At 52.8% G+C, this 140,389-nt stretch overlaps 4 protein-coding genes and 1 long non-coding RNA gene across 11 annotated transcripts; 2 read left to right on the forward strand and 3 right to left on the reverse strand.

The window, feature by feature from the left end:
- The first annotated feature begins 8,952 nt into the window (after nt 1-8,952).
- On the forward strand, nt 8,953-13,354 carry SLC29A4 (solute carrier family 29 member 4). The gene is made up of 10 exons (XM_082292297.1): nt 8,953-9,230; nt 9,880-10,011; nt 10,123-10,236; nt 10,316-10,444; nt 10,879-10,953; nt 11,308-11,573; nt 11,660-11,795; nt 12,348-12,535; nt 12,802-13,042; nt 13,117-13,354. Exons 1-10 carry the CDS (start codon nt 8,987-8,989, stop codon nt 13,257-13,259), a joined length of 1,668 nt encoding a protein of 555 aa, XP_082148423.1. The 5' UTR covers nt 8,953-8,986; the 3' UTR covers nt 13,260-13,354.
- A 217-nt stretch (nt 13,355-13,571) lies between these two features.
- TNRC18 (trinucleotide repeat containing 18) lies at nt 13,572-69,907 on the reverse strand. 7 transcript variants are annotated; one of them, XM_082292296.1, is made up of 28 exons: nt 69,644-69,907; nt 52,953-53,078; nt 50,733-52,541; nt 47,551-47,653; nt 46,958-47,163; nt 46,611-46,757; nt 45,930-46,114; nt 44,741-45,164; nt 43,295-44,242; nt 42,472-42,644; nt 41,629-41,765; nt 41,031-41,159; nt 39,029-39,203; nt 37,627-37,990; nt 34,948-35,232; nt 27,710-27,949; nt 25,361-25,803; nt 24,406-24,567; nt 23,474-23,615; nt 22,919-23,036; nt 22,587-22,662; nt 22,101-22,209; nt 21,060-21,176; nt 20,620-20,784; nt 18,773-20,067; nt 18,235-18,471; nt 17,689-17,763; nt 13,572-17,121 (listed from the first exon to the last, which is right to left on the reverse strand). In XM_082292296.1, the coding sequence occupies exons 1-28, from the start codon at nt 69,843-69,845 to the stop codon at nt 16,915-16,917; spliced, it is 8,799 nt and encodes a 2,932-aa protein (XP_082148422.1). In that variant the 5' UTR covers nt 69,846-69,907; the 3' UTR covers nt 13,572-16,914. The 7 variants fall into 7 exon arrangements, with proteins under 7 accessions (XP_082148422.1, XP_082148420.1, XP_082148421.1 ...); XM_082292294.1 differs by having other exon boundaries at nt 42,472-42,647; XM_082292295.1 differs by having other exon boundaries at nt 24,406-24,570; nt 69,644-69,906.
- Nucleotides 69,908-73,755: 3,848 nt separating this feature from the next.
- On the forward strand, nt 73,756-78,540 carry LOC309579092. Its single transcript, XR_014226861.1, has 3 exons — nt 73,756-74,064; nt 76,229-76,330; nt 76,441-78,540. It is a non-coding gene; the product is annotated as an uncharacterized lncRNA (long non-coding RNA).
- A 23,109-nt stretch (nt 78,541-101,649) lies between these two features.
- On the reverse strand, nt 101,650-125,393 carry FBXL18 (F-box and leucine rich repeat protein 18). The gene is made up of 5 exons (XM_082292145.1): nt 125,276-125,393; nt 124,443-124,643; nt 122,045-123,585; nt 119,186-119,404; nt 101,650-107,345 (listed from the first exon to the last, which is right to left on the reverse strand). The coding sequence occupies exons 1-5, from the start codon at nt 125,291-125,293 to the stop codon at nt 107,189-107,191; spliced, it is 2,136 nt and encodes a 711-aa protein (XP_082148271.1). The 5' UTR covers nt 125,294-125,393; the 3' UTR covers nt 101,650-107,188.
- Nucleotides 125,394-130,769: 5,376 nt separating this feature from the next.
- Nucleotides 130,770-135,611, reverse strand: ACTB (actin beta). Its single transcript, XM_082291937.1, has 6 exons — nt 135,525-135,611; nt 133,900-134,028; nt 133,359-133,598; nt 132,390-132,828; nt 131,877-132,058; nt 130,770-131,519 (listed from the first exon to the last, which is right to left on the reverse strand). Exons 2-6 carry the CDS (start codon nt 134,020-134,022, stop codon nt 131,376-131,378), a joined length of 1,128 nt encoding a protein of 375 aa, XP_082148063.1. The 5' UTR covers nt 134,023-134,028; nt 135,525-135,611; the 3' UTR covers nt 130,770-131,375.
- Nucleotides 135,612-140,389: the final 4,778 nt, after the last annotated feature.

Here is a 140,389-nt window from a genome sequence, read left to right on the forward strand (position 1 = left end):
GGGCCCAAAAATTGAGTTCTGGCAGGGGAGGGCAAAGCTCTGGGCTTCACCTGGCCCCACAGCCTCTGCTGTTGACTGAAGCAGGGCTGGAATACAGACCCCGGGCTGTGTCCCCTCCCTCTGCACCATCAGGGCACAGGGGTCTCTGCTCCAGGTGTCCCCTGAGGACCCCCCTGCTCTCTATGGGCACCAAGCACAGTGAAATCATGCAGAGCATCCCTCCTCACCCAAAAACAATTTTGGAAATGAAAGTGGGGAGACAGAGCCAGGGACATTATCTCAGCCCTTTTTAACTTTTCAGATAGGAAATAGCCTTTCATCTCTCCCAGGGTGAAAAGGCAATTTGCATTTCAAGAGGTCAGGATGAAGCTTTTTCTCTTTACCATCCCAAATTCATTATTGAAAGTCTATTTGGAAACAAAACAACACATCCACGGGAAGATGGCCTCTGCAGGCTCAAATTAACTGCTCCTGTCATCCCTGATTTCCCTGGCTGCTGCTGGAGGATGCAGGATCGAGGAGGAGGTGCGGGCACTGCTGGAGATGTGAGCGGAGCAAACCTGTGAGCTCCTCAGTGTGGCTGGAGCTGCTCTGGGGCTTGGGGGTCTCCCCTGGGAATTGGGGGGGGGCTTTGCTCCCCCCTGCCCTGCACAAGCTTGGCTTAAATTCCATCAGGATAACTCCAGACCCACCTCCCTGCAAACCCTGCTTTCCTCCTGCTCCCACACTCGCCCTGGTCTGGGACCTCAGCCTGGCTCCAGCAACCCAATTCTGCCTAATAAAAAGCCTCTGGCAGCCTGGAGCTTGGCTGGGGCTTGCTGGGCACTGGTGCTTTGTTTTCTCAGCTGCTGCCTCTGCCCTCACCACTGCCACTTATTGGTATCGGAGTTTGCATTAGCAGGTGCAACTCTGGGATATTCAATTACGTATAAAGAGCCGTAGCAAAGCAAGACATTGCAGGACGCATCAAGGCTGTTGGTTTCAGGGGATTTTTTCCTTGGTTTTGGGTGTTTTGTTTTGGTTTTTACCTTGCATTTAAAGGAGATGTGAGGATGGGTAAAGTGGTGTTGACTAAATAGAAAACATAAGTAAAAAGTGGAGTGAAGAGAGGGAGAAATAAATAAATAATCCTGTTTATGAAATGAAACAGCTGGGTAGAAAAAAAGAGAATGATCTCCGGGAAGAAAGCAGCTCCCTGGGCTATTTTTAGCTCTTTTGTTTCTACCCCCCTTTCCATCCCCACCCTCCTTGCACAGTCTGAGGGTTTGGTGCATGTCAGTCCTGCTGTTCTCCCTCACCTCCTGAGTGCCAGGTGATGTGCTCTTTTCTTATTTTCTTTTTTTCTCTCCTCTTTTTGCATCTTATTTATAGCGTGGAGCTGGGGGAAGGGCAGCAGCATCAGGAGAGGCCATGCAGGCATCGCCCTCAGCCCTGGCTGGGGAAAGGAGGGGGCAGCAGGGGCTGAGCCTCTCCTGCAGCATCCAGAGCCCTCCCTCTGCTCCTCAGCAGCTTCAGGAGCTGCTGTAACCCCCTCGGAGTTCCCTTTGCCTGGATCTCGGGCTGCAGTTGCTGTGCTCCCAGCAGCTCCAGGGCAAGGGGCCACATTTGGTGTCTTCTCTCAGTTCTTGCACCAGTGGGGCTGGAGGAGCCCTGGATTTCCATCAACTCTTTCTCCTGCCAGGCACCATCATTCCTACACTCATCCCAGCAAAGCTCTCCACCATCCAAAGTCACCCAGCCCTGCAACTTTCCCCTTCCCCAGCCATCCCTCCCAACTCCCACACCTCCCATCACACCCTTGTGGATGCTGCTGCTGCCCCAAGACCCCTCTCCCCTCATCTCCTCTGCCACCACCTCCCCCCTCACCGAGCATCCTCGTGGTCTCCCATATTTGTGCCATTATGGAAGAAATACATAATTCTTTTGTTATTCAATTAGGAATTTAACACACAATCAGGTGATCGCTTTAAGAGGATTTCCTATAAGGCAGGATTTGAATAACAGGGCTATGAGTAATATATTCCCTTAACTGGTTTATTCCTTTATCAGATTTTTTTCCCCCTAAGCACTTTAATGCATTTACTTTCCCATTGTCGACACTTTTCTCCGCACTCTTCCTCCCTCCCCGAGCTTATGCAAATCCCCCGTAAGGCGTTTAATGCGCCCTGTGTGTCAATAGTGCCCAAATCTTCGCGACAGCATTAGGCTGCATGCATGCCCTGGCTGATTAAGAGGGGTGATGGGGCCAGTCTGGCTGCCCAAACCCCCTTCCAACCCCCACCATGGGGCCAGCAAAGGGGCCCCTGTGCTGGGAGCTGCATTTTTCTAGAGAAAAGGCTGGAGCTGAAAGTAGCTTTTCTTTTGCAGGGCGGGCCGTGAATAGGGAGCGTGAGGCTGACCTGTCCGCCGCTGTTTGCTGCCCTGTCGCTCAGCTTTTGGGGTGCGTGGAGGTGTTCACTGGGGAGGGGGATGGCTGTGGGTGGGAGGCGAGCGGAGAAGGAAGAGGAAGGTGGCAGAATAACCCCTGAGCCAATATCAGCGTTTATTTGTGAGCACACAATCGACGTGCACAATCCTATGTGGTGGTGCATCGGGGTGCATCACCCCTGGGTGCCCGGGTGCCTGCTGGAGCCATGTGGGAATGGCTTGGGCATCTCTGGCAGGAAAAGAAGGGGTTTTCCTACTTTTTATGCCTCCAAGGGCTGAGGTCAGCTCACCCTCACCCCACTGCCCAACCTCCTTCATGCGTTCCCTGGGGCGGCCTCTGGGCCTTGTTTTGGGGGGTTTAACAGCCTTCACAGACATGGGGTGTGATGTACCCGGTGACTGGGGCAGAAGCCTGGAACCTGGCTCAGGGGGATGTATTTGCCTGCTCACCTTGGTGGAATGTTTGCTCTGAAACCTACAGACAGTGCTGGGGAACTGGGGAAAGGAGAGCCTGGGGAGGAGGGCAGCAGCGATGACAGGAATAGCAAAAAAGGTTGGCCTGTAATTCCTGGCTTTCCCACTGCCTGAGGGTTTTGTGGCTGCTGGCGAGGCCCTTTGTGAGCACAGCACGGGGGAAAACACCCCCTCCAAGGGTAACTGTCACCATTTTCTCCTTCCAGAGAAAAATCTCTCTCAACCTGTGTCTGTAAATAGCCCGGTGAGTGGGAGCGAGCTGAACCGGCCCTTCCCGGCGTTGTTTCCTCTACGCCCACCACTGATTGTCTCCTTTTTTTATCCCGTCCTGCCACTCTGCCTGTGTGTGCAGCAATTATGCAAAGTTGCAATCAAGGAGCTGAATTAGGAGCTCATCTTGGATTAATTAGTGATGGATGCAAATCTGTTCCAACAAAGAGGAGCGAGGGGAATGCAAAGGCCATGGGTATCCTCCCAGGGTTTCTCCAGCTCTCCCAGGCCGGTTTGAGGGCAGGGAGGGATGCAGAGTAATGCCTTGCAGGAGAACTGGGGCATCCACGTGAAAGAATTTGATTCTTGGCCTTGGGACAAGGCTTGGGTGCCCCAAAGCTCATGCTCAGCTCAGCCCCTGCATCTCCCTGGAGGTTTTAAACCCAGAGCTTTGGGCTTAGAGCATCTCCTCCCACCCCGGCCTTGCTGCAAAGCTTGGGGAAAAACCAGTTAATCCCTGCAGCCTCCAGTGCTGAGCTCCTGCCAGCACTGGGGATTTCTGTTCGCCTGCAATCGGATTGTGACAAACCCCTCCACTTGCATTGAACAAATTCTCTGGCTACTCCCCGCTCCTTGCAGGCCCCAGTAATCCCCCAAGTGTGACTCTGGCCAACAGGCAACATCCCTGATTAATCCCCGCCGTCTCTGTGCAAAGCCACTGCTGCCAAGGATGCTCCTGGTGCTGGCACGACATGCTGGGCCGGCGTTGGGAGCAGACCCCGGGTAAGGATGCAAAGGATGCAATGCTGTTTAAAGGAGCTTTTCCAAGAGGGGATTGCAGCCTTGAGAAAGGCTTCCTCTTCCGTGAAGCGGAAAAGATGGATGCACAGCGCTCCCGGGAGCACTGAGTGGGGGGGGGGTGGGAAGGGGGGTGCAGATGTCTCATCCCTTTTTCTGCACCCCTCAGTGTCACCCACCCCAGCTGGTGCAGAGGGGACACCCATTGGGCACAGAAGAACCAGGGCAGCCTGGCAGGGTGAACAGGGCTTGGTTAAGGAGCTCCTTAGCCAAGGGATGGCTTGTGGCTGTGTCCACAGGGATGGGGACAGCAGGAACAGCCCCTTCCCATGGTCCCCAAGAGTTTAAAGCCTTGGCTCGAGGTTTTTGGTCTGCAGACAACTGAAAGGTCTCTCCTTCCTCTCCCCTCTGCAACAGCAATGATTAATAAAACCTGACTCGGCTGGAAGGGCAAGGAAAAAACAACCATACAGGACATTTCTGGAGATCGTCCTAATCCAGCATCTCGAAGCCAAATGAATCAGCAGCTTCTTATTCTGCCGGCAGGATTAGTCAATGTTCATCCAGGCTCCTGGGAATTGAGGTGAGGCCCTGCATAGCAAGGAGCTGTGGCAAGGTGGCCACAGGGTGTTGGTTGGTTCATGGAGCCAAGCAAATCCCTCCTTGTAATCCTGCAAACTCTGTTGGGATGCACCCACTCGTGCTGGGAGCCATGGGACAGCAGGGAGAGGCAGGAGAAGGAAAAAATGCCTCTAAAAATCTGCGGTGTGGGTGAGGGATGAGGCTGTTGGATGTGAGGTGCAGGGGCAAGACTCCAGGCTGGGGCTGTGTGTAAGGGATGTCCCTCATGCCACAGGGACCAGGATGCCTGGGACCAGGAGCACCACGCCTGGCTGACTTTCCTGGCTGTTAAAGTGGGTCAAGCAGAAACCCAAGGAGCATCTGAGCTCACCAACCTTGAGCCAACTATGTGGAAGCTGAATTATTCAGGGCCAGCTTAAAAAATTTAAGAGCCCAGCAAAACACCAGGAGAGCCCAGCCCATGGGACCCCCATACCCTTGTCAGGCAGTAGCAGCTCAGCCTGCCCATGCTCAGGGGGCACCTTGGGCAGGGGGGACAGTGTTGTTTGTGTCTAACACTGCCCTTGTGAATCGAGAAAGCAGAGAGAAAGCACCCAGAGAAGTTCACCCTGATGAGTTCATCTCCCTGTGTTTCCTGTAGCTCTCCAAGCTGTAGTAGTTTCCTTGGGTATCCCAGCATGCGTCTGTCACATCCACAGCAGGAGTAGTTGAAAGGGAAACCCCCCTTGTCCCCTGGAATGGGGATCTCTTGATCGTGTGATTTTGGAGAAGATGCTAAAACTCGGGCTTGATCTTTGTCACCAGGTGTTTGCTTGCGGCATCTCCCGCGGCTCAGAGAGCGCCACATCCTTTTGGGAGCTGAGATGCTCCCCTCGGCTTGGTTGTCTTTAAAGGACCACCCCTGGTTCTATTCCTGGGGCTTTGGAATGGGGAGAACCGGCTCCTGGGGGGAATCCCTGTGGTGAGTAATGCTGCCTGGCGAGTGCTGGGAAAAGGCGGGTGCACATATGCTTCAGCTCATCCTGCTCTTTTCATGGAGCACTCTCACTGTCTGGGTGCCAACCAGTGGCAGACACGGCCAAGGAACCCCCACCACACTCACCCCCCCCCCCTTTTTTTTTTACATTTTCAAGGTTCCTGGAAGAGAGAGGTGGGGTCTGGTGTAGAGCAAGGGGTTGTACCCCAAGGGGAGTGAGGTGCTTTGAGATTTTACAAAGACACTATTAAATTAGAGCTGAACAAGCCTGCCAAAGCAAACAGCCCAAAAAAATCCCCCTTTGCACCAGAGGGCCGAGCTGTGCAGGTGCTCAGCCCAGAGGGGAGTAGGGAAGGCTGAGCCCCGGCCCCAGGCCGTGCTTGGCACAGCAGTCGGGTGCGCTTTGAGCCAAACTCCGGCTATTTCAGTCAAGGAGGAAAAGATGGAAATTTCCACCTGGCCTGTTTTCTTCCCTGCGCTGAATTTGCAGGAGCCCCTTTTCTCAGCCCCGCTCCCGGCAGAAGGGCGGCTGAGGCGGCACAGGCGGCTGTGTCTCTAATTTCCTCTGGCAGCGGCAGCAGCAGCAGCAGCGCATCCCCCGGCCCCGCGCGCTGATTTACACAACGCAGCAATTATTGACTGCGAGGAGATTGTAATTCACAGCCCGCCGCGGTGCAGCCACGGCCTGGGAGCAGGGATGGTTCGTCTCCTCCTTCCCGCTGCCTCCATCCTCACACGCTCCGTGGGGGCAGAGCCCAGCAAGGGCTGATCCCTCAGAGCTCTCACCCAGTTTGCTGGGAGGGGGCTGAGTCCCCCCCTCTGCGCCTTGCTGCTCTTGTAGAAAACCCCACAGCAATAGATCCCCATGGTGGAGCTTGCAGCCTGGGCCAGCTCTCTCAGCCCAGGACGGGTGGGGACACCCACGGGGTCCCTGCCTGGATCACCCTCCTTGGGGACACAGGTATCCATGTTGCCCCATGCTGCTGGTTCCCTTACTCCTCTGCTTCCACTCCCTGGTTATGCAGGGGATCAAAGATCTTGGTTGTTTCCTCAAAACGCTGGGGCATTGCTGTGTTCTGACAGCCAGATTTGCAATCCATCTATCCTGATCCCATCAGCTCCTCTTACGACAAAACCCTTCTCAGGGCAGGAACGACCCTGTCCCTGAAAAACTCATGCCCTGAATGAAATTACCGTGTTTTTCCTAATTAATCTCTCTTTGCAATTAGCTCCGGACCTCCGATATCCCTCTAAGGCACCTCTCGCCAGTACCTATAGGCGGTACCTACCGGTGGTGCCTATGGACAGGGGTACGGGCGTGCATCGGGAAAGCCGCTCCCGCGGACCCGGGGCCGCCGGGGGGGCTCGGGGGAGGAGCGGGGGGCGGGCGGGAGGCAGACCCGGGGGGAGGCAGACCCGGGGGGAGGCAGACCCGGGGCCGCCCCCGCTCCGCGCCGCCGCCGCACTCGGTGCCGGCCCCCTCCCGGCGGAGGCTCCGGTATGGCGGGGCCGGGGGCCGGCGGCCGCCGGGGCTGAGCGGGGCGGGCCAGCGCCGGTGCCGCAGAGCCGCCGCGGCGGAGCGAGGTAAGAACCGCCGCGACCTGTTGGGCTCGGCCGGGACCGCCGGGGAGAGGGGGAAAGGAGGGGAAGCCGCCGCGCCGAGCCCCTGCACGCCCTGGCCCCGCTGAGCATCTTCCCGGCCCCCCCCCCGAGCATCCTCCGGGCGCGGCCGGGGCCGCGTTCCCCGCGCTCCCTCCGGCCAGGAGATTCTCCTTCAGACCGGGGACGTGGGTTACTGAATTCCCCTCGTCTGTGGCAACTTCGCCGCTGGTAAGATGTCGGGAGACCCTTCTGCCAGGGCAAAAAACGCTTTTCTGCCCTAACACGGGGCTGCGGTGCCCGGGACTCACGCAGAGCCGGGGGGCAGCGGGGCAAGGGCTCCTCTCGGTTGAGACCTCCCACCCCTGCCCGCGATGGAGAAACGCCCCCGCTCCCACCATGGGGCCACAGGGGTGGCAGGGTGTAAATCCATAGGGGCAGACGGATGTATATCCAGCGGGAGGAGAAAATCCAATTTACGGCGGCGCAGGGATGCTCGGGGGAGCGAGGCGGAGAGTGCCGGAGGCTGGTCCAGCGCCGCGGCTGTGCAGCGCATCCCGCACCCCGCTCTGCTCCTGGCCCCGGGAAGTTTGGGCCACACACAGTGCGTACGAGGCATTTCCAGCTGGGATTTCTGCTATGGAAAAGCCCTGCAACAGGCTTTCCGGCATCCCGGGAGATGCTTCCCGCTGGGTTTTATTGTCTGGGGTGGTAGCAGGCACAGGAGGGTGTGGGTGAAGGGGATTGCAGACAGCTCCTCTGGGAGCAGCAGGATGGAGCGGTGTCCCCAGCATAACGTGCCCTGCTGGGTTGTTCTGCTCGCGGGGCTCCGGGATGGGCAGTCTTGGGGTGAACCCCAGCATGATGCGGGAGGAGGGACCCCATCCCAGCCCCACAGCAGTGCTGTGACCTCAGCACAGCCTCGGGGCCGGGGCAGTGCTGCCCTGTGCACCCGTCCTGTAGCAAGAGAAGCATTTTAGGCTCCAGGAACTCGCTCACAGGATCTGTGGACAACACGTTTGCCACCCACCTCAGGGCCCTCCAGCATCCAGCACATCCTGGCAGCTGGAAAACCTCTCTGCTCCTGCAAACGCCATGTCTGGCAGGGAGACCAAAGAAATCACTGTCATTGATTTTTCCTCTCTTGCCTGACTCAACCTACTGCCTTGGAGGAGATTTTTTTCACCACCACCACCCCTGGATGCCAGGGAAATCTGCAGGAGGTGGGCTGGGGACAGGCTGGCATTGAGCGACTGGCACAAGGAATTCAGAGCAGCCCCCTGGGGTTGAACCGCAGGGAAGAAACATATTTTGGGTGGCTCTGGTGGGGTCACTGGAGGATGTTGGGTATTTGAAGAGCTCATTCTGGGATGCATTCAGTGCAGACCCTCTGAAGCATGATGCTGGGGTCTCTCTGGTGGCTCTCTGAGCCGCTCTGTGCTGGGCTATGATCCCTCAGAGAAGCAGATCTGAAAAAAGCAGGGTCACATCCCATCCTCTCCCTGAAAGGCTGCAGGAGTGTGTCTGCCCAGGCCGGTGGCTCTGCCCCAGCCCCAGGCAGCAGAGATGCTGAAAAGGGGCATAAACCAGAGCAAGTGTGCTGTCTGCAGGGAGCGAGGGCTTCCCGAGGCAGCTGGGATCTTCCCTGTGAGTGGTTTTCATCCATTAATTTCTCTAATTGCTTTTGGAAATCACAGTGGCGTTTTTCTTTGGTAGCATCCCAGTGAGGTGCTGAGCCAGGCTGTTCCTCAGGGGTGGCTCGTGTGGGTCCCCCACAAGCACTGCTCACCACCCCAAAGCCAAACTTCTGCTCAGAAGGTTGGTGGATCCCATTTGCGCCAGAGAAATCATCTTTCCAGGTGGAAAAAACACCAGAACCGCTGTGATACAGCGAGGTGGCGACAGCTCAGGGCTGCGCACATGCCATTGTCCCTTGCAAACCTCTGGCATCACCCGGGGGCGACACAGGAGCCACTGCTCTCTCTCCCTCTCAGGTTGGCCAGGATGGGCTCGGTGGGAGCCGAGCGCTTCAAGGAACTGAGCCCGGCGGCGACGCCGGAGGGGAATGTGGTGATGAGCTTCAGCTTCGACAGCTACCAGCTGGAGGAGGACGAGCTGCAGCGGGGCAGCCAGGCCAAGGGTGTCCTGACCTTCATGGAGCCAGGTGAGGGCAGGCACGGCACGACATGACCCACAGCCAGGAGCCGGGTTCCCTGCTGGTTTCCCACCCACTTAGGAGCTTCCTGGGATGGGTTTAATAGCCACAAATAGTCTGAAATGCCACAAAATTGCCCAATACCTTTTTTCATCCATTTTTGTACCCATGAGAGCCACCAGCACATCCCGTGACAGTGGGCTCTGCAGGCTGGCAAGGAGTTGAGGATTGGTGCCCTGTTTCTCCTGCCAGGCTCATCCCCAGCCTGCAACTTCGTCTTTCTCCATGCAGGACTCAGGGATGCTCCTGGGATTCACCCCAGCCCTGCTCCACCTCCTGAGGCAGCCCTGTCCACCCCCACACCTGCCTCCACCCCTCTGCACCTTGACTTGTGCTATTACCTGCAGTGCCTGGCTCTAAGCTTGTTTAGCTGCAATTAAAATTCATCAGCCCCACAAAGCCCAGGTGTTTTCCTGCCTCCTGGGTGTCCCACTGAAGGGTCTTTATTTAGAGAAGGAGCTTCTTAGAGCTGGGGCTGTGTATTTGTACATCTGCAGGGTGCTGGGCTATTTCATCGCCTCAAGGCTGGGGTCTGACATAGGTCCCAGGGGTGCAGCAGTGTCACTGTTACATCTTTTTCTTTCACCTTTTGGGGCAGTTTCTGAGGACCCTGAGCCCCAGGATCGATACCATGGGATTTATTTTGCCATGCTGCTGGCTGGGGTGGGATTCCTCCTGCCCTACAACAGCTTCATCACCGATGTGGATTACCTGCACCATAAATATCCAGGTAGGTCTGGAGCAGCTCCAGCACTTCCCTGACACCCCAAACCTGGAGAGAGCTCATTCCTGTTTCCAAGGGAGCTGACCTCCTGTTCCCCCATCTTCTGCCTCTCTGCAGGGACCTCCATTGTCTTTGACATGAGCCTCACCTACATCCTGGTGGCCTTGGTGGCCGTCATCCTCAACAACGCGCTGGTGGAGCTGCTGAGCTTGCACACCCGGATCTCTGTGGGTGAGTGGGGTCCCTGCATGCCCAGGCAGTGCTGTCCCTGTGCTGTCCCCCCACCACCACCTCTGTCTCCCCCCCACAGGCTACCTCTTCGCCCTGGGGCCGCTGCTCTTCGTCAGCATCTGCGACGTGTGGCTGGAGCTGTTCAGCCGCAGACAAGCCTACGCCATCAACCTGGTGGCTGTTGGGGTGGTGGCCTTTGGCTGCACAGGTATGTGGGAGAGCAGCTGGGCTGAGACAGGGCAGGTAGGAGTGGGAAACATCCCCATCCCTGAGCTGCTCTGCTCTGATCCCTATAACCCTCACAGCCCTGCTCCATCCCCTCCACATCTGTCCAGGCACTGTGGGACTGGCCAGGGGCACCAGCACCAAACCATGACACCAGTGACCGACACCACTGATCCAGGCCACCATGGTGGCATCCCAAACCCCCACATCTGGTGGCCACTCTTGGTGGGAACAGATACAGTGAAGCATCCGGGGAGGGAAAAAAGACCCTCCTGCTTTTGGGGCAAGGAGGCTGGTGCAAGGAGCAGCTCCCAGTTGGCACAGCACATGGGTTCCCTCTGGGGTTTCTTCCCCCTTCCCGGAGTTTTGGCTGCAGCAATAATTCCCCCTTCTCCCCTCTGTGCATCTCTCCTGAAGTGCAGCAATCCAGCTTCTACGGCTACACGGGGCTGCTGCCCAAGCGCTACACGCAGGGAGTGATGACAGGCGAGAGTAAGTACCCACAGCCACTGACCATGTCCATGTCCCACCACATGGACTTGCACCTTCTCCTGGGGCCCCAGAGAGTCACACCTGGGTCCCCACTGGCTCCAGCACAGCCCAGATGGGTTGCCAGCAGGTCAGGGACACCCCAGGGTGCTCCCAAGTACTTACTGGTTTCTAAGACCCTGCACTGCCATGCCAGACGGGAGGTGGGGATGTCTGCCAGGAGCTTCATCACCCCAAAATCACTGCTGGTGACTCCTCCATACTGGGAAGCATCACATCCATGTAGCAGGGGCTGATGGGGATCCCTGAGCCGGGATTCAGTGGGGCCCAGCAGTGACAGCTCTCCCGCACCACCAGGCACCGCTGGGGTCATCATCTCGCTCAGCCGCATCTTCACCAAGCTGCTGCTGTCAGACGAGAAGGAGAACACCGTCATCTTCTTCTTCATCTCCATCGGCATGGAGCTGACGTGCTTCATCCTCCACCTCCTGGTGAAGCGCACCCGCTTCGTCCGCTACTACACGGACTGTTCCCGCAAGGGCCTCCCCGAGAGCCGCGGGGCTGGCGACCCTGGCACCGGCTACCGCGTCCACCACGATGTCACCTCTGAGGATGTCCGATTTGTAAGCCAAGGGTGGGTTTCCCTGCTGACTCCTGGGGTTCTTCACCACTGCACCTCAGCACTGCTGTCCCCTCTCCCCTCATCCAGGAAAACCAGGAGCAGGGGCAGCCGAGCTCCCCTCGGGGCAGCCCCGGCCCTGAAGCTGAGCTGGCTGGGAGTGGCACCTACATGCGCTTCGACGTCCCTCGGCCCAAGATCAAGAGGAGCTGGCCCAGCTTCCGAGGTGAGTGGTGGGCTCAGGGGCAAGCCATGCCCATGGGGTGGGCTTGCCACATTTTGTAGGGTGGGATAAATGATTGGTAACCCAGAGTTTTGGGGCAGGATCATCCCCAAGGCTGGAGAGGGCCTTTTGAAAAGGGCGTGGAGTAGCAGGACAAAGGGAAATGGCTTCAAACTGACAAGAGGACAGGATTAGATGGGCTATTATCAAGAAACTCTTCCCCGTGAGGGTGCTGAGGCCCTGGCACAGGTTGCCCAGAGAAGCTGTGGTTGCCTCATCTCTAATTGTCCAAGGCCAGGCTGGATGGGGCTTGGAGCAACCTGGGGTAGTGGAAGGTGTCCCTGTCCATGGCAGGGGGTTGGAACTGGATGAGCTTTAAGATTCCCTTCCATCCCAAACCATTCTGTGATTCTGTGATCCCTTTCCTAATGATGTGCCCAAAACTATGAGGGAAACTCATCTCTGGAAGGCACGCCTGGGCGTCAGAAAAGGCTCTCAGGCTCTTCAAGGGGGAGGCTGCAATTTTGGCTGAGCTGTGCTGCCTGTCTCTGCCAGACATGCTGCTCTACCGTTATGTCGTGTCCCGCCTCATCTGGGCCTACATGCTCTCCATCGCCATGACCTACTTCATCACGCTGTGCCTCTTTCCTGGGCTGGAGTCAGAGATCCACAACTGCACGCTGGGGGAATGGCTCCCCATCCTCATCATGGCCATCTTCAACCTCTCTGACTTCGTCGGCAAGGTAGGAGAGAGGCCAGAGGCAGCACAGTGGGGGTCTCTCTTCCTTTGGTGTTCTCTTCCTAAGCCACTTGGCTCCACCAAGGGTCATCTCCACCCATGGGTGTCTAACCAGTGTGAGGCTGCTGCTTACCAGCACAGCCAAGGTTGGGTTCCCACAGCAGTTGGTCTTCTCCACAATCTTGTCTCCTTGTTGCCCCATTTTGGGCACGGTGTGGCCCTCCCCAGCCTCCTCACCCTCCGCAACAGGGTCTCTGCCTCTTGCTGCAGATCCTGGCTGCCCTGCCCTATGACTGGAGAGGGACCCACCTCCTCGTCTACTCCTGCCTCCGTGTGGTCTTCATCCCCCTCTTCATCATGTGTGTCTACCCCAACGGGCAGCCCACCTTCGGCCACCCCGCCTGGCCCTGCATCTTCTCCCTCCTCATGGGCATCACCAATGGCTACTTCGGCAGCGTCCCCATGATCCTGGCCGCAGGCAAAGTGAGCCCAGAGCAGCGGGAGCTGGCAGGTAGGACCAAGCCCTCCTGGGAATCCCACATGGTGTGGCCAGAGCACCCTGACACCCCGTGTCCATTCCCACAGGGAACACCATGACCGTGTCCTACATGACGGGCTTGACACTGGGCTCGGCCGTGGCGTATTTTGCCTACAGCCTCACCAGCACCTCCCACAGCACCTGTTTCTACACCGAAACCTCCAATGGCTCCTTTACCTTCGGGTACTGAGCCCTGGGGTGGGGCTGTGGGGACACAATGGGACCTGCTGCCCACCATGGTCCCCAGCACCCCACATGTCCCTCCTCAGGGAGGGAGCCTGGAGCCAGAAAGCCGCCCCAGGGTGGACAAGGACTGGTATCCTGTCGGCACAGGGCTGTGGCATCCTGAAACGGTCCGTGCTGCCCAGCCTGGCACTGTGCAGGGCCACTGCTTGGGGTGACATTCCTCCCACCCCATGGGACAGTTCTTGTTGCTTTTGGGGATGTCCCCATCAGCAATGTGCAGCTCTCCAGTGAAGGCTGGGGATCTTCTGTTTGCGCCAAGCCATTGACAGGAGGAAGAAAATACTGCCAAATCCCAAAGGGAATAGAACCAGCACTGGGGAGGAGGGTGATGGAGGGCTGGTGAAGAAGAAGAGGAGGAAGAGAGGAAGGAAACGCTCCTTCAGTCCCTGGTGGCTCTGGGAAGGTGGGTCTCAACTTCCATTGATGGTGCTGCAGGTTTTCACCAAGAAAGGCTTGAAGTAACAGTCCCTCCCTAAATATGCCAACCGCTGTGTAAAAGTCCCAATTCACTTCTGATGGTTGGGGAAAAAATGATTTTTTTTTTAACTGTGTCTTGTTTTACCCCTCCCCCCAACTGCAAGAGCAGCAGGTCTTGCCTCCCCCCACCCACACTGTGAATCTACCCCGTTGCAAGGGGTGGAGGGGGGGTCTCAAGGCTACAGCACTGCCAGTGCCATTCACAGGCCACTGCTGAGCTTGAAGATTTATTGCACAGGACAAAAGTGAAGCTGATAAAATAATTAAATGTCTTTGCTGGTTCTTAGCTGTACCACTGGCACTGGTGGCACTTGACTGCTGGTGCTGGGCTGGGCTGGCAAACACACACAGGGTCGTGCCTGCTGCCTGTCCTGTTGGATCTTGGGGTGCCCCTTGTGCTGCTCCCCTTCTTCAGGGCCCTCTTTGTCACCTGGGGTGCCTGAACTTGTCACCGGGTTACACCAAACCCCTACCAGCCTGCAAACTGCTGTGGGCAGCACACGGGAGAGGGCATGGGCCAAGAGGAGCAGAAAGCAGCAGGAGAAGGTGCCAACGGCACGTTTTGGGACTGGCTGCACCTTGCTGTGCCAGTTGGCGGGTGCCACCTCCCAGGAAATCAAGCCCAAGGAGCCAGCGAGTGCCAGGCCTGGCCCCAACCCGGCCCCCGCAGCACCATGCCAAGTTCCTGCCTGTATGAAGTGGAGCTCACACCAAAAAGAGCAAATCCAGCGTTTCATCCTCAACACATGGTGCCCTGAGTGTGGCGGCAGGGGGAGGACTCACACCTCCAGCCTAAAGGCCCTGTCCAGCAGACACCTCTGCTCCTGTGTCCTGTCCTGTCCATCGGTGCCACCACGTCACACAGACGGGTTCTCCCCAAAAAGCCACCAGGCACCTGGGTTCTGTCTTTCTCCAGGGCAGGGGCTGAGCCAAAAAGCCATCGTTGCCACCAAGGGGAGAAAAACCCTGTGGTCAGGACAAGTGAGACAAAGAAAGATGCTTCGTTGGGTTGCTTTTTTTCAATTAATTTTTTTTTTTTTATGAAAAAAGATCACACGGAGTTCTCCAACAAACAGAATGCCAAAAAAATTGTTTTAAACAAAACATAAACAAAACAAAACAAAAAGACAAAAACCTGGCTCTCCTTTCCTCTCGATTGTCTGAAATATCCTTGTGTTCCATAGAAGGCAGTGGGTTTTAAGTGCTTTCTATTTAACATTAGCATAAAATCTCTCTCGCGCGCTCTCTCTCTCGCTCTTTAAAATATGCTCACACAATTTGCTTCTAGAAGTACAGTACACTTTGAGCGTGGGGGGTGTGCCTGTTCCCAGATCATTTACAATCACAATCCAACAGGAAATAAAAAATAATATTCTAAACGTCAGACTGTGTTCATTTCTGCCGTTGTGGGTTTTTTTCTTTTTTTGTTTTTTATAATTTCATAATTTTTTTCACAGTTTTAAAAAGTTTATATTTATATATATATATTTATATTTATATTTATAATTAAAAAGTTGAATCCATTTAAAGACTTATAATACAGGAGGGCTAAAGAGTCTTTTGGTACATTAAAACTGTACAGGCTAGAACCGTCACTGTCCGCCGTGCCGAGGCGCCGGTGGCCCGGGGTGGAGATGGTACGAGCTCAGCACCATGTGGTTTGTTTAAAGGTCAAGGGGGAACTCTGCGGGGCTGTCCCTCTCCCCTGAGCCCCAGCCTCCAGTCTCTGGTACGCAGCCGGCACCAGCATGGAGAGTTTCCAATCTGTCCTTGGCTAAAGCGTCTCCCCACCCAAGCCTGGGCCGAGCCGGGCCCCGCTCCACGTCCCAGTGATCTGTAGTGCGAGTCGGGAGTTGCAAAGATCAGTGCGTCTCTTGGAGTTTTGTTTTAAGTGCAAGGATGGTGCATCGTTCTCAGGTGCTCCCTCTTGCCAGGTGTAACCCTGGAGCAGCAGTGGTGGTGCTGTGGGTCTGGCGTGTGCCCAGTGGGAGCTCAGCTCCTCCGTGGATGGAGGAAGCTGAACGGTGCCGTCCCTGAGCCCAAGGTGGCAGCGGGACTCTGGCTGTGGGAACGCCGCAGGCAGGCACAGCCAGGTTCACACACTGTCCCCATTCCCTTCAGATGATGAGCAGAGGCTTCCCAGCAGCTCCACGTCTCAGCTCAGGCAAGGCATGGCAGGTAAAGCTGGGTGAGGGATGCCAGAATCCAATGGCCTGTGATCTTCTCTCCTCCAAGCACCGAGCAGCAGCTTTTCCCAGTCGATTCCTGCTCCCTCACTGCACGCTCCAAGACAAGGTCTCAGTTTGCCACGCGTCACCCCCTTGCCACCTGCTTGCTCCCTCTAGCACTTCTGCACGGCAGAAGGGGTACAGAGCTGCAGAGGGTTCAGACTCTCTGTTCTAGGCAGTGGGAAGGCAGCATCCCAGATTGGATGTTGGCTCCTCTTCCACCTGGCTCCTTCCAGCCTGGAGGATTCTCTTCTGCCATCTCTGCGCTGGGGCCAGCCCCGCCCCGTCGTGCTCCACATGCTGCCAGAGGGGCCTCCAGGGAAAGGGAACGGCAAAAAGGCGCTGAGAGGATCGAGACGAGGCGCTGAGAGAGACTCATCTCCTTTCTCTTTCACCCTGTCCTTCCTATAAAGGGTCATGCGAAACTAAGCAAGAAAGGGAATATAAGGACGGAGAGGAGCGCACGCAGAAGGCAAGAGGGTCCTTCCACGCGCGGGCGGCTTCTGAGTTACTGATGGAAAAAAATGACACAAAAGGGATCCCTCCTGCCGGGGGGTCCCGCTGGTGAAATGATCACGAGACCCATGTGCTTTCCTGGACCAAAAGGAGGAAGGGAGAAGTTGGTCAAGTGTCACCTTACTTAAAGCCACTTCCAGAAGAGCCTCAGGGTTCAAGCACCACCACCACCCCCCAATGGCACCTTCCTCGAGTCCTGTAACTGCTTCCCCAACCCCCTTCTTCAGCCCTCTCCTTCCTCCTCGTGTCTCTCGCGCTCTCCTGTCTGTAGTGTGACACAGAAATGAGCATTGAAAGAAACAATCATGTCGTCTGAACAGGCACGTCCTCAGGTTTGTCCCGTCCCTTCCCAGGGGGTGGCATGTGTCCCCTGGGCGGTCAGCAGATGACAGGGACCCCGTCAGTGTTGAAGATCATGCCCGTGGTGGGCTCGTAGGTCCCTGCAAGGTAGTAGAGGTCCTCACTGTCTTGGTATTTCTTTGTCTTTAGCATCTGCTCATACTGATCCAGACCAACAACAAGACACTTGTGTGAGATGGTCTGGACATCATTTTCATCCACGTGAGAGGACTGGTAGAGGGCTCTCTGCACAACAGGAACAGAAGGAAGGAGGTGGGAAAAAAAGGAGCCATTAGATCTCACAGCATTTACAGCATCATCTTCAGTAAGTAGGAAGAACACCCATCATAATGGGACAGGGCTCTGCTCACACTCAAGAACCTCTCATTCATCCCAACAGCCAGCCCAGGGGAGGAACACTGGGAATCTGCACAGGCCCATGGACAGCCTGGACAATCCCTCCAGCCCACTGTACCTGAGCCCTGGGTTTCACTCAGCTCCCACTGATGGGAATGCTGCGGCTGCCAAGCACATATACAGGGGAATATGGAGGCCAGGAGTTTGTCATCCTCCCTCCAAGGATGCAAATGAAAAGATGGGTGCTGGATACCAGCTCCCTGTTCCTCCCCACACCCAGCACCTGCAGCTATTCCCTCCCTCCAAGAAACATCCATCCCAAGTCCTGGGCACTGCAGACTTGGCAGCCGAGGCAAAAATCAAGAGCCAGAGAAGTTTGGGGGGCATTTCCCAGCAGTATTTATTTGTTACAGGGTACCCAGCATTTCCTCCCAGCCTTCCACCACTCTCACCAACCTCCATAAAGTCCTTCCTCTGGTTGGATGCCTGCAAAGCTGTGGACAGACTCCTGCCCGATTTCTGATCCCAGCGCTGTGCCCAAGAAGGAAAGAGGAAACAGAAATGAAAGCCTGGTGAATTTTTTGTTTTTCCATGCCATCACCTCCTGCCCACCACTTGTGCTTTTGGAACTTCAACCCCTGCCCACTGCCACGGGGAATAAATCCTGCTGTAAACCACCCCCCCACACATGTGCAAAATTCAGTGTTTCTGAGCACCAGGCCCATCATTCTTAGACTTTAAAGACTTGATCTAGCTCTTGACACTCTTTTCAGACCAACACAAAAGTCTTTATTTCCTACTATGAAGAAATCCACCCCTCTCTTGTTCAAGGGGCCAACACTGGGCTTGCCCACAACATAGGCAGCCCCCACAAAATGAAAGGATGGGGCCAACCCCTTCAGAGCACCAGTAACAAACTGGGCCTTGGGTGTTTTCCTCATCGTTGTAAACAGGAGGGAGCAAGGAGCTTTGCAGCCCTCTCAGCAGAGGAAACCAGCCTACCTTGCCTTCGTTGAGTTTCTTCCCAGGGTTGGTTTCTTCTGGGTGATAAAACCATTTGACTCGGACCACCATGTTGTTCCCCCAGGATTCCCACATGCTCTGGATCCGGCCAATGTAGGGCAGGTTGGGGCGGCCAGCGGAGAGGAAAACCGCGCAGTCTCCGATGCGGATGATCTCCTTGCCCCGCACGATGGCCTTGTAGAACAGCTTCCTGGCCTTCCCTTTCATTCCTCGTCTCTGCCAAGAGAGGATCATGCAAGTGGTCAGCCAGGGATCACCCATGTTTTCCCCACACACCACTGTTTGCCCTGTCTCACCGGCACCCCTTTGCTGTTGGCAGAGCCACAGTATTCCCACAGGAATTGCAGCAGAGGAATACACCACGCAGGATGGCTTCCCCAATGCAGTGAAAGCCAAACCCAATCTCCCTGCCAACTGAACACCTGGCACACCACGCCAGCAGTTCCACCACCCCAGGAACAGGGGAAGAGGTACCAGAAGGCAAACTCTGGTGCTGAGAGAACTACAGAGCATTTACCTGTGTGGGTTTCCCGAACCACTTCCACAGCTGCCGTGCCGGGAGGAAAGCGGCGATCTTGGGCCTGTTCTCCACAGAGGGCAGGCGCTGGCGCTTGGCCAGTTCCTTGGTGGTGGGCAGGTGGATGCCCTCGCGCTTCTTGGGCCGGCTCTTGTTGCTGCTCTGTGGCGGTGCCGGCTGCTGCGCTGGCTGCTGCGCTGGCTGCTTCTGGCTCTGCGGGTGCGAGGATGCCCGGGACTTCCCTGCCTGCTTGGTTTGCTTGGGTGGGAGGGTTTGCTGAACCGAGGAACTCGGCTGGGCCTCGGCTACTTCATCGTCAGAGCTACAGGAGGAATCTTCATCTGTAGTGGAGGAGGAAGAAGAGCTGGAGCTTGATGAAGAAGAGGTTGATGAGGTGGAGGAAGAGGAGGAAGAGGAAGATGAAGAGGAGCTGCTGCTAGAAGAGGAAGATGAGGAGGAGTTGGAGGAAGAGAGAGGGGTGGATGCTCTTGAGCTGGCTGAGCTGCTGTCCTGGGCTTCCCCTCGGTTCTTCTCAGCCTCCTCTTCTCCCTCTGACTCCGAGCTGCTGTCGCTGCTGTTGCTCTCCGACTCCTCCACAGCTGCTGGAGCTGCTGCCTTTTCTTCCTGGTCCTTCGAAGCAGTAAGGCTCTCTGCTGAAGCATCGAACTTTCCTCCAAAGCTGGCAGGGGAAGGGTCTCCCTCAGCTGCCTTGGCTCGGGAAGACTTCTGCTTGCCCTCCACACTCACTGCAGCGGAATAGCCCAGCCCCAAGAGACTCTTCCCATCTCTGCGACTGGCCAGGTTGGAGTCCTCCAGCATCCTCATCGCCTCCTTCATCTTCTTTGTCTTTGGAGACATCACACCCTCATGGTCCAGCTTGATGAGGATTTCACTGTCATGCTTCCTCTGAGCCTTGACCATGGTGCCAAACTCTTGTGTCTCTTCTGTGGGCCGCCCTTTCTTGGCCTTGGCTTTGGACACCGAAGCATCACTGGAGCCGAAGGCTGCCAGCGTTCCCGGGAGATCGCTGTAGGGCTCTGTGCCAAGGATGCTGCCGAACACTGCAGGCTGGTAAGGGGGTTGTGGGGGGCTGTGCAGCTTTGTGGAGATCTTCATTTTGCTGGCTTTTGACCGCTTTTCCTCTGTGGGAGCAGGAGAGCCTCCAGTGGGCAGCGGTTGCGATTTTCGTGACCCCTTCATGCTTGGCTTGCCCAAGCAGGCCGGCTTCTCTGGGACTGAGGAGGTAACAGGTGAAGACTCCACCTGGTCCTTCTCTTCAGGCAAGGCAGCCTCTTCTGCAGAGGAGAGGAAACACAAAGACACAATGTTATCCCTCCAGATGGGTTTTATTAGCTCAGACAGAACTAGACACCAGTGCTGACTGGTCTCTGGCCAAGCATGGCTTGTTCCTGCCTGCTCAGGTACCCCCAAAGGGATACAGGCGGTGTCCTCACTGCTGACTGAACAGCCTGGCCTAGTGCCAGCACTTGTGAGCAGTAATGGACAATGCCCAAGGGTGCTGCTTCAACTTCAGGAGAGCCAAACTACAAATCTCCTGCACCTTCGGCCCTATTGACGGCTGTAGATACGCTCAGCTGAAAAAGGGACTCTGCTCCACATCCCTGACTGACAGAAGGAGGCTGTCACAGCACAGGCCAGCTTCTGAGCCTGCCTCCTGCAAACTGTAGCCACAGCAGAGCGAGATGATGCATGGGTGCTCTGCACTCAAGCAATGCATCCATCCCCATCCAAATCCTGCTTCAAGCAACAGCTCTAACTTGGGGAGAACAGTGGGGAACTGTGCAAGGATTCCTTCAACTCCAGGCCTGGCAGTGGTGGCACCTTACCAGCTTTTGCCTTGACACTTGGCTTTCTCCCTCGCCCTTTGCCCTTTGACACAGGCTCCTCTGACCCCAGGGCAGCTCCCTCTTTTCCTTCTCCAGTGTCTTTGCTGGATTTACGGCTACGGCGCTTGGTGCTGGGCACCAGAAGGGCAGGGGAAGGCTCAGCACCTGGAACAGGTCAAAGAGATGTTCAAATGCAGTCAAGTAACACATAAAACAGAGACATGATAGAGGGAAAGTATCCCAACCAAATCTGCAATAGTGGCTGGGCCTTTTTCCTTATGGGTGATATCCCACCCCAGCTCTGTGTGTCTGTAACTGATGGTGCAATCTTTGTCACTGGAAATCTGTGAACTTGTCCCAAAATCTGAGGAAAATGGCCCGAAATTCCATACATTTCAGAGTGGGAAGTGTCTTGCAAAAAACTGAACAGCAAGACTCACACTGGATCTTGTAGTCAGGTGGGAGAAGCCGAATGTGAGACAGTGGGATGCGTCCGGTGTCCCCGTCATCAAACTCTACTGTGATGAGATCACCATCTTCCTCCAGATCCAGGGTTCCTGTGGGATGGGCAAGCAGAAGATGGGATTAGGAACAAACACCCAAGTACAAACCCCTTGTAAGGGAAGCGGGGACATGAAGAAAGACAGGGGGGCTGCCCCAGCTCCAAAGCATCCCATCTCCACCATTCCTAAGTGGTGCAGGGAGGGCACAGAAGGCTCACTCTGCAACGGAAAGTCCCTGATAATACTAAACCAGCCCACTCAGTGTGAAATTCCCCTTCAGCAGCACTGCTCCAGAACATAACAGCCATTCCAGCTCGACGTCCCACCTGTCTCCACTATCTCCCTCTACTCTTGCAGAAATTCACTTCTCTCCTTTCACTGAAGTATCTTTTTTTTACCTGCATTTTGTAACTACTCTCAGCCATCATAAACTGCTGCTTTTCACTTTCTCCAAGAGAAATAAGCTGTGTTCTCACCCTCTCTTCTTGCAGCACCATTACTGGTTTATAAATCATTAAGTAATTATTCCCTTTTACACATGTGGTGTGACCAAGAGCCCAAAAACAAGACCAGCCATGGCAGAATTGTCCAGAGCTGTTCACCAACTTTTTCATGGGACCAGATTGGGGAGTTATGTGTCAGAGTGAAGCTGTGAGGGTCCAGGTGATTTAGAAACCTCCACGGCCTCAGAAATAATTGATGCCTGAAATAAATTCTGACTTTCTGAAAAGTATTGAATGTCCTTGATATATTTAAGCTCCTAAATTGCTCAAACCTCCTCCTGAACCTGCAGGATGTTACTAAATCTGCATCATTAATGAGAGGGGCATGACCTGGAAGAGAGAACGGGCCAGGCTCTGATCTCCAGGACACTCACAGCAGAGCTCAGGCCTTCCCCAGACAAGCCTGACATCCCTGAGGACACACAGGACTGAGGCATCCCAGGTTCACAGCACAGAGCAGCCGGAGTGGCCTTACCTCGGACAACTGTCCCTGGGTAGAGGCAGCGGTATTGCTGGCTCCAGTAGGCTGCAATCCTCGTGCCCTCAGGCAGGAACCGCACTGAAGGGGGTTTCACGTCGATGATCTGCTCAGGGCAAGAGGAAGGCAATTACTGACCACCCTGGCACCAGCACAGACCATCCCACCACACCTGGCATGGAGCAAAGCAGCTCTGGAGAAGGCAAGGGACAATTTTCCTGCTGCGGAATGGCCTCCTGTCTGCTCACAGGGCAGCATGAAGGAAGGACCATCCCTGCTGGAATACAGGACTAGTGCCTGCTGCCAGTGGGGGAGCTTGGCCAAGGGGCAGCAAGTACACCAAGGGGAGCTCTGCCCACACTGGCCATGGGGGCAGGACCAGGGCATCCCTGCAGCTGGGGAAGGACAGAGCTTCCAGCTAGCCTTCCCCAGCCCAGAACAGGGCATGGGCACTGAGGACAGGCAGCCTTCAGCCTCACATACCGCTTCCTGCAGGAGCTGCTCCAGGCAGTAAATGTGAGGACGGTTTCCCCTCTCGCCTTCCACCACCACCCGGTATCTGAAACACAAAGGCTCAGTCAGACACAGCACACAGGAGACACCACCCCAACCAGGTAACGCCTCCCTCTGAGGATGTGAGAGCACTTAATGAGAGATAATTGGATTTCCCTCAGCACTGATAAACCAGACTGAACTCTCCTTCCCTCCCTGCCAGACTCCATCACTCTGTGGGCAGCCAGCTCTACACAGCCCCACAGTGACCCATCCCCATTCTCCAGCAGATCCCAGGTGGATACAGCAGCCCCTCAACTCACATGTCTGGTGAATGCACTGTCTTGACATGGCCGGCATAGAGCAGCTTGTCATCCATGGGGATGAGGACACGCAGGCCATCTTTCAGCTCATCCTTGTCAATGATGCAGGAGCGGGGAGCTGTGAGGTGTTGGACCAAAATAAGGATTAGAGAGCACCACACAGGACAAGGGGACAGTGAGGGGAGAAGAAAACTTCATATTCCCAGCATCACTGTCCTCTAGGAAAAGGTCAGTAAGCTATTTGGAGAAAGGGCTCTCTGTCTGGCTAGCTCTTGGTAATAAAAATTAATAGTGATAAATAATAAGTCCCCCCTCTTGGTAATAGTAACATACCAGTAAACGAAAACAGGGCAACTCAGAGACTAGACTTCAACTAGATGTCACAGTGAGCCATGATGATCAGGCTTAGTTTTTATTGAATTGACTGAGAACGTGGTATCTCCACCCCAAGGACTCATGGCTCTGGATGAGGAATGTGCGAAAGCAGCACAGCTGTCCTTTAAGCAGCCCTGGGAAACCTGCCCAGCTCCTCTACATGTAAAATCCCGCCCTCACCTGGTGTGGATGGCCGCTCAACCAGCATGCTCAGTGGGATGTTCTCATCCTCTGAGAAGCTGCTGTCTTGGTTGGGTTCAAAATCCTCCTCTGCTGCCATGCTCTCCATGAGCTTGCTGACAGCTCCTCCTTTCCCTCGGTTCTGCAGGGGAGTAAGCAGCACATCAGCTGGATCACCACAGTCTGATCCCATCTCACCTTCCTCCAGCAAGAAATAACCTGAGGATATCGGGACAAACCAGTCTCCACCCTCAGGAATTGTTCATCTCACAAACAGTTAAGTGGGTGTACCCAAACTTCTTGCTGCCTTCATCCCCAAGCATTACCAGCAGTTGACCAAAAGCCATTCCCCACATCCTGTCTCCTGCAGGTTGGGAGATGCTGCAGAGCTGTAGTTTTGCTCTGCATTCACCACAGTGTTCCTGAGCCTCTGCCTTCACTGAACAGGTGCCAGGCATTGCTCCTATTTCTTTTCCAATCCCCATGATCTGTTCCTTGCTGTTACTCGCAGACCATAACGCCACACTCAGAAATCGTGTGAGAAGACAGCAATGTGTGTTATGAGAGATGACAGGCTACAGCAGTGGAGCAGAAAACAGCTGTGACCCAGTGCTGAGCAAGGCTACTCCATCACCATCTCCTTGGTCCTTGCTGTCCATGCAAGCTCTCCCTCCACCCTGTGGCAGCCTTAGAGAAAATCCTGCCTGCTCCCGAATTTGGGGGACGAAGGCAAACAAACACCAGATGGTAGCAGCAGGTACTACCTGAGAGTGTTCCTTGGATTTTAGGCTTCTCAAACCAGCACTTTGCCTGTAATGCAGTCAGCAAAACCTGCACCTCTGTTTTCCCTCCCTCACACTGCAGCAGTCCAGGATACAGGAGGGCTCTGCCAGCCACCCTCCAGTCCAGCCACACTAGAACCAGCCTCTCACCTCTTTTTTCACCTCCTTGGCTTTCACCTTAGCTTTGCTCTTCTTGGTGGAGCCCAGGGCACTTGCGAGGCTGACCCGAACATCTGAGGGGGAGCTGGGGATGCCAGGAGGAGACATGGATGAGGAGGAGGAGCAGCAGGGTGTTTCTTTACCCTTCTTCCGCTGCTAAAAATAAAAACAAAAACACTTCCATCAGTAAAGAGAAGATTGGTAAAGATCTGGACCCAGGGAGAGGGAAAAGGTGAAGCAAGGCAGGCTAGGCACAGGTCAGATGATGTTCAGCCAGCAGTCAGTTCACTGCCCACATCACATCCTACATCTCCCAGCTCTGCTTTCTGGCTTCACACATTTTGGGAAGAGTTTTTCATTACCCTGGAGAGCAACTCCTGCCCATCAAATCTTCCTCCAAAGAGCTCCAAGAAGATCCCAGTTGGCCTCATGTCACAACTAACTTGTCTAACTCTCCCCATCAGTGCTCCTCCATAACACTACCATGAACTGAACTGGAGCCAGAGCATTCAGCTCTGGTGATGAAGATGAAGATGAAGAGCCAGTAACCCAGAGATCACTGTCACCCCCAGACAGGGACAGACCTCAGAAGTCACCATATAAAAGGTGAAGAGCCTTAAAGGCCAGTCTGGGGACCAGAGGTCAGCAAGAGGACAAGCTCATGCAGAGAGTGGGAGATCACTGACTCTGGCCACCCAAACAGAAAGGATTTGGGACTTGGAGAGTGACAGAAGTAACCAGTCCCATTCAAACATGACATGTTTTTACTCCCTGCAACTCATCTCCAAGTCTGACAGAGCCTCCGGGTGTACATGGAGCTGACAGGGGCGACAAACAACTACTCAGATAGGACTCAACCCTCCTCTGCCTTAGTGGAGTTAATTGCCCTCCCCTCACCTTCAGCTCCCAAGCATCCCAACGCCAATTTGGCCAGCACATTCCTCACCTTGCTTAGCTCCTTCCTCTCCTTTCCCTTGCTGCCCTCCTTTTTGGGGCTCATGGGGGCCCCCTTGCCACAGCGCCCCGGTTTGGAGACAGGGGTGGAGCTGGCAGGCGCCGTGGATGTCAGCATGGCCGAGGACGTGGTGGCGTCGTGGAGGAAGATGCGCTCGCTGCGGCGCCGGTTCCACAGGTCATCATCGCTGGCCTCCAGCCCAAACTCAAAGCTCAAGTCCTTGGGGGATTTAAATTTCTTCAGCTTGCGGCCTTTCTCAGACCCCAGCTTGGCCTTGTCAGCGCTCCCAGATCCAGAATCCAGGCTGCTGGGGGCCTGGCTTGGCGGGATGCTGCTGGACTCCAGCGGCCCCTTCTTTCCACGCAGCAGCCCTGAAGGCGACTTCTTCCTGATCTTGATCTCGCTCTCCGAGTCAGTGTACTCGAACTCTGTCCCTACGTGCAAAGGATTTAACCATCAGTTAAAGCCCTGGCTGAGCCAAGAGGGGACATGTCCTGCTGGAAACTTCTGGGCTCCATGGGAGATGCTGTGCCTGTTCAGTAGAACTCTTGCTTGTTCCCCTTTCCAATCCCCACATCCCTCAGACCTCCATTTCTGACCCATAAAACACTGTGGAAATTCCCTGGAAATAAGCCTGCCCTGCTCCAAACCAGAGCCCAACCATTCAGGCAGTGTGGTTCAGTATGTTCCCTGCCTCTATTTTCTCCCTTCTCCCACAAGCAAGACCCTGGAAGCTCTGAAAAGATACTTTAACCTGCTCCTCCCCAAAAAGGAGCTCCTCAGCTGAAACCAAGCATAAATCCCACAAGCTGATCCCTCCTTCTCTCCTAGTGGGAGCCCTCTCCAGTTTCACCTTTGTTTCAGGAGAACAATATCTTTTAAGAAATGGAATAAACCCATATTTCAAGCTTATTTTTTTCCCATTGACCAACAGACACCACAGATCTTTTTACTGGCTCAAGTAGTCACCTTAAAGTGAAGAGAGGTAAATGATCTTTTTGTCTGTGGCAAATGGAATTCCCCTCACACTGGCCTCTGCTAAGCACCACAGGCACAGCAGTACCCAGGGGCCTGAAATACTGTAGTAATGCCAAAACGTTCCACACCTTCACTGAGTTCCCCTGAACCTGATAAAGGAAAGCAAGATCATGTTTCCAGGGGTGGAAGAGAAACTGAGGCAGCACCTACACACCCAGCAATATGGGCAGGAGGGTAGGCAAACAACATTCACGGGGCAAAATGAAAATGCACATAGCACAAGCAAGGAAAGCATCTTCTCTTGATCCTTCTCTCAAATACACTCACTTCCCTGGGTAAACTCAGCCTGCAGGAAACTGCTCTCATCTTCCACCCAACCCTCTTCCCCTGAGACAGCCCCAGCATGAACAGAAAAGGAGCCAGTATGTCAAAAACAAAGCTGGAAAGGCTCGAAATGAAAAACCCATTGGAAATTAAAACACTCCTTCTCCTCTCTCACTACTGCATGAGGTAATTTCTAGATGCTTCCAGTTTCAAGGAGGGCAGGTTACAAGACAATAAATTCTTAACAGAGGCTGTTGGAACAAGTTGGCAAAAGCCTAATATAGCATGGAAACAGTGCTAAAACAAGCCAGGCTCCCGAGGAGGACATCATTTTCCATTTTGAAGCATGCTATAAATTCCATTATCACTTAATAAATATTAATAGAGAATTTATAAATGGAACCCATATAGACCTGTCTAACCAGGAACAATGTCACCAATGGGCACTTGTGCAGCAGGGCATGGGGAGGGGAAGAAATGAAACTCCCAACACATTGAAACTGAGACACACAGAGGGCAGAAACCCAGATTCTGGCACTGCAAACACATGAGCAGAGGAAGGAATGCTTGTTTCAAGTCTCGCTGGCTGGTTTCTATAAGGAAGCTGACGGGATGGGCTGATGGAAAGAGCAAAAGCTCTTCTGCTCAGGTGTCTCTGCTTCCCTTGTATATCCAAGATCAGCTGCATTTAGCACATGCTTCCTTCCCTAAAATCTAACAGCACTTCACTGCCTTCTGCGCTCTGTCCAAGGGGATGCAGCATCCCACTGTTTGCCTTTGCAGCACGTCTTGTTCAGAATTTGCCAAGTAGAAGAGGAAACTTTGACGAAGCCACAGCTGTCCCTAGGGAAGCCATGGCTGGAGCTGCTAACCTGCCATGTCCCTGACTGGCCACTTTCTCCACCTTCAGCATCAGGACAAAGCAAAGAAAGGACAGCTCAGTGTCTGGCTACACAACCTGCTCTCTTGCAGCACAGCTGGGACCTCACACACCTTCCACCTTGCACCCACAGCACCACCCCAAACCACGGAACTCACCCATCAGGCTCTGCCGCTCCTCCTTCTTCTTCGCCTTCTGCTTGGCCTCCAGCTGGATGATGGAAAGCGGAGGGGGAACGATGGGGCTGGGCATCGCGCTGGCAGCAAACCTGGCCAGAAGGCCCAGGCCACTCTCATCCAGGGCAGGTGACGACAGCCTGTCTGTGCCATCCGTGCCATAGTCCTCTGCTTCCTCCTCTTCCTCCTCATCGTCGTCCTCCTCCTCCTCCGAGCTGGAATCTGGCACGCAGAAAACAGGGAGCCCGTTACAAATCTCACGGAGTTGTGCAGCAGCCGTATTCCCAACCCGAACCGCAACTCTCCTGCTGCTCTGTGCCCACCTAAGTGGCACTGAGCCACCCGGGACTGAGCCACAAGATGCTGGCCATGGACACACACGTGTCCTTGCAGCCATAGAGCTGGTGTCACCCTGCCTGCCACCACCCTGGAAGGACACAGCAATACAGGGTACAGCAAAGACGACCCATTCAGGGCAAGGGAGGGAAGAGCAGGGTGTTGGCAGATTTGAAAAGGATGCCAGGCACCCCTTCCCTACAGCTTTCAGGAGGAATTAAAAGCTTCATTCCTTTGAAAATCCCAACCTTGGAGCTGTGGGATTCCCCTCCCGCCCACCAACACTTCCTCCACAAGGAAATCCATTAGTGTAATCAGAACCAGAGATCAGCATGGAAGGGGAATACCAGAGAGCAGCCTGTGCCATGGTGGGAGGCAAGGGGGACACAGGGAGGAGAAGGGGCAGGAAGCAAAAATGCAAAGAGGGGGGGAGAAATAATAATTTGAAAGCAATGGATTTGGAATGCATAAGGGAGGAAAGTGTAGGTAGTGTTGGAGACAAGGAGCAGTGTTTAAACACTCTGCCTCAGAACTCTCCGTGCCTTTCATTTCCCTCTCTACAGCTCAGGATAGGGAAGCCTGGCTCAGCACGGGCAGGAAGAGCTGCCCACAGCCAAAATCTAATTCTGGCAAAGAAATCAGCCTCACTGCCTGCCTCAGCTGACACCTGCAGAGCAGTGGGCTGGGGGGTTTCCTCTAGGGTGTGCATACAGCAGGTATTTTGGGGGTAGATGCTCCAAGAGTGGCACCTCTCCCTCCCTACAGCACTTCCCAAGAGTCTCTCAGCAGCTCAGAGGCAATTAATTTTAACAGCATCTCATCCAGTGAGTGCTGGTGAGCAAGCCACTTCACAAATGCACATATACCACACACACACTTATACACACACATATATATGAGCACAAAGATCTATAAAAATATATATATTTAACTGCAAAAAGAGGTCTGGAAAAGATATTTCATTTCTCTTGAAATTGAGGGCTTAAGTAGGATCATTGAGGCTGCTGGAAAATTTCCACCACTAGCAGGAGCCCTGTTCTGAGCCCACTCCCCAGCTCCCACCAGCCCCTATCCCTGCGTCTGAAATCCAGCCAAATGAGAAACCAGATCCCTTCAAAATGAGCTGGAATGTACAAGAAAATCCTTTTCTTTTCACATACGCCCTCTGGGATAGATAAAAACGTCCTCAACACTTGGTTGCTCAGAAAAAAAAACCAACAACAATAACACAAGTGTTATTTTTCCATGATATTAGAAAGAACAGGAATATCAGAAAACAATGTTCTCATCCTTGTATTTTATCAACTGAGGTAACTGGCAGCTTTTTTTGCCTTCTTTTTTGTTTAACATGGACGGTTCATCTCTGTAGCATACATCTGATAGTCACAGAATACTAATTTTTAACTGCATAACAATCCCTTCCCCATTTCGGTTGCTCAGACTGGCTCCTTGTGATATAAAAATGCTACTACAGTCCTGCAGTCAATACCAAGAAATCCACAGCCATGTTCACTCCCTGCATAAAAACCACATGCAAAAGAAAAAATCCACAGCAAACTGGGATCAGATTCCTTCCCCTACCAGAAAACAGGGTACAACTACTGGTTTTATATCACATTTTGCCAAAAAGAAAACGAATCCAGATGAACTTTATTCTGAGACGTGAAAACCACCTGCCTGAAAAGCAGCAAAACCATGCCTGAGCTCAGTGACACCCTGTGGGGTAGCAAGACCTTCTCCATACATTCCATCTAGCTCTGAAATACAGCAATTTTCAGCAAAAATGGGGAAAAAATGAAAAAATCAACCTGTACATCCCCTCATGCCAGACCTGAGAGTTGGCTGAGCAGAGAGTGGCTCACTGAGCAGCTGGGGAGGAAAATGGGGAGAAAAAAAATGGGAAAGTTTGCAGGAACATGACCAGTCCAGCCTCAGTGGCTCAGCCACATCAACTGCCCAGCAGCACCATTCCTTCAGCACTAGCAGGCTGCATGTGCAAGGGCAAAAGGGTGCCCAGCAGCTCCAGTATTTCAGAAGCACTCAGGTGAAACAGATTTAAAAGCCAGGATGGCAGTGGATATTCCTCAGGCTACAGAAAATATAGGATACAGTGAGGTGCCTGGTGGTTATTCCAATGTCCTGCTCATACACGGCGTCACACTACGGAAAGACAACTGAAGACAGTCCCTTGTCAGCATTTTTACCACAACACTTATATTTTTATCTGCAGGAGATACAATTTCCAGCCTGAAAATAACCCCATTTTAACACATTCACAGCACAGCTCTATCCTCCTCCACCTCTCATGGCGAGGATAGATCTTGCTAACCCCACTCCACATGCACAACACAATCCCTGCTCCTCCTCTTTCTCATTTTCCAAGGGACAAAAAGTAACAAATGAAGCGAAAAGAAGACATTTGGGGCTCTGCTCCAAGCCCACATGCTTCTAAACTAAGTCCCAAAACTTCTGGCCATGGTGGCAAGTAAGCTGCTGGTGCTCTCTGTCCATCTGCACAGCTCCTTGGAAAGACTGGTGCCTGTATTTAATGGGAAACAGGAGCTTTACTCCTACTGTACCCAAACTATGTGTGGGTTTAAAATTAACTATGCACAGATGCCTTTACACAATTGAAGCCTCAGTATTTTTTTTGTCCTGAAAAGGGGATTTTTAGCTAGCAACAGGGAAAAAGACATTTAAAAAAAAAATCATTTTTTCCTTCAACAGTAATTCTGTTAACACTGAGAGAGGGTAAGGGAAAAAAATGCTCAAAGTTAAAAATATCTTTTCTAATTGACATTTTTAAGAGCATGTATATGTGTGTATATACCCACACACGCAACCACACGTGTACATACAACTCCACAGCCAAAACAAACAATACACTTGTATTTAAATGCTACTGATGCCAGATAAACTGGAGCCAAAGATTATTTTTTTTTTAAATTTTTACCTGCATTGAATTAAAAACCAAACCCAGTTAAAAATACTAAGTTTTCTCATTGCTTTTAACAGCTAAGCTGCCATGATATTTTATTGTAGGAGAGCAGTAAATGAAGATTTGTTAATGATGAACAGAAATTGGTTAAGCAATTTGGTTTTTAGAGACTGATGTATGTAACAAGACGGGTTGAGGAGGGTGTGAAGAGGAAAGGTTGGGGAAGGGAGGGAGTAGAAACACACACTTAAAACAGTCATTTCACATTGTAAAAATAAATAGCATGATTTTCTCATAACACCAAGCAGGCCTACAGCATACAAAGCAGGCTAAGTACAGGCAGACTTTAGACAGCTACTGGGTCATTAACATCTGATTTCTGGGATCTGTCCAAATTCTGGAGGTTACTTATTTTTGAGTATCCAATTTAAGACTGTACCTTTCTTTTTTTTTTCCCCAAATAAGCCAATTCTCAAAATTGGAAGATTTTTCCCCCTGATATGTGCTGTGCTGTTGACTCCAGAAGTGCTTGTGAAAAATTAAAAAATATTACAACTATCACATGGGAATATGTAGGGAACTGGTTATCCCTCACTGCTTTTTTTTTAACTGGGGTAAAATTATCCTCCAAGTCAGGAAAAAGAGAACAGAGAAGAAGGTACTAAATTCTTAAGGAAAACAGAGTATGGAGGAGAAGGACTTACAGGTCTTTGGTTTCAGAAAGCTCAAGGAATTACCTATCCTGGTGGGCTTTAGCCCACATTAGCAGTTTCCTCTCCAAGGTCACTGGATTAAAAACCACAAGCTGTGCCTCTTATCAGAATGGCAACGTGATGTTTGGTCTGTAAGAAAGCAGCGGGTCCCCCCCCATCTGTCTCAAACCAGATGACAGAAAACAGCTAATCCCACCTCTGACACAGATACTGCAGGGCCAGGGCCAGGCAATATCCCTGAGAGGGGAACATTTCTGCACCGTGGCCCAGAAACCTTTAAGGTTTGCATCTTGGACCCATCTGCAAATCCTTGCCCTGGCTGGGCTAAGGGGTTCTCCCAAAGAAGTTCTGCAAACAACAAAGCATTTCTGGAGTCCTCAAACACACACACACACACGTGCAAACCTTCCATGTGAGACTCTTCATGGACAGAGGAAAGTCAAAAGTGGACAGCAATCATCTTCAAAATTAAAATAACCAAGAGAATGCAAAGAGCTACGTGTCATTATTCATGGAGGCAACATCGAAACGTCTGAGGCTGACAGATGACATAAAGAAAAGTTATTTTGCCTACCTACATAACAATGGTCAAGGTTCAGGTTCATGGCTAGTGACCCTCGCTGAGAAGTGTCTGCCCTACAACCAGCCAACCACTTTGCTTCTTTAGTGCAGCGTGAGAGCAAATGCAAGAGACCGACACAGACATTCAAAGCATCATGGATAGGGGCAGGGGTGAAAGGGTTGGTCAAGCAGCTGCAAGGAGAAAGCGAGCACTTCTAGAAAAGCTGAGGTTATTAATCGGTTTAGTATTCAGGGAAAGCCATCAGAAACCCTATTACCCAAATATCCCTTCAAGAAATGCTTCTGACAAAAAACCAAAAAAAAAAAAAAAAAATTCATTTGCAGGAAAAAAAACCCCAAATTGTAACCAATAACCCCTTCCCACCTCCCTCTCCCGTACCCACCTCCCACCCCAGGGGGTTTTGCATCTTTGGTTTCCCCACCATTAAATGACACCCCAGAGGGATTTACAATGCATTTCCCCGTTTGTTCCAGATTCCCCAACCTCCTCCCATATCCCCTCCCCTTCCCAGATTTTATCCCATAAAACTGGGATTTTTAGTTTATTTTTTTTTTAATAAAGCAGACAGGTTACTTGAAAAATAGACAAAGGGACAAGTTACCTCTCTGCTTACCTGGAGCAAAACCAAAAAGTAAACCCAAAACCCCCTCAAGAACTTGGCACCTAAAAGGGATTGATATCCTCAAAATTTCCAACAGCAGCAAAACAAACAAAGAAAAGATGCAGGAAGGAACAGGGAAGGGAAGAATGGAAGTTAACGCAGACTCTTCACGGAAATGTGGCAATCTCAGCCTTACATAAAATCCACTATCCCCACAACTTTACAGGTTCTCTAAAGAACAATTTTTAATTTTTTTTTGACACATATATTTCTCTTCCAGATTTTCTTTGAAATGCATTGGTGGGTCCAGCCCAGAGCCACATCAAACCAAATCAACATTCTGCATCTTTCTGCTGTGTTTGACAATTCTCTTTTTTACACTTTTTAGCTTAAATTATCTTTCTTTGGAGGGAAGAAAAACCAAACAGGTGCAGGGAGGAAATTAACATCAAAAAACTCAGAAAAGAAAAAAAAAAAAAAAAAACCAAAAAAACAAAGCCAAACTATCCAACCCCATTTTTCAATTAACAGCCCTGAGCAATGTAAAACACTAAAAGGCTTTTGCTGGGCTACATCCAGCTCTGCCGTGTAACTTAGATAACAACTGGGGATGCTCTTGCTCTGCATTCAGCCCAGCCAAGCTACTTTCTTTTGGGAGCTGAGGGCTCATTAAAATGACCTTTCCCCATGATTATTATTTAATGAGTGTGCTCTAAAACAGAAACCCCTTGTGTCTCTGGAGGAAAAGTCTCAAGTAATCTCTTTTCCCACTGAAGTACTAATGACAGGCTGACAAAAAAAAAAGCTGCAAGAAAAAACTGGGGTGAGGGTGAGGGAGGGAAACTGCAGAGTCAAATTTAATGCAGTAATTGCCACATCCTTGAACACTGTGGGCTACGTCTGGGCATCTGAAAAAAAAACCTACCACCTAAAAAGAGACACAAAAACTTGACATTTAGGTTTTAAAAAATAAAAAGAAAAATTTCTGGCTGTTAAATATACCCTGCACCCTCCTGCAGCAGCAACAAGGAGCGAGTGCCTCCATGTTTTATGTGCCTGCCTAGAGAGAGTCTATCAGGAAACAAACATAAAAAGATAAAACCAAAAAATGGGTGAACAAAATAAAAATTAAATTAAAGGGGTTGGGAGCAAAGGGGGAAGCCTAGGCTTTATCTGGACAAAGGCAGCAGGGATATTTGAATAATAGAGAGTACCCCAGACTAGGTTAATTCCAGTTCTACTGATGGGGAGTGGGAGCAGGAGGGGGATGCAGAGCAGGATGGAGTGAAGCGGCAACCTAATCGCCTGATAAGAGACACAGCAAGAGAGACAAGGTACACAGGTTTAGTTAAAAATGAACTCGGTATGTTTAATAAAGCTTGGTAAACCAAATCGCAGTACAAACATCAAGTCACACGGCCACACAACAGTACCCCGGTAATAAAAAAAAAAAGAAAAAAAGAGGGAGAAAAAAAGAAAAAAAAAGGGGAGCAAAAAAGAAAAAAGGAGGGGAAAAAACAAAGGAAGGGGTTAAGAAACAAGAGGGGAAAAAGAAAAAAGGAGGGGAAAAGAAAAAATGAGGGAAAAAAGAGAAAAGGGAGAAAAGGAGGAAAAAAAAGGGAAGTAATTAAAAAAGCTCCTTTCAAACTTCAACAAGGCTCATGCCAAAATAAAATAGTAATAATTAAAATAATAATAGTAATAATAATAATATAATGGTGGTGGTGGCAGCAAGGAAGGAAGTGAGGTTAAACTGAAGGGAGGAAGGGAACAGGAAAGAAGCGAGACGTGGACACTAAAACCCAGTCGATATAAAAGCTCTAAAAGAGCCAGCCAGTAAAAATATCACAATGATACAGGTACAAAAAGGATAAAAAATAACCATTGGGGTGATAAAGCAGGCTACGCTGCCAAGGACAAAGATGGCCGCCCTGGCTCCGACCATCAAAATGGCTGACCCCGGCCCGCCAGGCCCCTCGCCCCCGCCCCGCTCCCACACGGCCACAGCACAGGGTGCATTTGGGGGTGCGTTTGCTATAAATTAATAACCTTGATCGAATGAGTCCTCCGAGGAGTCGCTGAAGGAAGATCCTGCCTCAGCCTCCCTCAGCAGCAGGCAGAAGGGCTGCTTCCGCCCCGCCGCCGCCTTCGGCCTCAGCGGCCGCCCGGCCACCGCCACACTGCGCGGGGCCGCCCTGGGGCCGCCGGCCGCCCGGCTGCCCTTCCTGGCCGTCGAGCTGTACAGGCTGGGCGGCCGCGGCTTGGCAGCGGACGGGGGCTGCGCTGGCCACTCGTCCCTCAGGGATCCCTCCTCCTCCTCCTCCGAGTCTGTATCTGTGGTCAAAGCGGGTGGGAAGAGCGTTACATCACTGAATGGGGTTTGGGTGCGTTCTGGGGGAGCTTTGGTGCCACCACTGTCCACCCCTGCCCAGGTGCTCCATCACAAGCCTTGCGCTCAACAAACACAGGAATTCACATTTCCTTCTTTCCATCACAAATGGACACTCTCCACCTCCTGTCCTCCCTTAAGACAAGATCCAAGGAGTGTTTTTAGCCTGGCAGCAGAATAATGAGGCGAACATTTCCACTACGTAAATGTGAAGGCATAGCACCGTCAACTATTCGACCATCAACCTGAATTTGTCTTCACTATGATGATATTCAGTATTCTTGACCTAAATCTCCTTTTCTACATGAACCAGCTCTCACAGAGGGTTTTAGACACAGGTGGCTGGAGAAAACCCAGCTGCCAAGAAGGCAGGATGTCTAACTCCAAATGTCTGACTCCAAACACACTGCCCTGGATGCTCCACGGCGTATGCCACAATAGAGCAGGGACCAAGCCGCTCCTCAGTCTGTGAACCATGGCTTTACAAAGCTGCTTAGCCTCGTGGGCGGTGAGAAGTTATCCAGCCATCCCCGCTGGCACCTGATGAGAGGGACAAAAAGCATATGGCACCCCTGGATGAAATATAAGTGGGTAAAAATTGTCACCTCCCCGCTTGTGGACATGCCATCAGCTCCACAACATTACAGACATTGTGGCATCACTCCCCAGCTCCATTGCATTGGGTTGTGGAGAGGAAGACATGAAAAATGGCAAGTTTAGGAGGCCAAAAGCCCAAATATGCACATTATTTTGGACACCTGACTTTTCTTAAAATTTGTGGGAGTAAGATGCTCATTTCCCCCTTTGGATCTATGCCCAAAGTTTTCAGGACTCCAGGTAGAAAATCCTGAGGTCAGGAGGCAGAAGGACTTGGCGCCAGTCCCATTTACCCTTCTCCACATGAGCAGCCCACCAGCCATGGGAGGTGCTGCCATATGCTCGACCTGCCTCCCCAAATTTATCATGCCTGAATGACCAAATGACAGGCCAAGGCCCTTCCCTGGAACATGCACACAGCTGAAAAACCAAAGCTGAGCTGTTTCCTCAGTCACAACAATCCTGAGCTGAGACCTGAGTGACAAAGAGACACACTCCTACACCAGGAGACTCACTGGACAGTGGTCAGACAGAAGCTCTCTTAAGTCTGGGAGTTTTTGTTCATGAAACCACAGTACCAAGTGCGAGGGCACTGCAAAAGCTCCCTCTGCCATGAGCCGAGGCTTTAGCTCCAGCAACAGCCTATCCTTCCTCTTCCCATTAGCTCCGGAGCTCCCAGTCTAGGAGACACGTGTCTGTCCTTGGGAGTGAAGCACATTCACGAACAGAACTGCTGGGTAGTGTGTACAGCACAATAAGCCAAAGGCTGTGTTCAAGTCCAGTGGACACAATGGCTCCTATTTTGCCATATAAATGGCTAATTTCATACCAAACATTTGTTCCATTGGAGAGTCACCAGATCATCTTCCCCATTAGTGAAATTTCTAAACTAGTGTTGCACCAAGAGATGTATTTGTTATGCACACAAACACCCCATAAAGGTTTTAACATGGCTTTAAATAGCTGCAAGCAAAGGGAAAGATGTGTGTGCAAGTGAGCTGAGACCATTACACGACGGTCTCAGACCATAAACTCTGCCCCAATGTCTGCCTGAACTGTTAAAGACTCTCCTGTGTTTGGCTCTACTGTTTTCCCAACACTGTCGGCAGTTCAGATTTTTCCTTTTGTAACAGGGGCCAGTCGCTGGAACCCTCACCTCGGGCACACTCTGGGTTAAGAAGTAACAATCACCACACTGATGTTGGGTGGGGACAAACGCTGATGACCCAGATGGGAAGGCTCAGCACAGCCAGCCAGGAACCAAGCCATGACACTGAAGGGCAGGAGGATGCTCAGGAACATCAGTGTTGCTGGCAGGCTTTTCCTTTCCAACAGATTCTGTGGCATAATCCTAAAGCTAAGCCCACTGAACTCAACAAGGACTTCAAATGTCAACCACCTCCTAGAGAAGAGGCTGCACGTGCTCATGTGACAGGTAGAAGGAGTGTCTACTCCCACCAAAAGCAAGAACATGGGTCAACTTCATTTTCTTAAGCGTTTTTCCCCATGATGATGAATACAATACAGGTCAGGAAGAGACACATTGATCATGGCTACCCCTTGGACAGCAAGATGGGCAGACAGCCCATGCTGACCCCAAAGATGCAGCAGCATTCACTGGGAGGAGGAGGTCACTTTTCACTCACGAGCAAAACCAGACCCATCTGCAAGACCTTTTCAATAGGCCAGAAACTCCCACAACCCCCTCTACAGACAGAAGAGATAAAAAAGACGTTACTTACTATAGGAGTAGCTGCTAACTTCAGATATTGCTGGTGAATGGGAAACCTTGAGCTGATTTTTGACTTTTAACCCCACCTCCATCTTCTTCATTTTGGCGGTCACTTTGTTTTTACCTTCTTTGGCCGTTTTCAGTGACAGGCCCAGGTTCTTGGCCAGGCTCTTCTTCTCCTCCTTGCTCGGCAGAGCCTCATGGGCTGGGAGGTACCTGCTGCCACCTCCACTGGTTTTGAGCTTTCCCCCAGAGCTGTCAGCAAACTTGAAGGGGGATTTGAGCTTGTCTTGCTTGGTGAGAGACAGGGCCTTGTCAAGCTTGCTGGCCAGCTGCTCCTGATCTGATGGCACCTTCTTCTTTTTGAGCTTTAACTGCTGAGGTGAAAAGAAGAGACAAGGTGAACACAGAGCAGATATCATGGCAGACCTGAGGGACCTTACTAGCCCTCCAAACAGTCTCATGCATGTAGTTAATAAAGCCTCAAGGTGATCATCTTAGCCCCAGTTGTCATAACCCACCATGGTTCTAAGGAGGAAGAAGAGGAAGATTGTCAGCAAACAATACAGTTTTACTGAGCATTACAAAATTGCAAGATTAACTTAGAAAAACTGAATGTTCTTCCAAAAGAAACATGTTCATAGAACAACGTGCTTTGGAGTGCTTTTTTCTCTATACCACCTGGTTTTTAGGGTATGTTTGGGCTGGTTTAACAAGCTTTTCTCTAAATCACAAGGATTAAAAGTCTTCTTTACCCAAAACTCAGCCAAATAAACAGGGATTTCCACATAATCAACCAGCTCCAGAGGCTGGGATGCCAAAAACCCAAATACCTCTCAGCATGAGTATCAGCACCACTGCACTACAGCCAGAGCTGCTACATCCTTTTCAGTATTTCTTGCTTCTTGAAAAAAGCAAGTACATTTCACATGTGCTACAGCTAGATAACAGCAGCTCTAACTCAGTACTTTGCCTGCATGAGTTTTGGATTTCATCAGCAGCTTAAAGCTCCAGTAAATATCTCATTGCCTCAACAGGAGCAGAAGAAAACCCTGCATTTGAAATAGCAAGGTTGTGCTCCAGTTCCTCCCTTGCTTCGGGAGGTCCATTCCCCCGTGCTCTCTCAACAGGCAAAGGGGTAAGACAAGCCCTGCTCTGGATTCAGAGCCAGTGCAGCACTGAATGCTCTGCCTGGCTCCAAGGCACTTGACTCTGCTGCCTTCCAAAGACGTTCAACCTCTGTAAGCCAACAGTAGCCCCTTCACTGCACACAGTCCTCTCTTGAGGAGCATCTAAACCCACGTGAACTGAAAGCGGACACTGAAAGATCAGGAGTCCAACCCAACACCAGCAAAGCAGGAAAGAGATGGGCTTTTGGCCTGGGGCTCCATGTTCCCCACAAGGGCACTGACCTCATTTGAGAAGCTGGGAGCCGCATCGTGCTCTTCCCAGCTTGGGTTCCTCCCTTTCATCTTTCCACTGCTGCTCTCCACATCCTCGTCCTCCTCCGGGAGGGCCCCTTTGTGCCTCTTCTTCATGCCCTCACCAGTCTCAGAGTCTTCAGAGAGCAACAAGGACTTGCTCAGTCTGCAAGCCAAGCACAGGATGGGTCAAGGTGGGCAGGTTTCCTCCCTGTGATCCCCACCAAGCTCAAAAGTGACGTTAAATGCCTCCTAAGACAGTGGGGATCCTCAGCAGGAGCCAAGTCCACTGTGAAGTGACAGCAGTTTGGACAAGGTTTTCCACCAAACTGGAGAGCCAAGGAGCCCTTCACGCACACTCTTGGCCACCAAGACAGAGGAGGGTGCCTGAAATCAGAGACCTGCAAGGTGCTCTCTAAAAGGAAGTACTTGGTATTTTGATAACAGCCACCAAAAAGTGCCTGATTTGGTACAGAGCAGCAACAGGAAGGACTGACAGGTGACTTGGCCCTTAACGTCTTCTCCCACTTCTACTTCCATGGACTCTGCAGGTGAAGAGAGAGACTCCTGAGGCCCAGGGAGGTGCCTCACTGCCCAGACACTTGCTTTGGTTGCTTGGGTATGAGCAGGAGTGGCAAGGAAGTGCCACATGGGGTGACAGGGAGGGACAAAGGCACTGCAAGGACTGGCTCACTCCAGACTCCAAGTCTGGCCCCTTGTGAAAGGCATTTGTGATCTATGTCATTGGACTTGCTTTGGGATTTGGGGGGAAAGGAGAGGGTAAATAAATAAGAAAATAAAATAAAAAATAAAGAAGATGAGACTATAAGCACATCTTTCCCGGCTCCCCAGCCATCTCCAGTAACTATTTGATGGATGATCAGTCAACACCTCAAGATTCCTACCAAGCTTCCATTTCAAGCCCTCATATGCTGCCTCCTTCACACTAAGCCTACCAGTCAGACCACCACCACAAAGCCACTGACACGGAGCAGCCTCCTCAGCTTCCAGGCATTTCTCCTCCCTTCTATCCTCTCTACTGACCTGCACAGACAGCTAAACCAACACCTCAGGCCCTGGACACCGGCTGAGGATGCACCTCCATCTCTAACAGCAGCCTCCTCCAGCATTCCTGTGATCCAGGGACACGCACACACAACACTGTCATACACCCACACATGCACAACTCCAGCTGCCTCCGGACGCCTCCAGCCTGTCCAGCCACCCAAACACGAAGAACAAAACACAGAGCCACCAAGAGGACAGATTTTCAGAAGCACTGGTCAGTGGGAGCTGGGCACCTGAATCTGATTTGTGGTCTTGAAAAGGATGTTTACAAAAATATGGAGCACGCAGGGAGGCAGCTTGGAAATGCCTTCCCATTGGAGAGGCTATGTGTGGTAGGCCAGCACTGGTGAGATCCAAACAAGAGCAGCTGGACTTGCAAAAGAGAAAAAAGCAGAATAGAGAAAAATCCAGATGCTTGAAAGAGAGATGTCAGGCGAAACCAACTCCCACTGATTCAGGGAACAGAGAGGAAGACAGAAGAAACACAGCAGAAAGGTTCTACAAAGTAAATAACCTGGAACAGCCCTGTCCTTCCCGGTTTTGATACCAACATCCCTGCAACTGGCTCTACAGCACCCGCTTGCACCATCTGCTCTCCTGAAAGCACACGAGGATGCACTCCCCGACTCCAAAGCCTCACCCTACAGCTCCCTGCCAGCCGCATCACCTCACAGCTGCTCAACTCCACCTGTCCTACCTGCACCCAACACCAGACACGTGCTCTGCCCATGGGGAGGGAGGACACTGGCACTGCATTCCCACCCTAAGGACACACTCACGTTAACAGCACGCGCTTCCACCACTGCAGCCAGTGGCTGGCCTGCCAACACAACAAGCCCCCGCTGCATCCGAGATGCTCTCCCCAAGTCAGACCCTGGTGCAGAGACCCTGCCGTGTTCCCATCTTCCCCAAATTCCAGCCTTACTTTCCACTCTTGCTGTCACTCTTCCCTCTCTCCTTAATGGGTGACAGAGCGCTTGATCCAAGTTTCCTCTTCCTGGGCCTTCCAGGGCCTCTTCTCGCCAAGCTTCTACTTTTCTCGTCATGCTTTTCCCTTTAAAAAAACCACACGCTTCACTGTTAACCAAGGCAACAAAAAAAAAAAAAAAAAGAAGAAAAAGAAAAGGGAAAAAAAAAGGCAAAAGCAAACTTTGCTAACAAAAAGCAAAACAAACAGGGAAAAAAATAAGGAAAATAAATCCAAAAAGAAGAAAAAGGGAAAATAATTAAAAGAAAGCAAGCAAGAACGGGTGCCAACCCAGAACCTTCGCCTGCCACCAAATTGCTAAACTGAGCTGCTGTAGCCAAGGTTGTCTCTAACACAGTCTCCCAGCTGCAGTCACCAGTTACCAGGTTGTTGTGTCACATAGCCTAGGAGTGTGCTGTGCAAAGCTCTGGCAGGATGTACCAGGAGAGGAGAGGAGGCAGGGAGGGATGGAGGGCAGTTTTCTCTCCCAGGCCAAGAGGCAGTGAAAGTGCCCAGCTGGAAAAAAACAAGACTGGGTGAGCAGCCTGTGACTTACTCGGAGTCCCTGCGACGCTGCAGCTTCACCAGCTCCCGCTGCTTCTCCTTGTAGCGCCGCTGCAGCTCCGCCAGCCTCATCCTGTAGTCCAGCTCCATCGCGTCCATGTTCTCAATGGCCGATTTGATGGAGTACATCTGGAGTGGGGAGGCAAGAGAGGGTCAGGACACGTCCAGGGGGTGCACACTGCGTGCCCTGGCAATGGCCAAGGTGTGCAGCCTGGCAGAAAGCCCTTCATGCGGACAGGGGAGCAGAAACACCGTGCCCACCAGCACAGCCCCAGAGTGGTATCCAAGAAAACCAGCAGAGCAGAGATGTTCTGTGGCTTATGCACAGGGTGGCATCAGGTCTTAGGGACTGCAACCCTGGAAGAGAATCTGCAGGATAAAAAGCTCTTTTACCTTGTTTAAAAAGACAGATCACAGTATATCCTATCTTGGAATACTTACTTGCTCTGTACAAAATAATTTATCAGTCTCTTCTACAGGGAACAGTCAGCAAATTAAAAATAAACAAGGAAAAACCCTCCTGCCACTACTTTTATTTATCCTCTGGCCAGAATAGTAACACACAGGTTCCTCTGGCATCACATTAAAACACCAATTCCAGAGCTGCTGAGGATTCTGCTGAACCTTGATTCACAAACAAGGGAAGAACCTAAATTGCAGCCCACTGACTCCTGTGCAGCCAGGAATGTGACATGAAGGAACAACCAGCTTGTTCTGCTGAATGCAGAGGGGCAGCACGAGCCAGCATGAGCCCCCAAATTGGGGCTGGGACAGAGAGTTGTGTGAGTGGATGCACTGGGGCTTTCCAGGCTCAGCCACACTAAGAGCTACTTACTGGTTCATCTTTCTTCTGCATCCAGCTGTATTTTTTGTTGGGATTCAGCTCTCGAGGCAGCCGGATGGTTTTCAGACTTTCCATAAAGGGGGTGGAAAGTACTTCCATGAGCATGTGCGTGCTGGCAGCCAGCAAACTCTCCAGCGTTGGCCGGACAGGGAAACTCTCTGGACCTGCTGGGAAGGACACAAAAAAAAGCTACAGAAGGTCCCATTCCAAGACTGCTTCTCCAACAGGCATAAGGAGAGGCTGATGGCCCTTTCTGGACCACGGCTGCTCAAGGAGTCCCCCAGCCACCCCTGGCCCTCACCTGAGATCTCCTGTTGTACTCAGCCATGGTGTAACTGGCAGTTCCCATCACTTCTCACCTCAGGAAGTTACTGGAAGGTGAGATTCTTTTCAGGACCTGCCAAGCTCTTGGAAAGCATCATCTGGAGCTACTGGGGCCTCTGGTGCCAAACCCCAACAGACTGTGGACTCAGTGCCTGCCAGAAGGGTGTTACCCTGGCAGCTCTCAGCAACTGGGGCTCCGTTTCCGCTACGCATACCACAAACTGTCTAGACATGGCGAGGGCCTTTGGAAGGGAGAGCAGTACAAAAGCCACACGTAGCTCAGCCTGCTGCAACAAAAACCCTGCTCCAACCCCATCCAAAGTACCAGCCACTCCTGCAACTCAGGGCAATGCTCTCCTTGCTGCCTGGCTGAGGCTGCAAAAGATCCCCCCTGTGACTCTGCTCTCTGCCCACATGGAGAGCACAGGGACCATAAGATGGGAGACCCAGCATGGTCAGAAGCTGACCAGACTCCCCACTCACAACTTACTTTGCACTTCTTGCTTCCGTTTCTCCAGCTCCATCTCTGCAATTTCACTCAGCAAAGTGATCCCTTGCAGGAAGGAGTGCTCCAGGGTCTGGTCAGTTAACACCTCCACCTTCATCTGGGGTGGAGCGACAGTGGTCGTAGTCAACAAGGAACAAGCCTGAGGCATTTCTGTAGCAGCCACCAAAGCATTCATCCCAGCCAGCGGGTCACCCGGCTTGATGTCCAGATCTGGGATTTGGCAAGCGATTGCCTCTTCTGTGTAGGAAGGGATCTCTGGCCCCTGCTCCCCCTCCTCAGGAGGCAGGCTGGGAAACTCCCTTGCCCGGGGCACATCGGCGCTCTGCAGATCCATGGCTACAGAGGCCTCTTCCCGCTGGGGCGTCAAGTCCATCTCCGGTGGCTCGCTCTCCGCGTGCACGAGCAAACCGTCATAGTCCATGTGCATGGAGCAGGCTTCTGCTCCACTCCCGCTCTCTGCCTCAGCCTCTGCTTCTGCAGGACAGGCCACAACCTGGTAAGGAGGTGGGCAGCTCTGGAGGTCTTCCTGGTCCTGCTCCATAGCACCCAGGGCTTCGCCTTGGTGCAACAGGAGATTGCAATTGTCCACGTTCTGCACTGGGACGGCTGCGGAGGTGGTGATGTTCAGAGTCCCCATGTCCTGCTCACAGATGCCTTCTTGGCTTTCCTCCATCTGCACCTCTGATTTTACTCTCTCTTCCAAGGATTCCTCTTCTGCTGCTGCTTGGATGGGCTCTAGGATTTTGGACGGAGACAGGTGGATGGGCTTGACCTCTGAGGAAAGCTCCATGTGCTCAGAGCCTTCAGCAGGCAGCGGGACGTCAGGAGCCAGGCCATCCGCATCAGATGCTGCGGGGGGCTGGAGGAGGTAGGGATAGTGTCTTCCAAAGGAGGGAGGCAGGGACTGGAATGGATATCCAGGGGGAATCTCTGCAAGATATTAGAAGGGACAGACTGTGTAATGGCTGGGTCTCCAAAGCACCTTCTCTCTGGCTAAGGCATAAAGCTGTTTCCCTTGGCTTCCATCATCTCTGGTCTCCTCCTGTTCTCAAGCAATAGGTGCTTTGGGCACCTCTCTCCTGACCAAGCTGCCACATGCAGCAGCACCCCAGAGGTCCCTTCTGCACCTTTCCAGCACTTTCATGCAACTGGAGAGAGATCTGCCTCCTGCATCCTCTCCCACTGGGACTCCAGCCCTGGAACAACCAACCCAGGCTCAGCCCAAGGGAAGAAGAGAGCCTACAGCCCCAGGGATCCAGGCATCGATCTCAGTCCATCACACTACCCCTGCTCCTTCCCTCTCCCCTGCCTTTTAGAGGAGCTATGTGGTTTTCCCTAGGGGAAGGGACAGAAGCAGGAAAGAGCCGAGGAGAAAAAGGGAGGCAGGCACAAACACAATGGGACTCTGCCAAAGCAGGGCTCTCTTACCTGGGAACAAGGCCTGATATGGACCAGCAGCCTCTTTTTCCAGCTCCAGGTCTTTCTTCTCCACGGTCTCAGGCGCCTCTTCCTTTGGAGGGATGGCAGGGGCAGGGGGTGGAGAGGCGGGGGGCGGGCTGGAAGGATGGGAACTGGGGGTGGCAGGGTAGGAGTAGGCTGGCTGCGAAGGTGGCTCCTCCATCTTTTGGATCACCTCAGCTTTGAGCACAGACACGGGTGAGGCCCTGGGAGAGAGGGGAGGTGGACTCACAGCCTTGCTGTAGGACGTGGAGGCGCTGGGAGACAGCACAGGTGGTTTTCGGTGCACCAGTCCCGGGGCAGAGGAGGAAAGGCCTGACTTGGCACTGTCCAGGTTCCGTTTTGTCACCTTTTCTTCCATATCCACACGCTGCTCGTTTGCCTTCAACCTCTCCTGTGACAAGAACAGAGCAAAACTCAGCACAACATCTGGAAAGTGGCACTGACCTACCACCAAGCAAGACCAAACCATGGTCTTATCAAATATGCACTGGAATAAAACACACATTACCCAGTGCAAGAGCATTTGAAGACCAATCTGACAGAGGGTGACACTGATCTACAATAGCTTCTCTACTAACTCCCAGCTCCAGGAATCATGAGAAGGATGTCTCAGCTTTCACTTGCATCCAAAGCAAACCATTTCTATTTCCAAGCCTCCAGGCTAGCAAGCCCACACGCAAAGGAAGGTCGAAAACCAGAGGACCACTATAAAAATGAATGGGTGTAAAACACCCAAATGAAAGCTCACGACTTCCAAAACCCTTTCATGAATGGGAGCTGTCTCCAGGAGCCAGTGTGACTGCTGCAAGTCCTGCAGCTCCTTCTCTGAGCTGCTCAGGAGGTTTGTTTGGAGGTGACCAGGAATGAAACCACTCAGCTATGCAGAGACATCCCTAGGGAAGGAATCCAGGTTGTGCTGCTGCTGGGCAGCTCTCCTGACAGCACTGCTCAATGGCTCTACACCAAACCCCTCCAAAATCCACTCTTAACTGCAGGATACACCAAATGCTTCACATCCCAAGGACCAGGGCAGGATCACTCAATGCATCCATATCCTTGAGACACACTTGCCACACAGGCACAGCTGCATTTTCTCCCCAGACACTCCAACTTCAGGCTCGTTTCACAGCCAAGCAAGAAGTTCTTGAAAACATACCACGAGCTGGGCACTCCTCTGCAGCTCCATGGCGTGGGCTGCTTGCTGCTGCAGGATGTACAGCTCGTGCTGCCGCAGCAGCTGCTGATGGGAGAGGAGCTGGAGCTGGTGAGCGTGCTGGAGGGAGCTCCTGGTCGGGGGGTACATAGCGGGCCACAGGGGGGGTGCCCGGTCCATCAGCTCCGCTGTGGAATGAGCAGAGATGCAGTCAGGGAGGCCGCAGGGTAAGGATGGACAAAGGATTCAGGATCACTCAGGGAAACACTCTTTACAGTCCCAGAGTATGGGGGATGCCAAAGACTGGGCTATACAACCAGGAATCAGAGGGGAAAGTGTGCTGTGTTCCCCTTGGTAGCCCAAATCCCACCACCCCTGTGCCCTAGGGCCATCAGACTTGCTTTCCAGGCACCCTTGGTGTGACTGTCCACGGCTGAGCCTATGAATAGATTCTTCTAACCAAGGATCAAACTCTGCAAGGTCCCACAGGGGATGAAGAGCCTCTGCTAACGATTACATATTTCCATCTCCAAAACACACCTAGTAAGAGGCCCACTCACACCCACCCTACAGCTGCGGCTGCTGGCCCCCACAGGTATGTATGCTCCTCTCTGGCCCTCTCAAAAGGCTGTTTTCCCCCCAGCTGTCAAAGAATGGTCCTCAGGAACACGCTTACTTCCTTACCAAAGTGAGGCAAGTGCTCGCTGGGGATCACAACAAGCTGCCCGGACTGCGGATCTCTGGCAAACTGGTAGGCAGAAGGGAGAGCTCCCCCCATGGCAGGGGGGAAGCCTGGAGTCATGCCCTGGTGCAGGGAAGGGTGACCAAGTCCTGGAAGAAAAAACACCAAAGTCACAACTCAGGGAATGCAGACAGCTCCTACCCACACAAGAAGTCATCTACTGCTCCGAAATGCCTCCTTCCCTTTTCCCTGTGCTCCTCAAACAGCCTCACTGGGCTGTAGCAACACTTTTCCCTGGATTTCATTGGTGTGAACACCCCATGACACTGCTCCCTCCCAGGGCACTCACCGTAGGGATGGCCAGCCAGCCACATGGAGGGGCTCCCTGTCCTGGGGAGCCAGGGGTGGGCTGCCAAGTGCGAAGCCGGGTCTGCAGACCAGCGCCCGGAGCCCGCCAGGGCTGGGCCTCCCGTCACCATGAGGTTGGAGTTTAAACCGTTCGTGGCGCAGCTAGAGGGGTGTATTCGGGCAAAATCTGCCAGCTCCTTGCTTTCTCTGGGGATGGAGGAGGTAAGAGAGAGAGAGTGAGAGAGGGTCCGAGTGATGGAGGTGCCCAGGAGTATGGACCAGCCTGCAGAACGAGTGTTTGCAAACCAGGGTCAGTCACTCGAGGAGAGCTGTGATGGAGGTGTCATGTCTAGAATAAAACATTCCACCTCTCCAGCCCTTGGAGCAGGCATGGATTTGCAGCTGTCTATTAGGTGTGCTTGCTGAGGACTCAGGATCTGCCTACAGCCCCGTGTACCCCACTCAGCAACCCTCGCTGCACCAGTTTGGTGCCAACACCTACAGCAGGATGGATGCAATCCTCTCTGGACAGGTTGTCCCTCAGCTCAGCTTGTGACACTACAGCAAAAGACCTCACCTCCCTCCAACCCTCACCTGAGCAGCTTCTCCTGATCCCGCTCCAAGCGCCCTGCCAGGAGGTGGCTGTCCCGGTGGCGGCTTCTCTCATCCCCACAGTCATCTTCGGAGCGTCCGTGCCCTACGAGACAACCCAGCACCATCAGACAGGAGAAATGGTCACGAGAAAGCCGTCCCCTCTGGGCATGGAGGAGCACTATCTGGGAGCCAACACACCCAAACATCAATGTCCCCAAGGATGTTCCAGGTTCAAATCCTGAAAGACGAGGCAAGGCTCTCTGTGTGATCAAGATATTCTCTCTAAAGCAATATTCTCTTCATAGCACCCAAGTGCACGTGTTCTGAGGTTCATGTCTCCAAGACATCACGGGGCTACTTGCCAGGCCGGGCTGGTCTCCCAGGACAGCACAGCCACCAGCCTGGGAGCAACAGGGCCAAAGGGACCACTGTGCTGAAGGACAGTGACAGATTTCCCATCCCAGAAAGAGCTGAGATGCAGCTAAATCCTCCATCAAACCACACAGTCCTGCCTAGAACATCTCAGGGAGGGGAAGGATTTTATCTCTGCACTTTCTGAAGCACCTTTTGATCTTGTAAACCAGTCTGAGAAGCACTGGGTATGCTCTGAATACCTGTCCTTCTGCAACAGGCAGAACCAACAATACAGACCCTCACAAAACCAGTGCACTCCACTCTGCAATTCAACCCATTATCAGGAATCTGCATCCCCCCTGAGACACGCAACAAGAAAGGGTCTGATGAGGTAGGGACACATATGGCAGATGAGGGCAGGAATCCAAAAAGGGGGCTGGATGTTTGGCTGGAGAAACCACTTGTCCACAATCAGAACAGCTCTCGCAAATACAGCCTGGCATGGCAGCAGCTGCATCTGTGAGAGGCTACGAGGCACCTTCACAGGAGCAAGCAGCAAAGCCTCACTTGGCTCTGCCAGGACCAGGTATTAAGGCCACCCTTTCCTTTATCCAAGGTCTTCACTGCAGCTACCTGATTTTAAGCTCACTTTTCCCTAGTTTTTTCCCCTAGCTTCTTTCTTGCATATTCATTTTTCACACAATTCCCTGTTGCCCCTCTCCTATGCTGCGGTGATAAAATCCACTCCTAAATCCCAGCCCTGCTTGCAGCCGACACCCAGCCTCGCAGGACTGCACCCCAGCAGCCCTTCCCAGGGTCCTCATTCTCCTGTCTGGATATGGTTTGGCACACGGGAAAACATCTCGGAACATCAAGTCTATTCTGCTGACAGGCAGTCTTTTCAAGGAGAGCTCTAGTGTGTATTTCCACAAACCTGGACAGCCCATGGGTTTTTTTCTGTCAAGTCTCCAATTCCCTCAGCTTTTACTGTCAGAAGGAATCCAGGAACAAGACAACATCTCTCCCAGCTCCTTTCCCCAAGGCTCCTTCCACGGGCTCCGGGCAGAAAACAAAGATGCTTTAAAACCTGGCACACAGCTCTCCCTCCCAAAGGACTTCCCAGGGTCACCACATCTCCCTCACAGCCTGCCAGGACACCACGTGCAGCCCAACCAGCCCCAACCAGCCCCTCAACTCACTGAACGATGTCCCCCCCAGCCTCCGTTGCTCACTTTCACTCCCCAGTCTCCACAGCACGGGGGCTCACAAATCCCTCAGGAGCCCGAATATCTTCCACTGCCTCTCTGCCAGCATTCCCCTTCCACACCCTAGCCCAGGGTTTTCCCCCTTTGGAGCCCCTTTTCCTATTTCTCTTCCCCAATCAATGCCCAGCTGTCCCTTTGGTGTCAGCACTATGGAGCAATTCCTTGGACAGCTCACAGCCGCCCTCCCTTCCTCGGCATGAGGTGAGTTAACCCCCACCCCCACACTGCCATTAAAAAAGCGTTATTTTGTTATTTTATCATCGCTCCTCCCTCTCCCATCTACACTCCTTGCGCTCCATTATTTCTAGACGAGTTTACCATCTTTTTTCCACCCCCCATCCAAACATACACACTGAAGGACCTCTAATTCCCGCCCAGCCTCCATCCCACTAACAGGACAGTCTCTTTTCTGGACAGAACAAGGATTGTCCAGACAGTGAATGATCATTCTGTCTATATATATGAACATGACGCATGGACTGCATAGAAAAATTCAATCAGTTATGCATGGAGGAAAGGCTTAGGTCCGTTCCCTTGACAACCAATGCCCAGTACTAAATACTTGCATTTTACTTGCCAAATACTACAGATTAGCCAACTAAAGCCTGCTTTCTCCTTCTTAAAAGGTCTAAACATTCAAGCACCGTCCACTCAGCGCAAGCAAGCTAATGTTATTAGACGAATATCTCCTGGCACACAAAGGGGGGGCAGCATTTGGGGGGCGAGAGGAGGAGAAAAGCAGTCTTGTTTTCTGTCTGAAAGCCAACTGCATCACTTAGCAACGAGCCCAGAGGCCTGCCAGAATTCAACCCTTGTTTGCAGCCTTTTAGTTCGGCTCAGTAAATTACATTTAACGCAAGCTGGGAGCGTCTGGGACGACTGAACGGCTGAACAAACAGCTCCCTGTGCTGCCCACGAGGTCCTCGGCCGGCTCCCGCCCGGCTGTGGGGAGGGCACTGGGAGGCGATGGGAAGGAGAGAGGGGCTGCTGCCTGAGGGAAACTGCTTCTTGCTACTGAGTTTTGGGAGAGGGGGACAAAGGCAGAAAAATGGGGAAGACAAGAGCTAAAAATGGAGAGCCAACCATTGCTGGCCAGCCGCTCGCTTTGGCATTGCTCCTTGGCACACCAGAGCCCCGTGCTGGGCAGCCCCCGGGTGTTCTCTTGCGACACAAGCCAAGCAGAGAACCAAAATCTCTCTGGTGCCATCCCCCTCCTGCCAGCACCACGGCTTAAATCAAAACCATGAGATTACAACACCAGCACAAAGGTGGCTCGAGAGGTTTCTGTGTCACTCCCTTTGCTAATGGATCAAACTCATGAAGCAGGATTGTCCTCAGATGTGGCCAGAGGGACTGGAAGCAGGAACAGGGGACTGACTACCTCTTGCACATGGGGTCTTGCTTCCCACTGTGGTTTACAACATGTCCTTTGGCTGGCAAGGGAGGCAAAAGGAGCTGAAGATGCCAAACTCAGTTCATGGCACACAGCCTGCACGGGGTGACTGCTCTTCCCAGGGAACAGATCCTCCAGGGAAGCCCTGAGACAAGCCCTAGGGAACCAACCTTTGATGCTGCTGAGAGACAGCGAACGATCCCGGTCTGCCAAGCTGGGCCCCAGTTTGCTGCTGCTGCTGCTGCTGCTGCTGTTGTCCTTCTGCCGGGCCACAGCCACAGCGATGCCAACAGGCAAGTGCCTCACCTCCACCTCGCCCTGGGAGCCAATGCTCTCACGGCCAAAGGATTTGGCACTCTCAGGTCTCTCAGGGTCCCTCTTTAGCTGCTTCGCAGGCTGCTGCAGCAGCAGCTGCTGCACCTTGGAGGCTCCCAGCTGTGCAGAGTCCAGCTTCACGTTGCCCAAACCCCCAAAGGGGCTCTTCTTGCCACAGCTCTGCCGGGACGCCGTCTCCTTGGCAAAGCTGCCGCTGTACTTGATGAGGCTCTGCATGGCCGAGCCCTCGCCGTGCGAGGCGGGGTGCAGGACGTCTGCGGCGCCCCGCGAGCCCACCACCGAGGACCGCGGCAAGCCGCTGGGGTCAAGGTAGACCTTCTTGGCTTCCTCCTCCACCCGGCTGACGTGGTTGTGCTGCGCGGCCAGCACCGCCATCTGCGTAGTGGCAAAGTTGCCCATCTCAAAGGGCTTCCACTTCTGCTCCGGCGGTTTCAGCTGACCGTGGTCCAGGTGCTGCCGGGAAGAGTCCAAAGTGCCATAGACCTTTGCTGCTTCTTTGGAGCTGGATCGCTGGAAGCGGTCCCGCTCACAGGGGCGATGCTCTGCCTCCGGACTCGGCTTCAGCAAATCCTTGGAGGCCAGGAACTCCCTGCTCTCCGGAGAGCCCAGCCCCGGCCGGTTGAGGAAGGGTTCTGAAGTGACCTGTCTCTTCAGTGCCATGGAGTTCGTCCTGATCACCGAACCCTTCTCTCTCAGAACCTCCATCCTTTTGGCATCACTGTGACAAGAAAAGTCCTGGGACAAGAGTGTGCGGGAGGCATCTGCAAGGCAACGCTCCGTGGGCGACTGCAGCACCCCCACCTTGCCAAGGTCCTTGTCCTTCCCCTTGTTGTCACGGGCCTGGGAGGCGATTTGGATGGGCCCGCTCCTCTCATCGTAGGCTTCGACCGAAGGCACGAAGGTGGGGGCGATGACTTTGTGCTCCCTCCCCAGCTCCTTGGCCGGCGGGAAGATGGTGTACATGCTGGAATGGACGGGCTGCGGAGGGAATGTTGTGGCCGGCGTCATCTTCCCCGTCTGCGAGGGGTGTGGGGATGGACAGCTACAGGAGACGTGCAAAGCGCCCACGGAGGGCAGGAGGGGCTCCCCCCGCTTCAGCCGCTCCGCGTGGGCGTGCGCAGAAGGCCTCATGTTCTCATCGTGCCGAGCGGGATCCTTGGCACAGCGGTCCTGCTCAGCACCCAGGACCTTCAGCATGGGGTCCCCGCCACCGTTGCAGTTGCTGAGGGAAGAACTCTGCAGCGGGTTCTTGGACTTGGGTTCCCCACTGCCTGCGCCCCGATTTGGCATGTGCTCGGCCAGGAATGGCGAGAGACGCTCGCCGACCTTCACCGCCTTCTCCACCACACTCACTTTCCGGTCGCTGTCGGGCTTGGTGTCCTGTGTGAGGTCAACCACGCTGCGGGGTCGGGGCTCCTCCTTCGGCTTGCTCTCCTTCTTGGCAAAGGGCAGGGACAGATCGCTCCGGCATGCCCGCTCCTTCCCACCAGGGTCTTTCAGGCCTTCTTTCGAGCTCTTGTGCAGCTGCCCAAGGTCCTTTTCCCGGAGCAAAGTGTTCGACGTGTGGCTGCCCACGGTCCTTGAGAGGGGAGGCTGCGGGTGCAAAGCGGACTGGCCCGCATGGCTGGACAGGTAGAATCCATCTGTAGAGTAAAAGCAACCAAAATTATCACAGGCTTCCAACCCCTTCAGTCCTGCACAGAGACAGGCAAGAGGTGGCAAACCAGGAAAGACTGGATTTCAAGGATGCCTTAAACAGAAATGCCCAGGGCAAAGGAGACCAAGCAGGTTCCTCCATGCGGGACGCAAGACAGCCCTGTCTCTGATGCACACTGGGGCTCCAAGGAGGGACCTGGCCAGCATTCCTACAGGGCAGCCACATCCAAAACCTTGGTACTGCTCAGCCCAGAAAACATCCCTGGCTGACCACCCAAGGGGTGATCTTCACCCACAACACTCAAGCATCCAGCAACTCCAGCAGCCAAACAAGCCCAAAGGACAGGGTAAGTACCCAGGAGTGACTGTGGGAAGGGCACACAGGGTCTGAGACTCACCTTTCTGCGACTCAAAGAGGCTGTGCTGTCCCAGCTGGGCCAGGAGCGGACTGCCAGCACTGGGAGGTTCGAGGTGGCTCAGGGGAATGTACGATGGGTAGAGACCGTTAGGCAGATGGGAAAAGCCTGCAGAAAATGGGAAACAGAAGAGGGAAACATGTTTTATCCCGAGCAGCACGCTGCCTTGGAACGAGCCCTGCAGGAGCACAGACTGTTGTGGCTGTCGGTCCCTCACATGCCAGGAGCGGCGGCGGGGACGCACGCGGTGACACACAGCCCACACAGCCCAGCGTGGGGACCGCTGCTCAGGGACCCCACTTCAGGTACTGACCCCCACTGCGGGTCCCCCAGCTCACCCCGGGCACCTCTGCGAGGCTCCAACTCTGCAGCAAATGGAGCGTGCTGCTTCCTGAGCACAGCCTGACACCTGAAGGCTCAGTGACCAAACCACCTGGCTGATGTTTTATCACAAGTACAGCAGCCTGTGGGTGAGGGCACTCCCCAACATGCTTCCAGAGCTGTGATAAGACCTTCTTGCCAGCACAGCTTTGCCAACACAGCTTGTCCCCACTGCAGTTGCCCAGCACTGGGTACAGGCTTTGGGAAAACACAAGAGCATCCTCCAGGACAGCTCACAAAAAGCACAGTTTCACATATCCAAACCCAGCATCTCATCCCAGAGGAAGGCAAAACAGAGGAGAAAGCATGACAACCATCCAAGAGCTGATAGGAAAGCAGCATATCCCCATGACCCTGCTGCCAGAGGTCTGGATGTCCTGGACGCTGGGCCCCTAGCAACACCCTCATGCAAATTGTCATCAGCAGCATTTCCTCAGTGAATACAATCACCACAATAGTGGTAATAACACCCAGTGTTGACTACAGGCAGCAATTCCTCTCCAACACTGCCACCAAACGACACCCATGCAACACTACAAACCCAGCGCTGCGCCAGAACTAGCATCCCAGTCCATGCCATAATTTAAAAACTGAGTAAAAGCCATCAGGAGAATCTGAAGGAGCCAGTCAAGCCCACTGCAACCCTCCTCCCTTCCCCTCAGCCTCCTTTGGCCACCAGTGTCCCCCAGATTCAACGATCCCACTGAAAGCAACCAGGCAACAAGTTTGTCAAGAGTCCAGCATCCAACTGGCTCAAAACAACATCGCACCAAAACCCAAGGGGAGACAGAGAAGTTCAGTCCCCGAAGCTGCACGTGGAGCACCATCTGCGAGAGCTAGTCAATATTTCACATTATTTAGACAGCCAGGATCTCTTTCGCGTACATGTTTGCATCCCGGCATATGTGCCTCACCGACGCGGTGCTCCGCGCAGCTCCTGGCCCGCGTCCATCGCCCGACAGATCCCAGCAGCATCACCCGCACACGCCAACCCTCCAGCAGCAGGACCAGGGGAGCTGCTGTGCCCGTGCAGTTCAGCACCGGGCCCGCTCCCAGCAGGTAAAACCTGCTGTTTAACCTTGAGCACGCTGCTGCAAAGGCACCGAGCGTGCACACACGCCTCTCCTTGGTAACCCCAAAACCTCCACACTGAAGCATTTCCAAACACCTTTTCTCCAGAGCTGGAGAGAGCTGGGTAGAACCCAGGAACACCCACCCCAGCTTAGCTGTGAGCAGCTCCACTCCACACCATGTTTGCCTCGGCTGTGTCATCGTCACCGCTCCGGTATGGCTGGGCTGGCAATGAGCCAGCATCTGGAGCAGGAGCAACACATTTCCAAGGGAACACGAGTCCCATCTGGCAGAGCACATGGTTGCAGCATGGCAAAGCCCCTGGAGCACCCCATGCCACACCAGCCTGGAGGCTCTGGCCGCAGACATCCCCACGTGAGCCCCTTCTCCCAGCCAGGCATCAATCCCAGCTGCAGCTGCTCCAGCAGGCGGAAACACCGGCATGGGGATCACGGCAAGACACATACCATGCTGCAGACACCACTGTACACAGATGCCATGGCATGTCCCCACTTGCACGTGGTGCAAGGACATGAAGCCACCTGCAGGGCTCCAGGGAAGGGACACACTCCAGCACTGCCATCCAGCACAGGGACACCTGCACGCAGCTTAAGCTACTGGTACCCAAAGAGGCATTTTGGTACCAGTTACTACATCCCTGGTCCTCTGAGGGCATCTCCCTGCTTTTGGCATCATATCCTGCCCAGGGATAACACAGGCTCAGTCCCAGCCCCAAATGTTCTGGGGCTTCCTCCCCAGTCAGCATCATCACATCCTGCTGCAGTGACCCAGCCTCAGCTCAGAGCTGCAGGAGCAGGAGGAGGAATGGGAAGTGTCCAAGCTGGGGACAGGTTCAGATGGAGAGGTTAGGAGCCCTGCCAGGCAGTGTCACCATGCCATCTGGGAAACAGCAGCAGAACTGAACTGATGCCACCTGCCAAGCCCCAAAGCCACATCACACCAGGCAGCTCTTCCCAATAACTTCCAGAAGCCCACAGCAGCAGCGCTGCTCCTTAGAGAGGCATAAGCCCAGCACAGGAGCTCAAAGCAATTCCAAACTTTTGCAGTTGTAGAAACTGAGGCATAGGCAGGTGCAATGACTTGCTGCATCATGCAGCTGTGACCAGCAGCAAAACCAGAGAACCACTTAAACTCCAGCCTCGGGTCTACCAGCGACACTGTTTTCCCTTGCAAAGTGCCTGAAGAAGCTGCACAGGCTGTATTTACCTGGCTTGTTCCCTGCCAGGAACCAGAGCCAGAGTAGGGAGAAGGAATCCGAACCACAGCTTTCCTGGGGATGAACCCAATGCAAATCCAACCTCGAGGCACTGCCAGAGCATCCCTTCCTCCGTACAGCCCTCCAGCAGCCACGCTGACAGGCTGGTGTAAGGCTCGCACGCAGCCCAAAACCTGCTGCCCCAGTGCCCTGGGCGGGACCTGGAGGTGAAGCTGCTCCTCCATGCGCTCAGGAGCTGCACTGGCAGGAGGCGGCCGCGGGTGAGTCGCTGCCTCCTTGGATCTCCATGCCAGAAAACGATGCCAAGGGGAGAAACTCTACCGCAGTGAGCAACGCACAGCTCACCCCAACCATGGGCTTCTGCCAGGAGAAAGGGAGGGGAAAAGGGGAAACCACAACCATCTCCATCTGCCTGGGGCCAGAGTGTTTGCTGAACCAGCACAAGATCCGCTTTGCCCCGGGACACGCCGACAGGTCTCAGCAGGCTGAGCCACACTCCTCTAGCCAATTGCTTGCCCAGAGGCGGTCTGGCACCACAGCACAGGCAGGGAGGTGCGAGTTGGCAACGCTGCCAAGCCCAGACTGGCTGTGCCCCCCCTTCCCTGCCAACTTACACCACGCCAAACACATGCGTGTGCCCATTAGCTTGGCCTCTGACTGCCTGGGAAAGGCACCACCAACACTTACCTCATGCCAGCAAGGACACACATGATCCAAAGCAGCCCAGCTCTGAGGGTAAAAGGGTTCAGGGCACAGAGATCATCCCTTGAACCACCTTATCCCTATAGCCAGCAGCCAAAATGCAACCCCTGTGATGCTCCAGTTGCTGCAGCGGATGAGCACACCTGTCCTCCTCCTTCCCAGCTCCAAGATTATAAAACATACCTGTTTTGCACAGTTGAGACATAAATCACTAAGGGCTGTTATTAAAGGAACTTGGCGGGTGCAGATGTGTCAGCCCACTTGAAAACATCTTCTCCATCTTTGCTCAGCTCTCCAAAATGGCACAGGTTCTGGGGAAGAGGTACGGCCTCGGGTGACTCACCACCGAGAGGGGATGTGACCGATGAGGAGATGAGATACCAGCGACCGCACAAACCACACGCCAAACGTCTGGAGGCCGGAGGTCGCGCTGGGGGAAGTGGGAGGGAAACAGACCCCACGTGCTCAGCCCACTTGGGGTTGCCAAAGGTCCCTGTGAGGAGGGAGACGACAGAAAGCACCCCCAGGCAGAGCTGGGGAAAGAGGGCGGGCAGCCATGCCCTCAGTAGAGGGGGCTGCCACTGGTCACCTGGAGTTTTAAACCCATGGGGCTCTCTCTGACTTGGCCCCTCACACCTCAAGACTGAAATTCAGTCCCAGCTGGACAAGTCAGTCAAGGCTGGGTTGTTAAAGAGCCAGACAGGAGGAGGGCATGCTGGAGGCAACATGCTGGAACTGAACAGATGGCCCTGTGGACACAGCTCCAGCCAATAAGCCAGGCTACACGCCCGAGGTGACAGGGGTGTGTGCCAGCACTGGGAAAGCTGCTCCATCCCTCCTCAGCTGTAGGTGACCGGCTGGCACCTTCAGCATCCCCGTACTGCCCTCCACACTGGCTGCCAACCTGCTGCAGAGGGGACAGCTCACCTGAACACCCATGAAGGGTCAAGAACAGCAAGTGGGAGCAACATGGAGACACCACTCAGTGAGGAATTCACTCTCCCAGTCTGGTTCCATGTTTCCAAACTAACCCAAGAGCACCAACACACCAGAGAGAAGCAGCATCCACAAAGCCTCTGCTCATGCCTTGGGACAGCCTTCCAGTTGGAAAAGACTCTTTAATCAAGTCCAGCACAGCTGGACAGCCCTGGTGGCTGACATGTGGTAACAGGTGGCCACGTGCACTGCTGGCTGCAAAGCATGCCAAGCAAGAGCCATCCTCAGCTTAGAAGCCACAGCCCTGGCACCGGAAGACCAGTGGCCTCCAGCACCCCGGGAGAAGTGAAGTAAACTCTTCCCCATCAGCCCCATCTGCCCGTTACACGCTTCTGCCACTTATGAAACATTTCCAACTGCCGGCATCTCGCCCCATCCTCCCTGGCCACAATGGACAGACACGCTGCAAGGCCTCAGGCTGGCACCACGCAGTGCTCTGCAAGGGGCTGTGGCCACAGAAGAGCCTGAGCTATAAAGCCTGGCTCCTTGGACCCTCCAGTCTGAGCCTAGCAAGGCTGGGAAACACAGCGGTGAAGATTTGGCTTTATTATATATGGGATGTTTTGAACTCTGGGCACTCAAGGGAGATTTGCAGCCCGGCTGCAGCCAGGTTCTCAGCTGGCTGCTGGGCGCAGCACAGAGCAGGAGCTGCAGCCACCCTTGGCCGGGAGCACAACCACCTCTTCCCCAGTCCAGCTAGCAGTGCCTCACAGGCAGCCAACTAGGACAACAGTCCACGCCACAAACAGCTGGATAAATGCTTACGTCCTCCCCAGCAGGGAGGGAGGAAAGGAAAGCAGGGAAGGTCCAAGCACAGCGAGCACCTTCCCACCACCGGCAGAATGGACACCACACTAGCTGCCTGTGCTTACCATGATCAGTGCAGCCCTGATCCTCTCCCTGCAGAAGCAGCAGATTCCCAGGGAAGACTCTTTCAGGGGTCCCCCTCCAGCACACACCTCCCCATCTCTGCCCCGCGCAGCTCGGCGAGGCACAGCCACAGCTATTCCTCATGCACACATTTATGGCTGCAAACAGCTGCGAGCCGGAGTGCTGACAGTATAAATCTTTGCCACCTCCTCCCCTGCCTGCCAGGGCAGCTCCAGTGACACCCGAGGCACCAGAGCCGCTTTGACTCTGTGCCATGCACGAGACACCAGTGATACGAGCCCCTGAACAAGCCGGGCTGAAACCAAAGCCCCCGGATCAGATGTATGTGGACTCCAGCAGCGGCTGGTCCCTATCGCTGTCCCCAGCAGCTCCAAGCTGCTGTCACAACCCACCACCCTCCGCTCCAAAAACTGCCCCAAAAGCCATATTTACACTCCATGCCATGGGACTGGCAGTAGCTTCAAAGCCCTAATTTACAGCCTCAATTCTCTGCATCCCCTGAAAGCCTTCGATCCCATCCCCGGGAGCCAGAACAGCCAGGGCAATTTAACTCCCCATTTGATCTTCTAAGGGCCATGGTGAGCTCGGAGACAGCATCCTCTGGCGGGGGGTCCACACTCCCGGCCTTTGCTGACTTGAACAGCGCCGCGCCGCTTTCCTTCAGCTGCACAAATCATTACCTTAAAAGCCAAGGCGAGTTCTCCCTCCAGCTCAGTACAGCTCTGTATTGTTTCTTTTAATTTTATTTTATTCCACGTGGGAATCTGTGTCCAGGCCGCTTTATTTTTAAGTGGCTCTTACTCAATATTTACTATCGCTCGCAGCTGCGTCAGCACAGGAACACTGCGCGCTTGCATCAGGTTTCCGACCAGCCCTCCCGCAGCCATTCCCCCCGTGCTGATGCCATGCCATGATTTTCCTGCCATGCCACCCTCGTGGTGAATCACCAGTCCCCCACAGCCATAGGATACTGAAGGGCAGGGTGTGAGCATAGGGCATGGGGGGGTTCCCTGCTTTCATGGAAATAAATAACATCAGGCAGAGCCCTGCCACTCACCTCCTCCTCACCCAGGAGCTGGAACAGCCCCAACAGCCTGGAGATGGCAGAGGAGGAGAAAATGGGAAGTGGCTGGAAGGGCTCAAGGGACTGGTGTTCATGCCTGGTTCTGCCCCAACGTCCTGTGGACTTACTTTCCACCGTGCAACAGAACAAAGGCAATCCAAGATATGCCAGTGCCTCAGGAAAAGGACACCAACAGGACACCCTGAAGATCCCCCACAAGGTCACCCACCAGCTCCCCATTAACAGCATCTCCATGGGGACAGCAAGAAGCCATCTGGGTGGGGACATGAATTGCTCTAGCAGAATGAAGGTGGCTTTTCCTCACGTTGGAGGAGCCAGGATGGAAACCATCCCAGTGGGATTCTTGACATGATGCGCAGCCAGTCCACTCAGCCTGAAACACGGGGTCTGGGTAGCACCAATCCGGTCCCACACTAATCCTGACACTCAAACCAGTGTCAACGCTCCTGGGTCACTGCCAGCTGCTACAGCAGAAGCTTCTCCCACATGCCCCCAGCCTGAAATCCCCCACCACGTCGGATGTCTCTCCTTTTCCACTGGCATAATTAAACCTGCCACCCCAACAGGGGTCCATTGAAGCCTCCAGGCTCTCACTACACAACCACACAGCTCTCCTCAAACAGCAAAGAGCGACTCAGTGGGATCTTCAGCTCCACATTTACTAAAATGCTGTATGGAAATAGAAAAAATAATAATTTAAACTCTCAAACTGATTAGCAGAATCCCCAGGAATGCGGAACCTGGCTGCTAGATTGCAGTCTCACCTTCCTCTCCTGATTTTCTAGGACAGCATCAAAATGTGTTTGCTCTGGTTGGGTTCATCCTTCATGATGTTGAAGATTCTTCAGCCACTGGTGTCCAGCACAGGGGTTCTAAGACTGACTCTGCTACTGGCACTGGGCACACACTTTCAGTACAGGTGCTTCCCCTCCTTTCTAAGCAGAGAAACTTAACCCATCCCATTTTTCTAAATTGTATTATTGTTTTAATCACCGAAACTCAGTGCAGAAGACAATACAAACAATTGAGCTCCCCCACCCCGAGTCCTGCCTGCACATTTAACCCAGCACCACCCACGAACTGTCCCGTGCCTTCATTAGAAAAGAGCTCATTACCCTTCGCTGCCAGAGCCCAGAGAGCTACAGGAGCTCGGTGGGGGAGGTTATTGTGGGATGGCACCGGTGCTGGTCCCCACATCACCTGCACCGAGTGCCTGCCAGCAGCAATTAAATCAGCCTTCAAAGAGAGATCCCAGCTTTCCCAGCACCATTAGCTGTGCCCTGGAGGGAACACGGTCTATTTTCAGCCACAATGACTTAAGATCAGGTCACCAGCAGGTTAAATGGGACTGTGCAGCATCATCTCCCTGCCCTCCCATTGAGAAATTAAACACTGCTGTGTGATGGGCAGCAGCAGCCCTGGACACACACCAGGTGCCCACAGAAAGGTAAATGCCACCTGCCTGCTCCTCTCCTCTGCTTCCCATCACTGGCCATGGACACCCACTGCCCTGGCTGCCTTCCCTCTGTGTGGCGTGGTAGGTGGGGGTTCACTGCAGAATCACCCCTGGGTTCCTCCCTGCCTGTCCTCTTGTCCAGCACAGTGACAGTTCAGGTCCAGAATGGTCCCCACAATGCCCAAGGCCAGGAGTGCTGGAAGGAGCTTCACTGCCCCCCCATCCTGCAAACCCAGGCCCACACAGTGCCAGACCAGGGCTGCTCATCTCGCCCCCTCCTCCCAACGGCCCAACTGCAAATCCCCAAGCTGGGGACTGCCCCAAGCCACCAGTTCCACCAGGGTTTCACCACAGCCACCAGAAAGGTGGCATCTCCCCACAGAAGCTCCATCTGCTTTGCTGGTAGGTCCACCACTGAAACCCAACCAGCCACCCCACCACTAACATCTGGCGGGGAGGCAGCAGCTGGATGTGGGTTTGTTTTGCCTCCCAGGCTCCTGCCAGGCGCAGTCAGCACGAGCCGAGATGACTCAAAGCCCGGGAGACGCAGCCTCCATCGCTGCTTATTTTAAACCCTCTTGTCTGCAAAGCAGCTGCTGTGGCTCAGCACCTCTGGGGGTACCTTGCAAAGGGGGCGGCACTGCAAGGGGAAACTGAGGCACAGACCCACAATCAGACCTGGACACCACATCATCAATGCCCGCATGGTCAGCAGTCACTGAGCACGACACAGGGAGTCAGCAGCAAGAGGTGATCAGCTCCGAGAAACACCCCAGGGCTGCAGCAAGGACATTGCCAATGACCCAAAAGCATTCATCAGCTCCGGCTTCATGATTCCCTTTGGATACAGCATGGTCAGTAAGTGCAAGGTGAAGCCAGGTGCTCCTGCATGTGCTGCTCTGTGTGCCACAGGAGTGAATGCATCCCTCTCCCAGAGCCCAGTGCTGACTTAAACAACACCTGCAGGGGCCTAAACCACCCTGGGAAAAATTCAGCAATGGGCTGCAGGCATCTGGGGGTGGAAGAAAGGGATCCACACACGGATCAGAATCTCGTAAGACTCTTTCTCTTAGGAAATCAGGCTCAAAAGCTCAGCCTCTGCGCCCAGCCTCTCCTCTTGACCCCACACTCAGCCTTTTTTCCTCCCACACCCTCCTGAACATCAGCCCACGCTACCTCTTCTGCACCAAAAAAGCGCTGAACCATGAAGCAAAGGGGTATCTGTGGCCGGCAAACACCCAGGACCCCACACCTCCCCGCTGCCAATAATGGGAGATAAACACAGAGGCAAATATTATGGCAGTGCGGTTTAATTCCTGATGAATTATGCAAATCCGTATTCAAATGGAAGCACAGCCCTTGGGCTCTTGACAAATTGCCAAGCTGGCCCTGATGACACCAGGCAGGGACGGCCAGCCCTCCATCAGGTGAGGCACTACATGGGTGCCCTCTATATGTACGTACACACATGTATGTGCTTGCACCTCTCAGCTAGGGAGACCCAAGGAGCACTTGCAAGAATGGTTCAAGAGTGACTTCTGCATTTCTCCCTCCTCCCAGCTGCATTTAGTGTGTCCAGGGAAGGCCACCAAGCTTTCATATCCTCCACAAGATGGAAGCAGCTTGGCCTGACAGCAAAATGCAAAGCAGGACAGAAGAGAAAATTCACCATGTCCAGGGCTCGGGAGAACAGGCGGCAGAGGGGGGCACGAGGGGAAAGCCTAAAACACTTGTGCCGATATGACTGTCAGCCCTGAAGCCGAGGAAAGGAAGATCTGTCCACAAAATAGTCACAGAGAGGGCTCATCTGATGAAAGTAGGAATTTCCGATCCCACACAAACCCCGAACATCCATTAAAAGTAGCAGAAGAATTGCCGCTTTGTGTCACTAATCTCATTAGGGAGAAAGCCCCGCTGCAGTGCCGGGATTGCAAAGGGAAACCCCGGCACGCTGCACACTCCAGGAGCCCAGCACAGTGTGCCTGCTCATCCGAGCGGAGCCGGGGCTTCCACCGGCACCCCAGCGAGGTGCCTGCACCCTTCTTTACTCACCCACCCGGATCTCTACTCGCTGGAGCATTATCCGCTTGGCTTGCGTGTGACACGGCATCTGGGATGTCCCCACGCCCAGCAGACCAGGACACAAACACCAGGATGACACACATTGCGTGGCGGTAACGCGGGAGCTGCCTCATGCACACACAGCGACCGGCGCTGCCTGCGAGCGGCACACAGTCCAATCCCTCCAAAACCCTTCCTCCCCACCACAATGGCCACTGCCGATACTACTTTTCAATTTTTTTTTAATTAAAAGCAATTAAACCAAATGTGTTAAAAGCATATTCAAGCCACGGGGAATTCTGCTGAGAAGGCATGGGGGCATGAAGGGAATCAGGGGCAAGAAATCCAACCACCGAAGGTAAAAAGAGCTCTTTGCTGGCAGGGATGCATCGGGATGAAATGAACGGAGACAGAAGCAGGAGCAACCTTTACAGAAGTTGCCGGGGATACAGCCCCAGAGAGACAGGGCTGAGTGTCTTAAAATTTCTGTTATTCCTCTAAAAAGGCATATTCCCTCCTGAATACTGCTGCTTCCCTTGCTCCGAGCCCACCATGTTTGGCTTGCCTGCCTGCATCCAGCTCGCTCAAAATGGCTCTTTGGCCACTGCTACGCTGGCAATAAAATTTATTCCCAAGGTCACTTCAGTCCTTTTGCCACTATTTCAATCTGGCTGGATTTAAACAAAACGCAGCCTCAGACACACTGAGCCCCCCCTCAGCCCCTCCTTTCTGCCCATCACTTCCCTGATTTAGCGATGCCAAACTCTCAACTACCTTTCGCTTCCCATAACCGTCAGCAGCAACAGCTGGAGAGGAAAACGGGAGCATATTGTGCACCCAACAGCTGATCCTGGCGGCGTGGGGAACGAGCCCAACTGTCACCGCCACGGCACTGCCGGATCGGGCGCTCCCGCCGTGCGTCCCCCAGCCAGCACCCACGGGGACCGGGCTCAAGGGGCTGTGTGGTTGCCATACCCTTGATGTTTAAGAGCTGGGGAGAAGCGAACAATAAGCAAAGCAAATAAACAGCAGAGAGGGACGGCATCGGTGGGTGCGTCGCGATGCCTGCAGACATCCAGCTGTGCCATCCCGGAGCGAAGCCAGCCAGAAACACGGGGATGGGAGGAAACATGGGGAGAAGGAAAATGCCAAATCCTCGTGGCGAGGGTGAGGCAGACACACTGGAGCAGTCCTCTCCCAAACTTTGCTTTTTGAAGAGCATCCCCAGCTGGCAAAGCCAGTGAGAGGCTGTGCAGCTGGACACAGCACTGCTCCCTTGCCCTGGCTCCAACAGGCAGGGAACTCGGGGCTGCCCTTGGCTCCTCCACCCTGCCTGTATTTTCAGGTTGTTCAGGGCGTACCGTGCTCTCCATTTCAGCAGCGAGGCTGAACAAAGCACTCCCTTGTCCTCGGCACCTCGAGCAGCCAATGCTGGATCGCATTTCCTAACCCAGACCAACATCTCCTCTTCCCGGCACGGCAGCTTTCGTGTCAGCACATGCCAGCCTGGCCCCGATTCCCTGCACCACCTCCTGCCCGGAGCTTTAACTGGACCAGTTTAGTACACAGGGAAAACACACGGGGCCTTGTTTGGACTCGTCGGGCGCTAACCCCAGCTCGGGGAGGTGATCCGACACCCTCGCGCCGGTCGCAGCTGCGGCCGAACCACAAGGCGCTCACCTGGAAGGCTGCCGTAATGACGTTAATTCCCCATAACAATGTTCATTTCCATATTCATCAGAAGATGGTGAAATGACAAGATGGGGGGTTATTTACTATATGATTATAAACTGATTTCAGCTTTACTCTGGGTTATCCTAGGAAGGAGATCTAAAATTTCCCTTACGAAAGCCCTGCTCTGCTAACCACGTCTGCAGTGAGATTAACGCCCAGTGATTTCCATTTCTCCAACAGCTGCTGTGCTGGGAAAGAGCAGGAGCTTGTCCCCAACAGCAGGGACCTGTCCAGTGCCCCATGCCACCCCCGGCTAGGATTTCTAGTGCCGGCTCATCCTCCAGATCAGATTTTCTCTGGCACATTATCAGTCAGGGATGGGACCCATGGTTTTCCAACCCCACCAAGGAGACTCTGTACTGGGTAGAAGGCAAGGCTTGCTCCAAGTGGGAGAAAGGCTGCTAGAAACCACACTAATAATTGACACCTTTAGCAGCTTTGTGTACCAGAGGCAGGGACAGACTCCTGCCCGTTCACCTGGGAAGGTGTTGGAAACCCTCACACAGTGAAGGATCCCACAGGACCTTGCTCTGAGCAAGTTTACGTCACCACGTTGGCCCTTGGGCTCTTGTCCATGTTCCAAGCCCAAAATCCCTACCAGCTACCACTGCTTGAGACGGGCATTTCAACAGAGGCTGCAGCGCAGGGTGGACAGTCCTTCCCTACTGCTCCTGAAGGATGGAGATGCCACCCCACAGCCCACCAGGACCCTGGGAAAAATCACTGGGACATCAGAGAAACACAGGAGCTCACAGCGGGAGACTCCCAAAAATGCACAAGTTCCTTTTCCACCACCATTTCAGTCCAGAGACTGCTCCTGCCTTCCTCACAGCCTATGAGCTGGCCGCCAGCCCAAGGGAGCTGCAGGGACATCACTCCATGGGATGCCGGCTGTGAAGAGCAGAGCGAATGGGACTGAGCACAACATCGCTGCCCAGCACAGGCCAGCACCCACCTCCCCGAGCCCCACTGGGACAGGCACACTCCCTGCTCTGCCTCAAACATGTCTCAGAAAGCATCTCATTTCACCAGGGCCCCAAGGGAGGGGAAGCATCCTCCCAGGCAGGTCTCCGGCCGGTCCGCATTCCTCCCAGTGTTACACCGAGCCCCTGCCCCAAGGAGCCCCCTGCGCTCAGCCCCTCGCACCACCCCTGGGCGGGCAGGGAGGGGGAACCGCGGTTTCAAGGGCCATTAAACACCAATGGTATTTTCCTTGCAGCATCAAAATGTGACCAAAAAGAGCTGTGCCGAACCATGGGAAAAATCCCGCCGCTGGTCCAGGAGCCATGGTGCTCCGAGCAATGCAGAGGAACAGGGCACGGATCACTCCGGCACCCAATCCGTGCTATCCCGGTCTCTCTATCAGCAAAGCAAGTTTATCATGGATGCAGTTTGATGAGCAAATTGTGCTTCCACTGGCACTGCCAACGGCAAAGCCTCCTGCAAAATCTGCGGGCTCAGCAAAAGCACCATTTTGCCATTATAAGGATGGCTATGGCGGGATTTTGCTGGCACAGCAGCGCTGTCCTGGGGGATGAAAGGGTATTTTTATATCTTTTCCTATGCTCCTACCTGGCCCAGCTGTCTGGAAAACTTCTCCCTGGGCACAGCAGGACTGGAAGGAAGGACAGTCTCCAATCTGCCTTAAATCCCTGCATTTGAATGCACATGCTAATGTGAAGCAGGAAAGCAGGGAAACCAAAATCTCTCCCCTCTGTCTGCCTGCTTTCCTTCCAGCCACTGCTCTGGAGCTGGATTTAACACAGTCAGCCCCGCTCATGGTGGTGCGTCCCCTTTCCCGGGCACTGAAAAGTGTTTCTGAAGCGTATTTTAATGGAAGAGGCTGAGCATCCTTCTATACAAACAGATCTGTTCCTGCAGTCCCCCACCCAAGAAAGCATATCTCAGCAAAATAAGCACATTTTTATGTGCAAAAAGCACAATTTTATTAATTACTGTTATTTTAAACTCAGAGTCTTTTTTTGGGTGTGGGTGATCCTTGCTCACACACAGCCCCGCTGCTGCCTGGCAGGGACATGGTCCCAGAGCAGCCCTTCGCAATCGTGTCTGAGGGAGTCTTTTCCACCTCCCCCAAAACACAGAGTCTGCCAAGAACAACACGCTCCTCTGGGACGGAGGCGAGACCAGGACCCAAAGACAGTGGGATAGGGAAGGAGCAAAACAATAAACTCCCATATTTTGAGCTGCTGCAGAGCAGAGCGAGCTCTTGCTTTAATGGACTCATTCCATCGATTGCAGCCTTTTTTTAAGCAACATCTTCCCAGCAAGCTCCAGGCATGAAATTCCATTGCAAACAGTCCCTTTCCTCTGCTATCCCTCCACAAGGCCCATCAGGAGCACCACCCTTCCCTCCTCAGGGATGGGGAGATGGCGATGCCCAAGAGTACAGAGGGGACAGGGAATGGCATCCCCGAACTGAGCGCCGGCTCAGCTCCCGCCTCAGCCTCCAGCTCACTCCTCCCTCCATGCACTTCCAACAAAGGGGTTTCTGTCCCTGTCCTCCCGGCCTGCACGGCAGCAGCCAAAATGCCACCACCAAGCAGAAATCCCCCAGAGAAGAGCAGCGCGTCCAGGGGTCACTGGACACAGCCCAGGCGCTGGGGCAGAGCCCTGCTGGCGGACTGAGCAGAAGGTACAGGAAAAACAAGGAGTCGGTGCCGGCCATAACTGGATTCTCAAATATGGCCAATCGTGCTATTTTTACAGGGGCGTATTTATTTTCGGAGGACGCTGGGATGGATTCAAGAGTCTCTTTCTTCAGCCCGGGGTATTTAAGGATCGGTTTGAACTGGCTCTATTTAAATGCTTCGCCTCCTGCCCACTTTTCTTAACCCCTTGCACAAGGCCTTTGCTATCCACCCCTCCTAAAAACAAAACAAACCCCCCAAAAAAACACAACAACAACAACAAAAAAAACCACCGAAACCACACACCAACAGCACTGAGAACACAAACCTACAAAGGGCCCCTCGGTAGCAGGAAGCAATCATCATTTCAGGCGATATTGTTAAAGCCGTAAAAAACAACAACAACAAGAAAAAAATATCCCTGCCTACCCCACTGCTGCGGTTTAATGAGAGTTTCAGCTGTTAATTGTACAGATCTTTTTAATGGAGTTTAGCCTGGCTGGGAATTGCCTTGACGAAGCCGAGCTTTGCGAGGATCGTGCCGGGGAGCAGACAGGGAGGTGCACTGAGGTGCAGGGACGGGGAATTTCAAACAACTCCCAGAAAAAGGAAAATAAAAATAATTTAAAAAATAAAGTAAGAACACAATAAAAAAGAATTGGAGGTATCACACACCCCACTCCCTCTGTGAGGGGACCCCAATCTGAGGCTTCCTTCCAGTATGGTGGGAAAGCTCCCAGACGGCATCACAGAAATTGGCCAGCTTGGAGAGACCAGAGCTCTGTGCCTCCGTTCTGACCTGCCTGGATTTCAGAAAAGGAAACTTTGGGAGGAGAAATAAAACAAAACAAAAAACAAACAAAAAAAAATTACCCCATAAAAATAAGAATAATTTAAAAAATACCAAGAACCCACACTCGGTTTGGCTTACGATTGTCCAGATGAATTTTTGCAGAGATCGTATTCTGCTGCAGTAGGAGGTGGAAAAAAATAACCAGGAAAAAAAAAAAAGGGAGGGAAAAAAAAAAAACAACACAAAAGGGAAGGAAAAAAGAAGGTGTTTGCCCATGTGCTTGGCTTCGTAGCCCAGTTCGCTTTACACCTCTCCTCTTCGCACCTGGGAAATTGGCACTGCCACCTAGTCTAAAACTAATAAATCTTTTTCCCTCGATTCAGGCTGCTTCCTTCTCTGCAGATGTTGGCAATCAGGTTTGCAAATTTCAAAGTCATTCATCCCGGGCGGCTGGGAGAAAAGCAGGTTTATTATTGCAAAACCTGTCACCCTCCCAACGCCTAAAGTAAACTCCGAGTCACCTCTCCACGCCCAGGGGAAAGAAAGGGGAAAAAAAATTTTAAATAGTCAGAGAGGGAAATCAAACGGTCAGAAATCCCTTACGTCCTCCCAGGGAAAGCAGCGAGCAGCAGTGTGGGCAGGAGAATGCGGCAGCGTCCTCCCAGCAGTGCTGGACTCCGCGAGCCGCTGGGAAAGGGAGCTCGGAAAAGGGGAAAAAAATAAAAAGCCTCCAAAAACCAAAAGTAATTTAAACAAATAAATAAAAAGCTGACTGTGGAAAAAAAAAACCACTGCGTATACTTCAGCGTCTGCCTCTTTTTTTTTTCTTTTTAATAGAAATGCAGACGTGGGGCTGCCCGAGAATGAAGCACGCCGAGAAGGGAGAAAAAATGTAAGGACGAAGCAGTCACTGCATAGAAGTTTTGTTTCCGTGTTTGAAAAATAAGAATTGCCGAGAAAAAAAAAGAAAAAAAAAAAAAAAAAAAAAAAAAGAAACCCCACCAAAACCAGCGGTGCCGGCAGCGCTGCCCGGGGGCAGCGGGACCTCAGCGGGGCTCGGGCTGCACTGGGCAAGAAATCACCAAAACAGCTCCTTTTCAGCCCTTTTTTCCAGCCCAGGGATATTTTTTTTGGCTGGCCGGGAAGCACAGCGCCGGGCAGCGCAGCCCGGTCCCTCCGCAACCCGGTCTGCGCCTCTCCCAGTTTACCCGAAAATCGGATTTATTCCCCGGATTTATTCCGCAGCCGCCGCGGCAGGGATTTTCCTCAGCGCCAACAAAACCGTACGCTGGACGAGGGGACTTCTATCGGCTAGGCGCGATTTTTTCCCCATTCCCCTATTTTTTACTCCGTTCCCTTACTTTTCCACCATCACCCTATTTTTTCGTACTTCTTCCATACTCCCCTATTTTTTTTTGCCAAATCAAAACCACGCGAAGCAGAAGACACTTGGGGACAAGACGCGAAAAAGCTGCGAGCGCATAAATATATGATTATTATGACGATATTTATATTTTGGGGGGGGGGGGTGGGGGGATGGTTAAAGCCCGATCCCGGTTCCGCCGCCCGCGACCGCGGAGGGAAGGCGCGGGGGTACCGGGGGTTCCGCGGAGCCTTACCCGGGTGGGAGTGAAGGCTGATGCCCGATGCGAGGAATTTTCCGGGCTGGAGGGCGGCGGGGAGCCCGGCGGCCATGGGCCCGGCGGCGGGGGCCAGGCGGCCGGTGGCTCCCAGGCGGTGGCTCTCCATGGCCAGCCCGGAGAGCAGCGGAGGGGGGCCGTGCACCGAGCGGGGGGGCCCGAAATCTCGGCCATCCATCATCCACTCGCCGGCTTCACGGAGTCTCCCGGATCGCTGTCGGTGCCCGCCACCGCCTTCCCCCCCCCCCCCCCCCGCCCCCCACCCCCCTCCTCCTCCTCCTCCCCCAAAAAATCAGATGGTTTTCAAAAATAAGGCGTCCAAGCGTCCCATGGCGCGGTGCAGGGAGCCAGCCCCGGCGCGGCGGTCTCGGCGCTGCCTGCAAAGAAGAAAGAAGGGGGAGGTGCGGTGAGCCGACATGCCCCGACACCCCCCTGTTCACAGCCACCCCCAAAAATACCCCCCAAAACCCACCCTCACCTTCCCGGAGTGGGGGTAGAGAAGGGGGGAGAAGCGGGGGGGAAAAAAAAAAAGTAAGAATAACTTGTGGCAAAAGGCAGGAACAAAAAAAAAAAAAAAAAGTATTTAAAAATAGTATTTTAAGAATTTAAACTTTTTTTCCAAGAGTTACATTTGTCACGGCCGCAGCCCCGGCCGGGCCGGGAAGCGCCCGCCCGCAGCCTGGCTCCGGCGGGACCGACCAGCGGGGACGCGGCACCGCGCTTCGCCCCGGAAAACAAACACAAAAATCCCAAAACAGGGAAAAAAAAAAAAAAAAACCACCCACTCAAATCTTTCTTCTTTTTCTTTCTTTGTTTTCCTGGGGTTTTTTTCGTTTTTTTTATTTTTTTTTTAATTTTTTCCAACCCTTTTCTTTATTTCTCCCCCGCCGCGGGGTCCGGCGGCGGCATCCCTCCCGCAGCCCCGTTTCTCTTTCTCTCCTCTTTTGGAGCTCATCCCCAAGACTCCAAACCACCGACTGGGCTTGTTGTTTGAGCTTTTTTATTTTTCCTTTTCCCAGCGCCGCTTTCACTCGGGAAAACAAAACCCGTATTATCATTTCCCGGCAGAGCGAAAAAAAAAACCAACTCAACCATATATATAAAATTATCTATATTTGTATTTGCAGCATGATGAAAGGCTCCACTCGCCCGCCGTATTTTGCACCGGGATAGCGAGAAATAATAAACACTGCGGGAATAAAGTGGAGGTTCTCCCCTTCAAATCCTCCCCAAGCGCTACCGGAGCCCCGGGAGCCGCCGCTCCAGCCCCGCCGCCCGTCCCGGCTCCCGGGCGGGCGCTCCTAGCGCAGGGGAGGGATAATTAAATAAAAAAAAAGGAAAAAAAAAAAAGAAAGAGAGGAGAAATAAAAAATTATACCCCCGAAAAATCTAACTGCTTTGCTTTGTTGTGATTTTTTTAAAAATTATTTTCGGGTGGATTCTAATATTAGTTAAACCCTGCCTGCGTGGCTGCTTGGGGCGAGCCTCACCCCGGGAGCTGCGGGATCGGCCGGATCCCGGCTGGAAAGTAATCAGTAAAGGGGAAAACGGCTAAAAAGGGGCAAAAAGCGGGAGGGATGTGGAGGAAGGGGGGGTGGAGGGGGGGGGACGGGACCGCCGCCCCGGGGTCGGGGTGCGGGTCTGGGTGCGGGTCCTACCTCGGCGCGGTCAGACCGCCTGGTCGCGGGGCATGGCGGCGGTGCGGGGCTGGGGCGGGGGGTGCCGGCTCGCCGCCCTGCCCGCCGCCCGGCTCCTCCGCTGCTCCGCTCCGCTCCTCAGGGGCAGCAGCGCGGGAGCGACGCGGTGGCGGCCGCGCCATGGAGCGGCGGGGCCCCGCCGAGCTGCAGCATCGCCTCCACACCCCCCCCTCCCCGGGCCGGCCCCGCGCGCGCGGCTCGGCGGCGCTTAAGGGAAGAGGGAAGAAAGGAAAAAAAAAAAAAAAAAAAAAAAAAAAAAAGAGGAATAAAAAAAAAATTAGGGAGGAAAAAAAAAAAAAGGGGGAGCGCGAGCGCGGGGCGGGAGGGAGGGAGGGAAAAAACGGGGGAATGGGGGAGGGAAAAACGGCGGCGGCGGGGCCATGAAACACGCATTGTTCTCGGCGCGGCGGGGGCGGGCCCGCGGCCTATCTGCGCCTTCCCATTGGCCAGCCGGGCTGTCGCTCAGCGGCGGGTAAACAGGCGGCGGTTTCCAGGCCCCCCAGCCGCCCCGCCCCCGGCGCTCCCGCTGCTGTTTCCAGGCTGCCCCCGCGCTCCCGCCCGGAGCGGGCGGGCGGTTGGCGGGGAGCGGCCGCGGGTCCCCCCGCTCCGAGCGGGGACGTGAGGGGGGAGCGCCCCGCGACCCCCTTTATTATCTGTGGGGGTTAAATCCTTCATCCCGGCCGGGCAGGGCTGAGGGGGAAGTGCCGCCGGGCCCTCTCCCACGGCCCCGCCGCGGACAAAGCGGCCTTTCAGGGCCGGGGGGGAGCGGGGGAGGGTCCCTGCCCTCCCTGCGGGCCCCGCCCCCCCAAAAATTCAAAAATAGGGTGAAAAGGGAGGCTGGGGGAGGAGACACACACATTCTCCCTCTCTGGATTTTGAGGGGGGCGGCCCCCCCAGTGCTGCCCGCCGGCCACACCAACTTTTACTTTTCTTTCCTTTTTTTTTTTTTTCTTTCTATTTTTAATTTCTTTTTCCCTTTTCCCCCCACCTATTTTTAATGTATTTTTCTCTTTGCACAGCACAGAGCACTCCTCGGGGAGAAGGGGGGGATGCCCCATCGCTGCCAAAACCCCCCCCGAACCTCCCAACCCACCCCCCGCTTCTTTACTTAATTAAACAAAAATCGGCTTTTATAACGAAAGAGGGGAGGAGGGGAAAATCTAATTTAATCCGGTATAAATTAAAAGTGATAATAATAAAGCGCCACCCCCCCAGCCCCCCCGACAGGAGTTTCGAGGTGCCCACTGGGACATCGGCCAGAAAAGGGGAGAAACAGCCCCAAAAATCTGCTTATTTTTAAACGTTCCAAGCAAAATCGAGTTCGTCGAAAAGCTCTCACGCTGCGCAAGGCCCTGGTTTAACGCGAAAATAATAATAATAAGTAATAGTAATAATAATAATAACATATATTTATGTTTTTATTTATATTTAAGAGCAAAACTGCGTCAGAGGCGAGGGCTCAAACCCCGCTGCCTCCAAGAGGAGGGCGCTTCTTTTCCCAGTCTCCTTTAGTAAACCAAAAAAACGGGGGAATTGGGGGGTGAGGGAAAGAAAAAAATATTAATGGTTTGATCGCTTTTATGTGGCTTTAAAAGCATATTTTATAAATGTTTAATGCCTTCACGCCCGGACCTCCCCGCCGCTGTCCCCGGGCCGGGGGGTTGGCATGTCATAAATCAGGGAAATGCTAATAAAAAATAGAAAAAACAGGCTCGGGCGGGGCGGGGGGGGACGGCCCCCCCCCTCTGCAACTCCAGCCCTTCCTCCTCCTCCTCCTCCTCCCCTTCCCCCGGCCGGGAGCCATCTTGTAGCAGCAGCTCCTGGCTGGGGCATCGCTGCTGCAAAACAGCCTCCAAAAAAAGAAGAAAAGCCCCTCCAATCTAATATACACATTTTTCTAGTTATGATTGTTATTGTTATTATTATTTTTTTTCCGTCTCCGGCGCGGTCCTGCGGGCGCGCACCGTTTTCCCACCCTTTTCCACATGAAATCCCAACCCCCTTCTTTTCTCCCCATTATTTCCCCCCGTAACCCCCCCACCCCTGCAGCTGGGGGGGGGACACACACGCCGCAATGGGGGGCTGCGAGTACCCCGTGGAATTTGGGGGGGTGGCGGCCGCTCCCACATTTTCCCCCGCAAAGCTTTGCCGCAAACAGCGCTTTCTCCAAAAACACCCATTTTTATAAAAAATAATATCGGGGCGGGGAAGGGAGGTGGGGGTGTCCCGCGAGCAGCCGCACCGCGTTGTGCCCCCCCCCCCCCCCCCCCATTCCCATTCCCATCCCGTTCCCGGTGCCCCGGGCTCCCGGCAGGTTCCCACGGTGCCGCCCGCCCCCGGGCCGCCCCCCGCCCCCCCCGGGGAGGGGGCACCCCCGCCCGCCCTGCGCGCCCGGCTCCGCTCCCTCCGTCTCTCCCCTTGTGCTTTTTCCTTAATTTTCTTTTCTTTTCCCTTCCCCCACCCCCCCCAATTTATTCTCCATTTTGTTTTGGCGTTTCTTCCTGGTTTTGTTGTTGTTGTTGTTTTTCCTCTTTTTCCCATTTTCCCTTCTCTCCCCTCCCCGGACGAACACGAAATTCCCAGTGGCCGCCCCCGTCCCGGTCCCCGCCGAGGCGGAGGGGAGCGGGCAGGAGGCAGCGGAGCGGTGCGGAGCTCGCAGCCCCCCGCCCCACACCGGGCACTGCCCCCCCTCTCGGGATGCAGGTAGGACGGGGGGGCGGAATCTGGGAATGGGGGGAGTTGGGGGAGGCTCTCTGGAGACGTGGGAGGCAAAGCAAACCGATACCCCCCACCCCCAACGCATGTCCCCCGTCTTGGGGGGGCTGCCAAGGTGTGGGAGGTGGGGGACACTCACCCCTTCATTGCCAACCCAGCACTCGATTTTGTACCCACAGACTGGGCACAGGCCCTGATGGAACCCCATTCCCATCTGCTGAGACCCCCCAAATCCCCTTTTTTTCCCCCAATAAATCCCCTATGCTCCTCATCCCCAGCCGGGGGGGTGCTGTGCATCCCTTCCGCCCGCTGTTTTTAACGTGCTTACTACACGTTTTCAGGGTGTTTTTGAAGCTATATTTAAAGTGTGCAGTCAGTGGCTGGATTTAGAAATCCAGGCATAAATCACATTAAAACGCGGACGGCGACGATCCCAACGCATCGGCAAAGCTTTGCCCTGATTTCATTCCTTCCCCCCTTCTTAAAAGCAGAACTGAGTCTGACAGCAGGGTTCCATTCCACCCCCCCCAAATAAAACCCTGTGGGGACAGAGGTGGGATTTGACGGCAAGGGGACCCTGCTGGGGTTTATTCCGATGCATCCATGGCGATTTATTTATCAATGGGGGGGCTTGGATAATTCCAAAGCCTAGGGTCCCTCCCCACCCCAGCCCCTGTGCCTGCAGTGAAGGAGCTGCCATCCGTGGGGAGGGGGCTGTGGAGTGGGGGGTCCCAATGAGGAGATCCCCAGGGAAACGGTTTGGGAACTGAGCGAAGAATTTCTGATTAATGACCAGAACAGCTCGGGATTTCGGTTTTCTCCATAAATCGTGGCTGATTATAACCCTTGTGCTCAGCCTGGCAGCAGGCTTTGCATGGAGGGGGGAGCCCAAGAAATAACTGCCCCCTCCAGGGGCTGTACCCAATGCCTGGCAGCAGCTGGAGGCTGCAGCATCCTCACCATCCCACGCAGAGCAGAGAAAAAGGGAGAGGGGCCAGGGGGTGCACAGGGATGTGGTTGGTGCCCTCCCCCCAGTTCACAGCAGTTCTGGTCCCGCAGCTCTGGGGTTTGTAAAGCCAAACGTGTCCCGAACCGGTGTGGTTTTGAGTCCAAATAAAGACTGATGGTTTTTTTTTCCTTGCTTGGCACGGGAGGGTGGGGGTGTGTGCACAATCCGACCCTGTTTTCCTGCTCTGCCACCTGTGCACTCACTTCCCCCCAAATCCTGAGCTGGGACCCCCAGTGCCAGGACCTGCCCCATGCTGGGTGCCCTTTGCTTTCCACAACCTCCACAAGCCCCTGGTACCAGGCTTTTTTCACAGCTAGACTGGCTCTTGTATTCATAAGGCTGGATTTATTTTTTTTTTTTTCCCTTTTATCCAATAATAAGCTTTCTTCATCCAAGATCAGGGGGAAAAAACAGGCAGGGAGGAGGGCAGACATGCACAACCCATAGAGCGCTTTGAGAGGAGCACCAACCCCAAAGCTGTAATTACTGCCTGCGTTTTTTGGCTACGGATCAGCTGCTAAATTGGTCGTAAGGCACGGAAACGGCAGTTACACCTTTCAGTGGAAAAAATGTGGTTTAGTGGAGAAACGTGTATGGGAAACCTCCCCAAAACTGCAGTCCCCATACAACACCCGCTATTACAGGTTCTGCATTTGGGAGTTTAAAACAATCCTCCATCCAGGTGAGCTGAGCTTAGAATGACAAGACCTTCTACATCAACAGGGTAAATTGGGGATTTTTTCCTTGATCTGTCACTTAAATCAAAAATACCCTCCTGGGTGCAGGACACGAGTAAGAGAGAGGCAGGAGCATGTGCTATTTTGAGGTTCAATACAAAATAGATACCCTTGGCTCCAGCAGTTCTCCGTAGCCCAGCCCACAGGAGCTGCAGGTACTTTCGTATGCATACAAAACATTTTTAAATGGAAAATATTCACAGCTGCTCTCGCTGTTTTGACAGGGGGGAAGGAATCGCGGGGCATGTTAAGGAGATATTAAAAGCTGTGGTTTGAAGCTCCTAAAGCATTTACTCAGCAGGAGAGCCAGAGAAAGAAGTTTAGAAGTTAACTGCATACTTGTGTGCCTTTGCTCTGTCCTTCTTAAAATTCACCTCTCCTATCTGCTTCTAATTTAAACAAGCAGAGCCCTCCAGGAACTGGAAAATCCAGATTTGCAGCATCTCCCAGGGAAAGACGATTTCCTACGTGCCCCCCCAGCGTGAGGGTCCTGCTGAAGGTTAAACTCGTGAGTGCCTTTGGTTTTGCACCAAGTTAATCTCCCCACAAACTAAAAGACTGGGGAAATGCTGGTGAAAACGATGCTGATGTTGCTGGCTGGTCACATCCCTCTTCCAGAAACAGACGTGGATTTCACCATGAATGCTCATCCCCACACTGTTCCCTGGCCTGCTTCAGCTTCCCCGCCTGAAAACAGAGTAAACCCATCCACCTCCCCAGGGTACATTATGGTGGCTTAAAATTAACACTCAAAAATGTATTTTCAAATCCCTTCATGAAAGGCATCAGAAGCACTGGGTGTTAGCAGAATAGATCCTTCACCTTTTAACAGCTGTTAATTGCCATTAAAACCAAACCTGCACAGCTTTATTGGAGCAGCATCCAAGTTTCCTTGTCAGATGCTGCATCCACCCTCGGTCGTGCTCTCCTGCACGTGCCGGCTGCCACAACGAGGTGTGGTGGATAAATCCTGTCTCACTGGTGGTTATCTTGCACTTTGGGTCTCATTGTACGATTTCCTGGTGCCAGGTTTTTTCCTTCGCCGTCCTGTGAGTCGTTGCAAAAGTTGCAAGAAGTTGCAACACACCTTCCTTTGACTCTCAGCAGGAAAGAAGATGGGATGCAAGACTTGTTCCCAAAAATACCCCAAGGAACCAAGCAGGAGCCTGCCCTCGAGGAACTGGGTCCCTGAGGCTGAATCCAGCCCACAGCTGTCAGCAAAAGCATGTGCTGGGTGTCACAGGGATGGGAATAGCCCTCTGTGACCAACGTGGAATAAATCCAAGTCATCAACAGGCAGGGCTGGGGAAAGGCTGCCAGCACTGCCCCCGCCATCCACCGTGCTGGGAGTCACTTCCCTGCTGCCTTTGGGGTTTATTGACCTGATCCCTTCCATGGCATCCCCCCATCACCCTGCAGCCCAAATCTGGCTGGAGAAGCCAAGTGCCAGGCAGGGGAGAAACCCTTGGGAAAACGCTGTGGCAGGAGTTTTCCTGGTGTTTGTGAAGCCATTGGCTTCTCACATCCCTCACAGGTGCTTTATGCACTCCCAAACACCCAGACCCACCCGGGAGTGCCCTGCACCACTAAACTGCTGATGCTAAAATACATGAGGTGGATTCAACAGGGTAAGAGGGGAAGGAGTCTCTGTGATTCCGAGTGTCTTGTTAGACCCCAGGGTTTTGTTTCCCCCTGGATCCCAGCACAAGGAGGGGGTGTCCAGGGCTGGCTCCCAGGGCTATCCCATCTCTTTTCCCATCGCCCTGGCCCTCTGCATGGGGGAAGGGGCGGTTGGACAAGACGAGCCCTTTCTGCTCCACAAAGCTCGTCAGCCAGCCGCACTGGGCTTATAATTATTATTTCCTTAAAGACGAGCCGAGCAGCTATAGACAAAAAAGTCCCCTCTTGTCGGAGCTGGAATTTGATGTCCTAACGACTGTTTTTGTACCGCGCCTGAGAGGAAAGAGCTCGGCAGGAGGGGGAAAGAGAGATTTAATTATAGAGCTGCATTGTGATTTTGCACACATAGCTGGCTGTTGTAATCAGGTTACAAGTGTATCTGATTTTCTTCCCTCCCCTCCCTCTTCCTCCTCTTTCTCTTTCTTTCGGTTTTTTTTTTTTTTCTTCTTTTTTCCCTCCCCCTTTTTTCCTTTCAGTGGTCCAAATTAGTTGCTTATGTTTGGGTGTTGCAGAGACGAGCTGTTATTTGCCTTCCCTGAAGATCTTGATCAAGGGAACAACGTTTCCAAAGAACCTCGGCAGTTCTTTGCCGAAGGAAGGCAAAGGTTCCCAGCTCCGGCAGAAACCCCCGGGGCTGTGCCAGGCACTCGCATCCCGCCATCCCCAGGCTCCCTTCCCTTCCCACCACCAAAATAAGGGGAGACACCCATATATATATATATTATTTTTTAAAATATATTTTTATATTTATATACATATATATCTTCCTCCCCCATGCTCCCCGCCAAATTCCTTCACATCCAGGATTCCCTCAATAAATTGATGCACTTGAAGAAGAGGAGGAGCCCAATTTACCTTACCTGGGGCAGGAGAAGGGAAAGAGAGGAGACAAGGACCTTTTTAAAAGAAACTTAATATTTTCCCTATCTGAGGCAAGTGATGCCGCACTGGGATTGGGGGCTGTTGTTGGCTTCATTTAGGAATCCATTGTTGTCCATGTGAATTCTTTTTTACATTTCAAATAACAGGATTATTTCCCCAGGGGGTAATATCCTGTAATTTGAACACAATAATGGGAATAAATTACTTACTTAGAACTAATAACGACAGCCTGATTCCAATATATATAGGAACTGTAACAGCTTTGGTTAGTTAAAGTGTAATTGTGTCGACGGATGACATTTTCTTTCAAAGGAATCAGAATGACTTTTAATTAAATTTGCTGGGGGTGGGGAGGAGAGGGAGAGATACGCTGGGAGATCTCGGCTGCTGAGGCTGTGGCTGGTCCCAGGCTTGGTGCCCCAAGTCCAGCTTTGCCCCAAGCTGGGTGTCGATCCACGATTGTGGAGTTTAAAGACCAGACACAGAACAGAGGAGAAGGAAACCAGCAACAAACCCCCACAGTCCAGGGGTGGTGGGATGGAGTAATGGAGGGGGTGGGGAGGATGAAGAGGACAATGAGGCTAGAGGGGTAGAGGGGATGGAAAGATGGAGCCCAGCCCATTTCCCAAGCTCCTGCCTGGCAGAGGGCAGGGCAGGGCCCTGGGGCACCACAGAATTGCCTCTACCTGTGCTGGGAAATGGAGGAGTTGACAGAGGGCAGGAGGCACCAGCAGCCAGGCAGGGCAGCTCTGCTGCTCTCACTGGAGCCACAGAATCCCAGAATGGTTTGGCTTGAAGGGAACCTTAAAGCCCATCCAGTCCCGTCCTCTGCCATGGGCAGGGACACCTTCCACTGTCCCAGGCTGCTCCAAGCCCCTTCCAACCTGGCCTTGGACACTTCCAGAGATGGGGCAGCCACAGCTTCTGTGAGCACCCTGTGCCAGGGCCTCAGCACCCTCGCAGGAAAGAATTTCTTCCTTATATTCAATCTAACTCTGCTCTCTGTCAGTTCAAAGACATTCCCTTTTGTCCTGTCACTCCAGGCCCTTGTCCTAAGTCCCTCTCCAGCTCTCTTGGAACCCCTTTAGGCACTGGAAGGGGCTCTAAAATCTCCCTGGAGCCTACTCCTCTCCAAGCTGAACACCCCCAACCCAATATTGTTACCTCAGCCCAAGGGTTCCTCAGGGAAGGCAGCTCTGATGAGGGGGATCTGCAGCAGCAGCTGTGCATCCCAGCTCCTCGCCCTCACCCCAAAACTCCCCTGCAAGCCCCGGGCTCTGCACCACATCTCCTCACCGCTGCCTTCAGTGCCAGCCACTCCTCAAGTTTATTTCTGAATCAGCAGCACGCGAGGTTCCCTTCAGAGGCAGACAAAAAAAAAAGCTGCAGTGTGCAGAAAGCCAAGTTCCTGCCCCGAAATAATCTTGGAGAGGAGCGGTGTGCTGCTGCCAGCGGCTCCAGCCTCCTCCAGGACTCATTTTCCTCTGTTTATCTTGAAAATATTTCTGCGCTGAGGTCCCACCCTGCGCGGCGGAGCCCTGCGAGGCCGCCTTCAGCCTGACACACGGCCTCTTGTTTATCCACAGCGAGTTTTACAAATAGCTTATTAAGCCCAGAGGTCTGTTTGCTGGAGGAAAACCTCACCGAGCAGCTCCTGCAGCCCCCGCGAGGCTCCTGCCAGCTGTGCTCCCTCCCAAAAACTCCCTGATGTGCATCGAGGGGCTCAGACCTCTGTGGCTGTAGACATCGGTGTCTGCTGGGTTTGGGAATCGCTCCTGCTTTGATAAAATAACCAGTGTGCTGCTGATGGGTCTCCCACCACTCTCACCCTTTCCCCGTTCCCGGAGCTGGTGTCCCAGCTGGGATTTTGGCATGGCACAGGGATGCTGTGGCACTGCCAGCTCTGGTTCGTGTGATCCCACAGTGGAGTTGCTGGGTAGTTTTTGCTTTTTGCAGGACCCCCCTGCAAGGGCTGCTGGTTTTGGGAGGGTTGCAGGGGTTTGGGTTGCAAAGAGCGTATTTTGGAGATTGCTGGAAACATGTCCAAAGCCATAAGAGATGAGGACAGCTGGATGCTGTATAACGTGGTCCTGGCAGGAGCCCAGTGAGACCATGCCTCAGATTCCCTCCTGTGCCTCTGCTGCCCACCGGCCATGGGACCGCCAGGAGGGAGCTGGGATGGGGGTTTCAGCCCACAGCAGACACTGTCAGGGATGTCCCACTGGGCTTGAGCCCGACCATGGGCACCTCTCTGGCCACAGGGTCTCTCAAACCCATGCCCAAGCACCTCTGTCCCTGCTGCCACCGCTGTCCTGGGCAGGAGCCTGGTTGTGCCAAATCCCCAGCACCCCAGCTGCACCTTGGAATGCCCATCCTGAGCGTCCCCTCCCTGAGACCCCCTAAAACATCACTCCTGGAGCTCACAGCCAGGCAGAGCCCCATAACACAGCAACATTCATAGCCCAGCTAAGGAGATTGAGTTACCTGCCCCTGGAAGAATAAAGGAGGCATTCAGCCATTTTTTTAAAGTCTTTTTCTGTGCCAAGACCAGACACCACGGTGACGGTGGCGCACAGAGGCAGGGAAACACGAGCCCTCACCTCTCCTGCCGAGGGTGACCCCGATCTGCCCCACGTCTCCCCCTTCTCTGACCCTTTAACACCCAGGGAAGCACATGCTTTGCTCACCCGTCACGAGCTCCCTTATCTTTTAATAAAACCTTTAAGAGCAGAAGTCAGGCAATGCTGGCACAAAGGCAGCTCAGCCTCCTCCCGGGACATTAATCATTTTCTTTGACACGTTTTGCTAATTAGCCAAAGCGTTTGCCTCGACAGGGGAGAAATTGGGGCCTGGGAAAAAAAAAAAAAAAGAAAAAAACAACATTAGAAGGGGGAGAGGTGGAAAGGGAGGAAGAAATGGGGGAAGAAGGAGCTGACGTCACCCCTGTGTTATCCGGCATCCCTGGGCACCACCTTGCTGGGAGAAAGCCCAGTCCCAAGCCCATCCCAAGGATTTTGGAGCACCATGAGCTGCAATACACATTTTACCTTCCCCATCCCACTCCTGGTTACCCCAACAGTGCAGATTGCAGCCATGAAGGGTAACTTGAAACACGCTGTTTGGAGGTTTAACTCACGGCTTTATCTTTTACACGGCTGTTAATCCTCGGGACACATGTTTCCTATCAGCCTTTGATATTTAACATACAATAAGTGTCTTATTAAATCCCAGGGACTGACTTCATGCAGACATCTCCCCCCAGGTCCTGTCCTGAGGACATCCCAAAGGCAGATGGGGCACCCCGGCTTGGGCACAGATTTGGGGTGTAGAGTGTGTTATAACCAACAGGGAGAGAAATAGAGTGGGGTGAAGGCTCCTCTGCACAGGAATTCAGCCTTTAAATTGGCTGAGCAGACACCACTCCCACACATGGGAAAACCCCTCACAGTTTTTAAAAATACGTTATTTTTAAGGGTTTTCTGGCAATGCTGTGGTGGCCAGTGAGCCCATCTGAGGCAGGACTAGCTACTGCCTCAGCATGACTTCTTTTCTCTAGGAATCCAACTCAATTTTCATCGGACCTGATGTTTTCTGGGGGAGAGATACCATAGAGAGAGCAACTCACAGTGAATTCCCTCTAATCCATGGCATTCAAAATAGAAAATCCCAAGGAGAAAGCATTGCCTGCTCATGCCTCCCTCCAGCCCAGCATGGCAAAATACTGGCTCCTGTCCCATCCCTGAGCATCAGTTCTCCATCCCAACTCCTTAGGGAAGGGCAAGGCAGAAAACCACACGGCACAATCCCCTTTTCTCCACAAAACCAAGTGTAAGAACAATGAAATTGGGTGATACAGCCCCCACATGATGTAAGGACACCCCCCTGCCCACATCCACAGCAACTGTCCCATCCCCGTGCATGGGTACAAGGGAGCGGGAGCAGCATCCCAGAGCCACGTCAGTCCTTTGGGGAGTGTTAAAAAAATAAATCACAGCTCTTTACTCCTCTCTAGCACAAGTTTCTCATTGCTGCGGGATGACACACACTACCTCCTCCAAAACAAGACCCTGTATTATTATTCTGTTTCTAATTTGGGGGTTGGAAATTATTTTCCATGCCAGATTCCAAACCAAACCATCACCCTGCCCGCACCCCCCCCCCAAAAAAAAATTGCTAATGTGCTTTCCAGAGAGCAGTGGCACGGCCAGTGGTCTGCAAGGAAAGGGTGAAGGTGTGATACACAGCACTGAGCACCACGGAACATCCCTCTCAATGCCCATTTCTAAGAAAAAAACTTTTTAAAAGAGCCAATTCGGTTAAAGACAGAGCTGGCCCAAACTCCTGCTGCAGCCGGGTCTGGGATGGGCCGGTCCCACTGGGAAAGGGCCGTGCTCCATCTCTGCCCTCTGAAGGACTTGAAGAAAAAGCAGTGAAAGGTGAATATTTGGGATGCAGTGTGGGGCTGGGAACTCAATGGGAATCAGCGTCATTCCTGTTCTGAGTGTTTTAACCCAAATCTACCAATGGATCCTACTTGGTCCCTGCAAGGCATCAGGAAGCCAAGCCACACAGTGAGATCCCACTTCTCCATGTCCTGCCTGGTCTTGGGGACAGTGGGGACACTCAGGACAAGCCTAGATGTGTCCCCAGCCCCATCACCCCAGGCTGTGCCACAAACCTTGGGGACAGACTTGTGGGGGCCCCGTGCAGCCGGCAGCGCTGGCAGGAGTGCGGAAACCAACACGCAAGGAGCTGGTGGAAACCCTCCAAGCTTCCAACGCCGTTGTATAAGAGCCGCTCAAAAATACTAATCCCCAAAAAATTCAACCCTGGGAGCGTGACCAGGCTGCCTCCCAGGCAGCCGACAGAGCGTGGCTTGCACAGCCAGCCCTGCACACATCCAGGGGGGAAAATACCTTCAGGTGAGCGAGCTCTGCAGGAAGGTCGGGGTCCCAGATGTTTTCATACCAATGATCCTTTAAAAAAAGACAGGCGAGCGAGGCACGGAGGCAGGATCACCCGACGTGCCGAGCGCCGCTGCAAAACAAGTCTTTTTTCCATGAGTCACCAGTGGAAAGAGCAGATCAGGCGTCCCACGGGTGGGCTTGGCCGGAGCCGGCTCCACATCCCCGCCACGGCCGGGAGGATGCTGCGAGTGCAGCCCCTTCGCTGCCCCGCTCTCAGCTTTCCCAGGCGGCTTTGGGGTCACGCTGGGGTGGATTCCATGGAATCCCCAAGCGCCGAGGGCCTCGGGATGCGGAGATGCATCCCGCGGCGTTTAGACGTTTGTACCACGGTGCAGGATTTTCCCGACCCCCCTTTCCCCAGCCACTGACATTCCCCATGGAGACCAAACGTGTGCCCTTCCCCGCGGCCTCGGGGCCGCTTCATTGCTCTGCCGCTGTCCCCTGCACCTCCGTTGTCCCCTAAAACTCTCCGGGACTGAGGCAGGCAGCGGTAGACATAAAAATAAATAAAGAAATGTGGAAGGAGCGCCCCGAAACAAACGGGTTTGTTTTGTCGGTGGCGGGAAGGGGCGAGAGCGATGACAGGCAGCGCAGGAAGTCCCTGGGATCGTAAATCCCGCTGGGAGTGCTTGAAGCCAGTGTTTCCATGCGCTGGGTGGGAGGGGACGGGGAGGGCGGCTGATAAAGTCTAGGGAATCTGGGGTGGGGTGTTTTGGTGTATAAAAAGACGGCGATGAAGGGGAGGTGACGTCCGGGGCAGCACCCAGGGCAGGGTGCCGGCGGCAGCCCGGGAAGGGACGGGGTCACATCCTCGGGAGGGCTGGAGCTCCGTCCCGTCATCACCACCCGCAGGATAACAGCAGCCCTGGCTGTGTTATGGGTACAGAAACGGCACGTACTTGTTGCTGGCCGGGTTTCCTGGCAGTCCCAGGCAGGATTTGGCTGCGCAGGAATTTGGAAGCTGCCTTAAATCCAGAAAGAAATGAGAAAAGACTGGGAGCGACTTTCTGAGCAGAGTTCAGCCGCAAATCCCGCGGCCGCCCTCTCCCGACGCGCGGCACCGGGGGCGAGGTCGGAGACCTGCCGGGGATCGCCTCCTCCTCCGTGGGGACATCGAGGAAGGCTTCCGTACACCCCCGATACCGTCAGCTCCTCCTCCCCCTTCCCAGAAAGCCTCCTTGGCCACAATGCCCCTCAGCACCCAACCCTCCATCCCACCTCACCCCGCAGAGGTGATCTCAGAGATGGCTTATGCCGCTAGGAAACTCCATAAATCCCTATCGCCTTCGCCCCGAGGCTGCCAGGGGCTGCTCTCTCCCCATGGATGAACTGGCTCAGCCACAGACTGACACCAGGCTTCACCCTCTTACTCCTCATTTGGGGGGAATCAAGGAGGAAAGGGATGAAAAAGAGGCAGGAGGTGCTGAGTGCTCTAAAAATCGACAGCAAAAATGCAGAGAAATTAAAATTCACCCCAGAGGCTCCTCCGGATGCTCAGGAAGGTGCTTCCCTACCTCTGGAGCTCTCCATGGGTGGCTGTCCTCATCCAGGGTTGGTGCTGGGGTCACTTCAGCCCCACATCCATCAGGAGTCCAGCTCTGGCTCTTCACATTCCCAGACCCATTTTCAGGGATTTGCCCGCAGCATCCTGGCTCATTGCATTTGTGGGAAATTCAGAGTTTCTTTGGAAAAACAAGCCCAGTGCCTGTGGTGGAGGATTTCTTGTATCCCAGTGACACCCTGGGGTGGGGAGGGTCCTGGTGATGGACGGTACCCAACCCTGCACCACTGAAATCCAGGCTGCACCTTGTCTTGGAGAGCCAAGGAGGAGCACTTTCCACCCCAGTGATTTTCTATCTCATTTAGGAGAATGTTTTTAATTACTGGTGCCGTTACCCCGTGCACTTTCTGTGTAAACACAGCCTCTCCATGGTGGTTTAAATGGACTGAACTCACACACCTTCCTCAAAGCATCCACTGGGAAAAGCAACCAGCTTGGATGCCCCGTCAGAGGGAAGGGGAAGCCCAGGTCTGGGAGGCAAGACTTCTGCAGGAATAAATACCTCAGACCCATCAGCTCTGTGTTTCCCAGCTCTCTCCTCATTCAGGGACAGGGACCCCATGCCACATCCCCTGCAAGTCCCTATATTTGCCCTAAAGGGATTTTCCTGCCTTTTTTCCCTGGCTCAAACACCATCCTTTCCTACAGCACCTGAGACACGACAAACATTATTCAACATCCCAGCCAGGTTTTATATATTTATCCTTTAACTCCCAAACTGGAGCTTGCAGGGGAAAAATCAAGCCTGGTGAGAATGGGATCCCAGCCACAGCACTCCCAGGTTTTCAAGCATCTCATTTGGCTTCTTGAGCCTCATTTTGGGGAGCAAACAGCTTTTCCATACTGGGCTGTGTCTTGTGCTGCCTCTCCCTGATGAAGAAGCCCTTGAATGTCATGGAAAGGGCTCGGCTTTGCTTTGGTGAAAAGCTGCTTTCTCAAAAACAAGCTTTCTATGGGAAAAATAGATGGTTTGGGATGACCAGGGATACTCCTCAGGAATTCAGGGCTGGATTTGCCCCCCCCCCCCCCCCCCAGTGTGCCCATGAGCCCCCCAAAAAAGCCATTTTTTTCCTCATTGCTAATAACTCCCTGCAAAGAGGGGAGGGAAGAAAATTCGTGCCCTCACTTATGCAGAGACAAGGAAATGTCGTTAAACTAAACCAAACAAACGAATCCAGAGGCAAAGAGAAAAATCACATTATCCCGAATCATAAATCCTGGAGAGGGGTATTTACAGGCTGAATTGCCAAGTGCATTGGAACTGCAGAGCATCCGAAGAGCAGATAGCCATAAAGGCAGACAACGGCCCTGGAAAAATGCTTTGATTAGGATCTGGGCAGCATTCAGCCCAGATGTTCATTTGTCAATGGAAGAGGGATGGGGGGGAGGTGAGAAAGGCTTTAAATTAATCTTTACAACTAGAAAGGAGCTTGTAATACACACCATATGGGGAGCAACGTCCTCCGAGCCCCCTCTCCTCCCCCCAGCCCCGCGTGCTCGGAGCCAGGCTGGGACCCTGCGGCCGGAGCGTGTCCTCCCTCTTCCCCCCCCTTTTCTCCATGCACCAAACACCCTCTGAGCCCAAACCCCTTCCACATGTGCTTTTTTTTTACCATGAACAAAACAAACTGCAATTCCTCTTATAACACCAGATCTCTTTTATTATTCCCCCCCCCCCCACTCCAGACCCTGATACCTGCTCCCCTCTCCCTCCAATATCCACATGTAGGGGTTTTTTAACCCTTCCAAGCTGCCAGCAGTGGGGGGGAGGGGGGGGGGTTGTGTGTGGAGAGGAGGGACGAGGCTGTTTATTAAACGCCAACCATTCAAATTAATTCCCCTAATGGACTCGCTGACATCATGGTGTGCATTTAAATGAACGCTTTGTCATATTTCATAGCCAACCTGCAGCTCTCTGCAGAGCAAACCTGCTGGAAAGCCGGGAACAGCAGCAATGACGGGGACAAACCTACAGAGAGATAAATAAGAATGAAATACAAATCCCAAATGCAACATGGAGGGGGGGAAAAGAGAGCCCAGGAAGCCCTTGGGAATTTGGAGGTGCAAGCGAGAGCCCAGGCAGGGCAGAAGGAGCTGTGTGATGGCAGTGGGAGATGCTTTTCCACATGGGAGGAGGAAAAATCCTCTCACTGCTGGGGCAGGAGGCACCAGAGAACCTGTGGCTGGGATAGGGAACCCTTGCCCAGGCCAGCACAAAGCCACTGTTTCCCAGCTGGGGTCTGGGCTGTGTTTGCTCTGCTGAAGCCCTGGGGAGCCCCACCACGGCCAGGACCAGCCCCAGCAACCCCAGCTCAGCCACAGGGACCCAGCCAGGAGGGGAACCCCCTCCGTCCTGCATCCCCCTGGACCACCAATGTGGGGATGAGGGTGGAGGTGCCTGGCCAGCATCCCTCCCCGCAGCAGGGACTGGGCTGCTGAAACCCAACCCCTCCTGGCAAGCTGTGACCGCAGAGCTGAAGGTCCCAGCTCCTGGCAGAGCATCCCTGCTGCTCCTGAGTAAACAGCTCTTCCCCCCAGCACGCCTGGGACAGCCACAGGTTACTCACCTTGGCTTCAGCTTCAAGAGCTCCTGGTCCTTTCCTCCGCTTGATGGAAAATCTGTGTGCACACAGCCCCCGTGTGCTGCAAGCACCAGATACCTCCTGCTCATCTGGTTCCTCCTCTGCCCCCACCTTTAAGAGCTGTAGCAGAGATTTCTTTCCACCTTTGAGGGTCCTTCTCCTTTTCTCCATCCTGCCCCAGGCAGCTTCTGTGGGATCTGGAGGATGAGGAGGGGCTGGGGGAAACACTGCTGCCTCTCTCCTGTTTGGGACACTGGCATGACCAAGGGTGTTCACACAGCACGAGGGCCAAGGAAAGGGGGAATTTTCATGGTCCAGGACAGGGATGCAGGCAGCAGCCCCAGCCACATGTTTGGTACAGGCAGGAGAGCAGAGGGAGCAGCGAGTGCTGGCAGCCAGGTCTGCCCCATCCTTCCAGCCCCACTGCAGGCTGAAGGTCCCTGAATGTGGATTGGCCAAAAAAGCAAAAATCATAGGATCCCAGAAGGAAGGGACCCCAAAGACCATCCCATTCCACCCCCTGCCATGGGCAGGGACACCTTCCACTGTCCCAGGTTCCTCCAAGCCCTGTCCAATCTGGCCTTAGACACTACCAGGGACGGGGCAGCCACAGCTTCTCTGGGCAACCTGTGCCAGGGCCTCACCACCCTCACAGGGAAGAATTTCTTCCTAAAATCTAATCTAAACCGGCGCTGTTTGCAGAAGGTTCTCATTTAGGGAAACATCTGGAGTCAGCATTTCTCCCCCAAAGGGCAGCGAAGGGTTCAGAGGACACCAGCCCTCATGCTGGGGAGGAAGAGGAGGAGGAAGAAGCCCATTTTCCTTGTCCCCCAAGGAAGGGACACGACGTATTTGTGCTTGGTGTCTGTCACCTGGCCTTGAGTGAGAAAGGCACCATCCCCCTGCCAGGGAGAAGCATGAAAACCCCTTGGAACCCCAACCAGGAGAACAGCCCCTCCAGGTCCCAAAGCCATGGGTGCCAAGCAAGTGTTGGCAATGCCCAAGGTCCTCCCAGGGCCAAGGAAACACCCAGGTTTGGCTGAAGGACTCTGGGGACCCGAGGGGACAGGAGGAGCAGGGATGCTTCTGGTCCCCTGGGCTGTGGGTGAGTAGGGGAAATGGTTTACAGAGGGACAGCACACCGGGGACACGGCTGCTGTCACAGCACAGCCAGGGGACGTCACTCCTTTTTCCAGGTCCTTCTGGGCCTTTTCCCCGGCTGTCCTTGGCCCCAGAGCAGGAGCATCCCCCAGCCAGCAACACGTGGGGTGCAAACAAAGCCCTTCCTGCCACCCTGGGGCATCACAGGTGAGGAAAGGTGCTGTCCCGTCCCATCCCGGCCCGGGCAGGTCCCCAGGAGCCGGCAGGGCCGGGCTGCGGTGACACTGGGCTGCAGTGACATCTGCTGGGCTCCCACTCGGGTCCCTCCCCCCCAGCCCCTCCGGTCCCGAGCAGGACCCGCTCCCGCGCTGAGCCCGGAGTCTCCAGCCGGGGCTCCGATTTTCCAGCCCCAATCCCACCCTGATCCTCTCTCCGGGTCCCACTCAGACACCTCCACACCACATCCCTCACCGCCAGCTCCAGGGAAAGCCTCCTTTGCCTCGGCCCGCGGAGAGGGGCAGCACCCCCAGTACCCAGCACCAGTGGGAGGGGTCCCGGGGGGTGGTCTCGCTGCTCCTGAGGAGACCAAAGGCCTGAAAAACCTGCATTAAGGGAGAAAATGCACAAATTAGGAGTGGGGAGCAGGGACTGGGGAGGGGGGGGGGGAGTTGTTTATCTAGAGCTGATTTTGATTTTCCTCTTTCAAATATCAGCAGGATGCTGAGCCTCGCCTCGTTATGCAAATAGAAGCAATTAGAGCTCACCCAGGCTCTGCCCACGTGATGGTTTATGGCACTCGCAGAAATCCTTCCTGCTGCATGAGAGGAATAACAACAGCTCCCCGTGCCTGCTCCAGCCCTGCCATGGGCAGGGACACGGGAGGGCTGTGGACAGGAGCCCCAGAGCTGGGACAATTCCCCCATCACCACCCCCAGGTCTCCCAAACTTCTCAGAGGAGGATTTTCCAAAGGAAGGGTCTCCTCCTCTTCCAGGGATACACCAACCCTGCCACCAGCAAGGCTCACTGGCTCTTGGGATGTGAGAGGAGGAGGAATGGAGGAGGAAGGCATCACTGGGAGCAGCTCCAAAGCCTTTTCCCCACCAAGCCACAAAGTCAGCCCCCAGCAGGGCATCGCTTCGCTTTGGCACTTGGGTCTGAGCGGGTGCTCTTTGCTGAACTCCAAAGAAAGAGGCAAAGCCAAACATCCTAAATTCCCTGCACTGGGTTTAAAAAGCACAGAAAAGTCACCCCCACACCAGCCCCAGTCCCACCTTGGCCGCAGCAGGGGCTGGTGGTGGCTCCATCCCCTTCCAGCACTTCACCTCCCCAGGGCCATGCACCGACCTGCAGGGACCAGACACGGGAGTGTAAATCAGGCTCCCATAAATCCATCATCTCCCTCCTGATTTACATCCAGGTAGCCAGGAGGATTTATTCCCAGTACCTGCCTTGAGTTTCCCACCCCCAGAGGAGCACGGGGGAAAGGAAAAAAGACAGGCTCTTTCAATATTGATCTCACTCCTAAATCTCTTTTTTTTTCCTTCTTCTTTGGATGCAAATGGAGATTGATGAGGCCAGGCCAGCAGCTCCTCACCTCTGAGGGTCATTTCTCTGTGCTCCCGGGGGAGGAGTGGGCAGTAGGATCCCACAAGCCCACAGAGGCCATCACCCCCTCATCCATGGGCAGGAGAGAGCTCCCAGCACCTGGGTCAGCCCAGAGACACTTGCTGCAATGTGCGATGAGGAACATCTTCATGGATGGAGCCGGATGAGGGACATCACCATGGATCATTTCACAGTGATACAACATTAAACCCAGCAAGCATCCCTCAGGAAGTCTCCAGCCTGCATCCCTGCTCTGCCTCCATCCGTGACTCCACCCCTGCATCAGCAGCTCTTTCCAGGACTCCTAGGTTGGAAGAAGAGCAGGGAGCCCTTTCCATCTCCCCAAACCAAAGATACTTCATCTCATAGAGGGAGGCAGTCTTGGAATTCTGCAGCCACCGGATGGTTTGGGAGTAAGACCCTCACACCCACCCTGAAGGACACCCAAAGCTTTAGGAATTACCCAGGCATCCAGCAGGAGCCGCAGGCAGCAGGAGCAGGCAGGGAGCTGGGAAAGGGCTGAGTCAGCACCCGGAGAGTCGCCCCCAGCCAGGCCATTCATCAGGCAAAGGTTGGGAAGGAGCTTTTCTTCCGTAGCAGAGCCGGGCAAATAATTCATAGTGGATAAATAATTCACCGGGAGTTTAGCCGTGCTCTGGCAGAGGATTGCCTGCGAGCTGTTAGCAATTATCCCGTGTTTATTTGCGGTCCGGAATTTTTAGGTGAATTATTCAGACAAGCCGTTGCTGGGCTGAGGAAGAGCCCGGGGAAAGGAGGCGATACCTGAAACGACAGGAAAAATCATCGTCAGGAGGAGTTGGTGGCCGCGGAAGGCGCGGAGTTGTTGTGATTATTTAGCATCTGTGGCGCCGGGAACACCCAGCGCCGCGGCCCCGCGGCCGGAGGCGACGCAGGAGCGGGCGGATGGATGCGGAGGAGGCACCGGATCGTTGGGTTTCCAGCCGCTCCGTTCCCAGCCAAGAGCCCCTGGACATCCCTGTGTTTTCTGTTCCCTACCAGCGAATTCCTCTGCTCAAGGAAGAGGAGACGAAGGAGAGAGCGCCAGCAGAATAAATTCAGATTTCTGTGCGGATGAGCATCTCCCAAATTGTTTTAATGAGGCGTCTCCCTGGTTCTCCCAGCTGCAGGGATGCTCGGCGGCTCTTCCACAGCCACGCAAGCCCATGTGGTGGGGACAGTGGTGGGGACACCCACACGTGTCTTAACTCATCCGAAGTCATCAGCCAAGGGCTTGGCCCCCACTACCTGCACTGAAGACACACAGAGATGGGCTTTGGGGGGAAAAAAATACCAAAAAACTCAATTCAAGCAAAAAAGAGACATTTTCTTGAAAGACAAAGCAATGCTTCCAGCAGGAAGTAAGAGGAGCAGCGATGCAGGGACATGGGGAATGTCACAGAGAGGCTTCTCAGGCTCCAGACACTGGACCTGCTCCGAGGGAGGTTTGGCTCTTCCCTTGCCTGGAGCAGAAGATCCTCTACAGCAGTGAGGAGGACACCAGGCAGCTCCATCTGCTCTTCATTCCCAGGAGATGAGACTGCTGAAGGAGAAGACTCAAGGCCAGGTTGGACAGGGCTTGGAGCAACCTGGGAGTTTGAAAGAGATGATCTTTAAGGTCCCTTCCATCCCAAACCATCTGGGATCCTCTGAAGACTCAGACCACACAGGGCACCCTGACACCTTCCCAAAGGCACAGCCATGGATTCCAGCAGTCAGGCTGGAGTCACCTCTCTTCAACATGAAGTCACCACTGGAAGTGAAAGGACCCTAAACTTCCCACCTGCCAAGAGAAGCTTGGCAGGTGATTCCTGAAAACATCCAGATGGACTGAAGAGTCTAATAATAGTGATAAAATCAAATACAATTGCACAGTTGGATATTTTTAAGCCCATCATGCAATATTGAGGGTTTAACTCACATTTACTCCTCAGGGCTGATGTCCCAGAAGCATGACCAAGTGTCCTTGTCCCTTCCCACGGTGGGAAGCAGCTTTGGCAGAGCTGGCAGCCACTCTCCTGCCTTCCCAGGGCCACTCCAGGTCTGCACAGTGCCCAGGGACACAGCAAACCCCTCTCCCCTCTCCTTTGGAGGGATGTGTCCCGGTGCCATGGTCCCCACACACGGCACAAAGCGTCCCCCCGAGCCAGGAGCTTTGGCAAACTCCCCTCCTCACCGACTGAGGCTTTGCAAGGCTCCTGAATTAACAAACCTGTCTCTCCATGAGCCAACTGCTACAGGCTCCAGATCAATGGAACAGGTGAAAAAGAAGAAAACCGAAATAAATTTGCATGACTGTTCCCTGACGGATGTTTGATTCCACAAAAGGAACACGTCTCCTCTGGCTGGGCTGAGATCCTCAGCAATAACAGCCGTTCTTGTGTTTTCTCTTGAATTGCCAGTCATGCATTTAAAATTATTTTTAAAAAGAGAAAGGAGAAAAGTGATCACCTCGGGAGATGCTGACTCGGAGGCACAGTCCCATGGGGAGGAAGGAGGTTGCAGACCCACACCAGCTGATTTCCAGGCTGCCAGAGCCCACCCAAAGGAGGATGAAGCCCACAGATTTTTCCCACTGACTGGAAGGGACTCGCTTGTGGATGTCACCCACTGCCTTCCTCCAGATGCTCCTCACCCTCACCTGCTCCCTGCCAGCTCCCAGGATGTTCAAATGATCCTCAGCATGCAGCCATTTCCATCTCAGCTGGGACAGCCTGGACAGTCTTGGTGAGTTAATCCATGATATTTCACCCAGATTTGACAAGGGAGTGATTTATTACATACTGCAGACTGGCAGGGGGAAAAGCCCAGCAGGAGCGACATGGCAGAGGTTCGGGAACAGGGAAAAACCCCAGGGCTCAGAGGTCCAGGAGAGTTTCCTGCTCCCTTCTAAGGCTGCCCAGGTGCCTTCATCATGCTGGGTAGGAAGACTGGAGGTGGAAAAAGCCATTGAGCACTGGGAAGGAGAGCCAGTGGCCAGGAATGGTGATGGGGACACTGGGGACTCCCTGACCAGCTCACACCAAGCCTCTCTTCAGGTACCAATGGCTCTCCAGTCCTTGCTTGGTCTCTGTCCACTGCCTTGGCTGTATCCCCTTTCCCAGGGCTGGGGGACAAGACCCAAAGGAACCACAGAAGGAACTTCAGTATCCACCCCACCGCTGAGCCAGGGGCGGCCCAGCTCAGCCCCTTGCCGGGGCTGGGGTCCCCATGAAGACCTCTCTGGGGTGGAGAGTCCTGCTGATGCCAGAGGGTCCCCTGGGATCTGCTTGGCTGCCTGAATGCAGCTGGGCTGGGCTGATGGGAGCTGCAGCCAGGCACTGGCACATAAATGCACCATCCCAAGCCTGTGGTGGATCAGGGAGCAGCCCATGGACACGACAAAACCTGCCCTGCTCCATCCCATCCTGTCCCACCCTACAGGAGCTGGCTCACCAGGAATCCCCCACATCAGTGCTTCACCAGTGATAAATAAGGGAGGAATGTGGTGGCTCTGGCTCCAGGATCTGCCAGGTTTTTCCATCAGAGAAGTAAAACGAGGACTCTGGAGGTTTGGGTGCCCTCACCCCCGCCAAGGCTTCCCCCTGTGCCACTGCCAGCCCAGGGGTGACAACGAGGGTGCCCAGAGCTCCTGTTCCTGGATGGCCCCAAGGATAGGATGGGGCACAGCGAGGCACCTCAACACCCCCAGGATGGAGGGAGAAGTACAGACAACAAAAAAGAGCTTTTATACAAAACACAGATCCATCCCAGCTGATCTGAGAGGATAGGAGAGGGAGGAGGGAAAAGCAGCAGCTGGGATTTTGCAGAACAATGTGGAGAGAAAGAAGAAAGAGGGAGGAAGATGAGTGCGGTTGGGTCGCCTGTAGTTGTCAGCCCTTTTCAGGGGGAGGGCAGCGGGAAAGTCAGTGATCAGCCAGATCTGAAACCAGACAAAACTACTTCCACATGCCAATAAAACCCCGAGTGTGGAGGGTTTGCAGGGCTCTGGGGCCCCCATGCTGCCTCTAAAACAAACCAGAGGAGCTGGGAAGCTCACCCAAGCAGGAGCTGGGATGTGGAAGGGAGCGAAGTGATGGCATCTGACCTTTCCTTCCTCATCATTCTCCCCCTGCTTGCCCACTGCAGCTCATCCCTCCTGGCATTGTCTGTATCAAAAGGACGCGTGGAAAACAACTGGGCAGTGCAGGCATTGCTTGGTGGGGCTGGTGATGATCCTGGGTCTCCCACGTGGGTCACTTGTGAGCTGGGTGGGCGCCAGCATGTGGGATTGGAGGGCTGGAAGCATCCCTGCTGCCATGAGACAGCCCCACCCCGGGGAGCCTGATGGTCCCAGCCCTCCCCGTGCTGGGATGGGGACATTCTCCAAGCCACAGATGAAAGAGACGTGCTCCCACCTGTGTCCCACCGTGCGGTGACCTCGGCTGAGCCTTTACCTCACCCTGGCTGAGTCACGCAGCCGTAACTCCCTGTGCAGGCACCGGGACCTGGCTGGAGAGGGAAGCAGCTGCCGCCTGAGCCGCGATAAATCACCCCAGCGAAAGCACAGCACCCACCGCCTGCTCCCGGGCTGTAAATCTGCAGGAGCAGGAACCAGATCCTCTTATCAGGAGAGGCCACATCCCTCTCCTTCCCCAGCCCCGCTCAGCCCTCGTGCTGCCCACGTGGGATTCCTGGGGAGAGGAAGAGGATGCTGGGTTACCCTGAACTGCCGGCAGTGCCCGCAGCCTTATCAGGCACCACCTTCCCTCCCGAGCTCTGCAGCCCCGGCTCTCGCTCCCACAGTCAGGGGGATCATCACCTCCATGGCCAAGACCCAGTTCCTGTCCCCCAGCCTCGAGGAAACCTCTTCATCCTTTCCCGTTAGCCCAGCAAGCACAAGGGCGGGACAACTGTAATGTTTTCCTCTTTGTTACCAGAGTTTAAGAAACCTTGGACACCTCGATCCTATGGGAACATCCTGTTCTCTGGGGGATTCAGGGGGCAGAACCAAAGGCAGCGATTCCATCCTCTCTGGACATGGGAGAGGAGGCTATTGAGGAACACGTCCAAGGTCACACCAAGGAAGGTCCTTGGGCATTTTGGGCATGTTTGGAAACTGAGGGGCTCGCCAGGCAGCCTGGAAGTCATTGCCACACACAACTCCAAGAAAGGCTGCACCCTCGTTATGTTAATTAACAGTGGAGAAGAAAACCAAGCACAGGTCTGTGCCCCATCATCCCATTCCACCAAGGCAAATTCATTGGGCTCTACGGCCTTCTCCAAGGGAAAGGGTGACCAGAGTGACTGCAGAGGGTTCGGTTTGTAACCGGGCAGAAACACCAATTTAGTGTAGTGGTTTGGTCCAAAATACTCATTACTGTTTATCTTCTGTGAGATAAGAATGAGGAGAAATGCAAAGCAGGCACCAAACCTGAAAGAATATAAAGAAGTTTACTAACAGACCTAAAAGAGGAAAAAAAAATTATACCACACCTTTAGAACTCTCCTCCTCCCCCCACCTTCCTCCCTTCTCCCACTGACAATGGAAAAAGACAACCCTTAAGATGTTCAGTCTGTTTACCACTTCCATAATAACCTTGTTCAGTTCATTTAGAAGGAAGAGTCTCTCTGCCTGCGTGTGAGTCCTTTCCCCCGACTTGCAGCTTTTCCCACAACTGCTTTCGAGGGTCCACTCTTGAAGTTTCTTGGGGTACAATTTTAAGGTTGAGCCGTTCAGAAACAAAAACAGAGGCCCTTCTCCTTCCCTGGGAGCAAAGGGTCTTCCTCATCTTCATCTTTAGGACTATCTCTGGGAGCATCTCTAGGGACTGAGGTTTTCTCCTTTCCCATTTGGAGCAAAAGTCCTCATCACTTCCATCTCTCCCTGTCCAAACTTCTCATGAAATTACAGCTGCATCAGCATCTGCCTATCTCAGTGCAGGTGCTTTTGCTTACGAGCTGAACACTCCACCCCCCAGATCTTCATGAAATTACAACAGGATACTCTGATATATCACAGCTTCACAACAGACTTTCAGCTTTAAGCATCTCCTCTCTCTCTTCCCTCAGGTTTCAGCTCTTCACAGCAGTAAAAGGGTTAATCTCACCTCGGCCTTGCAGCTTTGCAGCTGGAATGTTGAATGTTGCTTATCACCGTGGAGGGGGGAGAGCCGAGCCGCTCCGGCTGCCCACGGCAAGGCAGTGGGTGGGTGTTCCACGGATGGAACAGGTCCATCGACTCCAGGCCTTTGAGTATAGGGAGGGGGAGTTTGTCTATTCTTAAGTGTGGATCACAGAGGTGGTCACAACTTTAAGTGGCTTAGAGAATTGTCCATATTCAAGCTGGCCAGCTGATAGGTTCTATCAGGTCCCAGAGGAAGCTGTAAGCACCCCTTAGCAAGGACATCCCTTCTGGGACTATGCCTGCTAACCTATGACATTGACTTACAGAGGGTGGAAATTCAGGGTCTGCTCCCGACCATCAGAGCAAGGAGATGCTGGTACATAAGAAAAACAAGTGTGAAACACCAACTGCTCAAACCAGAGCAGGATCCTGTGGCATGGTCACCAACAATCACAGGAGGTGACAGTCACACCAGAGCCCTGCTATAAATGAAGAGAGACACATCCTGATTGGAACAACTGGGCACAAGTCAGAGCCTGATTGCAATGGGCTGCTCACACATTTGCTGACCAGCTGAGCCGTGCTCCCACACAGCTTGTAGGGCAAGGGTAGGATTATGCTGGAAATGGGAACAGTCCTCAAAATCATAGCCCCTGATCCCAATGGAGTGGGTCACCCTCCCCATGGCAAAGCCAACAAGGCAAAAAATGGTAATGAGAGGTTTGGAGTTTGAAGGTAGCACTGAACAGCAGGTCCAAGGTGCAGAGAAATGTTACCCCGAGTTTTAAAAAAATAAAACCTAGTGCAAACATCAGAGCTCCTGCAGGAGGCCTGGGGAAAGCCCTGTCCTCTCCACTGCTCTTGGTCCTCTGAGATTTTCTCCTGTTCTGTTCCCACCCAGACGAGCTCAGTGATGCGCTGCATCCAACGCCCATGAACCATGTGGGAGCCAGGAGGCTGGAGACATAAAATACCTCATCACTTTTGGGAATACCAGCTACTGTCATGAACAGGGCTTGAGGAGCTCAGCCAGGCTCACTGCACCAAGCCACAGGCTTCTGAGAAGAAAGCTCCAATCCCAGAGAGATTTCAGGAAGCCACCCAGCTCCATCCACACTGTGACAGGACCTGATGCACCCCAAGGCTTTGCTGAGCACGGCCATCCTGCATGGTCACTGCCCCCCTGGAGGGAATGGAAACCACAGCAGGATTTTATGATGGCATTAAACTCAATGTTCCCAGCACCTTGGGAGTGCAGGACCTGCTCAGAAGGGTTATTTCAGCCTGAAGGGCAGATTTACCACAAACAAATCTAAATGGAGAAGCAGCCGGGGGGGTTTTTGCACCTTGTGCCAAGAAATGTTGGGGCCTCCAGCATGAGAGGGGCACAACTTGCTCCTTCCTCTCTCTTCTCTCTTTCTTAGTAAATTAAAAATAATGGTAGTAAATGCCTCTTGGCTTTATCCTCTCCCACCAGAGCAGATTCAATTAGCAGCTTCCCTGAGTGGCAGAGGTGTGATTTACTCCCAGAATGGGATGTATTAAGATGCAGGGCAGCAGGAAGTTTCCATCTGCCCCCCAACCAAATTCCCCAACCATTCCCACACTGAGGATCAGATAAGCTTTCCTGCTTCCCTTCCTCATTAATGGGTTTTGGAGGCACAGCCTGTGGTTTTGTTAAAGAAGCCTTGAGGACACATTCACCTGGGAGAGCTCACACCGGATTCCTTTCTCCACATATCCATGGGATGCTCTCTACATCCAAGCATCCCCCAAAAGCATGTTAGTACCCACCAGCTGGGCACAAGACGCTTCATACCCCCAGCTGGCACCTGCTGCTGACACCAAAAGCACCCCAAAATAGCCCAGGCCCAGAGGGAATTCCCATGGTGGTGGTAGGCAGCTGAAACCTTAACAGGTCCTGTATGAAAACAGCACCGTGCCTCATATGAGGGGGTTCAGCCCCCTCAGAGGATGCAAAAACCAAGTTGTTCCCTTTCCACCCACATCTCATCCTCCTGATGCCCAGGGATGGGTTTCCATACCACATCCCAGAGCCGAATACCCAGCGTGTGCAACTGCATCCAGGGAGGAGAGAATGATGCTCCACCATGATGCTCCACACCACTCACACCAAGCCCCCTGCATCCCACAATTCCCATTTGATTCCCCTTTAAAGGGGCTGTAATGCAGTGTGTATTTATACTTCAAAACAGCTTGTTTGTGTAATTGCCAAAAAAAATGTTAAAAAAAGAAAAGACACAAAACAGCCCTGCTACAATGACTAATTAGCTCGCTCCTGCCTCGTCCCCTGTAAACAAATGTATTTGTAACCAATTTGCAAGCACTTTGCATAAGGGGCCCAGAACACTCGTGCCTGTTTGATGCATTTTGACATTAATTTGATAATAGCGGCTTAACAAGGAATCCAGGCTCCCCAGCTATAAATATGCTGCTTTTCCACTTCCTTTTATCTGCACAGTGAAATAATGTTTTTCCCCCTGCTGCAATAACCACCATCCAACCCTTTCATGAATGCCCTTTATGTCCTTTAGCATTTTCAAGGCTGCTTCGCTTTTTTTTTTTTTTTCCTCCTGCTGGAGAAAGTAAAAGGGTTTTATTAGTTGTATTTTTAATTCCTGTTCATCAGGGGGAAGGAGAAGAGAGGACAGTGATGGTGCTCTGATAATGCAGCTTCCAGGAGACAGGGAGGAGAGACTTGTTTGTTCAGAAATATTGCTCCATCCATTTGTGTTTCCTAGGAAAAAGAAAGCTAATCCTTTTCCTTCTCTTCTCCACTCACCATGGGTCTCTCTCACCATGCAAGGCTTCACCACCACACCAAAAACCAAATTCAAGCAGAGTGAAAATGGGAATGGGACCCTGGAGTCCACTCTGATGGTAATCAAAAAGCACAGAAAGGGCAGGATCACGGGGACTGAACCAGGGCTATGGCTCATCCATGCCCTGACACCATCATTTCTCCTCTCCTCCTGGTCCTTCCCAAGATTTTCCACTTCTCCCCATGGTCAGAACCTCGCTCACACACCGGTTCTCCCTTGTGCAGTGCAGGTATCCTCCACCTCTGCCTCACCTGCCAGCCCCAGGGAGAGGCCAGCTCTGGGGCTGGGAAGTACCAAGCCCAAAATTAGCACCTTGGAAATTGTCAGCTGCATCCTGTGGCCACAGACATCGTTCAGCCTCCGGGAGTTGAAGCAGTTTGGCCTCCCTCCTCCACACTCCCTTTTCCTCTGCCTCCACCTTGGAGCCAGGGATGTACAAACTGCTCCCAAATTGACCCAGGCGGTGAAGTTGCACTTGGAGCACAGACCCAGGGGACTTCTCCTCCTGCCTCTCCATTCCTGGAGACCTCCCAGAGAATGTCCCAGCAGGTGGAAGAACCAGGGCCTTTTGCCCCCATTCCCTGACATCACTGCTCCATGTGCCCACATCATGGCTGGGCAGGTGAGGGCAAACCCAGAAGCACACCGAGACATCCAAACAGAGAATCTCTCCCTGTGCCAAGCTGAGCTCTGCACCCTCAGCATTCCCACACCTCCACTCCAGTTCTCCTTCCTGGAAACTGAGTCAGGTCCCTCCTTGCCAAGAGATAAGCTGGCAGAGGACAGGAGATCAGTACCAAAATGGAAGAGGGATGCTCTGCACAGGCTATCCCCGGGTTTTCCCCCACCAGTGTTTCATACTGACCACAACCCCTCCAGCCATTTCCCCAGTACTCCCCTGGGATCATGAATTCCAAAACCCCACAGCAAGTCCCGGCAGTAAGATTGAGGCTTAGCAGAGTCCAAAAGCACATTTTTTCCTCAGCCTCCTCCCTCCTTATCTCCTTCCTCCCTCCCCCCAAAGCACATTTAGATAAATGTTATTGGAACAATAAAATCCATAACTTAAACACAAGCACAGAAGGGATGGAAGGAGGGTCTCCACTCCATGCCTGGGTGAGCAGACCTGCCAGAACAGAAAAACAGGAGAGCCCATGATCCCCTCTGGGAATAAAACCTTGGATCACTACAGGCAGACATCATAGCACAGAGACTCTCCTACAGTCCCACCCCAAGTCCTGCACAGACTCACTCAAACTGATCACACCCCAATTCTGAGGCCCTTCTCTACTTCACCTACCTTCACCTGGGGTGAGTTGACTTAAGCACATGAGTACATGAGCTGCACTGTTTTCCACCAAGCTGCTCCTCCTGTGTGTTTGTGGATTTTCTTAAACCCAAAGATGCTGAAGCCTGGCTTGCCCTGTGTACCACTATCCCTAGGAACAGCAACACAGAGACAGCTCAACAGGATGCACATTTTCTTGAGCATTGATCACACAGACGAGCCCAGGGGCTGCATGGCCCCAGCACATCCATCCCCCTCCCCTCCAGCCCCTCAGTGGGGGTGGCAATGCCCTTTCAGCCACCACTGCAGAGCCCCAGGATCCAGGGACCAGACATGGCTGTCAGGGCAGAAGTGCTGCTGCCAGGGCAGGTTAATGCCCGAGCAGTTTTGTTCACCACGAGCAGCCCATACTGCCCATTCCCACCATCCCAGCTTCCCCTTCCTGTAGCCTCAGCCAGCCCAGCTCAGCAGTCATGCTGGCATTGATGGGATTTTGGCCATCCCAGTTTCCATTTCAGCAGGCACTTGATTTTAGCACCTTGGAAGCAGTGGTGCAGGTCCTGTCTGCTGTCCAGGGGCTGGAGTGGTCTGAGAGAGGGGTGGGTGGTGGCCTGGGGTTGTTCAGAGAAATGGACCTTCCTCGAGTCACCAAGAGTCACTTACCCAGGCATAATGGTTACAGAATCCCAGAACAGTTTGGGTTCGAAAGAACCTCAAAGATCATCTCATTCCAACCCTGCTGCCATGGGCAGGGAACCTTCCACTAGACCAGGCTGCTCCAATCCCCATCCAACCTGGCACTGAATGTTCTGTCCCACAGCAGCACAGCTCAGCAGTGATGCTCAGAGATCTAAGGAGAAGCAGCATTTCCTAAACACAAAGAAGGCCCTTCTTTAGCTGAGCCCACAGCCCCAAACACCACAGAACAGCATCCCCAAACCTCAGACATGAGAGAACAGGGCTGTAACCCCAAAAGTTCTCATCCCAGCACTCCCAGTGCAGACTGGGGCTGCACCCAGGCACAGCCCTGCCCACACATACCTCACCTGGCAATGCCAAAGTGTTCCTCCTGAGAAGGTGGCTTTGGGCTCCACACTGAGAGGGAAATAGGAAGCAGGAGTCCAGGAGACAGAGCTGGTTGCAAATGTTTCACTCTTTATTTGAAGTTTTACATGCCACCAGCGTACATGAAAGTTGCACATTCAGAATTCGACTCACTACGAGGACAAAGGGCCAGATGCAAACACAAGTGTCAAACGAGCGCACGGACGGAGGAGCCCGAACCCAGGAGCCTGCAGGGATTTGTGACCAGGCTGTCACCCTGATGGCACTTGGGGTGTCAGAGATGAACCCCCTGTACTAGGGCCACCTCCCTTCGCCATCTCCAGGGTTGTGAGATGGGTCTTCTCTCCCAACACGGCACCATTCCCTTTCAAAGAGCTAAACAAGCATTTTTGGTAACATCTCTACCAGAACTGAGGGTGTTTGGAGACCAACTGCCCATTTAATGCTTTCCTGAATTCCCCTTTCTATCAATGCCAGCAGTTTTTACAAGGAGAAACAATTTCCACTTGCTGTTTAGAGGGAGAGACGACAGAAATAGGGACTCTTACACTGACATTTTATTTTCAAAGAAAGTTTTGATAGAAAAACATTTTCCCCAGCAGCCTTGGGCAGGGAGTTGCAGCTTCCACTTCAAAGGACAAACTTCAAAAACAAATCCAGTGTCCTAATGGTTTTGTGCTACATTACTTAATTGTCATACAGCTAATTAGCAATGCCTGATTTCACATTCTCTGTACATAGATGAAGTTCACAAAAGAAGGGGCTACTTAAAAGAATAAATAAAACAAGGCACCAGGCAGCCAGGCTCCGACAACATTAACATAAAACGTTACACTTTACAATTTAAAAAACTGAAATAAAACCCCCATCATGATTAAACCTATATTGGTCTGCCTTCCTTCAGATCTCAGAGCTTTGGATCTCCACAAGGAAGGGGGGAGAACACAACATGGCAAGCGGGGGCTTAGCCTGTGCCTCTGTGTACGTATTTCACCAGCGTGCAGCAGAGATCTTTAAAATTCTAATTATTTCCCTATCACCAAGTAAGATCGGGATCAATAGATGGTACAGACTGACCCCTTTCCTCGAGTGTCAGGGGGGAATTAAAAAAAAAGAAAGGGGAGGGCGAACCGAGAGCATCAGAGGTCAATGCCACAAAACAATAGATATTGATGTCTCCATTCATTTTAAACAGCGGAAAGGTCAATGCCTCCCCTGCTTCACGTTTTATGGCTGAAATCCTGCTGCTAACAGCAACAATGTTAGTAGTCAGACCTCATCCATCCTTTTTTATTATTATGATTATTTCTAACCAGGTTAGCCATTTTGAAAATTTGACGAAAGCTGGGAGCAGCAGTGGGGGGCTGGGTAGGAGGAGAAGAGGGGAAGCTGCCCTGGAAATTAATGGAAGAGATGGTTCCCATTAGTTTTCAAGTCTGCCTGTCCCCCTACCTGTGCCCCAGTTTGTCTCTCACTGCCCCCTAAAAAATGAAAAGGGCCTGAGGCAACATCCCTCCACTATTAATCATTATTCCCCGTACAACATCCCAATTGGTTTCTATGGAAATGATTCTCTGGCTGGAGTACCCCGGCTGCCTGCGCATCTCAAAGAGGCAGGAGAGCTGCAGTGGAAGGAGACTGGGCTCTGCAACACCCAGCACAGCTCCTGCACTGCTCTCCCTGCTCTCCCAGCTTTGGCTGGACACTCTGCTGGAACCAGCCAAGAGGGAATTGCATCTCCGTTAGTCAAGTGAAACTGGTTCATTCCACCAGTGGGAAAGTCCCACATTTCTATGGACCTATCCTAAAAAAGCTGGGAGAAAGCACCCAGCACCTCACATGGATGGTCCCACACACCTGTCCATCATCCCAGGACTGTCACAGCTCTGAACATTAACGTGAGGGGACAGGTCCTGCCCTGCTCCCCGGGATCCCACACGCCTGGCAAAGGAGGAGGCAGTGATGGGAATTAGAGTGAGTGGGGTTGTGGCTCTGCTGCTCTCAGCCCACACCAGTCCCAGGTCTGCCCTCTGCTCCCCAGGGAGCAACACCTCACCTGGAGGGGAATATTCAGCATCCAGGGAGTCTCCTCTCCCTCCACAAGTGAGGAAACAGGCCAAGCCTCACGGGGTGTGTCTGGCTTCCAGAGTGAGATCCATGACTGCATCCTGCCCTGCCTCCTCTCACTCCCATCTTCTCCTTCTCCCTGACAAACAAGCGACCACAGTCAAAGCCCTCCTGAAGGAGAGACAATTACCACACAGCCCCTTCTCCAAACAGAGCAGTGGATACACTGCCATTTCCTAAAGACACCATGAAATCAGCTTTGCAAACAGCTGAGGAAGCAATCCTTTAACCTACACTCCTGAGAAACCTATGGGAACACAGACGGCTTAGCCTGCCCGAATTCCCCACACCAGGGTCACTCCAGACCCTCCCAGCCTGCAGGAACCAAGTGCCACTTTGCCAAACAAGACTTAGGACATGAGCAGAGCAGCGAACAACGTCGAGTTTTACACAAAACCAGCACCTGTCCCAGAATATCCTTCTCCCACAGAACCACAGACACCTTGGTGGTGGTCAAAGCAAAGATTTCTGCTGCAGTTCCCAAAGATTGGAGGTCTGCTTTGGAAGGCAGCAAGGAATATGCCAGCAGGGACTGGGATCCTGCAGAGGCACTCCCTGTGAGAAGGGCACCTTCTGGAATTGAATTCATTTGTTTTACACTACGGACAGCAGCATCAGCAGGCTCAGAGATCACCTCGTTAGACGCTCACAGAGAGCGGGAGGGAGATTTCTGGAGATATGGGGACAGAGGGAGGGGGGATTTCATATTAAATAAAACCCAGGAGCAGAACACCCCTCTCCCTGCTCCGCTCTCCTCCTCTACAGCTGCCTGCCCGAGCCTGAGCGCTGAGTGGGCTCCGAGTCCCATCCACTGCTCCGCTCAGAACATATGGAGCTGTGTTTAATAGCCCAGCTCTGCCAATTGGGGACTATTAGGGTGGGTTCTTTTCTCAGTGTAAATGTTGCAGAATATAAATTGTAATTAACACCGATGCCAAAATAGCACTTAGAGAAAATAAGCACATTATTAACATCTGGTGAATCCTGCCTGGAGTGCAAAAGCAGCGGAAATTCTCACTCACCATAAGAGGATTTGTAGTAGAGACATCAAGCACTGGCCCAGAGCTGGGGAGCTGGGGGTGGAAGGAGATTTTTAGGTCTTTATCATTATTTGGGATGCTACCTTTATCACCTGTGGGTGACCTTTCCTAGCCCTGGATGTAACTGGTAGCATCATCAGGACTTGTGACCCACTTGCATGAATACAGATGCCTGAACATCATATCCCTGGCAACAGAATGACGGCGCTGTAAAGCATTCCTGGCTGCTGCTCCCGTCCAGCAGGACATGAGGCAGGTGGATATGGATGTGCCAAGCCAAGTGTACAGCATGTTCCATCAGGTGACTGCAACCCCAAGAGCAAAGGTTTAACACCACAATCAAGCAACAGCTGGTTTCTGCACACAACTGTCCCCCAATCCAGGTTTTCTGGAGGAATAGGAAGAGGTGAGTTGGCAGCACTGCCAAGCTCTTGCTGATGCCACAGAGTGTTTATGGAGGGGAAATCCCTGCTGAGGGTGGGAATACCCTCACTCATACCAAACATCAACATTCCCTCACAGGACTAAACAGGTCCCCTAAGGCATCAGAGAGCTGCCTCCACACCCTCAGCCTTCCCTCTGCCCTGAGGCCAGAGGTACAAGCAGGACAAAGCAACTTTGCCAATGCTTCAAACAAGGAGGAGAAAGCAGCTCTGCAAACACCCTCTGCCTCATCCTCACTAGTTATCCTAGGAAAGAAACACGGACAAAAACCAGGCAGAGCTGAATTGTCCTGAACTGGACAGAGCAACAGCTCCTGCTCCTGCCAGAAAGCACATCTGATGTGCTGAAGAAAGGGAGGAGGACAGAAGAGAGGGCGATTCAAACAAGTGAGTAACAAGACAAGAGGTAGAAAGAATGACCTTATGGGGAGTGGGAGGGAAAACAGTGGCAGGAGCAGGGAACCAGCTCCTCACACTCACCTGCTTGGAGCCAAAACTGAGGCAGAGCCTCAAACACTCGGGGAGTGCTCAGAACTCAGCTGCAGCATTCCTGGAAGAGCACGAGCCAGCCTGCTGCCAGCTGCATTCCAAGGCTGTGCTGGCCCCCTGTCCTGAGAGGAGAAGGGAGGGAGACATGGGAAAGACAGCAAACCACCAGGGATTGGTCTCAGCAAGGCACAGACCTGTGCTAGCAGAGCCTAACACTTACCTGCGGGACAGAATTCCAGGCAGGCTCACATGTGGCTGATTGGAAAGTAAGGACAGAAAGTCCTCCAAAGCTGAGGGATGCATTCTGTTCTCAAATCTATCCCATCAGACCAGGCTTTCTATGAACACTGAGGGCAGAAGAGCATTTGGGAAGATGGCATCTTGTGTAGAAAATGCTGACAAGGAGATGGGCACATCATCTTTGGATGACTCTGGGCCTCCCCAGAAAAGCAGAGCTCAACACATTCGGGATTTGGGTGAAGTTCGACAGCTCTGGTCAGCAGCTGCTTTGCAGAAGACAGACCTGGTGTGCTACCAAGGAAAACTCTGCCACCCAGAAATGTAGCTCCAGGAACTTGTAACTTGGCTTTTGGTACAGCTGTCTGATGCTTTTAAAAGTGCTCAGTAAATAAGGCAATATGAAAGTGATCCAGACCACTACTGATGCCTGAGGAAGTTCTGTGGAGCAGAGAAGCTGACTGAAATCACACTGTGAAAATACTTCATAACATCTCTAAAATTAGCATGAGCTCAAGGCATGGGATATAAGGACAGAACTGGAACACTACATTCCCATCTACACTGCAAGACAGACTGCATATAAATCAGATCTGAGCCTCAACTTATTCACTGTAGGCACCATCTACCCTAGGACAAGGATTTCCAAGAGAGCTGAGAACTTCTTCCACCAGACCAATGGAAACAGCACCAGCAGGAACATACCATGGTCAAGGTGTTAATGACCTTAATTTGTTATCCAAAAACAAAAAAAAGAGTCCTTGTGGTACTTCTCAATCAAAGAAAAAACCCAACCCTTTAAATATCTGTGACTGCACGACTGTGACTACAAATGCCTACCTGTAACATAGAAAAGATGTGATGCACTTCAATAGAGCAACACATTTTTGTGCCTCTGAGCTGGCCCAGGCTTTCTACTTTGCCAAAAACAGACCGAAGCAAAGAATGATTTCCACCAATACCACAAAGCACACTGCCAACGTACACAGGGGCCCTTGGGACAGACACCAGGGGACACAGGGGAAAGAGCATCGTTAAGTCAGTTTCTCTTACCTTTAACTTCAGTAAAATAACAAAACAATTCATATTAACCACAAGGAAATACTCATCATATTCCACAAGCCTTTGAGACAGGATTTTCAGATGCAAGCAATATCCAGTAGATGTTTCCCCATTGCAAAGAACCAGCTTTTTTTATTTTGCAACTGCACCTGGTTAAAGTGATTGTACAGCATCCAGTGAGGTGGCCAGGAGCCAAGGATGGGCAATCCAGGCCAACAAGAAGCTACTCCATGGGTTCACGCTGACTTGTCCTTTCCATGCTGTGACAGTCACCACCACAAATTGGGAGGTTCCTCAGCCACTCTGCTTTTAAACAAGGTAATTTCATCCAAGTGCCGCATGGGGACATCTCTGATGACCTCTGTCAAGTCCTCGTGAAGCAGAGGGAAAATGACGACATTTAATGCAGGGCGTTCTGCCTGGAAACTAAATCAGATACAGGTTATTAGCCAAGGAAAAATACCAATTCTCCAGTGCAAGGGAAGGGGATGGCCTGGGTATCGATCATGCAGGATGGGGGCAAGGAAGGGTTGTTCAGAGGAGGCAGGAGGGGCAGCTGGAACTCCAGGTCTTCCCGCTCTCTGCCAGCAGGGAGTTCAGGCTGGGTTTGCACCCCTTTGCAGTGAGTTCTGCTAAGCTGGCACAAGCCCAAATTACACCTAAAATCGGGGGGGAGGAAGACATTTAAAAAAAATTAATAAAAAATAAATCAAGACACGTACAGAGATCCCAAGAGCTTGGCCCAAGCTGGGCAAGGTGCTCAGCCATAACAATTTAAACCACCTGCAAACTAGAGGCAAGTTGCAGAGCCATTAGGAAAATCAGGCCAGAGCAGTGTCAGGCATTCCCTCAGGGCTGAGCCTGGGATTATCACTTCAGGCTGGGTTGTTCTGCATGCAGAGTCTACACTCTGCAATTAGAGCATAGGCAAGTTTAGAAAGCTCAGATGTGCAGATAAGCATTTAAGTGTGCTCACACTCACACACTGCAGCCTTCTTTTTAATCCAGGCTGCAGAGCAAAGGAAGAGATTTGCAAAAGTTAAAGCCATTAAACCATGTAGAAAGAACCGTACGGAAAAAGCCCAAGTGCCCACCAGCAAGTGCTCTACATGACAGCAACCTGTGAGGAAGAGAAATAGTATTACTCAGTGCAGTATAACAGGAGTTCAGTATTTTACAGCTGGGGGGGGGGGGTAAAACTGTAACATAATTACCCTTAAGATGAAAAAGACTTGTGACTCTTAGTCCTTTGCCACCAACACATTTCCGTCGAAGGGTGTGACAAGGACCTCTCAAGGAGGCAGAGTCACACTGGCAGCACCAGCCCCTGGAGGCTGAACCAAGCTGTGTTGGGTCCAAAGAGAAGCTCACTGCTCAACAAACTTAGACAGGTGTGTGCCTGGAAGATTCCCAGCTCATCCCTAGTCCTGAAATGGCCAGATTTCTGTCAGAGAGGGAATGGCTGGAGATCCATCTGCTGGAAACACGCACGAAAATCCCAGATAGCAATACAGCCAGCTGAAGAAAGGAACACAAGAGACTGGCACTTCCTGGGAGACAGAAAGGACATTCCCATCCACAAATGATTTGGAGTAGAGCTGCCAAAAACACAGCAGAGAAACTTCTATTCCCAGGCTAGCTGCTCAGCCTTGGTGGGTTGAATTGATTTGCCTGAACCTAAGTAGCTGCAGGAATAAGAATTTCCAGCAACAGAACTACCTGGGGCAATTTTATATCTCTCTGCATCACAGACCTGCCCTTCATGCTTCATGCCTAAGGGCTGGCAGAAAAGGACACAGCTCCTCGAGTGGATCTGGGGACTTGTGTCAGAGCTGTGCAGCTTCTTACTTCCACAGCACTGCCCTCAAGAAATCAACCAGCAAATAACTGCTGATCTGGGAGGCAGCTGGTAAAGTCTGCAGTGAAATCACATAAAATACAGTCAAATGTCTCTTTGATAGTCCCTGCTCTGCCTCAGCTCTTCATGTTTCTTATCCAACACCACAGTCCTGCAGAGAAAATCATGTTAATCGACCAAGTTTACTCAAGTTCAGCAAGGAAGAAACTGCCATTTCCCCACGGGAAAGAAACCTCTGCTTCCTTCTTTGTATATAGACTCTCCCAAATTGGACCTGAGTGCTGCCTCCTCACCATGTACAAAAGTGTAGTTTATAAGCAGCCTTTACATGTAGCTATAAAAACAAGAACCCAGACAAGTTTACATGATGAACTGCCACCGAGACAAGTGAAAAACCCCAACGCAGTAAGTGTCCCTCCTAAGGAGGCTGGTTTTATACCAGGGGCTTGAACTTGATCTTAAAATAAGAGAAAAAAAAGAAACCTTTGTAATTTTCTCCCCCCCCCCAACAGGAAACTGTATGTTACTGCAAACCTTGTAAATTCCATACCCCAGCAAGTTGACGCCGGAGAATTCTTTCCATGTACAATTTGCGTGATTTAAGAAAAAAAAAAAAAATCAAATGCACATGGTTCACTATTATTCTCAGCTAAATGTGCGTGCAAAGCCTCTCCTTTAACTGCCTGTTAAAAACACCCTGATTTTAACGAGCAGCTGTCATAATGTTAAACTGGGATTAGCAGTTCCCAAAAGCAGCCTCCCTCTGCAATCTATGCTCCTTTAGTCCTTCCCCGGAAGGCAATTCCTTTCTTCATACACCTGTCCAGGTGGGCTAGATTAAGTGAGAGGCACTTAGAGCACTAGTTCGAAAGGCCCCAGGCATGGGGAGGAGATAACAAGAAGGGGAAGAGAGTGAGTTAATGAGTTGCAGAACAGCTCCTGTAATCTTCTTGAGGGTTCTTTCCTCATTCCACACCTGGATGGACTTCAAACTCCATCCACCTCTGCAAACGCATGGCTTGTAAAATTAAAACCCGAAGGACAGAGAAGGATGTTGACCTGGGGAGACAAAAGAGCTGCAGTTTCAGACATGAAGCCCTGCTTTTTTTTTTTTTTTTTTTCTCCAAGGGAGAAAAGCCAAGGATATGCTTGCCTGCTCTCTCCTACAAAACCTCCAGACTAAACTCATCATGATTAATTAAATGAAAGCAAGTTTTCTAGGCAACTGACTAGCAGCCCCTTCAAAACAGATCCTTTAATCAGAAACAACCACTGGGATAACAAAGAAAACACCTCCCCCCCCACTTATATTTTCCAGCATAACCTCTGGTCCAGCAGCATCAACACCAAACCAACAACCACCCAGTGGGAATTTCCACAAGGTTTCTGAAGTGTCCTCATGTGGATGTGGACACAGAGCAGACCTGGCCTCAGCAGCTGGTTGGAATCATCCGTGGAGCTGGGAAAAGAACGGTGAAGCACACCCTGTGTCACAAATTCCTCCTGGCATCAGCAGAGGTACAGCGTCTCTCTGCTCTTAAATCTTGAACTGGTTGTATGTGGATGAAAGGGTTAAGGATGCTTTGCTATTTGTCTCCAGAATTATCCCAGAACAGGTGTGGACTGGACACAGTAAGGTTATTTTCGAGTGAACAGCTTGGTAAATAGCCTAACACTATGCTCTCAATTACTTCCAACCACTGTGGCAGCATCCAATATGTAGGTCAGAGACAAAGTCAAAAAGAAAGAGAAAAAGTCTAAAGCAAGGCTGCACTTTGATCAGATTTCCTCGATTTTAGCAAGACGAAAGAGTCCCTCCCAGGAATGCAGTTATCTCCTGGCAAACATTGACATGCCTCTCCAGAGAGGACAGTGAGTCCCCAGGAGATTCCACCTGCTGATAGATCCAAAGGGTAGCCCAAAGCCATAGGGAATCTCACCAGCCAGCCTGGAAGGATGGATTATATCCACCCTGAAACCCTCTGCACCACAGACCCTGGAAGGTGACAGCTCTCTGCACTAGGTGCTGCTCAAACTTACCTTCTTTACTTGTAAGGAAAGGATAAGGCAGTATTTGGGGCTGAAGAATGTACTTCCCCCTTGAGATTTCCAGAGAAACCCAAGGAAAGCCCTAAGCCAATCAGACATTTCAGCACATCCCACTTCACAGAAGGTGGCAAGCAGGACCGAGGGCACGCAAGGTGGGATAATTAAGCACTGCCAACAAAAGCAGCACACAGCAGATAAAGTGAGGAAATACAGTGTATCAGGAGTGGATCAAGGGCAGATCTCTGACCTCCACAAACCCAGCTGAGCTCATGGAAAAAGAAGCTCTAGAGAAGGAGAGGAAGGAAGGAAACGAGAAGTTTGATTTGGGGGAACAGAGCACAGCGGGGACAGAGCAGATGTGGACTCTGGTAGGCACAACTTTTACAAATGCAAACCAGTCTCTGCTGCAGTCACACACCTTCTCCCCTCTATGTTTTAACCTTCCCCACAGGCTGATGAAGCTGTTTTTGGAGAGCTGCAAGTTTCTCAAGAGCAGAAGTTTCAGACCAACTCACTTTTTATCTGGTATGCAGCTCTCCCGCCTACATGCACAAAGCCCTGTTAATCCTCTGCCAGGCACAGCCTGTTTTCACTGGACGACTTGCTCACACCTCGAAGTTCAAGTGTGGCATCTGTCTTGAAAGCTTCAGCCAGCATACTTGAGCCAGCCTGGAAACTCCCTTCCTGAAGCATGGCACAGTGGAATGAAGGAAGTGCCAGGACAAGCTGGAGCAGCAGGCAGCAGCATGACCCAACATACACACACACACTTTTCTCATCTTCTCAGGGAAGGCCAGGCAAACACTTAAGATTTGTTTCACTGGCCATGCCCTGACCTCAGTACCAGGGAGCTGCAAAGCTCTCCTTGCTTACAGTGACTGCCAAAGAAGCTTCTCCAGAGCACCTTCCAAAGAAGATTTGGCCTCACCAAAGAAACTGCAGGTGGGATTCTCCCAGGCCCCTTCCCCTGGGAGCAGGGAGAACCTTTGCCTCCCACTCATCTTTCAGAAGCCTCTCAGGGGGATCCAAAGCTTCCCCACACCGACTCTAAAGCAGATCCATTCTTTAGTGCCACTCTCTCTTCCAGCCCTGCCAGAATGCCAGGACTGAGCAGACTTCATTTCCAAACCTCAGAAACGGACTTGAAAAGTTCCCAAGGAAAGCTGTTCAGATTCCTCTGGCTGCTCTTAACTCCAAACAATGAGATATTTTTGCTATAAAGTGTTTTCCTTTAGGGGTGTCTTCCATCCCTTCATGTCTATGTGGACAAACCAACATTCTCCCAAAGCTGCTGATTTTCCCACACTAAGTCCCATCACTACAGTCTCCAACCTGAGACCAAGGGGTGTAGAAGGGACTCTGAAAATCACTCACACACATCATTGCCAACCCTCCCATTATCTTCAACGCAGCTTCTTCCTCTGCCACTGCATTGAGCCACAGGGAAGCAGCAATAACACATCAGACTCATCCTGAGCCGAGGCAAATTACATCTTTCTGCTGTGGTTTCCCTGTAAGGCATGAATGGCACTCTGCTACTTCTCCTGTGAACTGAGGTTTGTATCAAACACGCCTGCAGACTGAGGTTCCTACATTATTTTGCCAGCTGAACTCTGCATCACTCAAATGTGACCGGACAATTAGAGGGGGAGGGAATAAGAACCCAAAGAGCGATGCCAGAGCGCCCAGGACACGTCCTAGGGGAGTGCTCTGCCAGAGCAAGCTGAAAGTTATTTCCTAATCTCTTCCACAAATTAAAAAGCTACTGCAATAACTGCTCAATTAGATTTATTTTACTATGGAAATGCTTTAAAGCTGCAGTTAATGCTTCCGTTCAGCCTTTTACACCCTCATGAAGAGAAAGCACGACAGTGCTATTCCAATATTATTTCTCAGCCAAGAGAGAGAGGACAATCCTTGAAAGTTATTTCATGCACAAACCAATCGGCCCGCTGAGGAAGGTTTCAGAACTGAATTCCTTTCAAAACACATGAGCTGGCAGTTAGAACGAGCCATTTGGGTCAGCCACAGGAATGCATTTAAAGAAGGGGGTTTGTGAGTACCCCCAAAAGAAGATAAATTAATATGGGAAACTGGGGATGGTCCCACAAGCCCTGCTGGCTTGTAAAGTATTTAAACCCACCCATAAACAACATCCCTGGTGGAAGCAAAGGTGTCTGAGCCACACCTCATGCATTCAACCTTCGACAAGCCCGCCAAGGAATCCTTGGGCAACGCAAGCCTACAAGGATGCAGTTTGTTATTCAGTCTGTGACAGAATGATTCAGGGGTTTCCAAGAGCAGGAAATGAAACAGACAATGAAAGCTTGAGCAGGATGCTAATGATTCACTACACCAGCCTGGTGATACATTAAGTCCTCTGCAATCCCACTTGTGCAGGGCCGGAGCCCTCAGCACGATGGGGCTGGTGGGGTGGGATCAGCAGCCACTGCCGGCAGCTCTGGGACCAGGAAAGCCAGCAGTGTACAGACAGGGACTTCTTCAAGGTCACAAGGAAGAGAAGGTGCTGAAGGGATGTAAAACCAGCTTGAAAATCTTGAATAAGCCCTAGGTGCTCACAGCAGCTTTTTGCAGTGCCAATAGGACTGCAGCAGTCGGGTGGGCAGCGTGGGAGCGACACTGCAGGACTCGGCTGAATTCAAAGATGATCTTACAATCACCTACTGCCCCTCCAGCCCCCTCCACCCCCTCTAACAGTAAAAGAGAGCCCCAGAAGGGATTTTCTGAGGCTGAGACCACAATGAGAATCCAGGCAAGCAGAACGCTTCAGGGATATCCAGGGCAAGGGGAAATATTTAGTCCTGGGGTGAGTAAAAATTCATCTGTGATAGTTCAGTCCTGTACTAAATGCCAGGAGAGGGACTGGCTCGCTCAGCACTTTCCAAATACTCATTTTCAGCCTTGTGGTCCCACCTGGAAGCCCTGTTTCTGCAACTGAATCCCAGGAGGCTGCTTCATCCCTTCTGCAAGCTCACAGCTCTCACAGCCACACAGGACCACTGGAATCAGCAGTTTAAGAAAAAGGGAAGATCCAGCCAAGAGTTTCACATTAAAAAAGGACAATAACAAGCATGGGGAAATTTAGGTAATGCTACAGAAGACTGAACAGGAGGATCTAATTCAGACTGAAAGCTCTTCCTAGAAAGTGGCAGGAACCTTATAATGAAAGTCACTTCAAACCAAGCAGTGCTCATACCTGATATGGGCACAAGGCAGGGTAAGTTTGTGTTTCTCTGAGTTTAGATCCCCAGAACAGTGAGATTGTCCTAAATGAGAAAAATTCTCTGCACTTTCCAGCACTGGTTAATCTAAGAGTGACCTGAGTCACAGAATCACAGAATTGTTTAGGGTGGAAAAGCCCCCTAAGACCAAGCCCAACCATTCCCGCAGCACTGCCATGGTCACCACTGACCCATGTCCCCAAGTGCCACATCCTCATGGCTTTTAAATCCCTCCAGGGATGGAGACTCCAGCACTGCCCTGGGCAGACTGTGCCAATGCTTGACAACCCTTTGGTGAAGAAATCATTCCTAATATCCAACCTAAACCTTCCCTGGCACAACTTGAGGCCATTTCCTCTTGTCCTGCCCCTTGTTCCCTGAGAGCAGAGCCCAACATCCCCCTGGCTGCACCCTCCTGTCAGGGAGTTGTGGAGAGCCAGAAGGTTCCCCCGAGCCTCTTTTACTCCAGGCTAAACACGCTCAGCTCCCTCAACTTCTCCTCATGGACTTGTGCTCCAGACCCTTCCCCAGCTCTGTTCCCTTCTCTGGACACACTCCAACCCCTCAGTGTCCTTCTTTAAGTGATGGGCCTGGAAGTGAACCCAGGATTGGAGGTGTGGCCTCACCAGTGCTGAGTTGCTCAGGTGCTTTGCAAAGCCATTTGCTGGAGAGAGGTACCAGCGTGGCTGGGGAAGAGGGGCAGAGAGCTTAGGAGGGAACTGCCATGTCCTCACTCTGACCCCACACGCTGGGGGGATGCTGCTCCACGAGCCCAGGCAGCCCCAGCCCTCTGCACTACCTCCTAACAGCTCCCAGACTCCAGGAATTTACAACAGCACTTTTGGGAGACGTGAAGAGCTGAGCCCAGCTGCCCACCCAGCACCCCAAAACACACTCCAGCTGCACCACGGTTTCTCCCTTGGGTTCCACTTCTATAAATCACAGCTTGCCTCTACGCCTTGACACTTTCCCCCTTCTTCATGAAGAATCCCTAACGATGCTGTGTTCTCAGATGGTTTTTTGTTTTGCTTTGGGGGTTTTTTGTTTGTTTGTTTTTATTTTATTGTAGCTTTCTTGATCTTTTTCCAAGGTGTTTTTCCAAGGACTTTTCACTGGCTTGTATTGTCTGGTGTTGTAGAGTCCTTGAAATCACTACAATGATAGGAGCTATCTAAACACTTCAGCTAAAACCGACAAAACTCTAAAGGCACACAGTGGAAAATAAAAATCTGTCCTTGAAGCCAAGGGGATATTTGCTGAAGCATTTCCCATCCCCTCGTCCAGCCTGTTTTCTGATGGTGAACTTCATCAGGAAAGCAACTTCTCCTGCACATTTGTGAAGTGCCCACTACCCACACCATGTAGCTGTGCAAGCCTGAAGTCATCCAAATTCCTTGCCCGAAGGATTTTTGGGGCAGAGACATACACGCATATAAATACGATTATTTGGTGTGCAGCCCGTTGGTAAATGGTGAGACCTTCCATGGGTCACAGCTCCATCTACTGACTCTTCCACAAAATAACATTGTGGAAAAGCTTGGGAAAGCTCCTGAAAGGCTCATCCCCTTGGACCTGCCTTTGGACACACGGGTCTGTGCAGGAATTTAGAAACAATCTCAGCACAGCAGCTCAGCCCAAAAGGGCGAAGCAGATTTACCTGTTCTGCAAAGAAGCCTCTTGGCACAGCAGCAGGTCTGGGGGTCACACCTGAACCTACAACCACATGCCCTCAAATTGTGGTATTTTAGTGTTTGTGGAATTAATGCTTCAGTGGTTTGAACAGAAGAGTTATTTAAACAGTGACAACACGTGCTTGGAGCTGAGCACTCCAGCAAAGTTTGGGTCCAGCATAAAACGGAAAACATTGTTTTCATTGGATCTGCTGCTACGTGAAGTGTGGCAGCAGCTGAGCACCATGTGATGGGGAAAAAAATGTCAATTTACACAGAAACTGAGACAAGACCACCGTCACATGTGAAACCAGTGGAAGATCAGGGAAGTGAATATGGATCACTCAAGCCACATCTCCCACTCTAACCACTACACACTTCTTATGTGCAGAGTATCTCCCTGAAACATAAAGGAGCTCACCCCTCCCATTCACACTGAGGGGAAAAGAATAAAGAAAAATACTGCAATGATTTATCTGCCCAGAGGGAAACAATCTTTACAGTCTTCTCTACAGCTCAGAGGAGACCTTGCCCTTGCAAGCCTCCTGTTTGCTGATGAGGCTCCAGATGAGCCCTGTTCTGCTTATTGTGTTTCATTGCAAAAGAGCCAGAACTGAATCAGAGGCTTTTAATGACTCAAATACACGAATTAGTTTGTCCCAAATAGCAGTAAACTTCAACCAGAAACTGCTCACCAGAAAGCTGGACACCACAGGGCCTGGTTCAAAGCTGTCACAAGACTAAGAGACATGAGAACAACTCTCTTTTCAGGCCAGTGGAACAGAAATACATAACACTAACCTCCTTTTACAGTAAAAAGGGAGGGTTTGAGAAGCAGTTCAGGCTTTAAGCCATTGCTGTGATGCAGCAGATTTAATTCCCAAGCTCCCATCACCACACCCTGTATATTCACCATCTTCCAGTACAATTCCACAGCTGAAACCAGTCTGTTTTCCCCAGATAGGTTCTGGCCTCTTCTGTTACCCAAATGCTACTGTTCATCCACACTTGAAAAAGTACTGCCCTGCACTACATTACATTTTCAAGCCCTCTCAGCTCTACCTTCTGCAGCAAACTCCTGATAACATGCCCAGCCCGGGGTCTTTCCCATTCCCACTCACATTTCTTCTCTTTTTCAGAGGCACTGGGAGAATATGAATTGCTTTGGCCCCATCTTGCTGTTCAAAGCCATCTCTCAGCCTAAACACCACCACCATAGCCCTAAAACAGGAACTCTGACCCTCAGTGGGACCTGAGGAATACGGATCAATTGCCCCAGCTCAAGAAAGGGAGCAAACAAAGCCTCAAGGTCCCTCCTTTCACCTCCTCCTTCTCACCCACTCTCCATGTTTCACACGAAGCATCCACACACATTCCAAGCAAATGGAAAAAAATAAGCATCAATCACCTCATTTCATTCTAGCACAAGGATAGATAACTTCCAACTTGCTGCCTGATGTAAAACTTGGATTGAAGAGTCACCAGCAGCATGCTTTTAGAGGAAGCCATGCTGTGTGAATTGGAGCCTTACCCACAGGTTTAAGCTCACGCACAGATTTTACTGCACATCCCTCTGCCTTGGAGTAGCAGACAAAATGCAGTAAAGAGAAAGTCAATTCCTGACCCCATCCCAAGGCACATTTGTGCTAGGATGATAATGGGATCTCTGGAGAAGTCACGTGGTTAAAGACTTGCTGATGGCTCGTGGAAGACTCCAGGCTTTGCTTACACATCGTTTTCTGTATTTTGTTCCTTCCGTTTTATTACTAGAGACAGTTGCATGAGAACGGGATCTTTGTTGCTTAGGAGAGCATCTGCTCCCACTGCTTATCCTCCTCCTGAAGTCATAATCTTACGTGACATCAAAATCGTTTCCAGAGCCACCAATTACAATGTCACAGAGGATTATGACTTCAGGTGTAGAATTTGCAGTGGGAGCAGATGCTCTCTTCAGAAAAAAAAACCCAAAACCCAACATTCAAAAAACCCTGTTTTCATACAAGCGTCTCCATTAATAAATTACAAAAGAAGAAAATAAGTTTGACAGCCAGAACTGTCGCTAAATATAAAAATAGTTTTTAACATTTCTACAAGGCATCAGCTGCTCTTTGGAAAGTTCCCAGGGTTTAGACTATAAAGAGGTAGAGAATGTAGTGAGAATCAAGTCCATGACAGAGAAAAAGAGAGAGAAAAGACTGCAGAATGGTGTATTTCTGCTCAATAAGTGGACATTAAAATTTTGGGCAGTGCTGCAACGGCACCTCAGAAGGGAGGGAAAATAAAAAACAGGAACTGAGGATTTTTAGCTCTTTCTAAGGATCCCAAAAGCACAACTGAAATCAACCCAGAAACGTTTTTACAGATATGAAGCCCTGTGTAAAACAAACTCAAAGAATCCTTGTCGCATCACAAGGAATTCACTCAGTTGTTTCCAACAATCCCTATCCCAGAAGGACACAGAGGCTTTCAGAGGCAGGAACAATCTCAGGAGCAGTTTGGTAGGGAGCTAATATAGTCACAGCCTTCTCTGGATTTGATCCACGGAAACAAGCCAAGTGTAATAAGTCAGTTTGAAGCTGGAGGAAGGCTGGGAGGGAGGAGCACCCTTTAGGATGCACTAATAATGCCGTGTGATTTGAAATTTTTATTAGAGCTTAACAGGGCACAGCAACAGTAGGTGACAAAGAAAACAGACTGAAGGCGGGGAAATAGCCTTCTAGAAAAAAAGATAATAATGGAAAGTCTGCTGCATGGGAAATATTTTGTAAGATGACTGCCATTATTAGAAGATTTCCAAATGCCAAGCGTAATTAAAAGCTCTCTTTTCAAATGCAGTTCACGGCTCACACACAAACGTTTCCCACCACGTGAGCCTCAGAACGCTGCAAGGGGCCAAGCAAAATGCATTTAAGAACTGCCAAACGTGCAAAGGCATTTTGTACCAATTCTCCCCCCTCACGCACCCTCCGAAGAAAAAACCCTTCACAACAACCCTTTAAAGGCTTTGAATCGCGCTGCCAGGGGATTATCAGTAAGTGACATTTACAAGTGATTAGAGGACAGAGAATTATCTTAGTCACTTGTGGGAAAGGAGGAAAGCTTCAAGGTCAAATCTCTCCGTACTTAAAATGTCGGCAGATGTTTTGTTTACACAAAAAGTGTCATTTGATTTATGATGGAGCTTTGCATCCAGAACTTCAACTCGGCCAACGGAACCGCAGAGAACATGGGTGGGAATGGAATCAAAAATTAATATAATACCTTCGAATATTGCACTGATTCACTCTCATTAAAGTAAGAGGCTGGCTTATGTGCCAAACAGTTACACATTACCTATTAGCTCCTTGGAACAAGAGCTCCAAGCCACATAAACCTTGGCAAGCAAGGGAATGGAGATAAATCTTCAAAAGCTCCAGAAATCCCACATCCACCCCTTTCCGCACTCACCTCCGGACAATGGACTGCTGGAGATTTTTGCAAACGGTAAGAGATTCTCCCATAAACATGTGGCACATGATGACCTCAAGGCAGTTGGCCATGAATGACATCACTGCGTCAGACTGCAGAGTCCCGCTCCGGGAGACGATGCAAAGCCGCTGGAGAGAGGAGCAGTGACTCAGTGCCTGGAAGAACTGGGCGCCTGCACAGAAGTATGGCTGTTCCAGCCTGCAGGAATAAACAAAAACAAATCAATGGGCAATTCATGCCTGGGACGATCTCAGACAAGAGGGAAAGACACAGCACATTCATGGGGGGGCTGGCAAACGGATCAAGCAGTGCCTCCAACCCTGAAGGACAAGGGCACAAATAGGCAGAAAGGCCCTAAACTGCAGAATTCTGGGGCCCACAGGGAGTAACCCCGGTTTTGCAAGTTTCCCATGAAGTATGGTGGGTGAGACAAGCCTTGGATCTAAGCAGTAGATCCATTCTGGTCTTACAAGCACAGCCTGGATTCTGCTACCTGACATCTACCAAGCAGGTGATGTAGATTTGGGCACCTTCTGCTCCAGTGTACAAACACTGCCCAAACTGGTCATATCTTCAGTTTACTGCCTGGGGAGAAGCAGGCATGAAAAACGCACAGTGCACAAAGAGTGATGCAGAACTGGGGCCAACACAGTGACCACAACCAGCCCTGGCAAAGGATCAGAGCTACAGCTCTCCCACAGGAAGAACAACCACCATCAACTCAACCTTTTCCTTAAACACCTGGCCCAGGGAAGAGAGACAGGATCTTCAATCGCAGTGATCCAGGGGGACAACAAGATGACATGGTGAAGCCATACCTGGCCAACAAGGGATATGTGTTTTAACCAGCAGCATAAGTGGGTGATTCCCTCACAGAAACCAGCCTGCTGGGAGCTGAACCTGCTTGGGGCCCATGCCACCAGGAGAGTTCATCTGCTTAGTGCAGATTTACTACCGGGCTTCAGAGCACTTGGGAATCCCAGTCATTGGGTCAGGAAAGCCAAGAGCTCCAAGAAGGTTAATCCATTAGGTGATAACAAGCTGTCAGGCCCAACCTGATCTGGATAATCTCTGCATAGGCTTTGTAATATGCAGGGGTATCTCAGCAACTTAATCCTGTTAATTGATAAATTCTGTTTCAGCCTCAGTCTGTGACTGCTGTCAGGTGGCATTGCCTGAAGAGATCCTAAGAGCATATCAGCACTTTCGGTAATAAGTAAAAATTCATATTAGGAGAATGGGAAACCTTTAATTTTTCAACATCATTATTGGGGCACTGTAAATTTAGGACAAAAAGCACAGAATCTCCAGGATCCAGGTTTCCAGGTGAATCTCTGGGACACACCAGCCACACCTGCAATGCTGCCCTTCACTCGCTAGATGGCAATGTTTCTTTGGAATAGCCCCTTAAACTTGTTCCTCTGCCTGGAAAGCTAGGAAGGGAAAAAAGGGTGGAAACAGCCGGGAATTAGTCAAATCGAAAGGAAACTGCATTATCAGGAGGAAGTGCTTATTTCTAAAACCATCTTAAGCTAATATAAAATCTTAGACTTTACTCAAAAAAGAAGAGTGACAGCTTCCACCCAAATGTAGTACAAGGAGACAGCCCTGCTGCAGCCTGCATTCCAGGCTCTGCGCTGCCTCCCATCTCCATCGCTCTTGGCCTCCATTTCAAAGCCTCAGGAAGCTACAGGGCCTAGGATGAGCAAAGCAACATTGCACACCCAAACCTCCTTCCCTAGCCCTCAGTTCCTCCATGGCCATTTACTCTCCGGAAGATTAAAGAGACATTCATGTAACCCAAGACCTTGAGCAACTGAATTCCCAACAGCTGTCATCCCTTGGATGAGAGACCAGCACACTCCTCCCCCATTATAAATGGGAAGTGGTAGAAAGTTCAAACCTTCCTGAGCTGTTTTAGCCCCACTAGCTCCCCTCACTATTGCAGTGGATCAGGAACAGGCACACAAACAGCAGTCTCAGGTGATAAGCAGTGATTTCGGCCACAGTAATAGAACTGTGACCTCGCTGTCCCAACTGCACAGCATTTTGGACCTGTTTGTGAGCAAAGGGGGGCAATGGGACTGACAGGTTCTGCAGTTTCACTGAAAGAAGCTGATTAAGGAGGGAAAAAAAAAGGAAAAAACCCATCTATCTACAGTTGTAACATTTGTGTTCATACGGACTAATGCAAGGAAACCACCACAGCTTCCTTTCGCAAGCACATTTTGGCTACCATGAAGCTCCTCTGTGCACTCTTTAGGACCAAACCTTTGGTAGGATCCTTTAAATCCTATCAGGAGAGGAGCAACAACAGGACAAATTCTAAATCTGGAATGTTTTCAGTACATTATAAAGAAAAGAAATAAAAAAATAAAGAGGCGAGATTTTCATACAAACCCAAGGCAGAAAAATATCTCATTGGGAAACCTAAAGAAAACTCCCCATTATCTGGACAGTGAAGGAGTCTCTTCCTTCCTGGAAATTTAAGAGACATGCGTATACACAAAGCCAAAAAGTCAGCAAAGGCACGTAGTATTTAACCAGTCCTGACAAGCTGCTAACTCCCAAATATGCAGCATACACTCTTCCTTATCTAAAAGGAAGGCAGTCACAGCACTTTTTGCTCCTAAAGCCCTGGTTAAAGGGCATATCCTGAGCCCTCAAGGACATGTGATGCCTTCCCATTCTCCACAAGTCAGGAAGCAAAATACCCCGTTTTCAAGCCATTGAGGTTACTCTGGACCAGAACACTTTTAACAGTAGCCACAACAAACACACATCACATTTCTGGAGATCCACAAACAAAATGGGAGATGTTCAAGGGCAGCCCCTCACCTGAGATCTCTCAAACACTTGCAGTGTTTCAGCATGTCCGTGAGAGCAGGCATATAGACCACCTTGCCCATCATGCCCAGGTTGGCCAAGGAAAGAGTCCGCAGGTGCTGGCACTGCAGCCCGATGTTGATGAGCCCAGAGCCTGTGAGAATATTTGGCAGCTGTGCTAAGGTGAGGCTCTGCAGGTAAGTCAATTGGCTAATGGCAGCCACCTCTGAATCCCCCACACTCTGTGCCCGGACGCAGGGAGGCAACGAGTTCCGAATTGCTGGCTCGTTGCGGGGCATGGCTGAGGAGAAACTGGACCCAATTATCTCCAAGGTTTCCAAAAATCGGAGGCTTCCCATCAGAGCCCAAAACACTGAAGACTCGATCTTCTGATTTGCCTGGTCCCCTAAGTTCCTTGGATATGTCTGTATCCCAATCCGAACTTTCCTTCCAAATGTTTGGGGCACCACATTAGGTGTGGTGGGAGGCTTCTCCACACTTGCAGCAACATCTGTGATGGAGCAAACTGGTAGTGCTAAAGAGAGCAGGTGCTTTAGCCTGGACAGGAGCTGGCACAGGTGGTTCCCTATGCTTTCAGAACTGTGGTGGTGAGCTGCAGACAGGTTCAGGTGTCTCAGGTTGCAGCAAGACACTACCAGGCTTTCCAAAATGCTGCTGTCAATGTCATCTTCCGCTTTCCGAAACAAGGACTCCGGGGCCAGACAGTGAACGCAGCCACTGAGATTCAAACTTGTCAAGCTTTTAAGATCCTTCCCACCATTAATGACCCTCTGGATTAGGTGCCCACCAGATAAGGTGCATCGGCTAAAGCTGAAGTAGAAAGGGTTGTTGAACTTCAAGTGTTGCAGGAGCCCAGAGCCGTTAATCCAGGCTTTGGGCAGTTGTAAAGCATCCAGACGTACATTTCGAGCCATGGAGTCCAGGAGGTTTTTGGTGGCTCCCGTCTCCGCAAAGCTGCCGGGGGCAGAGATGAGGAAGGCATGGAGGTTCTCAGGTGTCCGATCACTCAGCACTGCCAAGTAGAGCCTCACCACCTCCTGATTGACGTAGCCAGGAGCCAGCCTGGCGTAGAAGATGCGGAGGTTCTGGTAATGGGGCACGTTGCTCTCACCCACCATCAGCTGCCCAGAGAGCATAAACCCCTCCCGCGAGCGATCGAGGATCTCAAAGTAAAGCAGCAGTTTCTCAAGGCTGGTGCAGCACGGGACAACACCGTATGAGGGCGTGTAAAGGGTTTGCTTCAGCTCCAAAACACGGCTGAGGGTGGCTTTGCACTCACTGCTCAGCTGGCTGGCATCAAACCCCGGGTTCACGTCAATGGCCAGGGAGCGCAGGTGCTGGAGCGTGGAGAGCATCTTGGAGAGGCGGAGAGAGGTGACATGGCAGCCAGACAGGTTCAGCTTGACCAGGTTCTTGCACCGTGTTACGTGGTCGATAGTGGAGCTGGGCAGCCAGTAGCACCCGGCCATGTTCAGCTGGTAGATCTCCTTTCCAATGTCCCTCATCAGCTGCTTCACTTTGTCTTTGTTTACCTGCACCCAAACAAAACCACATTCAGTGAGATATACAGCAAAGGTGGGCACTGTCTCGGTTTCCCAGCTGGAGACTGGGATAAGAGTGGCTGGCACTTGGATTACATGGCTCATCCAAAGGTTTGGGGATGGCAGCACAGCCTAAAAATTATCACACTGCTGGCAGCTCAGTCTGCCATGCTTTGGACTCTTCAGATCACACTTCCTTTTCCTTCCGCGTTCTACATTTTATAGACTGTTCAGCAGCTGAGAGTGGAAGGGAAAACCAACTCCATTTTCTACCAGCAAAGCTATTTCAGCAGAACCGGCTATGTGCAGAAACTCAAAAGAAGAATGTTTCCATTCTTCTTCATTCGGTTTCCTCTTTTGGAAATGAGCAGCAAGGGCTTCCCCTTGCCTGCACTGGCTGATGCAGTTCCCATTGAATATATCACCCTTCCTTCCCAAGCTTTATTTTTGTTATAAGATGCACACAATTTCTGGCTTTGTTGACTGCATGCCTGACAGCAGCAACATGCACAAGATTTTTTTGCACAACATGGAAAACATACTTTGAGAAAATGGTAACTTTACACCACCACAGTTACAAATGGAAGGTCATGTTTTACTTCCAGAAATATGGAGAAGTTAAGTTTTCACTGACAGTATTTTACATAACTAAGGGAACACACAGCTGTTCTAACAAAGCATTCTGGAAAATAAATGCTTTTATAAAACAGCTTATTGTGTATTTGATTTCAGAGTTCAGGAGCAATCTATTTACGCATACACATTGGAAAGCTCTACTGTTTGGCATTGTTTTTCAGAACTCAGATTTGTCCTCACAGCTAACAGAAGAAGCAAGCTACTCTCCCCACCTTATAGTCCTTCTGAAGCAGAACTGTATGTGTTAGACTCTTGTCAAGGCAAAGTGTTGCAAGTTTCCTGCAGGTTCTCCTAACATTCAGGACCAGGTCAGTGCAAGGGACATAGCTGAGGATGTGCAGAAGGATCTCATCTGAGAACTCCATCAAGTTGACTCCATTGCTTTCCTCCTCACTCTCCTCACTTACGACCTCCTGGAGGAAAAAAAAAAAGAGGAAAAAGAAAAGGAGAATATGGAGGTAGCGCAAAACTTCACACGAAGCCACAGTACTTTCACTTGGTCTTTCACTGTTGGCTAACATTTCCATTCATTGCACTTACTTTGCAACTGGAAAAGTGACTGTCCATGAGCCTTTCCTAAATATATCACAGCAATCTCTTTCTACATCCTTCCTCCAAGCTCCACCCGTTTCAATAACCTCAAGAGTTATATAACCATGCACATATACATATATATGCACGGCTACATATATCTGTTTACACATACAGACACACACCAACACTGCAGTCCAACATCACCCACAGCTCTTGTGCAACACACTCACACCTTAACGGCGAAACCACAGCCCAAACTGGCACTAACGCCAGGGCAGCTCCTGAGGGGAAGCGGGGCTGCTCCACCTCACAGCCCCTGGGAGCCCCCCGGAGACACACGGCGAGGGCGATTCCGGCGTCCCGGCCCCGCCCTCCCTGCCCCCGAGCCCGGCTCCCGCCCTGAGGGCTCCCGGCTCCTCCAGCCCCACAGCAGCCCCGGTTACCGGCGCCCCGAGGGGCTAGTGCGGAGGGGAAGCGGGGGGCGAGCTGAGCCCCACAAGCCCCGACTCACCTCTCCGCAGCGCAACATGACGGCAGCCGCACGGCCCCGCCGCCGCCGCCGCCGCCTCGCCGGGCCCCGCTCGCAGCGGCCGCGTCCCGGGCTCGCTGCCGCCGGCCCGGCCGCCTCACGGCTCTTCCGGCGCGGCCATGACCCGGTTCCGCGGCAGTGCCCGCCCCGCGCCGCCATCTTGAGCGCGGCGCGGCCGCGGTGCGGCGCCATCTTGAGGGCGGCGCTGCCATGGTGGGAGTGGCGGGTCCGCGGAGTCAGAGAACACTGAGGTCGTTCCCGTTGGAAAAGAGCTGTGGTATCATCGAGTCTAATCTTTGATCGAACACCACCGTGTCAGCCAGACCAGAGCACTGAGTGCCATGTCCAGGCTTTCCTTAAACACCTCCAGGGATGGTGACTCCACCACCCGCCCGAGCAGCCCCTTCCAAAACCCGACAGCGCCTTCTATGAAGAAATTCTTCCTGATGTCCAACTTGACCCTCCCCTGGCACAGCTTAAGACCATTTCGTTTCATCCTGCCCGTTGGTCCCTGGGAGCAGAGCCTGACCCCCATCTCACTACAACCTCACCTCAGGGAGTTGTGGAGAGCAAGAAGCTCCCCTCCGATCCTCCTTTACTCCAGGCTGAGCCCCACCAGCTCCCTCAGCCACTCCTGGTGCTCAAGACCCTTCCTCATCCCCATTCCCTTCTCTGGACACACTCCAGTGCCTCAATGTCCTTCTTGGATTGAGGGGCCTGGAACTGGACACAGCACTCGAGGTGTGGCCTCTCCAGTTGTGAGTACAGGGGCAGAATGACTGCCCTGGTCTTGCTGATCACACTATAGAATACTAAAATGGTTTGGGTTGGAACTTAAAAGATCATCCCATTCTTCCCCAGGTAGAGGCACCTTCCACTATCCCAGGTTGCTCCAAGCCCTGTCCAACCTGGCCTTGGGCACTTCCAGAGATGGGGCAGCCACAGCTTCTCTGGGCAACTTCTGCCAGGGCCTCACCACCGTGACAGGGAAGAATTTCTTCCCAGTATCACCATCCTACCCATAACTGATGTGCAAAGGGCCATGCAGAATCACCCAGGGCTGCTGTGACCACAGCCATTGCACACAGCCATGTCCAAGAGGAGCAGCTGGCTCAGCACAGTGTAGCTCCACATAGCTCCTATCCCAAATCTCAAGTACAGACAGGACTGGAGCGCTGGAATTTCCAGTTACGTGTATGCTTCAGGAATTTTGTTCACAGAAAATGTGTTTTAAAGATGACCCATAAAGGAAGATGAATAAGTTGCTATTTTATTCCTGCTTGATTGTTGCCATTTAAGGCCGTGAATTGTATTAAGGGTAAATTGGGGGTTTCGCTTAGAAATAGCAAGTGCCTCAAGTCTTGATTACATATTTTGCTTCTAGGCCTGTGAGAGAGCTCAGGAGTCAAAGAGGAAAACCATTTTTAGCTCTTAGATGAGGGCGAGCCTCTGTAGAGGATCTGTACCTGCTTTGTTTGTCATGTGTTTCACTTGAATAAAAGGTAATCACAAATTAAATCCGGAGGCCTTTCAGTCAAGACCAACTCGTTTGACATCTGGGAAAAATACCAGCCTACCATACTTGCAGTCACCAGGGAAAGCAGAGACCAGGGTGGAGGAGACCTGCATTTCCAATGCAAATGATAAATAAAACCATCAGCGAGTCCCAAAGGCAGAGGGAAGGCCCTGCCCAGAGAGCCAGGGCGGCTGGAGCAGCCAGCGTTTGGAGTAGCCATGGGTTCCCTCCAGCCGTGGGGCATACAGGGGCCAGACAGCAGCAGACAACCCCAAATAAGTACTGGGAACAGAGGGTGGTGTAAGGAGCTCTTGAAGAGAAACCAGGCTTTGTAAGAGAAGCTGCATTTGGACTTGTGATCCACCAAATAAATGACCAGTGTGCTGGTGCAGATCAGACATGAAGGCTGAACACGAAGCAGAAGTGGGCAGAAAAGGAGGAAGGAATTGAACATCTTCATCGAACTCTGGCATTTCTCTTCGTGGCCTTGGGAGGTGGCCAGACAGTGATAGGGGAAACCCTCCTTGCTGTGCCTCACTTCAGAAATTATCTTCTCCATGTGGGTAGACTTTGGTCACCTTACAACCAATACATGTTTTCCTAGCCCAAACAAGGCAGGCACATATCCTGCTGTCCCAGTCCAGACAGGCAAACAAAATAATACCAGTATCAAGATATTTTGCTCTGTATAAAACAAAATATCTTAACATTCAAGGCCAGACTGTCCTGGGGATTTTATGTTTTTCCTCTCTGGAAAGCCTTGTTTCAGTTCTCTCCTCTGATTCTTCTTAAATTTGAAACAGCCTGAACATCTTTTTGCCGGCTTGACTAAAGCCCAGCCCGACTGCAGCAGGCAGAGCACTTGGTATGCTTGGGTGGATTGCTAGCTTCACTGCTGGAAGTGATTATCAATCCCTGATATGGTTTAATACTGTAAGGCCTGCTAAAGTGGATTACAGATGGCTATAATGCAAGTCAGGGCAGGGTCCAGGTCAGCAATCCTGCAAAGAACAACTTCAGAGACCATGGCTACTCCTACCCCAAGCACAGCCAATACCACAGACCCATCCCTGAACGGGTACCTCAGAATGGCCATTTTCTGAACCTGATGCTTTGTACCCTCCAAAGGGACTTCTGCAAGGAGGCCAGTTTAGTTTGAATGCTCTGAGATTCCCTGGGATTTTTGCTCACAGCCAGCTGGCACCTCTCCTGGAGGAGCACATGTTCACTAACGAGAGAACAGGACCCTCCCCATCCAGGGACTGTTTCTGGTCAACTGTCCCTGACACAGCTGAGACACAATGAGGCCCTTCAGGGCTAAATCCCGAGAGCTGCAACCATCTCCTTTGCCAAGGACATCACTAATTCCCGGCGGTGGCTTGATTCCATAAGCAGCTCAGTGAGGTGACTTTCCAGGTCATCAGCTAATTGCAGGTGAAGCACCAGTGACTGTCTCCAGCAGGAGGGAAGAAAGCATAAAACGTGTTTGCTCAGCTCCCTTGAGCTGAGCCATCTCTCCTGGGGCAGCTACCGGGAGGTAGGAAAGGGCTGGGTGACTTGGAAGGATCTAGAGCCGAGTCCCGCCGTCTCTGCAGCCCAAGGAATCTCAGGACGTCACCAAGGCTGAGCCAGACAGTGGGATGCACTCAGCCTGGCCCGTGGGTGGACATATTAAAGCTTCTGGTCTCCCACAACCCCTGGCTATTTGTGTGCTGGAGAAGAGGAGGAGATAGCCAGGGCACTGATTATTCCCTGCACAACTTCTCCTTTGAGTCTACCGTGGCTAAAGCCTGGACATGGCTCCTCTACTCCCTTCTTGACAGGCCTCTCGGCATTGCCCCACCTCTGTGAAACAGTGAGGGGTGAATTGAGCCTTCTGAAACTCCATGGCAGAGAAACCGCAGTTAAAAAATCCCCTCTCTTCCAGCACTTGACATTCCTGAGAGGAAACCACTCTGGACTCCCCTGTGCTCCCTGGAGTTGGGAGCAGTGAGTAATGCTCACAGTCGTCCCTGCCTGGCACCACATTCTTTTCTCCAGCATGCAATGGCCCAGAGGAGGGATAAATGGAGCCTTGCTAGAGCAGCCTGCAGAGTGGCTGTGCACACCATGGCCTCACACCAGAGAGGCATCGGGACGGATTGTGGAAGGCTCAGCCTCATTTTACTGAGGGGCTGGTTACCCAAAACCGCAAGTGAAATGGGAAGAAAGAAGAAAAAGCCCTGCAAAGTGTTAACTAACAGCATACCTCGGTTGGTTCTGGAGCATGAAAATCATCCTGGCTGCCCTGTGTCCAGCAGCTCTGCACCAGTCTCCCTGCGCTCACACCTCTGCCCACCTGAGCTGCTCTCAGCCCCTGGCATTTTGCTGCTCACTGGTTTCTCACCACCACCAGTTTCTTCTGTTCCTTGTGTCTCAGCACATTTTCCCAGAGCAATCAGTGACCATTTCAGAAAAGGCTGAAGAAATGCACCCCATTTCCCTATTGCTGTAATCTCTTCTTGGCTTCTGGCCTTTTTCCTACCCTGCTTCTACCAGCTCCCTCCCCAGGAGCTGCCATTGCCTCCTCCTCACCGTATTTCCCCAAGACCTCAGGTTATAAGCCCAGTTTGGGCCTTGCTCCAACCTGTTTCACCTCCTCTGTTGCAAACTGGTGCTTCCGGTACTCAGCTCAGCCCCGTGTCTGCACCTCCAGCCCTGCCAGGCTCCCATTGCACCCAGGAGGGAGCCTGGGGAGATGAAGGGCAGAAACCGGCAGGTCCACCCTGAGTACAGTACGATGCCAGAGCTGGAGCAGACCAGGCACAAGATTAAAGAGGAACTGGAGCCTGTTCCCTGCCTTTCATCTGCTGCAAGCATGCCACAATCACAGCCGTGAGCTCTTCAAAGGTAGGCAAGGCTGGCAGAGCCTTGGGAAACTTCACTCTTGAAAATGGTCCCAGGTCTGGCCTCCAAGCTGGCAGTAGTGTCACCTGGCTTGGCTTTTCCTGGTTCCTGACCCAGTAGCCTCAATCCTGTCTCCTTTCCACAGATGTGACTCCAGCTCTGGGAGGCTGTGGACATTGCTGTGCCCAGCAAGGGCTCAGCTGCCAGCATGGCTTTGTGAGGGTCCCCCCTCTTCCACAAAACTATAGAAAGTTGATCAAACAAGGCTGAAGCTTCATAGGTCTGGAAGCCCGAAGGATAGGTAGAGTCAATAAGCCCAAAACCTTCCTGCCAAAGGCTAGGCTGAAGGCAGGTACCTGCACTTGAGCTGTGCACTCTGCAAAAGCTTCCTCCCTCCTCCCTGCCACCTTTTTCCCAGCCCCACCCATGTAGCACTCCAGTGGCCCTGTTCTCTGAAGTCAAATTTTTCCACTTCAGACTTCCTCTTGCTTTCACCTGAAAGCTGCTCCACCCAGCCAGCATACTGCCAGGGCATGAGTCTCCCTACCTGAACCCAGGCCTCCCTCCCAGGGCAAATTGAGAGCAGGACAGGCAAGCTGTGACACCTGGAGCAGGGAGGAATGGGGACACTGCCCCATGTAGAGCTGCAGACTAGTCAAAGGAGCCTTAGCAGAGGGAGAAGGCAGCTGCTTTAGCTTGGCTATGGCATCACCACACCCCACTTCCATCAGTCCAGCATGAGACACAGCCGACTTGAGGATGGAGACACAGAGAGCAGTATTTGGGAAGGTGCAGTTCAATCCCCATTAAGCCCAGCTCCTCCAGCAACTCCCTGTTGCACACACTAGCAGTATCTGGACAACTCCAGCCCATGGCACCCTTGAAACCCACAGGTTTGGCAGGCTCAATTCTATCCCTCCCCTAATCACCCAGAGCCATCTGCCTTGTGCCCCAAAGCACCAGCATCCCCCCAGCCTGATAGCAGAGCTGTGCACCCTGGAAGGGCGAGATGAGAGCAGGGAGCAACTGTCAAAAAATGGCATGGACAGAAAGAAAAGGAACAACCAACACCAGTCAAGCCTCTATGGTGTGCACTTTTATTTCAACTGGTCTTAAGTCAGTGTACAGGTAGCCCCTCCCTCCCCCACATACTGGCACCACTTCTCCTAGACCCTGCGGGGGACTGTAAAGCCTTCATTCACATCTATCACTGGGGAACACAGGCTGCTTGCTTGACAAATCGAAGAGAAAAAGGATCAAGTGTGTTTTGTTTTTAAGGCGGAAAGATACAAAAAGACACTTGTCGGGTTACATAATTTACAGACAAGCAATTATAACCTAACACCAGCTGTAACTGGTGGACTCCCTCCGAGCTGGGCTTTGCCTTCACAGAGGCGAGTTAACTTCCTGTAACAATGCATTATAATATTTGGAATGACTATTAAAAAAACAAACAAATGTACAATCAAAGTCCTCAGATGCATTGTAGAACTTTGGGGGCGTTCGCTCCGACACGTTTCATTTTAAGACTGCTGCTGACACCTTCACCGTTCCAGTTTTTTAATCCTGAGTCAAGCGCCAAAAAAAAAACAAATAAAGCCATGCCAATCTCGTCTTGTTTTACGCGCATTTATGGGTTTTGTTTCATCACAAGGGTGTGGGTGTTGGTAACAGTCCGGTTTAGAAGCATTTGCGGTGGACAATGGAGGGTCCGGATTCATCGTACTCCTGCTTGCTGATCCACATCTGCTGGAAGGTGGACAGGGAGGCCAGGATGGAGCCTCCAATCCAGACAGAGTATTTACGCTCAGGTGGGGCAATGATCTGCAGGGAAGAGGAACCAGTCAGACACAGCATCACACTACATGCACAGCCCACGCACAGCCCTGCAAGATGGAGCTGCCTAATTCCCTTATCTAACCTTGGCCAAGATACCATGAAGTCCAAACAAGATCAAGACACAACCTCACACACCCACCTCTCTCCTTTGCAGCCAGTCTTTAATCCTATTATTCATACAGTTGGGTGGGTGCCATCCCATCCAGCCCAAGGCCATTAAGGCTGCACCAGACAGACATGGGTTCTATCTTTTGCAGCAGGATTCCAGCATACCACCCTCCACCCAGGCTGCATATTTCAGCCTAATGGGGGTGCTGAGATGTTCCCCCAATTCCATCGTACCTTGATTTTCATTGTGCTGGGTGCCAGGGCTGTGATCTCCTTCTGCATCCTGTCAGCGATGCCAGGGTACATTGTGGTACCACCAGACAGCACTGTGTTGGCATACAGGTCCTTACGGATATCCACATCACACTTCATGATGGAGTTGAAGGTAGTTTCATGGATACCACACGACTCCATGCCTGTGAAGAAGGACAAGTCTCAAGTCAGCAAAGGCTCAGACAGAATCAAGGAAGCCTAAGAAGATACTACAGGCAACTGAGAGACCAGCAGCCCTTTCAGCAGGAAGGCACTACAGAGCCATGGTTGGGACAGAGTCAACCTTTGGCTTTACTGACCCAAGTCCCTCAAACAGCTTTAGGCTGTGCAGGAATTGAGGCTGACTGGTGAGACAGCTCAAGTCTTGCTACAGACCAGCAGTAAAATATAGTACCTCACTGTCATGGTCTCCCGCTTACCCTTCACAGAAGGAACACTGAGGGGCACAGGGTATCCTAGGAAATTTTGACTTACCCAGGAAAGATGGCTGGAACAGGGCCTCGGGGCACCTGAACCTCTCATTGCCAATGGTGATGACCTGGCCATCAGGGAGTTCATAGCTCTTCTCCAGGGAAGAGCTAGAGGCAGCCGTGGCCATCTCCTGCTCGAAATCCAGGGCAACGTAGCACAGCTTCTCCTTGATGTCACGCACAATTTCTCTCTCAGCTGTGGTGGTGAAGCTGTAGCCTCTCTCTGTCAGGATCTTCATGAGGTAGTCCGTCAGGTCACGGCCAGCCAGATCCAGACGGAGGATGGCATGGGGGAGGGCATAGCCTTCGTAGATGGGCACAGTGTGGGTAACACCATCACCAGAGTCCATCACAATACCAGTGGTGCGACCAGAGGCATACAGGGACAGCACAGCCTGGATGGCTACATACATGGCTGGGGTGTTGAAGGTCTCAAACATGATCTAGAGAGAGAAAAGGAGGGGTTGAGTCAACAGCAAAATACAGGGCTCTTGCTACAGGTCTATACCAAGTCCATGCAAGTGGTTTTACTTCTGCCCCTAGGTAAGAGGTATCTCTACACTCCCCCTCAAAGTCCATGCTTATCTCACCTGGTCTCCACCCACTCCTGCCAGGTCAGAGCCTGAGCAGGGACACCACTGCCACAGACCCATCCACGTATCACAGCAAGGAACAAAACAAATGCCAAGTAAACTACAGTACAGTCACTCAAGGCTGTAAATGGATTAGTGTGCCTAGTCAGAAACAGCAGTTAGACAAGTTGCTAGTTCAGTCTCAGAGAAAGCCAGCTTAGAAGAGCAAACAAAACCTGTCAAGGTCCAGCAAAGAGGAGACTCAGGTCAGGAAAGGAAAACCCTGTAAAGATGGCAAAAAGGGAGAATAGTGGTGAAGGAAGAGAGAGGACAACATGGAAGAGGAGAGCTGGCCTGCAGCAATTATCTGCTGTAGCTCCAAGCTGCAGAGTTCTACACACCTGTGTCATCTTCTCTCTGTTGGCTTTGGGGTTCAGGGGAGCCTCTGTGAGCAGCACAGGGTGCTCCTCAGGGGCTACTCTCAGCTCGTTGTAGAAAGTGTGATGCCAGATCTTCTCCATGTCATCCCAGTTGGTGACAATACCGTGTTCAATGGGGTACTTCAGGGTCAGGATACCTCTTTTGCTCTGGGCTTCATCACCAACATAGCTGTCTTTCTGGCCCATACCAACCATCACACCCTGCAGAACAAAGACGATGTGGTTAAGTACGGCAGAAAAGTGGCTAACTCCCTTTTTCCAAAGCTATGTCTCCAATTATTGTCCCTTTCCTGTCATGTCTATCAGGAAAGACATCCAGCCAGCTGCTCCAACACACACTGCACAAAGGCTCTGCAGGAGGCTGCATTCCCCACCAGATGTGCTGCAGCGCAGAGGCCTCTCATGGTACAAAGCCAAATAAAAGGGCTTCTTGTCTCTAGGGGAACAACTTCCACCAAACCCTCCTCTTTTTTGTCAGATAACAAGCACACCAGCCACCTACCTGATGTCTGGGGCGACCCACGATGGATGGGAAGACAGCACGGGGGGCATCGTCCCCGGCAAAACCGGCCTTGCACATACCGGAACCATTGTCAACAACAAGCGCGGCAATATCGTCATCCATGGCTGGCTGCGGGAGGAGAGAAGGAGACATGAGCATCCCCACTCACACGCCGAGCCCCGTCCCGCGGCGGCAGGCGGGAAGGCGATGGCGGGAAGCGCAAGCAAAGCCGCCAAGGCCTTCCCCACCCATTTCCTTCCTGCCAGCGCCGCTCCGCTTCGCCCGGCGTCCGCTAGAGGGGGCGACGCCTCCTAGATTTCGGCACTGCGCGGATTTGGGACAAAGGAAGTCCCTGCGCCCTCTCGCATTATTACCATAAAAGGCAATGGATGGAGCGCGCCGCGCCTCGCCCGCCACCGGCTGTCGGGGGACGGCGGCGGCCACTCCCCGGAGCGGGCGGGCGTGGCCGCCACACCCCAGCGCCCCGCCGTGTGCCGGCCAGCGGGGCTCGACGCCTCCGCACAGCCCCGCCGGTCACGCCCGGTGCCCCACCTTGAGCCGGCCGGCGGGGCTCAACACCTCCGCACAGCCCCGCCGGTCACGCCCGGTGCTCGCCCCAGCACCCCGCCATGTGGCGGCCAGCGGGGCTTGGCACGTCCACGCAGCCTAAGGGGTCACGCCCGATGTCCACCGTGTGCCAGGCACGGCCAGCAAGACTCGACCTCTCTGCACAGCCCCTAAAGCCTCAGCCAGCCTCTACAAGGAACCGCAGCAGAACAAGCGCTGGCCACCACGCCCAGCCCACTAGTCAACCGTGACCGGGGCTCTGCCCCATCGACCGGCGGCACCACGGGCGGGATTAGAGCCAGCATCTTATGCAATTGCAGCCCGCCCAGGCTCAGCCCCGGCGGCTCCGGCCGCGCCGGTGTAATCCGGTGGCGGAGGGGGGGGGGGCGGCGGCAGCTGCCGCACATGTGCCGCCCCGCACGGGCAGCCTGGGAAGTGTAGTCGGAGCTGGAGCGGGCAGCCCGCCTGCACCTGCGCTCCGGGCACACGGGGGGTCCCCCCTGCGCCCCCCAACCCCGCACTGCTCCGATCTACAGCCTCGCCCCATGTAGGGGGTGCCGCCCCCTCCTCGCAAGCAGCAGCCACCAGGACTATTCGGATGTGCGGGGTGGGGGGGGGGGGGGGGGGTGGGGGGCCGCGCCCCTCCTCACCGAGGACAACGCCCCCGGGCCCCGACCCCAACACGGGCGGCTCCGCCGAACAAACAATGCCCCGCGCCCTCCGTGCACGCCGCCGCTCCCGGGACACAACAGCCGAGCCGCCCGCTTCCCCCGTCCGCACCAGCAATCCTCTTACGGGGAGGATTAACCCCACGGGCTGCAGGGGCGCGACCCCCCTCCACAAGCATCACCCCCCAAACCGGCCTTAAACCGCGAGCTGCGTCTCTATCCCTTACAACGCGGCAGCGCGCTACGGGGCCGCCACCCCGCCAGCACACAAAGGGCGCGCCGTGTCCCAACAACCCCGATCACACCGATATTCGTAATAACGCTGTCTCATTACTGATATCGTTAATATTATTATTTTCTTATCCCCCGTTGTCGCGGTGCCACTCTCACCTTTGGGGAGTTCGCGCGGTCGGAGCCGGGGCAGGCGCAAGGCGGCGGCGGGAGCGGGGCGCGCGCGCGGTGAGGGCAAGCAGAGCTCGCGGCGGCTCCCGCCCGCCGCCCGCGCGCGCTTTATATGGGGCCGCCGCCGCCGCCGCCTCGCCATAAAAGGAAACTTTCGGAGTGCGCCGCTCCGATTGGCCCCACGCGGCCACGCCCCCCAGGCCTCGCCCCGCCCCGCCGCCCCGACAGGGGGGAAAATATTGAGGTGGGGGGGAACCGAATGGAATTGGGGTGGGGGGTGCGGCCCCGGTGTTACTTGGCTGCTTTGGGGACGGGGCTCTTGCCTCGTGCTCGCTGCACTCCGCGGTGCTCCGGTGCCCCCCGTGCAGCCCCCCCCACCCCAACCCTCACACAAAGCCCCTCTGGTGGGGGTCCCGGCCCGTTCGCCCCCCGTCTCTGTGGGAGCCGGGCGGATGCAGCCCCCCGGGAGAGAAGGAGGTACCCGGGGGCAACGCGGTGCGGGATCCCGGGGGTGCTGCTTGCCCTGCCTGCGGCGCTGCCCAGCGCGGGGCACGTGGAGCGCCCGTCACCTGCACCCCTGGGCCGGGCGGGCACCGGTGACCCCGGCCGGGAGCGGGACGAGCGGGACGCGGGGCCAAGTTCACTGCTGAAGTCAGCAAGCGGCGGCGACACGGCTCCTGCCAGCCGCCGCCAGGCTCTCGGCCCTTGGACCCGCCCGGGCAACCGGGAACGCCACCGGCGCCACCGGGCACCATTAAAGACCGTGTGCCTCCGGTGGCAGCGGCTCCTAGGAGAAGGGTATGCTCCGCTGGCTCTGGCTCAGGCATCGAGTCAAGCAGGGGGCCCTGGTCCCCCCTCCCCATCCTGCCCCACGTTGGCAGGGGACACCGTGGGAGCAGTGGTTTGGTCAGATTTGAGCAATATTTGTCTCTGTCCTCTGATCCAAACCTTGCTGGAGTAGGAGACGTGGCTGCTCCAGCCCAGGCTGCCTTTTTGCAATTCCCTTCTTGCCTGTGACCATCCAACACTGGTCAGGAATAAAGGCGAGGGCAGCGGCCACAGAGCAGCAGGCAGCAGCAACCAGAGGGCTTTGCGTCTCCAGAGTGTTGTGCGAACATGGGCTGATTAATCAAGTTAATTAAGCAGCCCTGTAAGTAAAGTAGCAGCAGCCACTCTCAATCTGTTGCCGGCTGGAAGCACACAGACTTCAGCGTAGGGACCTTGGATGTGAAATCGCAGCCGTTTGAAAACAGTGGTGACGGGGAAAAAACAATTCTCGGGGAAAAAAAAAAGGCTCAAAATGCCTGTTCTCCATGGGATACCCCTTGTCCAGCATCATGGAGAGGGGAGTCAGGCCTGCAGTCAAGGTCTTGAGGCCACACCAGCAAGCTCTTTGTCATCAGGGAGCTGCAGAGATCACGGTGAGGATGAGAATGAGGATGGGGCTCCTTCTCCAAACTGTCCGTGTGGGTCTGCCTAAAGGAGACCCAGGCATTATTTCCCCCCCCCTTCATTACTCCCTGCTGTGGGATGAACAAAGGAGGAGAGCAGCAGGAGGAACCTGCAAAAGCCTGTTGAGATGGAGATTTGCAATTACCTCGGGGGATGGGAGGTGATGGGACACCAGGCACAGATGGGAATACAAGAGAAGCCCTTTTCCTTTGGATGGCATCCCCTTCCCCAGGAGTGCCTTGTCCTGGTGAAGGTGCCCCAAAATTCAGCACCACAGCTGTGCCCAGGTGCTTTGGAGGGGGTGGTACAGAGACGGGCGACCTGTGGGCTCTTCCGGGCCACCCCAGGGCCATGCCTCATCCCGCAAGACAGAGGTGGCCATGGTGAGGGATGTGTCCTGCCAGGCCACTTTGGGACCAGGCCATCCCCACCATGTGGAGATGGCCACAGTGATGAACGTGTCCTTCCAGGCCACTTTGGGATTATGCCATCCCCTCGGCACTGGAGATGGCCACAGTGATAAAGAGATACCCCCAGACAGTCCCCATGGGAAGCCCTCAGTGGAAGGGGACCCAGCTGAGGGTTCCTGCAGGGCCATGCTGGAGCAGAGCTGCCTTTGCCCGGTCATTCCTCTGTCAACCTTGATGTGGATCATGCAAGATCTCTCTATCGCAGCTTCCCTTGCAGTAAAATGGGAGTCATCGCTGTTAATTACCTGCCTCACGGGGAATTAATTAATGTTTGCATTCCACTTTGAAAAGGCTGATTATTAATTAGAAGATTATACGTCAAATAAGGGGAGCCACAAGGCATGGGTTGAGCTGATGGCCCTTGCAGCTGGGAAGCGTGGTCCACAAATGTGCTGATAAAGCAGGAAAAAGTCCAACAATACCACTGGGGTGATGGGTTTGGGATGGGGAACAACAGCAGGAAGTCTGGGCCAGGTGAGGAGGCCACCAGGGCTCATGGGGGTCTTGGGCAGCTGGATGAGGCATGCATGAGAGGGGTGGGATGCTGTGCTCCGCTGCATCCCGGTGAGCAGGTTGGATGGAGCCAGGCTGGGGAGCCACAATGCGAGACAGCCCATTAAGCAGGGAGGGAACTACCAGGCAATTACTCTTGATTATTGGACTGAATCAGAAGGCAATCAATCCACCAGCATCCGGAGGGCAGCAGCACCAGCCTCGCGTCTCCTGGCTTTAGGGGCAGCGAGGTCTGGCCTTGGTGTGACAGCAGGATGTGGCCTCCAGCACACGGCTGGGTGCCACCACTTCCTCCCAGCCTGAAGACACCTTGACAGCAAAGCCACCAGCCAGTCACCGTGTTCACCACTGTGTGATGAACCAGGCTGACTCCCTGGCCATGGCTGGGGCTCTCTTCCCATCTCTTCTGGGATGTTGCAAGAGCTGAGAGGAGAGAAAGGGGAACCGAGCAAAGAGCTTCCCAGCTGTCATGTTAACCTTTGGGCAGACATCACAGGCTCCCAAGTTCCCATGTTTTGCTTCATCTCTCCCTGCTTGTCCTTGGTGCTTGGTTCTCACTGACTCTGGACAAAACTATCCGAGGGAGGATCCTCCTGCCCTTCGCCAGCTGATACTGTGAGGCTTGAATCACTGCACTTGTGGGACAACATGTGAGCTCTGTTTTCCCCTCGCTTCTCCCAGCCCTTCCTCTAGAGCAGAAGCCCTCTGCCCATGCAGGAATGGCCTCTGTCACACTTTCAGGGAGAGGAGGGTCAAAGGTGGGAAATATTCCTGGCAGTTTTTGGAGTTGGAGTTTTGGCTTGGATTTCTGCACATCCCCTTCAGTGCCAGCTCCTCCGTCTCTCACCCTGTCATGTGCTCGGGCCTCCCTTCTCTCCCTCCTGCTGTTGTGACAATGAGGAGAGAGGTAGAAACTTCTGAAACCGCTGCAGTCTCTTTGAATCACCCTCACACAAAAATCATGGAGGTTTTTTTGAAGCACTGCCTTTCCCTTCCCTTCCCTTCCCTTCCCACTCCCCAAGAGGAAGAAGGAAAGGTGCTGACCACATCCCCTGTTTCACAGGCACAGGGACCATCTCAGCACCTTCCTCTTTCAATTTTCTCCTTGCAGCATTAGCTATAACGGGAATTTGCAGGAGGTAAAATCTAAGCAGGAACCCCAGGCCCATTGCTCCCTTTGGAGATGTTGGGGGCCTCACTGCAGCCCCCACCTCTCCCTTTATGGGAACATACTCAGCATTAAAACCTGAAGCAAAACAGCCCCTGACATTTTCCTGGCTTGTTGCATTGCATCCCTGATGCCAGCTCATCCCTGACAAGCTGCAGGCTCGGCTCTCCCCCTTTAAGCATCATTCTCCACTCTCATACACCCCTCCCTGAGGTTTCTACTCCTTTGTATTGATCCTTGAGCTCTCTCTGATCTATCAGTCCTTTTGCAGAGAGAGCACAGCCTTTCCCTTCACAGACTCCATGTGCAAGGTTGTTCTCCCCTGATCTGCTGCATCCACATGGACGGGCTAACAGTGCATTGAGCATCCCTCCCATTCACAAAGAATGAAAATCATTACATTGTGTCATGCTGGAAAACCGTGTAAATTCACCATTTTCCATTTTCAAGGCACAGACAACCAACCTGTGCTAGGTTTTGCGAGGCTGTTGGAAAGGGCTCAGACCTGCCCAGGTAGCCAAGGCGGTGGCAGGGCACACATGCCTGGTTTACAGCCTGCTGTCCCTGATAAATGGACTTTGCTGGAGGGGTTGAATCCCTGAGCAGTGATTTTTCTCCACCTATTTCTCCAGCCCTGCCTGTCCTTGCTGCCTCCAGCCTTGTCTCTCTGTGCCCCTGTGCCTTCCCCAGCCCTTTTATTGCATATCTCTGAGCTAATCCTTGTGCCAACATTTCCAGATCGTGATGCTGGCCCTGAGGTCCCGCAGCTTACAGAGGCAGCAGGAGTCCAAGGCTTCATCCCCAGCTTTGTAGGCAGCCAGGTCAGCATCCATCAGCCGGTGCCCAGGCTGGCACTCTCTGCCCAGCCCCATCCTGGTGCCCAGCAGCCCTGCCACCCTCCCACCCTCTCTGGGCTGTGCTGGCCCGGCCGGAGAAGAGCAAAGCCCTCCCTTCCCCCACTGGTTACGCGTGCTGCCAGGGCTGTTTTGGTTGACCTTGATAGCAACAGCCTGTGAGGCCCGAGCGTGGAATTGTTTTCAGCCCAAGGTCATTCCGCAGCACAGCACGATTACACCGGCACAGCCAGACCCTGAGGCGGTGCCGGCCGGGCTCCCAGCCTCAGCCCTGCATCCTGGGCATCTCTGGAGTCCGCTCTTCCACAGCAATGGGACAGGTGTAAGCTATATCCTATGCTGGAGCTTCCCTGCAGGGACAGAGAGTGGTGGAGCAGCCCTCCCCTCCAGCCAGGC

Source organism: Coloeus monedula, assembly GCF_965178545.1.
Source record: "Coloeus monedula genome assembly, chromosome: 16".
NCBI lineage: Eukaryota > Metazoa > Chordata > Aves > Passeriformes > Corvidae > Coloeus > Coloeus monedula.

What these genes read in the sequence shown, in the direction of transcription:
- ACTB (XM_082291937.1), bottom strand. Translation starts at nt 134,022, where the DNA reads ATGGATGACGATATTGCCGCGCTTGTTGTTGACAATGGTTCCGGTATG. An exon ending in ACAGAGAGAAGATGACACAG is followed by an intron (nt 132,829 to 133,358) that starts GTGTGTAGAACT and finishes TTCTCTCTCTAG; the next exon opens with ATCATGTTTGAGACCTTCAA. An exon ending in GTTCCAGCCATCTTTCCTGG is followed by an intron (nt 132,059 to 132,389) that starts GTAAGTCAAAAT and finishes CCTTCTTCACAG; the next exon opens with GCATGGAGTCGTGTGGTATC.
- FBXL18 (XM_082292145.1), bottom strand. An exon ending in AAGTGTTTGAGAGATCTCAG is followed by an intron (nt 119,405 to 122,044) that starts GTGAGGGGCTGC and finishes TTATTCCTGCAG; the next exon opens with GCTGGAACAGCCATACTTCT. An exon ending in CAGCAGTCCATTGTCCGGAG is followed by an intron (nt 107,346 to 119,185) that starts GTGAGTGCGGAA and finishes TATCTGATTTAG; the next exon opens with TTTCCAGGCAGAACGCCCTG.
- TNRC18 (XM_082292290.1), bottom strand. Translation starts at nt 69,845, where the DNA reads ATGATGGATGGCCGAGATTTCGGGCCCCCCCGCTCGGTGCACGGCCCC. An exon ending in TGCAGAAGAAAGATGAACCA is followed by an intron (nt 41,766 to 42,471) that starts GTAAGTAGCTCT and finishes TCCCCACTCCAG; the next exon opens with ATGTACTCCATCAAATCGGC. An exon ending in AAGTGTCAAGGCAAAAGCTG is followed by an intron (nt 20,068 to 20,619) that starts GTAAGGTGCCAC and finishes TCTCCTCTGCAG; the next exon opens with AAGAGGCTGCCTTGCCTGAA.
- SLC29A4 (XM_082292297.1), top strand. Translation starts at nt 8,987, where the DNA reads ATGCCATTGTCCCTTGCAAACCTCTGGCATCACCCGGGGGCGACACAG. An exon ending in GGGAGTGATGACAGGCGAGA is followed by an intron (nt 10,954 to 11,307) that starts GTAAGTACCCAC and finishes CCGCACCACCAG; the next exon opens with GCACCGCTGGGGTCATCATC. An exon ending in TCTCTGACTTCGTCGGCAAG is followed by an intron (nt 12,536 to 12,801) that starts GTAGGAGAGAGG and finishes CTCTTGCTGCAG; the next exon opens with ATCCTGGCTGCCCTGCCCTA.